This window comes from Mustela nivalis (assembly GCF_964662115.1).
Source record: "Mustela nivalis genome assembly, chromosome: 17".
NCBI classification, from domain to species: domain Eukaryota; kingdom Metazoa; phylum Chordata; class Mammalia; order Carnivora; family Mustelidae; genus Mustela; species Mustela nivalis.
In genome coordinates, this window is record NC_139036.1 from 40055491 (window position 1) to 40197060 (window position 141570).

At 45.9% G+C, this 141570-nt stretch overlaps 4 protein-coding genes and 1 long non-coding RNA gene across 11 annotated transcripts; 2 read left to right on the plus strand and 3 right to left on the minus strand.

The window, feature by feature from the left end:
- Positions 1-9354: 9354 nt before the first annotated feature.
- SPMAP1 (sperm microtubule associated protein 1) lies at positions 9355-13284 on the minus strand. 2 transcript variants are annotated; one of them, XM_082705004.1, is made up of 3 exons: positions 13018-13284; positions 10440-10539; positions 9355-9592 (listed from the first exon to the last, which is right to left on the minus strand). In XM_082705004.1, the coding sequence occupies exons 1-3, from the start codon at positions 13222-13224 to the stop codon at positions 9435-9437; spliced, it is 465 nt and encodes a 154-aa protein (XP_082561130.1). In that variant the 5' UTR covers positions 13225-13284; the 3' UTR covers positions 9355-9434. The 2 variants fall into 2 exon arrangements, with proteins under 2 accessions (XP_082561130.1, XP_082561129.1); XM_082705003.1 differs by lacking the exon at positions 9355-9592 and having other exon boundaries at positions 9671-10539; positions 13018-13270.
- A 3628-nt stretch (positions 13285-16912) lies between these two features.
- Positions 16913-34109, minus strand: RPL23 (ribosomal protein L23). The gene is made up of 6 exons (XM_082705005.1): positions 33760-34109; positions 22169-22441; positions 21513-21596; positions 21090-21218; positions 17151-17264; positions 16913-17048 (listed from the first exon to the last, which is right to left on the minus strand). The coding sequence occupies exons 2-6, from the start codon at positions 22179-22181 to the stop codon at positions 16966-16968; spliced, it is 423 nt and encodes a 140-aa protein (XP_082561131.1). The 5' UTR covers positions 22182-22441; positions 33760-34109; the 3' UTR covers positions 16913-16965.
- Positions 34110-34233: 124 nt separating this feature from the next.
- LASP1 (LIM and SH3 protein 1) lies at positions 34234-72951 on the plus strand. 5 transcript variants are annotated; one of them, XM_082704981.1, is made up of 9 exons: positions 34234-34397; positions 34505-34832; positions 35316-35538; positions 42568-42662; positions 51822-51906; positions 58733-58840; positions 67557-67683; positions 68080-68183; positions 70071-72951. In XM_082704981.1, the coding sequence occupies exons 3-9, from the start codon at positions 35470-35472 to the stop codon at positions 70242-70244; spliced, it is 762 nt and encodes a 253-aa protein (XP_082561107.1). In that variant the 5' UTR covers positions 34234-34397; positions 34505-34832; positions 35316-35469; the 3' UTR covers positions 70245-72951. The 5 variants fall into 5 exon arrangements, with proteins under 5 accessions (XP_082561107.1, XP_082561110.1, XP_082561108.1 ...); XM_082704984.1 differs by having other exon boundaries at positions 34239-34323; positions 34459-34628; XM_082704982.1 differs by having other exon boundaries at positions 34248-34397; positions 34505-34716.
- A 2289-nt stretch (positions 72952-75240) lies between these two features.
- LOC309852175 lies at positions 75241-76991 on the plus strand. Its single transcript, XR_014305123.1, has 2 exons — positions 75241-75713; positions 76284-76991. It is a non-coding gene; the product is annotated as an uncharacterized lncRNA (long non-coding RNA).
- Positions 76992-80128: 3137 nt separating this feature from the next.
- On the minus strand, positions 80129-107572 carry FBXO47 (F-box protein 47). Of its 2 annotated transcripts, none has more exons than XM_082704944.1 (12): positions 107395-107572; positions 104770-104979; positions 104185-104355; positions 101137-101213; positions 99060-99137; positions 96605-96713; positions 91012-91188; positions 89753-89899; positions 88944-89086; positions 84353-84512; positions 81394-83707; positions 80129-81346 (listed from the first exon to the last, which is right to left on the minus strand). In XM_082704944.1, the coding sequence occupies exons 2-11, from the start codon at positions 104951-104953 to the stop codon at positions 83595-83597; spliced, it is 1359 nt and encodes a 452-aa protein (XP_082561070.1). In that variant the 5' UTR covers positions 104954-104979; positions 107395-107572; the 3' UTR covers positions 80129-81346; positions 81394-83594. The 2 variants fall into 2 exon arrangements, with proteins under 2 accessions (XP_082561070.1, XP_082561069.1); XM_082704943.1 differs by having other exon boundaries at positions 107360-107540.
- Positions 107573-141570: the final 33998 nt, after the last annotated feature.

The window sequence follows — 141570 nt, forward strand, 5'->3', positions numbered from 1 at the left end:
TTGGACAGAGATCTCAAGTAGGCGGGGGGAGGGAGCGGGGAAGCAGGCTCCTTGCTGAGCAGAGAGCCCTATGCAGGGGCTCCATCCCAGGACCCTGGGATCATGACCTGAGCCGAAGGCAGAGGCTTAACCCACTGAGCCACCCAGGCATCCTGCCTTTACCCCATTTTTTAACTGGGTTGTTTACAGCCTTTTTACTTTTGAGTTGCAAGACTTCTTTATATATTCTGGACACCAGTTCTCTGCCAGATCTGTGTTTTCCAAATCATTTCTCTCAGTCTGTGGCTTGCCTGTTCTCAAAAAGGTCTTTTGACAAGCCGACTTAGTGAAGTCTCATTCATTAATATATTCTTTTATGCTTTTTGCATCCTCTTACTAAAGAAAAAAACTACACATAACACTAGTTAAACAACAGGGTAAGGAAGACTTTATTTAGGTTGGGGGGAGACTATTGCATAAGTACCAGTGGGGCCTTACCGGGAGGGGAGAGAGGGACCTCAACTCTGAGAACAGCATGGCCATTTATAGCCAAGCAGCAGGGCAGAGGGGTTGGGTGGAGTGGGTGGAAAATTACTCAGAGGAAACATCAGGGGCAAGGGGAGGGGATTTCTGGCTAAAGTGACTTTACAGGATAGTGACTGATGGCAGGCCAAGACAATCAGACTTCGCCTACAGGACGGTGGGGTGTAAGGAACCGGATCAGATACTGAGCATGATCAGATCTGATCCTGGCTGAACTGACTTAGCAAGATTCCTGCAAACATTGGACAACGCAGCCCTTGGCCTCATCACCATCTTCTTGGAAACCTCTGTGCCATGACAGCCAACTGGAGGAAGAAGCAAATGAGCTTAAGCATAGGAGAAGATGAGGCAGAGGTCCAGGAGATTGCTCGCTTGCGCACCCTTCGAGCCATAGGAGCAGAAATAAGGAAAGCAAGAGGCCAGAAACAGTCCATCAATTGATGGACTATACGCCTACTTTCTAGAGCTTGACCTAATGGGTAGAGACTGCCCTTCCCCATCTGATCTCAACGACCACCTTTGAGAGACCCACCTTGCTCGTTCCAAAACATTCTGTGCTGACCTCCACAGCAACATATACTAAAATTGGAACCAGAACAAGTCCCTTTTGGTCCTTTGTCCTGGACCTGTGACTTTCGGGACTTAATGCTTTCATTTGTGGCTGAATGTAACGTGGGTACAATAACTCATCTCTTCTGCTGGTCTTCGCTGATGGAAAAAAAAAAAAAAACTGGACAAGGCAGACAGGAACTCAGAAGTCCTAAAGTCAGGGCCTAGTTGAAAAAGAGCTCAGGAGAGCCCGTCCAAAGTTTGATCATGGAGAGAATCTCTTGGTCACTCACTAAGATGCCTTTGCCAACCCTCAAGACAGAAAGCTATTTTCTTATGTTTTCCCTTAACAGCTTGTCTGTGATCCTTCTTGAATTGTGTTGAGACAATCATTTAAGTATTGGGCAGGGCAAGACCATTTGAAAAGGGGAAACCTGTAGGTACAAATGTGTGTAGGTGGTTGTCACAGGCATCAGTACTCATGGCAACTCTACTCCAGGCCACACACAACCAGGAAGAGGCTGCCACGCCAATCAAAATATTTAGGAAACAAAGAGGGAGCTGCAGAGCATGCTAGCCTCCCATTCACTGACCTGCACTTTCTGTGTCTGGGTCATTAGCCCAGAGCATCTGGCTGGTTCCCTGATTACTAAGAAGTGAGCCTTCCTGTATTTTAAAGAGCCTTTCATAGTATAGGCTTCAGGATGTCCCTGCAGTCATAGTCCGCTGCAGGCTTAACCAGAGTTACCTGCCGAGCAACGAAAGCTTCTACTCCTGCTCTAAAAAGGTCACCTTGTGTTCACTGTTGCAATACTAACTTTAAAACATGGCCTTTTAATTACAAGGGTGAGAAGGCGGCGGTGGCCAGGTGTGTTAAAAGCAACGTCAAGGGACGCCTGAGTGGCTCAGTGGGTTAAAGCCTCTGCCTTCTGCTCGGGCTCTGGTCCCAGGGCTCTCTGCTCAGCGGGGAGCCTGCTTCCCTTCCTCTCTCTCTGCCTTCCTCTCTGCCTCCTTGTGATCTCTGTCAAGTGGATAAATAAAATTTAAAAAAAAAAAAAAAAGGCAACGTCAAATATCGTCCGGGCGTGTGTTTGTCAAAACAGGGACACCATAAAGAGGGCAAGAAACTGAAGACAGCTTTCATTTGACCAAATGTGTGTATTGGTAGAATTATGTCTCTTGTGTCACTGACAACCGCCATCCTTTTTTTAGAAAATTTATGTATGTATTATTTGAGAGTGAGAAAGTGCTAGGGAGAGACAGAGGGAGAGAATCTCCAGCAGAAACCCCACTGAGCATGGAGCCTGATGCCAGACTTGATGTCACAACCCTGAGATCATGACCTGAGCCGAAATCAAGAGTTGGATGCTTAAAAAAAAAAAAAAAAGAGTTGGATGCTTAACCGACGGAGGCCCCCAGGCACCCCGGACAACCGCCACCCTAGATAGAGCTCCCGGTGTGTGTCAAGCACGTGGTAGGCATCCTGTATATCAGCTACTATGGACAAATGAGTGAAGGAATACAAGAATGCAAGAAAATTCTTTCCTGGCTACTGTAAAGAGAGAGCATATATGCCAAAGTGCTCTCTCCTAAGAAATTTCAGCCCAAGAGATAAGCTACATGCATACACATTAGAAAATTCATATACAAATAATTCTCACAGAGCAATGAGTCTCTATGGATCATTAGGTATTTATATCCACTCCCTCCCAAAACTCTTAAAGTGCATAACTCTTAAAGATAAAGAGAAGACTGAAGAGGGAACAGAAGGAGAATGCCCAACAGTTTTCAAAGATGGAAAGGCGGGGTGGCAGGTGACTTCAGCAGAGCAGAGGAAGCTGAAACCCAAGTGTTAGCTGAGGCAGGGGTTCCCAATCCAAGGTGCACATTAATGTCACCTGGGAGAGAAACAAATCAGAAGGTCTAGGTCCCACTAGGCATTAATAGTTTAAAAAATGCCTCCCAGCAGGGCGCCTAAGTGGCTCAGTTGTTAAGTGTCTGCCTTCGGCTCAGGTCATGGTCCCAGAGTCCTGGATAGAGGCCCACATCAGGCTCCCTGCTCAGGGAGACTGCTTCTCCCTCTCCCTCTGCCTACTGCTCCCCCTACTTGTGCTCATTCTCTCTGTGTCAAATAAACAAATAAAATCTTAAAAAAAAAAAAAAAAATCTCTCCAGATATTTTGGCTCAGGTCATGATCTCCATGGATCAAGCCCCGTGTCAGGCTTCCTGCTCAGTATCTGCTTGAGGATTTCTCTCCCTCTCCCTCGACCCCTCCCCCCCCAAATAAATAAATAAAATCTATATTTATTTTTGAGAGAGAGAGAGCGAGGTGGCAGGGGTGCAGAGGGAGAAGCAGACTCCCCGCTGAGCAGGGAGCGTGATGCAGGACTTGATCCCATGACTCCAGGATCATGACCTGAACTGTAGGCAGACGCCCACCCAACTGAGCCACCTAGGTGTCCCAATAAATAAATTTTAGAAACTTCTCAGGTATATGGTAGTCCTCAAAAAAATTAAACATAAGATGGGGCGCCTAGGTGGCTCAGTGGGTTGAGCCGCTGCCTTCGGCTCGGGTCATGATCTCACGGTCCTGGGATCGAGTCCCGCATCGGGCTCTCTGCTCGGCGGGGAGCCTGCTTCCTCCTCTCTCTCTCTCTCTGCCTGCCTCTCTGCCTACTTGTGATCTCTCTGTCAAATAAATAAATAAAATCTTTAAAAAAAATTAAAGATAAGAATTATATATGATCCAACAGTTCCACTTCTGGGTATACACCCCAAAGAATTTAAAGTAGAGACACAAAAGTTATTTGTATACCTGTGTTCCTAGAAACATTATTCACAATAGCCAAGGAGGAAGCAACCTAAGGGTCCATCAATGGATGGATAAACAAAATGGGATATATCCATACAACGGAACATTATTCAGCCATAACAAGGAAGGAGATTCTGATGTGCTTCCCTACTAGGAACTTGGAAAACCTTATAAGTAAAATAAGCCAGACACAAAAACCAAACATTGTAGGATTCTACTTACATGAGGTATCTAGAGTAGTCAAATTCATAGAAAGTGGTTGGTTTTCAACAGTGAGAGCTATGGAAAGGAACACAGAAGAGAACTGATTTATGCGTGAGGAATCCTGGGGAAGTGGACTTCCTGAGAAGAAAATTTGGCATCACCAGGAAGGGCAGAAGAGTGAGGAGCAAAAGAAAATTTTTTAAAAAGATTTATTTATTTGACAGAGAGAGATCACAAGTAGGCAGAGAGGCAGGCAGAGAGAGAGGAGAAAGCAGGCTCCCCTCTGAACAGAGAGCCGGATTCGGGGCTCGATCCCAGGACCCCGGGATCATGACCTGAGACGAAGGCAGAGGCCTTAAGCCACCCAGGCATCCTGCAAATAAGGAATTTTGGTAAAAGTCTGTATACAGAACAGTTAAGATCCTCAATCTTTATCTCCAGTCCTATGGGTGAAAGATCCGTTAAAGAGACTGGATCTGTGAAGCCCCTCTACTTCTAACTGGATAGCCAGGGGCTTTCAGAATAGCAGTGGGGATGCAATGTAAGTCTGCATATTGAAAAGTGAAGTCACCAATTCCCTTCTTTTTCCTTGTTTTGCTCCCAAAATGCCAGCATCAAGGAGATATCTCAGGCAGTAGACCTCAGGGTTTGGGGTTTTTTTAAGATTTTATTTGACAGAGAGAGACACACAGCAAGAGAGGGAACACAAGCAGGAGGAGTGGAAGAGGAAGAAGCAGGCTCCCCGCTGAGCAAGGAGCCTGATGCGGGATTTGGCAGGACTCAAGGGACTCAATCCCAAGACTCTGGGATCATGACCTGAGCTGAAGGCAGACTGTTAACGACTGAGCCACCCGGCGCCCCAGATCTCAGCATTTTCCTATGGAGAAACTAAATGGCCCAAGGAGTCAGGAAGGATGGTGACCCACAGATATAGACATTGGGAAGTTCCTAAATGAAAAGGCTAGATCACTGTTGGAGAACCTACAAGGGAGTTCACCAGTCAACAAGCCCTAAGAACAGAGCTTCCAATGGCCTTAACCTATTGGAGGTCCAGTTTTTTGGTGAATGCCCTCAACACCAGTCCAAAACCAAAGGAAACAGTGGCAAAAAGAAGGGGGGAAAGGCAATATTTGGATTAGAACACTTCAGAAACAACCACAATTTTAAAGAAACAAGAGGAAAAAATGGTATCCATAAAAATAGAACAGGATGTAATTTAAAAAAAAAAGCAATTGGGGCACACAAGAAAATGAAAATCCAAAAGCCAATAAAAAAGTGGAAAGACTCGGTTGGGCATCTGCCTTTGGCTCGGGTTGTGGTCCCCAGAGTCCTGAGATCCAGTGCTGGCATCAGGCTCCTTGCTCAGCAGGGAGCCTGCTTCTCCCTCTGCCTCTGTTTCTCTCTGTCTCTCATGAATAAATAAATAAAATATTTTTTTTTTTAAGTGGAAAGATAGTGTGAGGAAATCTTGAAAGTACAACAAAAAGACAAATGAACAGGAGGAGGGAAAAGATAAGTCCTTACATGAGCAAATGACGGAGAAGAAATTATTAGACATAATAAAACTTAAGGTAGGAAATGAATCTCTAGATTGGAAGAGATCACCGAGTAAGTCATGGGGGGAAAAAAAAACAAAAAACAAAACAAAACAAAACAAAACAAAAAAAAACCCAGAACACCAGGAACAAAGAACCTAAGATTTTACAGAGAGAAACAGATCACATACAGAAATAAGAGTGACATCAGACTTACCAAGAGAAGTTAGAAGACCATGATTTTCAAACTTCTGAAAACAAAATTCTCAGCAAAAATTATGTTCTCAAACTATCTCTCAAGTGTTCAGACAAAATGTATTTTCAGATCTGCCAGAACTCAAGCATCTTACCTGGCATATATTTTTTCTCAGGAAGCATCTCAGGGTTATTCTCCACCGTATAAAGGAGGAAACCAAGAGAAAGGGAGACGTTACCCAGGAAACCTGGAATCCCACACCAAGGAGAGGGAAAGCGAATTCCCAAGGCAACAGGTGGGCGACAGGTCTCAACAGCCTGCCTGAAGCGGAAGCAGGGAGGGTGTCGGGAAGACTGCCTTGAAAAACTTCATTTGAAAAAAAAAAAAAAAGAAAAAGAAAAACTTCATTTGAGGGCGCCTGGGTGGCTCAGTGGGTTAAAGCCTCTGCCTTCGGCTTGGGTAATGATTCCGGGGTCCTGGGATCAAGCCCCACATCGGGCTCTCTGCTCAGTGGGGAGCCTGCTTCCTTTTCTCTCTCTCCCTGTCTCTCTGCCTACTTGTGATCTGTCAAATAAATAAATAAAATCTTTGGGGCGCCTGGGTGGCTCAGTGGGTTAAGCCGCTGCCTTCGGTTTGGGTCATGATCTCAGGATCCTGGGATCGAGTCCCGCATCGGGCTCTCTGCTCAGCAGGGAGCCTGCTTCCCTCTCTCTCTCTGCCTGCCTCTCTGCCTGCCTCTCTGCCTACTTGTGATCTCTCTCTGTCAAATAAACAAGTAAAATCTTCAAAATAAAATGAAATCTTAAAAAAATAAAAATAATAAAAATTCAATTGAAAAGTTTGGACCAGGGGAACAATTGTGCTGTGAGGCCGTTAAAGGATTGAACAGAATGAAAAATACACATGTGAAAAAATGAGGTAATTATCTTCCAGGGAAAAAAAGTTTTCAAGAAACCAATGCTATTGTAGTATATATAAACTCAATTCTAAATAATATTTCCCGGATCATGAACATAATAATGTGACATAATGTGGACATAACTGATTTAATACATTTTGATCTAATTTTAGCAAATGGGAAGTCAAGGGGTGTGACAAGGCAAATCCTCGACAGAACTGGAAATTTTTGCACCCAAACACCCCTCCAGTTCTGGGGGAGTATCTTGGGTCTTCAAACGCGGTGAGGCAAAGCGACCCCCTCCCCATCCTGGTGCAACACTGCACATGCGTCAGACCACGGTTCAGCCAATCAGATGCCTCCTCCACTTGGCATTGGGAAAGCGGAGGAACTGTCCTTGAGATGCAGGTGCAGCTGGAACAATAGTTACGCCTGGTGATGAGTGCCCTGAGCTGGGGGCACCAGTGGTGGACGCTCCCGAGATGAGACCTGAGCTGGATTTCCCTCCTCAGCCGCCCTTCATAGTTAACTGCTTTGTGAATTAGGTTCTCCAACCTTCTATCGGCTCTACAAGTGTCCACCATACCTGCATTCCTGCTTTGCCTGGCCAGAGAGGATATCGGTTCCATTCCAAGAACCCTGACTTGCACCATAAACTACTAAGAGGAGTGAGACGCCTGGGTGGCTCAGTCCATTAGGTGTCTGCCTTCAGCTCGGGTCATGATCTCTGGGTCCTCTGATCAAGTCCTGCATCAGGCACCTTGTTCAGCCGGGAATCTGCTTCTCTCATTCTCTCTCTCTCTAAAATAAAATCTTTAAAAATAAAAAATTTAAAAAAAAATACTAAGAGGAAAAAAAAGTGCCCCTAACCTTCGAGAGAGAGAGAATTGCTCAGTGTCATAAATAGTATTCTTCAGATCAGGCAGAATGTCCCTTCAAATTGTAGGAAAGCTTCAGTTAGAAATTAGTCTAGAAAAGGTGAGTAGGTATTTTTAAAAGACATTTCTTCCTCCACTTACAAACATGTCTCCCCCTGACTGCTGTGTGTGAACATGCCAATTTCCAGCAGACACAGAATTCCCTAAGGACAGGGGCCTGGTTTCAGGTTTTCATTCACAGCTGCCTTGTATTATACTAAATTCTCAAAAATACATGTTGTATGAACCTCTTTATCTATACTCTCATACATCAGATTGCTAAATTTGGGTTCATAGCTCTGACACCTAATTTTTTATTTTATTTCATTATTAAAGAGTTTTGAGAGAGCACAAGCAGGGATGAGGGACAGAGGGAGAGGGAGAAGCAGACTTCCCACTGAGCAGACTCAATCCCAGGACTCTGGGATCATGACCTGAGCCAAAGGCAGAAGCTTAACCAACTGAGCCACCCAGATTCTCTTTCACACCTAATTTTTTTAAAAAAGATTTTATTTATTTATTTATTTGACAGAGACACAGGAAGAGAGGGAACACAACTAGTGGGAGTGGGAGAGGGAGAAGCAGGCTTCCTGCAGTGGGAAGCCCGATGTTGGACTTGATCCCAGGACCCTGGGATCATGACCTGAGCTGAAGGCAGACACTTAATGACTGAGCCACCCAGGCACCCCACATCTAATTTTAGATTTATAGTTTCTTTAGGGACTTTGGCTTCATTGAAGCCCAGCTGGGTCCTCCAGGAATTTCAGCTAAGAGTCATTTGAAATATAGGAGAAACTAGTAGTGTTTCAGTACAAGAATGAGTTGAGAGTTCCTTGTCCTCTCTAGTAACTCTGGCTGGGAGTTAAGAGGTACAGTGTATTCCCTTGATTCTATTCAATGGAAGCAAAAAAAAAAAAAAAATGTAGGAGTAAGGGGGCACCCGGATTTGAACCGGGGACCTCTTGATCTGCAGTCAAATGCTCTACCCCTGAGCTATACCCCCAACACCCTACTGTCCTTCTCTTCCTTGTCCACTTGAGGTGACTCAGTAGCATCAGGTTCCACCCATGCTAGAGCTCTGGCGAGCTTTGTGTTCTAAAGCTCCACCTTCTTTTATATCCATCATCTGCTTTGGCTTTTCTCTTGGCCACCAATAAACTGGGTGGGGACACTTGAAAAATGACATCCCGGAAACTAGCTGAAAAGGAAATTGACAGAGCGCCAACAGGGAAAGTGTTCACAAGTACCGTGTCAGAAGTACTATGGCAGAATCCAGAGGCTAAACAGCAACCCCAGATATCCCCTTGTTCACTCCCTCTTGATGGACTGTAGGATGGGAAGGAGAAGGAAGATGTCAGTTATTTGGAATGGGATGACTTAGGAAAATCAGGAAATCCTTCTCAGGGCAACCAAGCACAATCTCTTGGGACAACGCACCCGCTCCATTCTTGATGGGCAAACATAGCCAGCTTCTAGCCTGGGTGCTGCCCGGGGCGGAGCTTTGTGGAGGCCAAGGTGTGCAGTGTCGTCCTTCTTCTGGCAGGGGCATGGGGGAACGGAGGTCTCCTTTCAAGCATGGCACTGGTGGGCATGGAGTGTAAGGGAGCCTGAGGACGCCCTCTCTCCTCCCACCTCCTCTCCAAAGGCTAGAGAAGCTGAGGTAGACAAACTAGCTAGTCCCCTCCCAACCTCAGGGAAGAAACACACTCGGAGGCACAAATAACATCACTGCTTATATAAAAATAGCCTTAAACATCTGTCCTCTATTCAGGTCAAGGGGTGGGAAGGGAGGAGACGCTGTTAGAAGAGAGGGAATGGGGTGACCTCTCCAAAGACAGACGGGTGCTGACGGAGGGCTGGCGTGTTCCGGCGATAGCCAAACCGACCGTTGAACCCCTTGATCGTTTTCAGTTCAGCATTGTAGTGGTCATGGCCGGTCACCTGCTGGAGAGAATGCCCTTGGGGGGTAGAGAGAGAGGCCTGAGCCCCCATTCAGCCCCCTCTTGCTTTTCCCCTGCTCCCACGGGGCTGGTATATAATGTACTCCCCATGTCCCAGCTGAACCCATCTTCAAACGTCTCAAGCCTCTTGATTAAAAGCCAAGGGTTGATAAAGTCCAGGAGACAGCTTTCTGGAAACCAAACTGTATACCGGGAGGAGCGTGAATGCTATGTGCTAAGACAGGACGGGCCAAAAACTTCTGGGCTTGGCTGAACTTGCCTCACTCCCAGGAAGACTGAAAACATTTCACCCTTGCTTCTGACCCATGTGGAAGAAATGGATGAGCTCAATTTGGCCAAATGGTACAAAGGGTCACATGACTAGAGAGTGGCCAAAGGGTGATGGAATTGGGGTGGGAGGAGGGTTCACACTGTCAGAAAAACCTCTCTCCACCCTTCCTTTCCTGTTGCTCAACAGGGCCTGGAAAAGGAGGACACAGCCTGTTCAGGGAGCAGGGAGGGGAACATGGGCTTTAGAGTTGGAAAGAACGCAATTCCAATCCCCACCAAGCCCTCCTTGGCCAGTCACTTCACCTTCCTACACTCATTTGCCCAGCTGGAGGGCAGCGGGAGCATGGGCATAAAAACCGTCTGACCTACAGCCGGTTAGCTCAGTCACTACATAGAAGCATGGTGATGCCATTGGCGTACGTCTGAGAAGCAAAGCTGGGGACGCAGTCCCAAGGCCTCTCCCCTGCCCCCCAAGCCAAGGGTCTCTGTGGCCTGATTTCTCTCCCTGAACCAGGGACCGCACACCACTCTTCCATGGGGTCCATGCCGAGGCTGGAAAGCCAGGGGCACTTGCCTGCTCCAACCCAGTTCCTCCTGTTCAGGTATCTCTGTCCTTCTCCAAAGATGTGGAAATAATCCACTATCCAGCCATCTCTTCCTGTGCCACCGTGATCCTGAGAGTGAGAGAGAAAACAGAAGATGGTCAGCCACCGTGCTAAGAGGGGCACACTCAAAACTCCCTTTGGGTTTATTGCAGGGGGGGTTACCAGGCCAGATTAAATATGAAACACGGGGGCGCCTGGGTGGCTCAGTGGGTTAAAGCCTCCGCCTTCGGCTTGGTTCATGATCCCAGGGTCCTGGGATTGAGCCCCGCATCGGGCTCTCTGCTCAGCAAGGAGCCTGCTTCCCCCACCCACATCTCTCTGCCTGCCTCTCTGCCTACTTGTGATCTCTGATAAATTTTTAAAAAAATCTTTAAAAAAAATCAATATGAAACACGGATTGACCCATTGTCTCTCAGAGAGGGGCAGCGTAGGCGGGCAGTTCAAGGCTCAGTGTCTGCTGCCAGACTGGTTACAATTCCAGCTCTGCCACTAACGAGCTGTGTGAGCCTGGGCCAATGGCACAGCTTTTCTGGATCTCTATTTCCTCATCAGTGAAAGGAGTGTTGCTATAAGATTTGAGACAAATAAAGGGCCTGGCATAGTAAAGAGTCTTTAATTTTTTTTTTAAGGTTTTATTTATTTAAGAGAATGAGCAGGGGGAGGGGGAGCACAGGGAGAAGCAGACTCCCCGCTGAGCAGGGAGCCCGATGTAGGGCTCAATCCCAGGACCCAAAGATCATGACCTGAGCTGAAGGCAGGTGCTCAACCAACTGAGCCACTCAGGTGCCTAATTTATTTTAAAAATAAGCAATATCAGGGCACCTGGGTGGCTCAGTGGGTTAAAACCTCTGCCTTCGGCTCAGGTCATGATCTCAGGGTCCTGGGATCGAACCCCGCATCGGGCTCTCTGCTCAGCAGGGAGCCTGTTTCTCCTCTGTCTCTGCCTGCTGCTCTGCCTACTTGTGATCTCTTTCTCTGTGTCAAATAAATAAATAAAATCTTTAAAAAGAAAAAGCATATCATGGAGCAGCTGGCTGGCTCAGTCCTCAGAGCATCACTCTTGATCTTGGGGTCTTGAGCTCAAGCACCACGTTGAGGCAGAGTTTCTTTAAAAACAAAAACAAGGGGTGCCTGGGAGGCTCAGTGGGTTAAAGCCTCTGCCTTCGGCTCAGGTCATGATCCCAGGGTCCTGGGATCAAGCCCCGCATTGGCAGGGAGGCTGCTTCCTCCTCTCTCTCTCTGCCTGCCTCTCTGCCTACTTGTAATCTCTGCCTGTCAAATAAATAAATAAAATCTTAAAAAACAAAAACAAAAACAAAAAACAATCATTATCTTTATGTAAATGAAAATACCCACCACCAACAGCTGTGATGGTTAAACTCTTATAAAAGGGAACATAGTTTCAAAAGTGTGCATACCATATTATTTTCCAGCTTTTTAATACTCAAGTTTTTCTTTCTTCCTCCCACACTCTGGATCCTTCAGTCATAAAATTATGCGAGTAGAGTGCCCGCACACACTCCAGCATGGGCATGTGACATACAGACGTGTCCATGCACATGTGATGCACATCCAGGCACACACACAAACACCAAGGCCACACACACACACACACACACACAAAGACAAAAACCCAAGATTTGTTCTCAGAACAACCCCCATTAACCCCACCTGTCCCCTCCCCATACCACTGTGACAAATGTACACAAATACTGGAGGCAAAAGTGTTGAAAAAAGTTGCAGTCATCAGCAAACATTGACACATCTCCCACTGCCGGTAGGACTCTGCGGAGGAGAGGCAACACCCACAAGGGGAAAGGCCGGGAGAGAAGAGAGGTCTGCAGAGGTCTGGAAAGTTTTCCTTCCCATCGGCTCACAGGAAGTCCCATGGAGCGAGCCTCTCTGTCATTGTGACATCACCAAAAGAGGACACCCCGCCTGGGGGATCTAGGTTTTGCTTTGTTTCGTTTGCTTAAGTCACAAGGATTTTCGAGCTTTTAGAGAATCTGTGGCATGTGATCACCCCAAAGGGTGGGTCCGTGACGTCAAAAAGGACAATGGAACTGGTTTGGCAGAGGCGGGCTTCCAGCCCCATTCCCTAAGGCTTGCAGAGACCCAAAATGAGATCATTCTCAAACGCAGGGCTGGAAAGTGATTCTGTGAGCTCAGGGAGCTCAGTCCCTGTCACCTGCCTGCACCAGTTCACCTGCCTGCACCAGTTAAGCGGCTGCCTTGGGCTCAGGTCATGATCGAGTCCCGCATCGGGTTCCTTGCTCAGCGGGGAGCCTGCTTCTCCCTCTCCCTCTGCCTCTGCCTGCCACTGTGCCTGTGCTCACTCTCTCTGACAAATAAATAAATAAATAAATAAATAAATAAATAAATAAATAAATAAATAAAATCAATCTTTAAAAAAGAAAGCAAGCCGAGGGTGGGTGGGAGCGGGGAGCCCTCCCTAGAGGTAAGATGCCCGGATTTGGGAAGTCAGGCCCCACCATCAGGGTCAAGCTTTGCGGGGCAGCCCGTGGGATAGGGGCCCTAGCCAATAACCTGTTCGGTTTTCCGCAGAATGGGCGGAACCACGCGGCTCTGGAAGTAGCGGTGGGCGTGGTAGTCCTGCTGGGCGTTGTAGGGCGGAATCGCGGACCAGAGCTTGGGCCTCAGGCGCTCATGGGCACGGGCCACAGAGCTCACGGCCACGCCATCCAAGATGAAGCTCTTCTCCAGCCGCAGAGGACACTCGCAGTAGTACGACATCCCCACCACTGCAGCCCCCAAGGACCTTTCTGCTGGGACTGGGACGAGGTAGGGGCTCCCCTGCGCATTAGTCGCATTGTTACGTGGTGGTACGTTGTCAAAGACTCCAGTGACACAAACCGTATTGGGTCTGAACAGGGTAAGCTCTTAGGGCTGCCTGGTTAAGTTGCTCTCAAGGCCCTGGGGCGAAGGATGACTTAAGACACCAAGCCAGAGGAACTGGAGACTGTAGAAGGTATTACGGAACTCAGATGGTGTGCGTGCAGGGCTAGCCTCCTCCTCCTCCCACCGTACTACACTTCCCAAACTCAGCTCCGTTGAAAAGCTTGTACCCAGAATGGATCAGAAAGAGTTCAGAGACCATCTACTTCCAACTCTCATTTTTAGTAATTTTAAGTTGAAGCTCAGAAACAGAGATACTAGTCCTCCTCCTGTTAAAAAAAAATAATAAAAATTTAAAAATAAAATCTTTAAACAGAACAGGGTCGCCTGGGTGGCTCAGTCATTAAGCATCTCCCTCAGGCTCAGGTCATGATTCCAGGGTCCTGGGACAGAGTCCCCACTGGGGCTGTCTGCTCAGGGGGTCTGCTTCTCCCTCTGCCCTTCTCACAGCTTGTGCTCTAATAGTCTTTAAAAACAAAAACAAAAACCAGCAGGTTAACACATTACCACATTTCTTAACTCTTTTTTTTTTTTTTTAAGATTTTATTTATTTGACACACAGAGATCTCAAGTAGGCAGGCAGGCAGGCAGAGGGAGAGAGGAGGAAGCAGGCTCCCCATCAAGCAGAGAGCCGGATTCGGGGCTGGACCCCAGGACCCTGGGATCATGACCTGAGCCACAGGCAGAGGCTTTAACCCACTGAGCCACCCAGGTGCCCATCCTCTAGCTCTTTTTATGTACAATTGTCAGGACACAGCAAACCATGAACAATAATTTCTAGTCACCAGTTACAGGTGATTTTTACTTTTTATTTCCAAATTTTCCCCCTTGAATAACCTTACATAGATGCTTTACACATCAAGGTGCCTTACTCAGTGCTCCTCACACCAACTCTATGAGGTGCTATTATCATCCTAACATGAGACAAAAGGATAAAGGAAATCTTTTATAGTTACTATTATATGAAGGCACATTTAAAAAAAAAATTTTTTTAAAGATTTTATTTATTTATTCGACAGAGAGAAAGATCACAAGTAGGCAGAGAGAGAAGGGGAAGCAGGCTCTCTGCTCAGCAGAGCTCCATCCCAGGACCCTTAGATCATGACCCAAGCCGAAAGCAGAGGCCTAACCCACTGAGCCACCCAGGCGCCCCAAATGTTTTTTAAAGATTTGAGAGACTGTGAGAAAGAGCACAGGAGCAGGGACAGAGGGAGATGGAGCAGACTCTCCATAAACATGGAGCCCAATGTGGGGCTTGATCCCAGGACCCTGAAATCATGACCCCAGCAAAGCCAGGCAATTAACCGATGGAGCCACCCAGATGCCCCAAAGGCACATGTATTAATTAGAAAAACGTTGCCTGTATGTATACACAAACCCCACTAATTCTGGCAAGTTAATGCTGAGCATGTTTCTATACCATTAATAGGTAAATTCCTAGGAATCTGAAGTTACAGAAAATTAAGTCTATAGTTTGAGCCCATTCTATTAAAATTTGTAAAGAACCTCGAGCTTGGTAGACAGAAGACGCGGGGCAGGGGCGGGGGAGGCTCAGCCCTCATACCTCTTGGAGAAATTTCAGAGTTAACACAAGGGGATAAAAATGACTAACTTTTTAAAAGATTTTGAGAGTGAAAAAAGCAAGCACAGCTGGGGGTGGGGGCTTGGGGAAGAGCAGGGAGCGAGGTCAGGCTCAAGCCAGGACGCTGGAATCATGACCTGAGCTGAAGGCAGATACCTAACCCACTGAACCATCCAGGCACCCCAAAAAGGATTTTTTTTTTTTTCAAAAGACTTTATTTATTTGACAGACAGAGATCACAAGTAGGTAGAGAGGCAGGCAGAGAGAGGAGGAATCAGGCTTCCTGCTGAGCAGAGCCCGATGTGGGGCTCGATGCCAAGACCCTGAGATCAAGACCTGAGCCAAAGGCAGAGGTTTAACCCACTGAGCCAACCAGGCACCCCCCAAAAAGGATTAATTTTAAATGGAGGACCCGAGGGCTTCATGTCACATTAAAAACTTCAAATTCACCAGGATGGAAAATAGGGTAGGAGGACAGGTCTGCTTTAGATTCCTGGTCCTAAAACCAAAATAGCCTCTCTAAACAGCCCTGGTTCTCCATCCTGGCTACACCTTGAAATTTCCAGGGGGGTGGTGGGTGTCTTTAGAAAGTACTGATGCGTGGATCCTACCTCCACAATCTGACTTAACTGGTTCTGGGATATTGCCTGGACACACTCTGGCTGAGAACCACTGATTAGATTAGTACATTCCATTCTGAATCTTGGACAAAAGGGTAGTCATCTTACCATGTGCTAGGGTCCACACATAGTCTAATCCTCAGCCTTACAAAGAACACATAAGGTAGAGTATATTCTGATACTAGATGTGTGAACACAAATCTAGGCTGAAAAGCCTGTTCCAACATCTTTAGGTCAGACTATTGACCCAAACCTGCTGAGCGCTCATTTTTTCCATCAGACTCCAAATTTCACATACATCACTTCTCATGGATTAGAAAAGCACAATGTCCAATGCTTTCAGGCAGAATTTGCCAAGGTTTACACCCACTGTGCTGGTTCATTACACTACCTTTCATTCCCAACTAAGGTTTTGCAGGTACATAGAGCTATCCTATCAAAATGTTTTGATAGCAAGCCATGCAGATACTTTTAGTAACTCAATTGCCTTCCACAAGAGCAAATTAACATGGTAATCATGTGTTAGGTTTTATAAATACAGACATTTATGCGGCACCTGGGTGGCACAGTTGGTTAAAGCCTCTGCCTTCAGCTCAGGTCATGATCCCAGGGTCTGGGATCCAGCCCTGTATCTGGCTCTTTGCTTGGCAGGGAGCCTGCTTCCTCCTCTGCCTGATTATGATCTCTGTCAAATAAATAAAATAATATAAAAATCTTAAACAAACAAACAACAAATACAGTCCTTTATGTGATGGTTTACGGGAAGGACACTTGTAACTCCAAGTGTGCACACACACACACCTGGGCCTTCCCCACATCACTCAGTGAACTCCGTGTGTGTCCACCATGTGACCATTCACCATCCCTTATCTTAAACTAAGCACAGTGCAGTTACCTTGGGTAACCTCTCAAATAGTAACTACTACCTGCAATTTACTTTAAGAACTCTGAACACAGGGCACCTGGGTGGCTCAGTGGTTAAGCCGCTGCCTTCGGCTCAGGTCATGATCTCAGGGTCCTGGGATCGAGTCCCGCATCGGGCTCTCTGCTCAGCGGGGAGCCTGCTTCCTCCTCTCTCTCTCTCTGCCTGCCTCTCTGCCTACTTGTGATTTCTCTCTGTCAAATAAATAAATAAAATCTTAAAAAAAAAAAAAAAAAAAAAAAGAACTCTGAACACAAATAACTAAGTTTTCACAGCAGAAATGGGAAAGTCTGTAAGTTTCTGTAGAGTCACAAAACCAAGTACTGCACTAAGCAATTTCATTTTACAAAAGGTTTGGGGTTGTCAAGAAGAGTGACAGGTAGAAAAGAACAGGAAGACAAATTTTGGGAGCAAATAATTTTTAATTTTTTTTTTTAAACAATTACACCAAAGAATCATGCAATGCTGCCAGCATTGGATGCAATCCTGGGCCACAAGTCTGCACACTCCTTTGCGACTGGTCCTGTGATAGCAGACCCTACATAAAAAAAAGAGTGAGATGACAGATAAGATCAGATAGACCCAGAGGTTAAATCATCCCATCTGGAAGACTCAGGCAACACTGTGGTTTCTTTCTTACCTTTCATTTCACCTTTATTGTTTACTATGACCCCCGCATTATCTTCAAAATAGAGAAACACACCATCTTTTCTCCGGTATGACTTTCGTTGTCGAATTACCACTGCTGGATGTACTAAGAGGGAAAACAGGACAGTAGTCACTAACCTGTCAAGTCCCAGTGCCACCACAAGAAAGCAGTTTACATCTCACCTAGTTCCCCAACATTTCCCACTTCAACAGAATGCAGACTCACCATTTGCTTTTCATTTCCTAAAAGCAAGTGTGAGAGACAGTGCAAATACCACTCAGCCGTTAAGGAAAAACCTTACTTCAAGGGAAAACTGCCTGCACTTCCTACAAATGTCAATCTGTATGTACTCTTCTTAAAACAATCAGCAACACTAGCACGAAACTTGCTAAGCACATTCTATACTTGTTCCCACTTCACCCAACAGGTGGATGCTGTTAAGATCCTAGTATCACAAAATGGGACCCCCTCTTGGACGGAGTAAGTAGAGGCCCCACTATTAATGAACTCAATAGATATATTCCATCCCAGTATATACCAAAACCTCCAAGAAAGCACATACCTTGATCTAAAAATTACTGCTTTTCAGAGTTTACTGGCATTAAATATGCACCGTGTTAGATTTTACAATAGAATTTCATTTACACACCAATTTAACCAAAGAAAACCTACAATAAGGTGTGCATATATGTCTACACACTCCTTGAACCCCAGAAGTACATCCAAGATATTGACCACACACTCTACACCTTATCTCAAATGCCTAACTGTGGGCACATGTGTTGTTGTATTAGAGCAAAAAGCTGGAATTTACCTATGTATTTCATGGCAAATACACAAAACAGAACCACTTAAAAATGATTATGTCTGGGCGCCTGGGTGGCTCGGTGGGTAAAGCCACGCTGCCTTCAGCTCAGGTCATGATCTCAGGGTCCTGGGATCGAGTCCCGCATCGGGCTCTCTGCTCAGCAGGGAGCCTGCTTCCTCCTCTCTCTCTCTGCCTGCCTCTCTGCCTACTTGTGATCTCTCTGTCAAATAAATGAATCTTAAAAAAAAATTATGTCTATCTAATTTTTCACATGTAGGACAATATCTGTGAAGCAACAAGTTATGGGAAGGCTGTGGTCCCATTCAAACAGTACTTTACAAGCTAATTTTTTGCATGTAACTCAAAAAGAAAGGACGGGGCACCTGGTGGCTCAGTCAGTTAAGCATCTGCCTTTGACTCAGGTCATGATCTTGGGGTCCTGGGATGGAGCCCTGCATCGGGCTCTCTGTTCAGTGGGGAGTATGCTTCTCCCTCTGCCCCTTCCCTGGGCCTGTATGCTTATTTGTTCTCAAATAAATAAAGTAAAAGCTTAAAAAAAAAAAAAAAAAAAAAAAAAAAAAAAAAAAAAGACAGACACCCAACAAAATATTAACAGTGGTCATCTCTTGGAAGTCTGAAGGTTGGATAATAGAAATTTAATTTCTATTTCCTATGTAATTATGTCTAGGGATGCCTCGGTGGCTCAGTGGGTTAAGCCTCTGCCTTCAGCTCAAGTCATGATCTCAGGGCCCTGGGATCGAGCAAGGAACCTGCTTCCCCCCTCTCTCTGCCTACTTGTGACCTTTCTCGGTCAAATACTAAAATAAAATAAAATAAAATAAAATAAAATAAAATAAAATTTTTGTTTAACTTTTGAGGAACAGTTTTCCTCAAAACTTAAGTTAAACTTTGAAAAAAAACCTACCAGCACTAAAATGAACCCTTTCCAGACCTTCAACTACAGCACTTAAAAGAACTGAAGTCAGATATCACCTGCATGCAAACCATGACCATCATTAGCTTAGACTCTGAACAAGTTACTTAAACTGACATTCAAGTGTTCCTTTTGTAAATAGGGATAACAGTTACATTTCCACATTCAACATCAGACACTGCAAATACAAGATTTTTTTTTTTTAAACAAGGACAGGGATCCTGGCTATCCTTGAGGCCATTATTATTTCTATATGTAAGATGGCCTCTGATCAGGGCTTTTTTTTTTCCCCCTTAGAAGAAATCTCCACAACCAACATGGGGTTCAAACTCGATCCACCTGAGATCAAGCTGCATGCTCCACTGACTGAGCTAGCCAGGCTTTTAAGAATGAAATACACATTGAGGGGTAACTGGTATTTACTGAGAGCCTTCTCTGTTGGACCCTCATCTACTAATAACCATTTATTTAACTAGAAAAAACATTTTTTAATGTAAACTCTATGCCCAGTGTGGGACCTGAACTCATGACTTGGGGATCAAGAGTCACATGCTCTTATGACTGAGCCAGCCAGGAGCCCTTACTCATAACCATTTAAATTCTCACAAATGACCAATCTAGCAGATGAATATGGCCACACACAAATCCAAGACTCTGGACTTCCAGAATTGCTCCTTTCCACATTTCTGTCTGTTATATGGAAGTCTAAGGTGAGGGAACGTACTCATTCAGCAGACACAAGGACAAGTAAGATTAATTAAGAGCTGGCAATTCACTATTTTTAAAACTATAAAGTGTTGTCTGGTCTGTCCCACCACAACCTGATTGAGACCAACAACACACCCTGCTGCCATCTCACCAACAGTGACAGTGGATTGCTCTGCCCTTCTCTGACAGCTTCCCAGGCCACAGACCAGACCCAGCAAGTGTTCTAAGAGGAGAGCCTGTCCGGTTGCATGTAGATCCCAATCTACACATCAATTAATCAATGCTTAACCACAATGCTTGGTACTCTACGCCCTCAAGTCGGTATTAAATGTAAACAAAGATTTCTGACCACCCCCACTAAATCATCAGCGGGTGGCAGGGGTGCTTGTACAGGCCTACAAGGAGAGACTGCAGTATGTAGCCAAGACCTGTATTTGCACTGTCCATCAAGAGATGGCTAGGACTTCTCAGAAGAGCAAGATACCCTAGATCAGAAACAGACTACTTAGGTACAGGAGGGAAGTTCAGGAGCTGAAGTTTAGTGCATGGAGTATCAGGAGCTCTAAAGCCAGACAGACAAGTCAAAGTGCCCGAAACCCTCCCCATCAACTCATACACCTAGGGGGATTAAGCAATAAGCAGCTCCTATTTTAGTTTCTACCAGAAGACATTTGGAAGCAACCATGCTTAACTTTTGACAAGTCACAATTCTGAGTTAATCATAATTCTGAGTTAATCTCTTCTATAAAAACCAAACAAAAACCATTCTTAGGGATGCCTGAGTGGGTTAAGCTGCTCCCTTCAGTTTGGGTCCCAGTGTCAGGGTCTCTGGATAGAGGCCCACATCGGGGTCCTTTCTTGGCAGGGAGCCTGCTTCTCTGTCTGCCTCTGCCTGCCACTCCCCGAATTGTGCTCTGTCAAATAAACAAATAAAGCCTTAATTATTTTTTTTTCCTTAAATCAGGAAGCATATGTTTTTCTGTACTTACAAAGTGTTAGGTCAGAGGCCAAATGCTCTACATGCTCAGTTTATTACCCGAATCTAACAACCACTTGAGAAAGTATTCAAGGATCATTCTTCCCCTTCAAATCAGTAGTTCCAGAAAAGGAAACTTGCCCGACACCTGGTCAAGCTCTAAATCCTACCAAAACAAACAAACAAACAAAAACAAACCATTTACTGGGGTGCCTGGTGGACCAGTCAGTAGAGCATGCAACTCTTGATCTCAGGGTAAGGAGTTCAAGACCCTCCTTGGACTTAGAGATTACTCAAAAATGAAAACAAATACAGCAAGACCGGGTAGTGGAGAGCACTTAAGACAGCAAAAGCAGCAGAACTCCGATTGCAGATATTTATCTCACACTGCCCCTCCAAGGAAACTGAGCCTTCAGAATGGTAAAATTATGATTCCATTTTCCAATAAAGGGAAAAATCCCTCAACTGCTCACCAGTTAAGGAAGATTCAGCGTTTCTACTCACCCTTCTTTCTGAGCTCTGGTTTGCCTTTCTTCACTGTGGCCATCACCATGTCACCCACACCCGCAGCAGGAAGTCTGTTCAATCGTCCCTTGATCCCCTTCACAGAGATGATATACAGATTTTTGGCTCCTATTGAGAATGTAAATAAGTGATTTTTTTTTTGGGGGGGGGGGCTGTGTAACGTTTCCCCGGCACTTCCAGAGCCTCTCCCTCAGCTCACACTCCCAGTTAGTACACCCCCCAACCAAGGCGGAACAGCTTGTCACACCACCGATTGAAGCAAAACAACACAGCACGCTGCTGCTTCACCCAAAAGCAGTGTTTTTACTCTGCCCTTTCTTGACGGCTCAGTGGGTCATTAGTCAAGGCCCAACGAGTGCTTTTAAAAGGGGGAGCCTGGCGGAGTGCAGCTGAAGGTCTCACCTGTGTTGTCAGCACAGTTGATCACGGCGCCCACCGGAAGACCCAGGGAAATCCGGAATTTCGCACCGGAGGACCCACCACGTCCTGTGGGTAGGAAGGAAAACAGGATAGGGGTCACTGACTAGCCATGGTTCCGAGTTTCCCCTCACACTCGCACATGCTTTGGGCAACGGTATCCTCCAGTCCCTTTCTCTGGGACTCCGCCTGCCCCTCCCCACGAGTCACCCGGTTCCCCAGAGCGAACAGCCAATTCCTCACTGTTACCGCCCTTACGTTACGGTTAAGGGGCCTGAGCTACTCAACCCTCACTCCACCTTTTTGCACCACGTAGTTCTCCCTGCAAGGCGGGAGATCGCACAAGTCGTCCACTCTGGGGCCTCAGCCAGTCTCACTTCAACACCATTACTGGAGTGCTAGGCGCAGAGGGATCCCGTCGGTTTGGTCTAAACTCCTGTCCAGATGCTGCCAACTCAACTCTCCAAGCACCCCCCGCCGCCACTTTCGGCGGCCCTTCCAGTGCTCTCACAGCGCCCTCCTCTCTCTCTCCGCCCCAGAGAAGAGCAAAGCGCCCCAGCTGCCCATGGCCACCGCTCCGGGAGAGGCCAGCAGTCACCCCGCGACAGATGGCAAAGGATACTCAAAAGTCAAACCCTCACCTCGCTTCGACATCTTGGACGCCGGAAAGAGACAAAAAGGAAGTAGGTACACAGGATTCTGGGATATGAACTTTGATGCCCCGCCCAGTCTCGTCACGTGACCCAGAGTTTGCGCAATCCTCCTCTTTCCCCCCCGCCCCGCCCTCCGCAAGCAAACTGTCTTATCACGTAGTAAGTCGTGGACGTCGGATTGAGTTCTCGTTGGGAAGTGAGAGGTGTGGGTGTTGAGAGCTGCTGGAGAAAATGACGCCCGGAGTCTCTTCTTTACGAGCTCTAAAGTTGTAGGGGATACAGAAACATTGGTTAATTTACCCAATAACGTCTACTGAGCACGTAGTATGTGTCAGGAACTTCGCTGGACACTCGAAATTAAGAAATGATTAAAAGGGCCTGTGTAGGAGCCTCAAAGAACACAAGAGAGTGGGGTATCGAGCGAGAAAGAGCTCTGAATGGTATCTTTAGGATGTGGTATTGGAAAAAAATTGTGTTAAAAAAAGATTAAGAATAAAAATCAACAACCCCCACCCCCCACCCCAAAAAAGGATGTGGTTTTGAGTAAGTGCCATTTTAGCACTACAGATAATTCCATTTATGTATGTTTGGTCCCAGACTCATTTGTATTTCAGATATCTTTGTTTATCAGTTACCATTTCGCGGCTTCAACCTCCTCTTCCGGCTTTTTTGCTTTTGCCGATGCATTCATTCAAACATACATTTATTGCATTGGTGGTTCAATGGTATAATTCTCGCCTCCCATACATTTATTTATTTATTTATTTATTTATTTATTGAGTGCCTACTTTATGCCAGGTACCATCATGGGTATACATTAGACTGCATCAGGGAAAAACGCCAGATCAACATTTTTGCCCTTAAGATTTCTGCAAGGGTGGCAATGATAGTGGATATTCCGCACTAAATAGATACAATAACTGCAATGTATCAGGTAAGACGATGATGTGTACTATGGAAAAGTAAAAGTATCAGGTATCAGGAAGTCGGAATAGGGGCGAATTGCGATTTGAAACAATATGGTCAGGGTGGGCTTCATGGACGAAGTCGATATTAAAGCAAAGACTTTAGGTGAGGGAGTTAGCAATATGAATGTCTGGGAAGAACAGGGGAGAGAGTCATCAGCCAATTATCTGGCCCAAGATGGAAGTGTGCCTAAGCAATATGAAGACCAGCAAGGAAGTGGATGTGACTGGACAGAGTAAGTGAAGGGAAGAGTCGCAGGTGAGAAGGTCAGAAGTAATGGAATGAGATTGTGTATGGCTTTGTACACCACTATGGACTTCAGCATTTTGGGACTGGAATGAAGAACCGTTGCCCCAGGGTAAGCAGAGGGACATGATCTAATATTTCAGAAGGGTCACTCTAATTGAGACTAGAGTGTGGGAGAGGATGCAAAGTTGCAAATAAGGAGATGTGTTAGGAAGCTCTTGAAATACCCAGGAAAGGAATGATGGTGCTTCAGAATGATGGTGGAGGAAATGTGATATGGTCAGATTCTGGATATGTTTTGGAAGTAGAGCCAACAAAAGGCAAGGTGTGGAAAAAAATGAAGGAGTCAGACAGATGTCTCCAAGGTTTTAGGTCTGAGCTGAAGATGTCATTGCTATCAACTGGGATAGGGAAAACTATGGAAGGAACAGATTTGTGGTTAAGAATAGGACATAAGTTGGGGTGCCTGGGTGGCTCAGTGGGTTAAAGCCTCTGCCTTCGGCTCAGGTCATGATCCCAGTCTCCTGGGATCGAGCCCCGCATCGGGCTCTCTGCTCAGCAGGGAGCCTGCTTCCTCCTCTCTGCCTGCCTCTCTGCCTACTTGTGATCTCTGTCAAATAAATAAATAAAATCTTAAAAAAAAAAAAAGAAGTAAGGGTAGGGGTGCTTGGCTGGCACCCCTATGTGGAGGGTGGAACTCTTAATTGCAGGGTTGTGGGTTTGAGTCCAATGTTGGGTGTAGAAATTAAAAATAAAAAATCTAGTGGCACCTGGGTGGCTCAGTGGGTTAGGCCTCTGCCTTCAACTCAAGTCATGATATCAGGATCCTGGGATTGAGCCCCACATTGGGCTCTCTGCTAGGCAGGGAGCCTGTTACCCCTCTCTCTCTGCCTACATGTGATCCTTCTCTCTCTCTCTCTGTAAAATAAGTAAATTTTTAAAAAAAAACCCTTTTTTAAAAAAATTCTAGGGATGCCTGGGTGGCTCAGCCGATTAAGTGGGTGCCTTTGGCTCCAGTCATGATCCCAGGACTCTGGGGTTGAGTCCCACATCAGACTCCCGGCTCAGCAAGGAGCCTACTTCTCCCTCTGCCTGCCACTCTCCCCGCTTGTGCTCACTCACTCTTTCTCTCTTTCTGACAAATAAGTAAACTTTTTAAAAAATGCAAGACAAAAAGACACTGAAAAATATTTTTAAAAAATAAAAGAAAGAAAAATTTAAAAAAGAAAAAAAAGTAAGGGCAAATAAAGACCACGAGCTAAGCTCTGGGACACCTCAACATTAAGACGTCTATAAATCTGTACATTTATCAACCTCCCTTACCACTCTTAACATGCCTTCACTTGATCCTGCCAGCTTCTCTAGCTACCAGTTTTTCACGCTCCTTCACTTCTCAACCAAATTCCATGTGTTTCTCAATATGTGATTTCTTTACCAAATTAGTCTCTCTTGGTAAATGGAACTGCCATCCATCCGGGTGTCCCATCAGAGCCTCTTGTCCAAGTTCGTATCAGTTCGTCTCCTAAACATTACAAGGGTGTCTGGCTGGCTCACTGGGTAGAGATGTGACTCTTTTTTTTTTTTTTTTTAAAGATTTTATTTATTTATTTGACACACAGAGAGAGAGATCACAAGTAGGCAGAGAGGTGGGCAGAGAGAGGAGGAAGCAGGGTCCCCACCAAGCAGAGAGCCTGATGTGGGGCTCTAACCCAGGACCCTGACATCATGACCTGAGCCGAAGGCAGAGGTTTAACCCACTGAGCCACCCAGACACCCCGAGATGTGACTCTTGATCTCAGGGTTGAGTCCCATGTTGGGCATGGAGATTACTTAAAAAATAAAAAGCCTGTCATATCTATCCTCTTTTATCTTCTCTAATACTGCTCTGGTCCATATCTTACCTAAGTTACTTCAGAAGCCTCCCAGCATACCTCCTGACCTCTGTTTCTCCCTCTACCTACTGACTATTCATACAATGGCCAGGAATAATTTTTCTGAAATACAAACATTACAACGTTGCCCTCCTGAAAATCCTCCAGTGGTTCTAGGGCTCATAGAATCAACGGTTAAAATCCCTATCATGGCCTGCTAGGCCCTGATCTGGTATTGCCCTATCTTGTCAGCCTTGCCTTACACCACATTTGCTCTTGTTCTCATGAGCTAACTTTTTTTTTTTTTTTAAAGATTTTATTTATTTATTTGACAGACAGAGATCACAAGCAGGCAGAGAAAGCATGGTGGGGTGGGGGGAGAAGACTCCCTGCTGAGCAGAGAGCCTGATGCAGGGCTCAATCCCAGGACCCTGAGATCATGACCAGACCAAAAGGCAGAGGCTTAACTTGCTGAGCCACCCAGGCATCCCGTGAGTTAACTTTTTTGTCGACTTTTCTTAGCCTGATGCCCATGCTCCTGACTACCCACAGGCCTCATGCATGCTTGGAGTACTCTACCCTGTCTACCCTTGTCATGTACAACATGTCTACTGATTTTTTAGATTTCAGCTTAACTGTCTCCAAGGGAAATCTGCCCTGACTCTCTTTCTACGTCATAAGTCTTAACACACGGCATTTTTCTCTCATATCTTTCATACTACTTATTACAGTTCATAAATATATATTTGAAGATTGTTTGTTGAATCATCCCCCCCCAAATAGTCTATAACTAGTCTATAAGCTTCATAAAGGTTGGGTCCACATCCTTTTGTTCAACAGTATATCCCTAGCTCTTAGCACGGAGTCTTGCTCAATAAATACGTGTTGAATTGTTGCTGAACAAATGAAGAAATCAATTTTTTTTTAAGAAATCAATCTTGATCATCTCCATATGTCAGCATCCTTTCATGAAGAAGCTCTCCTTCGCTTATGGCAAAATTAGAAATATTTGGAAAATACAGCATTTCTTATAAAGCTACATTTGCTCAATTTAAAGGACTGCTTATTATTCTGGAATTATCTTCTTTCATCTTTTTTGGTGTTAAAAATGTTCCCTACAGGGGCGCCTGGGTGGCTCAGTGGGTTAAAGCCTCTGCTTTCAGCTCAGGTCATGATCTCAGGGTCCTGAGATCGAGCTCCGAGTTGGGCTCTCTGCTCAGCGGGGAGCCTGTTTCCCTTCCTCTCTCTCTGCCTGCCTCTCTGTATACTTTTGATCTCTGACTGTAAAATGAATAAATAAAATCTTTAAAAGAAAAAAATGTTCCCTACAGCGCTCTTATTGGCTGCCCATCCTTCCAATGCTATTGTTTTTTTGGTCATTTCAATGGGAAATCATTGGTCTCTACTTCCTTATTTCCTACATGTACACATTCCTTCTCTGTAGCTTATGACTGAAATTATACTAGAAATGATATATATTGAAAAATTTTACTAAAAAGGTCACCATGACCTACTCATTTTCAAAATCCAAATGTCTTGGGGCACCTGGGTGGCTCAGTGGGTTAAAGCCTCTGCCTTCTGCTCAGGTCATGATCTCAGGGTCCTGGGATCAAGCCCCAGGTCAGGAGGGAGCCTGCTTCCTCCTCTCTCTGCCTGCTTCTCTGCCTACTTGTGATCTCTGTCAAATAAGTAAACAAAAACATTTAAAAAAAAAATAATAGAAGTTACTATTTATGGAAGGTTGCTGAGTCCTAGTCATTGAGTTAAACATTTACCAGAATGTGACTTCTTGGGTGCCTGGGTGGCTCAGTGGGTTAAGCTGCTGCCTTTGGCTCAGGTCATGATTTCAGGGTCCTGGGATCAAGTCCCGCATCGGGTTCTCTGCTTGGCAGGGAGCCTGCTTCCCTCTCTCTCTGCCTGCCTCTCCATCTACTTGTGATTTCTCTCTGTTAAATAAATAAATAAAATCTTAAAAAAAAAAAGAATGTGACTTATTGGATTCCCCCCAACAAACCTGTGATATAGGTATTATTATCATTCTCATTTTACCAATAAGAAAATGGAGAAATGAAAAGGTGAAGTCATGTGTCCAAGATCACCCAGGTTGTGCAAGGCAGAGCTGGAATGCCACTCCAAACCTGGCTGATTCCCAAGCACAGTCTCTAAACCACTATGCTCTTTTCTCCTGTATTTCCCTGGGTGATCACATCCAACCAGATGGCTTCAGTTGTCTTTTTGCTAACCACTCCCCTGTCTCTATCTCCAGCCCAGCCATTTCTGCGTAGCTCTCACCAATGTATGGAAATGGTGATTGGGAAACCTCCACCCCACAGGCACTTCAAACCTGGCATGTCCAAAATAGAAATCCTCATTTTACCAGGAAATCTGCTCTTCTGACTGTATTTATTTACTTTTTCTTCTTTTTTACTTTTTAAAGTAAACAATGGGCCCCACACGGGGCTCAAACTCACAACCCCAAGATCAATGATTGTATTCTCTACCAACTGAGCCACCCAGGTTCCCCTATATTAGTCTTCTCAGTTGGTGCTACCACCAGTGTCTGACCATAACATTCCATTGCTTAAAACCCTGTGTTGGCCTTCTAGTGCTTATAGAATAAAATCTAAGCTCCTTAGCACAGTATGGGCATCTCTTCCTGAAATGGCTTACTTTCTCTCTGGTCTCATCTTCAATCACCTTTCCTCTTATACTTCATTCTTTAGAAACACCAAGCTGCTTAGGATTTCAGGACTCGCTTTATCCTTCTGTTCTTCAACATTGTACTCAAATGTCATGTCTTCCCTGTGCCATTTTGCAACCCCAGGATGCTCTCTCCTGAGCCATCTCTTTACTTAAGAGTAGAGGTTCTCAAATTTTCATCTGAAGACCCCTTAACATTCTTAAATTATTGGGAACCCCAAAGAGTTTTTGTTTATGTAGGTTGTATCTACTCACATTGACCAGACTAGCCATGAAAACTGAAATGTTGGGGTGCCTGGGTGGCTCAGTGGGTTAAAGCCTCTGCCTTCAGCTCAGGTCATGATCTCAGGGTCCTAGGATGGATCTGGTCCGTGTCGGGCTCTCTGCTCAGCAGGGATCCTGCTTCCCCTTCTCTGCCTACCTCTCTGCCTACTTCTGATCTCTGTCTGTCAAATAAATAAATAAAATCCTTTAAAAAACAAACTGTGAAATATTTAAGCATTTGTTAATTCACTGAGGATAATAAGTCCACTGCCTATTAAAAAATACATAACATCTTAACATGAAAAATACATGTTTCCAAACAAAAATAATTTAATGAGAAGAATGACTTTGCTTTATGTTTTTGGAGATCCCTTTAATGTCTGGCTTAATGGAAGACACCTGGATTTTCATGTTCCCACTCTTAATCTGTCGTGATAGCACACACTGTGGCAGCCTTAGGAAAGTTCTACTGTGTACTCATGAAAAAACAAGAAACAGATCGTGTAGTCTTATGAAATGAGCTCTTCTCTTGCTACAAAGGGTCTCGGAGAGGCCTAGAAGAAATCCCCCCCAGACCATATTTGGGAACTGACCTGAACCCTGGAATGGTTGCAGACATTCTCACCTTACAGGGTAACTGCGCTGTTTTCACGTTGACTCAGGTGTCAGAACCTGGAATCCTTGGTGCTGCAGCTTAACACTCTGCAGAACGGACAGGAGGATGCTTGCTTGGTTAGCATCAGCATCTCTTTTCTCTCCTGGTCTGGAGGGTGGTAAGGCTTAAAAGTGAATACATTAGGGGGCACCCGGATTTGAACCGGGGACCTCTTGATCTGCAGTCAAATGCTCTACCCCTGAGCTATACCCCCTCTGCTGGAAGAAAAGGGATTATACTTTAATTGTAGTGTTTGCTGACCGGTCCTTCAGTGATTAATAATAATTTAGTACCTGTGATTGACTGTTTCAGGCTTCCGGGGGTGATGCATAGATCCAAAATGAGATTTCAGAGGGATTCTGGACGCAAGTGGCAGGGGAGGAATGTGAGGCCTGCTCTAACCCAGGCTTGAAGGTTCTGTGTAGGTGCGTGTGGACGGGATTCCCTCTTTCCATCAACTATAGGCTTTTCTTACCTCTGGTGTCTGGGAATTCTTCTGTGCATTGCCTGCATCCCAAGCTGTCCTAAATCCCCAGCCCAGTGCTTTGTGCAAGAGAGAAAACGCTTCCCCTGTTCTTCTTCAGACCCTCTCTGCTCCTGTACCAGAAGAACCTCTCTTGTCCCCATTCTCTGCATCTTCTTCAGTCACTTCCTCTCCCTTGGTTTCTTGAAACATCAACAGGTTTCCCCTACATCGGAAAGCCCTTCTGTTGCTTTGTATAGCTGTGGTCGCCTGCACATTTCTTTCTTGCTACCCATTTTTAAGAAAGCCAGTGACTTCATTTCTTTCAACATCGTCGACCTATCTCTGCATTCTGCTACTCGACATTTCCCTTCCTGACTGTCAGCAACCCCCCCTATCCCCCACCCCCACCCCCCGCCCCGGACTACATATCTTGGTTCCCCAACTGGATTGTAAGTTCCTTGAGGGCAGGGATCACTTTGCATTCCTCTTTGTTTTCCCAGAGTAGCTGGCACTGTTGCCTGGTTCATTACACGCCCTAGTTGGTACTTGGCAAACCAAATCAGTCCTGATTAAACTCAACCATCACATTACACCCAGCTAGCACCCAAGCCACTGAATTTTGCTGGACAAGAGCTCACAAGGCCCGCATCAACTCATCAATCTCAACCAGGCTAGGCTTCCCCGTCTAGTATTCCTACACCACTGGCTGACTAGGTTCACGTTCTCAGTCTCCAAAATGTCTATTTCACATATTTTCTCCTGTCTCCAACCTCCCACATCTTATCTCTCTTCACTCGCTTTGCCGAAGAGCTGGCCTCTTTCTTCCATTTTGGAGAAAATCGGAGTCAGTCGGAAGCAGTGGTGTGCTGGTAAATGGCTAACAACTAACTGGCTTCAAAGGACATGGTTTATAGCATTTGCTAATTCCCATGATGCAAATATCCTCACCTGCCAATTTCAAGCTACCACAGGGAAGTCAACTGGCTTTTAAAATTCCTGAAAATCCAGTCATCAGTTCTCAGAAGCAGCATGAGCCAAGTCTAGCACACTTCTGGGATTGACTTCCTTCTTCCTCAACACCCCACTATATACTGACAACACACGGAATTACATTTCCAGCCCAGACCTCTCCCTGGCCCCCAGAATTCACTGGGTCTTCAACTGCATGCTTACCATTCCGTCTTCGATATCTATGGGGCATCTCACCCTTAACATGTGGAGCCATACGAGCATGTGAGGTCCATGAGGGCAGGGCGTGATACTGTCTTACTTTGTGTGTAAGAGTTTTAAAAAGAAACTTAATTTTTTTTTTCTCCTCTAAGCTTCCTCCTTTCCCAGTGTTCTTTATCTCAGGAAACCACACCACCATCCACCCAGATGGGGGACAAAAAAGAAGAGTCGCTCTTGATTCTTCTCTTTCACTCTTCTTCCTCAAGCCATCCAAAGTAGAGGAAGCATGTAACACCCCCCACCCCGTGGCCCATTTGGAGGCCCACACTCCTCTCCAGCTCTGCTGTTCCCTTGGCAGTAGGCTAAATAATGGCCCTCCAGATATGTCCATGTCCCCAACCCCTTGTGCATCTGTTAGCTTATAAAAGACAGATGTGGTTGCAGTTAAGAATCTTGAGTTGGGGAGATTATTCTGGGCAATGTGGATAAGCTCAATGGAATCACAAGGGTCCTTCTAAGAGAGAAGCGGAAGGATCAGAGTCAGAGACAGAGAGAAGATGTAAGGATGGATGTGGTGGGGATCAGAGGGCGAGAAGATACTACCCTGGACATGGAAGAAGGGGCCATGAACCCAGAAATGCAGGTGACTTCTGGAAGTTGCGAAAGCCAAGGGAACTGAGGCTCTCCTAAAGCCTCCATAAGAATACAGACACGTCAACACCTTGAGTTTAGCCCCGTATATTTGATCTTGGAATTCTGACCTGCAGAAGTGTAAGATAATATTTTTGTGCCGTCTCTCACCTCCACTATGCAAGAGAATTCTAACCTGTCTCTCCGTGTCCATCTTTTTCTTCTCCTTTGTGGTAAGAACACTTAACATGAGATTTACCCTCTTCACAGATTTTTAAAAGATTTTATTTATTTGTTTGTTTGTTTATTTACGAGAGAGAGAGAGAGAGAGAGAGACTGTATGTGTGTGTGCGCACGCGCGTGGGTGTCAGCAGGGGGAGGCGGAGAGGGAGAGCCAGAGAATCTCAAGCACACTCTGTTCTGAGCTTGGACTCTGAGGTGGGGCTCAATCTCACGACCCTGAGATCATGACCTGAGCAGAAACGGAACCAAGAGCTGAACGCTCAATGACTGAGCCACCCAGATGTCCCTTTGTAGATTTTTAAGCGTACAATACAATATTGTTAACTATAGGCACAATATTGTAGAGCAGAGTTCTAGAACTTACTCCTCTTGTATACCTGAAACTTCATACCCATTGCTTAGCAACTCCCCATATTTCTTTCCTCATCCCTGGCTACCACCATTCTATACTCTCTGCTTCTATGAATTTGACTGTTTTAGATACCTCATCTAGGTGAATTATTCTGTGATTGGCTCATTTCACTTAGCATAATGTCCCATGTCGTCAAATACTGTAAAATTTCCTGCCTTTTCAAGGCATAGTAGTATTCCATTTTATGTATCCTTTATGTCCCTTCTTGGATCCCTATACATCCAGAAGTGTGGGTGATTATTTCAACCCCCCCCAAAACCATCCGATGGTTGCCTTTTAATCTATTTGGAATAAAATCCAAACTCCTTACCTTGGGTTACAAGGCCCTCACTGGCCCTGGCTACCTGTCCAGCTCTTTTGAATTGTCCTTCCCCTGTCCACCTCTCCTCCCACTCTGGCTCTAGGGACATGGCATTAGTCTTGCTACTTAGAAAGCATGTCTTCCCAGGTAGCCAAGTGTCCCTTTCATGTCTTTCAGATCCTAACTCTCCAGTTTCTGGTTTGTCTTCACTAGATTTTTAATTCGGTGTGAGTGAGAATGGAAAATATATTCTGCATCTAAAGGGGAATAGTTGCTCCATAAAAAGAGAGAGCGACCACTAGAAAGTACAGCCAGGGGACGTCTCCCAGTGATGTCCTGCTAGCTGTTGTTTGTATTTTTCTTAGAGAGACCAGAGAAAAGGATTCCCTATCTAGTTTTGCAAAAGATTATTTTCTGACTTCTTTGGGTAAAGAGATGGAGTCTGTTTTGGAAAAGGCAGATTGGTACCTGACTTCACATGTTTTCAAAATGTCACATCTTCAATTGGTATTTTAGCTTTGTTCCTCTTACTAGAAAATTCAGTATTACCTAGCAGGAAGAAACAAACTTCCAACAAAGAATTTTCAAGATGAAAAATTTAGGATTGCAGTAAAGAGAATTTAACAAGTTCTTGCCAGCAGAGGGGGTATAGCTCAGTGGTAGAGCATTTGACTGCAGATCAAGAGGTCCCCGGTTCAAATCCGGGTGCCCCCTTGGTTACCTTTACTGTTTTTCACAGTTGTTCAGGTGTGACCCCAATATCTGTAGGTTCTGAATACCTGTGTGACTCCAATATCAGCAGGTTCTGAATACAAAACTATTTGGAATCCCCAGTGTCTCTTCCACTTGGCTGATTTCTCCTGGCAGCTACCTCTTCCTTGTACCTGAGAAGCAAGCAGTTAACATCCCAGAGGTTGAACAGTGATTATTACTCTGTCCAGTCTTATGATATAACTCAGCGCAGTGCCAAGAAGCCTAATTGTGGGTGAAAGATGGGATCAAACTATTTTTATCTATGAGACTGAGATCTATTGGTTTAATGTTAATTACAGGTTGTTTTGGGGGGTGGGGGCGGGGCAAACAGCCGAGTTCCCGGTGGGGAAGGTAATATTATTTAGCCTTATTCATATTCTGACGGAGGAGACTAGGAGAACAGAATCTACATTCAGAAGGTTTATTTACGTGCTTGAGAAGTTTAAGTCCCAGCGCAGACAGAAGACAGGTCAAAAGTATATGGTTTTCTCCTTCTTTATATTATTTAGAGGGAGGGCTTTGGTCTGACAAAAGTGCAGGTGGTAAGCCTGAGGCCTGGTGTCCAGAAAAGGGGTGAAAAGCTGGCTATTCCTTGGGATTGGCCTCTGCTCAGTCTCCATGTCCTGGCTTTTAACGCCTCCCACAGTTATGAGAGCCATGGGGAAAAATGCAACGGAGGATTCCCCAGGGGCTCCCAAGGATGACACAATCAGATTCCGGGTTTAAAATATCACAGCTGCCCCCTGACCCAGGCAGCATGTCTCTCCCTTTCTCCTTTATTTTTCCTTTTTTTGGGCAAAACCTAGTCGAGGGGGCCACCCTTGCTGCTTTCACACATCGTTCCCCGTGACCCAACAATGGTTAACTCTCAGTCAGGAAGCCAACGGAGATACATGGCCTACCTTCAGGTTGTGAAACTCCATTGCCTCCTAGTGCTAGTTCAGTGGTTCTCAAAGTGTGGCCCCTGACCACCAGCGGCGGGAGCCCCCAGGAACTGGTTACAAATGCAAATTCTTTGAAGTTCCCCTCCAGGCTCAGAAACGGGACTCAACAAGGTCTTCTGGTAATTCTGGCTCACGCTGGAGTTTGAGAGTCACCGCATCCGTATATATCCGTTTGCATCCGGACGTAACTATTTTTGTAAATTAAAATGAGCCGGTGGGTGTGCCTTCGCCGTTTTAACATTCTTGAAGCGCGTTCCCTCTGCCTGTGTCAAGAACAATAGGGAGGGGTGAATACAGCAGGTCCATGACACCTGATTTAAGAAACTTGAAGTTGGGGAAAGGTTGTGTTTGCGGGTTTCCCTCTTTTGACCATCCACCTCCCCCATCGGAAACGGAAAGCCAAGTTGGGGGAGTAATCCTGTCCTCCGACCCGGGTGCCTCGAACTGCCTGACACACTTGAGGCTACTGGCGGCTGCCGCAGAGATCGTGACAAGTCCGGCGCGGATAATAGGGAGCTGCAGGTTTTGAACATGATTTGTGCGCGCACGCACTCCTTCAGCTGGATACAAAGCAAAATCGAAAGCTTTCTGCTAAGGTTAGGAAAATGAGGAAGGCATCTGTAAATTAAGTCAACTTTGGGGTTTTTTTCAACCTAGGATCTAATTCAACAGTAAATCCAATTCGCGAAATGTTCATCTCAAGGTGAAGGAAAAGCCAGGAAGGGGGCACCCGGATTTGAACCAGGGACCTCTTGATCTGCAGTCAAATGCTCTACCACTGAGCTATACCCCCACGCCACTGCTGCGCCCGGACACGGCTCTTTTGGGTACTAAAACACTGCTACACGGGAGAGAGTAGGGAGTAAGACCAAGGAGAAAGGAATGAAGGAAGGAGGGCCAGGCGGAAAACAGAAGGCATCGGGACCCGGAGAACCCCAGGAGAGCGCAAGGCAGAGCGCAGGGAAGGAAGAACCGGCCAGGGCTGCCCCGCGCCGCGTCCGGGCTGTAGGGACCGGTTCCGCCCTACAAATGTGCGAAAGGATGTGGGGGAAGGGAGGCTAAAGGAGGGGCGGGGTAGGGGCTTCCCGTTCCGACCGCAGGTTCACGCCAGGTATCGACCAGCACAAAGGAAAGTCCCCGAATCTGGTGAATCCAATCCCGCGTTCGGAAGGGTTCCAGCCCCCACCCTCGACGGGTGCGAGGGATTGGCCCGCCTCTCGCAGCCCGGGCGCCCCAGATGTGCAGCCACACCGGCTGCGCGCCGCCTCCAGCGCCAACGGGTCCCTGGCCTCTGGGCGCGCTTCTTGCGGGCATCTTCTGCTAGAGAGCGCCCGCGGACTGGGGACCCTCAAGACGCACCTAGGCGCGCGCCCCGGGCCCCGCCGCCCTCCCCGGAATCCGCCCCCGCGCAGCCCCACGTCGCCCGGGAAGCGCGCTGCCCGTGCGCGCCCCTGCCCGCGCCCGCGGCGCGTCCCCGCCCCGGTGCAGCCCCTCCTCCCCGCTGTGTTTATTAGGGGAAGGAGGGCGGAGGCGGAGGCCAGTTCCTAGCTCCAGCCGCCGTCGCCGCTCTCTGAGTAGTTGCACCCGCGGCCGCCTCCCGCCAGCTCGCTCCGGGGAAAGAGAACGCGCGCGAGCTCGGGCGTCCCCGCCCCAACCCTTCCCGGAGCCATGAATCCCAACTGCGCCCGGTGCGGCAAGATCGTGTACCCCACGGAGAAGGTGAACTGTCTGGATAAGGTGAGCCCCGGGATCGGGAGGCACGTCGTTGCAGTCCCCGAGCAGTGCTTCGGATTAGGGGAGGAGAGAAGGGCCGGGTCTGTGCCGCCTCATCCCCACGATCCCGGGAGGAGGGACGGAGGGCGGTGTCATGGGGTGTGGGGACAGACCCCAGCCTGGAAACCGGGAGATCTGCGGCGCGGCAAGGAGTCCACGCGTGGCGGCAGCCACTAGTGGCGAATAGTAGAGCTCTGTGCCCTGAAGCTGGGAGGACGTTAGAGGAGTAGGGTGGCCAGGCCCCGGGGTGGGGGCTGGGGGGTGGGGGAAGGTTAGGGGTGCAGTCCCGCCCCCAGGCCGGGAGAGTGAGAGGAGACGGCCGCTCCCTCTCCCCGCCGCGCTGAGCGCCAAGTAGGCGGAAGCGCGGGGCGCTGGGGGAGGGGGCGACGGGGGGGCGGGGCAGAAGCTGGGGGGCTCAGCGAAACCGTCAGCTCTGGCCGCAAATGGCCGGACTTCAGGGCCTGGAGACCGGGGGCGGGGGCTATCCGCGGCGAGTGTTGCATCTGGTGAACTGGGCTTTGAATAAGGACCCAAGCCCCACTGCGAGACCCCCCTTTTTTGGACGACTTGCACCCCCCTCGGTGGTTCCGCGCTTAATGGATTAGCGGACCTCCTCCATAGCTTCCCAGCCCCCACCTCAAATTAGAAGCCAACTCCCGGGGTTGGGCCGCCCAGCCAGAGCGGGGCGGGGTCGGGTGCTGGAGTAGGGTGGGTGGAGGGTGCTTTGCAGAGATCTCCTGAAATTGTGCTCAGAGCCTGAGACCAGCGTGTAGAACAAAGAGCTAACTTTTCAAAGCAGGTTTCCCCAATGGAGGGTGGGGTTGGCTGAGTTCAGGGGAAGCCAAGAAAAGGGGGAGGTTTTAGGGAGAGGGAAAGGTGGCCTTCTAGAAATTCACAGTCCCCTAGGGGCTCTTACGCGTTGCCCCCCCGCCCCCCATCCATGTTGGACTTGTTCATCTGGTTGCTATTATACTTCTGGAGGGGGGTGAAGAGTAGAACTGGGTGTTTCCAGCAGTTTGGGGTAGGATCTGGTCTTGTGAGCTCCCTAAGATCCTAAGGCGATGCCTCCCCTTTGCATATTCTTTCCACTCTGCAGGAGAAGTCTCTCTGATTTTGTCTCCTTCCTTGGCAGTCCTTTCACTCACCTCCCAAAGCTGACCCCAGATCCAGATACCCCTCTGATTTGTCTGAACTGGTAGGGGTTGAGGGGCATGGGATGGAAGAGGGGTGCAGAACCCTGGGGCCAACTTCATTGAGCACCTGGAGCCAGGTTTTGTTTGGGAAAGGATAGTTCATTGGCTTTTTCTGTCTCTTCTCTCCCCCTTGGGAGCTTCCCCCATGATCTTTAGCCTCTGAGTCAGGGCAGTGGGAGTAGGCCTGAAATAATTTTGAACTTGCTCTTGGAAGAAGGAGATACATGGGCATATGGGATACATGGGCAAATGTATGTGTTTCTGCTGTTTCATTGTCTTTCCTGGATTTGGCTGGGCAGAAGAGGAGGGCCATATTGTGGGCATAAACAGTGGGGGTGTTGAGCTTCCCAAAGACCCTGCCAGCTTCTGGGGGGCAGGACTTAAGCTTGGAGGCACAGGCTGAAGAGCTAACTGTCCTTGCACACTGGGGTTTCGCCTACTTTGGCCTCTGCATCTTGCATTTTGGCCTCTGCATTCCATGTGCCGCAAATCCCCCTTCCCCCCTATTCTCTCCATAGTCATGAACTGGGAAGAGGCTGTAGGCTCTTTTACCTTTATAAGGCAGAAGCTATATATAGTGGAGGGATTGCTAGGCCGGAAGTTGGGAAACTTGGTCTTAGTTCTGGGTCTGCTCCCACCAGCTTTATGAATGGCTTTAGGCCTCAGTATTCACCATCTGTCTTACGGGTATGAATGATGTCATTTCGTTGGAGGTGGAGCAGTGTACTAAAGTGCCTGCAGGGGATGTGGTGCATGCACTCTGTGTCCTGCCTGTCTTTCTGGGATACTCGGTCCAGCCCGACATCCAGCTCCCTTATAAAGTCTTTTGGTGCTGGGTGCCAGAGGTGAGGGGGTAGGGATTCTATAAGGTGCTTCTCCAGGGGTTCTCTTGCCCTACCTAGAAGAAGACATTCAGGTTGGGTTGCCCTGGGAAGTGGAATTTGGTTCTTCCTCCTTTTTAGAGCCCTCCTTACAGGTGATGGCCTTGGGGAGACCCCCGCCCCCACCTCCACTGAGCAGCAGGCCTAGAATATTCAGGTTTAAGACTTAATCCTCCCAACTCTCTCTATGCAGTAAGGACAGGTGCTTGGACTAGGAACCTGGTGCCCAGATGACTGAGACTTGGCAGGGGGAAGCATTCCATCTCATAGGTGTGGTTGCTAACCAATTTCCCAAGGCCTCCCATTTACTATAGGAGAGAGTCAAATTAGATGCATTTCACTATGATTTCCCTATGGTACATAGCTCACCTTGTGACCCAGAGCACAAGCGACGTCCTTGCTGTTATCTTTTTCTTCTCCCTGAGCTTTATCTCTCAAAGGCTTAGGTGGGTAAAGGCTGTGTCACCTCTAATGGCCACCCTGCCCCCAACCTGTCCCCAACCTGCAGCTTCCAGCATGCTTTGCATGCTGAATAAATATGCATTGCTGATGATGGCATTTGAGGAGGGAGGTCAGAATGTGCTTTCCCAGAGGACTTCTAGGCTTAGGGTTGGGGGAGAAATGGGGTGACCTCATTCACTCATTCATTCAGCAAATATTTATTGAGCACCTGCTTTGTGCCGGGCTCTCTGAATGGTTGCTGTGGGGCCTTTGGGGAGGAGAGGAGTCTGTGACTCAGAACGTCCTCGACGTTTGGAGAAGGTTGGAGTTTTGTCTTGGATCCTGCTGGGGAAGCATTTATATCTGGGGATCTGTACTGTCGAGGATGCTGTCCCCTGGCTTACTTTGCCAGGACCCTGAAAACTGGTGGAGACATTCAGGAGGGGTAGAGGATTGGTGGACTGTTGGGTCCACTTGGAACACCTTGGCCAGAGGGAGCTCTGCTCTGGTGGTCTGAGCCACCCCACCACAGGGGGCAGCAAGGTAGAAGGTGGCTGGGCTAGATGTGAGAGAGGACAAGTCGAATAGCCATGGTGACCCACTTTCCTAGCTGAAGCTCAGCGCACCCCACGATCTTCATGACCATCCATTCATAGTAGCTACTACTGACTGACGCGCCAGGTTCCGTCTTCACAAAACAGATGTGATTGCTCCTATAAATTATGAACCCCATCCATGGAGGCTCCAACATCATGTGGCTGTTCCCCCTCAGCCAGAGCTGGAATTCAAATCTAAAGTTCTTTATGCTCAGCTTTTCTGTCTGTTCTGTGTTCGCAAAAGGTACTTTGATTTACACTGCCTCCTAATGTCCTTAGTGGTCCACTTCCTGACCCCGGCCTGAGGAATGTTCTGGGCCTGGGCTCCTGGGTGGAGCTGGAGCACTGGGAATGGTAATCTCCTCCTCGAGAATTGGGGAGGTACAGCGAGGGTCTGTGCCTTTAAGCCAGTAGCCCAGGTGGCCAGCAGAGCTAGGGTGGTGATCCCAGCCTGGCCAGGGTATAGCTGGTGTTGCTCCCGGAGGAGGGAGGCTCTGTAACCCTTGGCAACAGGAAGGGAGGGGACGGCTTCACCCTCTAACCCTGACTCATGGCCACCCCGGGTAGCCTGGGCTGGGCGCAGAGGGCAAGGTGCCAGGCTGCAGGCACAGTGATCTGAGGTTCGCCACGTCCCGCTCCCCCAGAGCTGTGAGAAACCCTTCCGCCCCTGCATGGTGCTTCCAGAGAGAGAGGCTGGCCCAAGCCTCCACCAGTGTGGGAGATTTGGCTTCTGCCCGCATCAGCCTCCATTTGCCTTCCTGTGGAATGGGTCTGCAGTGGAACGGATGGCAGCTTTGGAGGTGCAGGTGGAGGAGCGTCGTGGGCACCTCCGGAGCCTGGAGAGGGGCTGAGAGGCTTCTAACTGGCCCCCCCTAGCTCTGGTTTTTGTGACAAGGGAAACAGTACACTTCCTGCAGGCAGCAGGAAGGATTAGAGCAGTACCCAGAGGTGTACTTTGCTCCCCTGAGGCTAGAGTCTCAGGCATGCCTCTCTGAAATCTTACCTGGGGCCTCCAGGAAAGGGTGGGGTATCTCTGGCTCTGGGCCAGGGCAGTCGGAGCAGGGGAGGGAGGCAGATAGGTCATCGTGGGGCTGTACTGACTGATTTCCCTGCGTCCTTCACCAGACCTGATGGAAACAGGGATGGGGTCCCCTTCATCTTGGGATCCCCTTGGGGTCCGCAGCCCCAACTTGGCCCCCAAGGGCCATCGTCTGTTCCCCCTTCCACTTCTCCCCTCCCCTGTCCAAAGAGGACACAGTAGTCGGAGCTACTGGATTTTCTTTAACCTTGGAGTCCTCCCCTAGAGGGAGGAGGGAAATGACTGGAAGCGGCTCTCCCTGCTGGGCTTGGAGCCTGCATCTGGGTCACCCTGTCCCTCACATGCCCCCGTCGCGCACCTCTGTGAGACCACTCTGTGGACGGGGAGCCTGAGATCAGTAGCGCTGCTGGAGGCCGTCAGTCCACTCTCCTTTCCATGGTCCCGCTCCTGAGCCCCCCACTGCTTCTCGAGTGACGGAGAATGGGGTCTCTGAGGGTGAGGGGGGGATGAACCGTCTATGGAAATGGGCGCCTTCCCCTCCTGGGGGCTCCCCTTCCTCCAGAAGATAGCTGGGAGGTTTCTTGTGGCAGTCCTGTACCCCCACCCTCTCCAGTATGCCCTGCCCCCTTCCTGAGGGGTTCCCCGCCCCCCCTCCCCCCCCGGTGCGGGGACCTGGCCATCTCCTTCTTGCCCTATGTCTCCCCCAAGTCAGTCAGGAGGTAGCTTTGGAGGTCCCCAGTCCTAGGACAGTGCATATTCCTGCGTATGTGTGTGTGTGAAAGTGGGTCATGGTCCGGATTCCAGAGAATGTTTTTCCTGGCAGGCCCCTGAGGGGGTGGCGGGGAGGTGGAGGCCCAGGCAAGGGGCCTGTGCCGCTAGGCAGGCAGAGGCCAGCAGACTAGGTGGTGACAGGGCTGGGGCACTCTGCCAGCACCTCCCAGGCACTGGGGGAGAGAGGGGGGCTGTCACTTGGGGGCACTGATGGGGGGCCGGGACTACCCCGGTCTCGTTTTCCAGCCAGGTTGTGTGTGTATGGGTTTCGTACTGGGAGGAGTCAGGGCTGGGCTCTGGGATAGGCCCAGGTGGGGGTAAAGGCCAATCTGACAGCAGCCATGCCTTTGCTTCCAGACTTCCTGTTGGCCTTCTTCCCTAAAGAGTGGATCTCCTACCACTTCATTTACTCCTCCACCTTGGGCCAGTCTCCTTGATAGGGAAAGTGGCTCTTACCCCCAGATTATCCCCGGTCTCCGGTTGAGGGGGGCCAGGGTTGAGGAGGTGGTATCCTAGCCTCTCAGCTTCCATTTTTCTGCCCCCTCCTCCAGAGTGACCCAGGAGCACCCCTTGGCAGGGCAGCACATTTTGAAGAGCACTGACTAGGGGGATTTCCTTGACACAGGGCTGAGAGCCAGCTCTGTGCTGAGCACCTCCAGAAGTCTCCCCCTAGGCCTTTCCCTGGCTTCCGGCCTCCTTCTCTGAGGGGTCAGGAGTGCCTTCCTCTGACCACTAGGAAATGGGGCAGAGAGGGGCCAGCCAGGTCAGCAGATAGCCTAGATTCTGGGATCCTGAAAGCTGGACTCCAGGTTGGTATCGATCTCTTTCTGGGCTACCTGGGGCAGGATCTCTATTTCCCTGGCAGGGGATTGCCTGCCAGTGAGGATCAACATTTCTCAGGATGAGGGCACTTCTGTTGCACCGGTTGTTCCCCTCGATTGTCCCACCCCATGGTTTGCTCCCTTCATTCGCACATGCACATGCGCTGTAGCTGTGGTTGGGCCAGTAGAGGCACCCCACCCCCTGCCTGCTCCCCAGCACACACAGACCTCCACTGGGAGCTGATGAGCCCCTGGGGGTGGGTTTATACCTGTCACAGTGCCCAGCACCTAACGTTCCAGAGGGGCCAAGCTGAGTGCTTGTGCTGAGTGCTCTATAGGTGATCTCTTTTTTTTTTTTAACATTTTATTTATTTATTTGACAGAGAGTGATCACAAGTAGGCAGAGAGGCAGACAGAGAGAGGGGGGATGCAGACTCCCTGCCAAGCAGGGAGCCCGATGTGGGGCTCGATCCCAGGACCCTGAGATCATGACCTGAGCTGAAGGCAGAGGCTTAACCCACTGAGCCACCCAGATGCCCCTGTATAGGTGATTTCTCATTGACTCCTCATTGTTACTGTTCTCACTCTACAGACATGGAAATGGATTAGAGGCCTGGGCCCTGACTTGATGTCCCCACTGTGGCATAAGCCTCCAAGCAGAACTCTGTAGTGCCTCCAGGGAGAGCGAGCCCCTGTGGGGGGCTCTCCTACCAGTTCCCTGGCTGGGGCTGGGAGAAGGGTGAGGGAAGGTAGAAAGGGCATGGGTATGGTGACCAGAGCTTGGGGCATTCACCCCACTGTGGTCACAGGGAGCCCCAAGGAGGTGGGAGGTGACAGCAGGAACAGCCTTGCGGTGGGGGTGGGGCTGGAGTGGGAGTAAGGCTTCCTGCCCAGGACATGGCCACCGGGCCTGCCCCCGTTGGCTTCTCTAGACCTTGTCAAGGCCACGGAGCTGCCCCTTCAAGTTCAGCAGTGATGGCTTCTTAGCAACTCTGGTGCAACTTTGCATCAGCAATGAGGCTTCTCCAGCTTGCGGGGGGGGGGGGGAGTGGGGGCAGCAGAAGTGGTCTGGGGGAGGTGGAACCAACCTTCTGGGGGCCTTTCCCCCCCACTCACCCAGCATGTCTGCCGGAGCCTGTGACCCGAGGCTGTGATCCAGTCCCTGGGACGGAGTGCTCCTTCTAGGGCCCGAGTCCCCCTTCTCTGAGTCCCAGTGTCTCACAGCTGTGCTCCCTCTGCCTCTGTCCCCAGTTCTGGCACAAAGCATGCTTCCACTGCGAGACCTGCAAGATGACACTCAACATGAAGAACTACAAGGGCTACGAGAAGACCCCCTACTGCAACGCGTGAGTTCCCCCCCCCACCCCCTACTGCAATGTGTGAGTCTCCCCCCTCCCCCATCCTCCCTCCTGTTCGGGAATATTGCCCAGCACTACCGCAGGAATAAGCACTCATCACCTTTAGTCCTCACCTGGGCAGGATGAAGTAAGGGCAGCTCATAGGCCCGTTTTACTGGGAGGGAAACTGAGGCTGGGGAAGGGAATGGACTTGCCCACAATGACATGGCCAGTGAGAGGCTGGTTCAGACCCAGTAACCATGCTGCTCTCTGCCAGGCAAGTGTGTTCCCTCCACTGCACCCTACTGCGAGAGAGGGGCCCTTGAGGACATGGTGCTCTGCCCTGTTGTGTTTGCCTTCCCTCATTTCTTTCTCTCCCCTGCCCCCTGTCAGAAGGTCAGCACCCTAGGCTTTGGGGGCTTCTGGCTGTAGCCCTTTCTGATGTTCGCCCCCTGAGAACTGGGGGCAGCCTGCAGGGGCCGTGGCCCCAGGGGCAGATCTCTTCCCTCCTGGCTATAGAATCCTTGTCCTTCCCAGCAGAGTTGGCTGGGGCTCTGTTCCTGCTGCACTGGGACCTACTGGGTCCTGCCACCCGTGCTGCTGCAGGGAGGTAGGGAGAGGTAGGGTGTGACTCTATCCGGGACACCCTCTTCCCATCCTGGGCAGTTCCAGAAAATTTACCGCCTTTAAGTTGACCTCCTGTGTAGCAAGTGTAAACTCCGTGTGGGGGCTGCCACATGTGTGTGACCTCACGGCACCCTTGGCAGATGAGGGCTTTAGAAGGTCAAGTCACTAAGTAGTGGCAAAGTGAAAATTCAGAAAAAGCCAGGATCTGACTTGAGTCCTGGCTTTTTCTCAGTCAGGAGGCTCTTCGCAACTGAAGTTCACTAAGGAGGGGAACCATGGGACTTGGCTAAAAGGTCTGGGGGGCTGAAACCCCTTTGAAAGGCTGTCTCTTGCTTATAGCACCCCAGTCGCCTCTTAACCCCACCGTGTCTTGTCCCTGGGCAGCTTGGACACTGTCCCTTCTGGGTGAGACTGGGGCACTCGGAAGGTTGCCCCTGGGTAGAAGGAGGGTCACAGCGTGGTCCTGGCTCTTCTGCAGCTGCCTCTGCTTTTCTATTAGCTTCCACGGATCCTCTTCCCCCCCAACCCCCCACCCCCCCCAAGGGAAATGGGACATTCTTAGAATTCTTAAGGGCTCACACAAGCCCTGATTCTCTGCCACTTCCTCCCTCTGTTGGGGAGTGGGGTGGGGTTCAGTGAAGCCAGAGGCCAGGGGCAGTTTAACCCATTCGTGGCTGGACCACATGAAGCTGGATTCTGGGCCCCAAGGCTCCTTTGGGGGCATCTGCTGAGCCTCTGCCCCTCCATGGCTGAAGTGTGGCAGAGCCCCAAGCCTGGCGTGGGTGGCAGGGATCGATGCTTTCTCATGTCTCTGGCTCAGACTCTAGTAGCCTAGAATTCAGTGAGCGATGGGAGTTGGCGAGAGAAATCAGAGGCTTGTCCTTGTTCTCTCTGTATCTTCTCAGCCTAGTGCCAGAGTCCCAGCTTAGCTGTTCTATGAGGGCTCCTGCAGGTGTTGGGGTCTCCAGGGAGGGGCAGAAGTTGAATCTCTTCCTGGGTGCTATTTCCCCGAGGTTCTTGCCACCCCCCTCCCCACCCTGCCTGAGAAGCAGGTTGGCCCCTCATTCCCCCAGTCCTTTCTCACTTCAGCTGGGAGGGCATATGCTGAGCAGTGGGTCTGGCCCACACACCTGATCTGGTGAGTCCAGGAGAAGCCAAATGTAGTAGGCCTGGCCTGCAGGAAGTACCCTCTGCACCTGTCTGACCTTCAGTTTCTCCCTTGTTATGGATGCCAGGTGTCTTAGGGATGCCGGCCCCTAGACCAAAGAGGGCGAGCCCCTGCCACGGGCCAGGCCCTGTGCTGACATCCCCTCTCATTCCCTCCTGTTTCCTTTCTGCCTCTGGCCCCATCCTTCAGTGGCATTCAGGTTTCTAAATCTTGGGGTTTCCCAGGGGGTAGCTGTGCTCTCACCCCGCTCCCAGCTTTGCCTTGTAGACCTCGGGCCTGGCTTCCTTCCTTCTCAGCTCCTCTGGGTCTTCCCCAGAGGGGCTGCTGATCTCTCCTGGCACTTGGCCAGGGAGTGGGACCGTGCCCCCTCAGTGGGTGAGGGTGTGACTTTGGCGCGCAGGGAGGCTTCTATGGTGTGCCTATTTTTGGCCAGTCCCTGAGCCAGAATCTTGCAGGGGGAGGTGGTCAAGAGAGAAGAAGGCTGGCTGTCATTCCCTGGTGGCTTCTCAAGACTGAGATTTTAAAATGTTCCATAAAGTGACTGTGAGCAGCAAAAAGGCCTCTTCTGTTTCTCTCCCTGCACCAGACTTGTTTCAGGGTTAGACAGGAAAGAGAACTCAGGCGAGAGCTTACAGCCAGCCTGCTGGGCGGTCAGGGGCCCCTACAGATGGGGCCTTAATAAACACGTGCCTCATGCGTATCCAGACGCACACGCTTGGGTGTGGGGCCGCGGAGAAATGCCAAGGAGTCAGATGGAATGGGCGGCGTGTGTGTTCACAGCTCCCAGGCACAGCCACTGCTGTGGCAAGGGAGAGGTGTGCCTTTCTGCTTTTGCACAGTGGCTGGAGGTACAAGAACCACCCTCAAATGCTTTCGGGAAACTTTTAGGTAGGTGGGGTGAGCCTGCTGGTTCCCTTGTTAAAGGAATATTTATGCCCTCGATTATTTGTTTTGTAAACTATGTTTTGTGTAAGGGGGGCTGATGTGTCCACACCCACAAACCTGCCCCTTTGTCTCCATGCACATAGTCCCGGAATGTGGAGGTCATGGGTGGGTGGGGTGCTCCTCCTTGGGAGCCAGGAGTTTACGGAGGCCGCACACGCCAGGCAGAGAGGGGAACCAGCTTTGGGGGGTGTTGAGTGTGGGAGTGGACATGGGCCGGGGAAGGAAGGGAGGACACTCAGAAGCACCTTCCCCACCTCTTCACTGACTGCAGATTTCCAGATCTTTCTGTCGATTTCCTTGAGCTGTAAGGTGAGGGGCTGAAGAGGGCGGATGGAGATGGCTGACTCTGGGGAACAAGGGACTGTCGCCCTGCTCCTTCCCTCCGGTGTCCGAGTGTGGGCCTGTGTTCCTGGGGCTGCCGGCTCAGAATGTCTCTGGTTCTAACAAACTGTCCCGAATCCCAGCTACACTTAGGGAGGGGGCATTAGTGGGTAAATCGGGGACTAGGGCCTGGAGTTTTCTACTTTCCTTTTTCCTGCCTCTGATTGGGAACAGTGGGATCAGACGTCCCAGGGAGCAGGTGCAGCGCTGACTGGGAGCGGGAGTGAGAGGGGTGTGTGTGATGTGTGTTTGGAATGGAGAAGGCAGACTCAAAGGGCCAGTACCACTCAGAGAGGTCGGGGCCTCCAGGGACCTCAGGGTTTGTTTCCTAACCGCCCATTTTAGAGATGAGGAAACTGAGGCCCAGTGTTTGCATGCCTTCCCCACCTTGGCAGAATCATTTCTCTTAATGTACTCTGCCATCAGGGATGGGTACCAGCTTTGAGTTTTCATCCAGTCTCTCATGCCTGAGGACTGGTAAGTTCTTCTTCATGTCTGGCCTTGATCTTTCTGGCTGCTCTTTTTTTTTTTTTTTTTCCTCTGGTCAAACAATGCTTCCTTGTTGCTTCCTGTCCCCACCATTTCAGCCCCTCAGGCCTGGGGGACGGGTGAGAAACTGGGTTAGAAAGGAGCTCCCCCCACAACATGGGCAGTTTTCCCAGCAGGGGAATCAGCAGCTCCTTCCACAGGCAGGATGTAGGGGCTGGTTTTTTTTTTTTTTTTTCTTTTGGTAAAACCAAAGGCTCCTTGTTGCTTTTGTTGATGTATTTTTGTTCCTCCCTGAACAAAAAGCTGTGGTTTTTGAAGGGGTGTAAGGCTGGAAGGGGCCAGGTTGCTTGTAGAAAGGGGGAGCGGGCTTTCAGGATCTCTGGTCTATTCTGGTTCTGGCTCTGCCTCTGGAATGCGGCTGAGGGCAGGAGCGGAGCAGGGCTGTGTCCTGTAAGCTATCCCTGTCACCAGTGTGTCTATAGCGGGAGCCTTACCACTTCTCAGCATCTTCCCTGCCCTCCTTGCCCTTCTGAACAGGAAGCTGACTCAGAGGTCCTTAGGGCAAACCCAGGAGAGGCAGAGGACCCTTCTCCCACAACCATGCAGGTCACTCTCCCCTCTTGAGACACCTGCTTTAGAAAAGTTTTTTTTTTTTTTTTTTTAAAGATTTTTATTTATTTATTTGACAGATCACAAGTAGGCAGAGGCAGGCAGAGGAGGTGGGGGAAGCAGGCTCCCTCTGATGCGGGGCTTGATCCAAGGACCCTGAGATCATGACCTGAGCGGAAGGCAGAGGCTTAACCCACTGAGCCACCCAGGCGCTCCTGCTTTAGAAAAGTATTGAGTAAGTGGCTTCTGACTGTCCACCAGCCTTCTGACTCCCAGAGGGTCTCATAATGACCAAGCTTAGGAACTGGTTGGGCTTGAAAGATAAAGTACTTTGCTCAAGACCCACCCTGCCAAGTGCATCTTTCCCCAGAGCTCTGGGAGCTAGCGGTCTAGGGTCCATCTGAGAGAGATGTCAGCCTCCCCCTAGATGGCCAGGGCCCTTGTGGGGAGGGGGAGTGCCCTAGGCAAGGTCTTTGTCCTTGACACTGAGCATCAGTTTCTTTATCTGTTAAATGGGCACGATGATAATGTCTGCCTTTTCTAGCCCAAAGCCTTGTGGCGGATTTCAAGAGAGACGGGGCACAGGACATAGTCTTATCAAGAAGTCACTTGGTGTGCCTGTCAATTCTCTTAGAGGTCCTCGCTGCTGCCAGCCGCTGCCTGATTGGCCTGCTGTTCCCTGTCCTTGCCCTCATAGCTGCTAGATCCCTTTCCGTGGTCTCCCGCTCTACCCCCAAAGCTTCCCCTCCTAGTGGACTTGGGCTGTCTCCATGCCCTTCTCCTCCCCAGAGCAGCTGATGGCAGTTGTCAGAAGTGGGGAGGGACATAACTGAGGGCCCACTGCTGGGAGAAAGAAACAAGGGGCTGGGTGCAGCCTGGCCCACAGAAGGGACAAAGAACAGCTGCGCTCTGCGCTGAGCTCCAGGTAGGGTTGGAACACCCAGTTCTTCCCACCCTGGCCCTGGGCTGTTGGTGGGGCTGGGGTCCCAGCAGGGTCACTAGCTGAGGTGGTAACCCCTCATGACCTCAGTGGCCTCAGCGCCCTGCACTGACTTCCACGCACATCTGTTCATCCCGACTGGGATCTGCGGGTGATGGGTGGGGAGAGCTCCAACCTGAGGAGATGGGAATCCCTGAGAGAGGGATGGATAAGGTAGAATTTCCAGCAATTATCTCTGGAAGCAGGTCAGATCAGTTGCAGGCTTCTTGGAAGGCAGTTGTGTGGGTGGGGGAAGGGCACAGCATCCACATTTGTGCATCCTCACCCCCACCCCAAAACACACTCGTGGCACCTGTCTTCCTCACTGACACTGTCTGCGAGGATCCTGAGTTTGCAGCCTCCTGGTGTTGCCCTCCTGGGTGTCCTCAGCCACCCTCGCGTCTGCGCCTCTACCCCCCACCCCCACAGCCTCTCTCTGTCTGCTTCTGCTCCGCTCTCCTGCCTGGAGCTGAGGATGGGGTTGCCATGGGAACCTGAAGCGCAGTGAGCAGGGGAAGGGAAAGGCAGGGTTGTCTCGCCAGGGGCCCAGGGCTGTGGGGAGGGGACAGGTTTGACCCAGCAGGAGGAAGAAATATCTGCCTGCCCTCCTCTGGTCCAGGGTTGGGGTCCAGGAGGCGGTGGGCTAAGAGATTAGAGGTTCTGGAGCTCCTCTTTAATCTATTTAATCTGATGCAGGATTAAAATCTTCCCCATCTTTCCCCCCCACCTTCCCTCCAGATTAAGCTGCATGAGCATCTAGGCTGGTCTCCCCTTCCCTTCTGAGGGTTGGCTGTGGGGGGCTGAGATCTGGGGGTCATGGTGGTTCCAAAGTGAAGGTTAAACACCTGACTGTCCATCCAGAGGCCCTTGCTGCATGTTGCAGGGGTGGGAGACTGTCCTGATACTGCTCTGGTGCAGCGTCAGAGACAAGGGACCCACTGGCCCCTGTATCTCAGAGACATGCGCCACTGCGGAGGGCCCGTCTCTGTATTCTGTGGGTGTGAGGAACAAAGGAACCTCATAACTGCAGATTGGGGGGGGGGCATGTCATCCGCCTGTGTCGGGCTGTCCTTGGGCCACCAGAACTGGCACTCCATGTTAACCTTGGACATTCAGGCAGATGGGAAAGCCCAGGTGTGTAGACTGGCTAGGGAGCACGTGTGTTTGCTGCCCGCCACCCTTCCCCACCCAGAGCTGAGTGACATCATCTGGAAACTGACCAGAGCTGCCCGGGAGGTCTTCCCCTTGGTCCCCCTGCTTTAGGAGCCCACCTCTCTTCTCTGCCAGTGATGCTCTCCTCTCCACACTCCCTACCCCGTGACACCTGCAGTACCTGCGGACACCTTCACACCTTCTAAAGGGCCCTGATGTGGTGGGAGGGTCCTGTCTCGAGGCTTCCCTCCTAGGCCCTCAGGGCCAGCCAGTTCTGCTAGAGATCCGAACTTGGATCCCTCCTGCCGGTCTCTTCCTAATCTCCAGAAACAGACTCCCAGTGGGCCCTCCCTTTTTCTGGAACTGCGGAGGAATTTTGAAGGGAGCACTTGGGCTGTGGGTGGCCCAGCTTTCCTGCAGTAGCCTTAGCCCCGCCAGCTGTAGGCACCTGTGTTTACTTTTCTGTCCTCTCCCTCCCTTGCTGCTGGAGGAGCAGAGGGCTCAGCCTAACTGGGAGGCAGGACCCAGGTGGAGCAGTGGAGGCTGGGGGAGGGGCACAGCTGGGAGCACCTGGGTCCTAGACAGTGAAACTAGCCCAGGAAGAAAAAGGAATGCTGAACTCACCCAGCGAGTCCGCGGCAGGGCCAGAGCCCAGCTCTGTGTCCATTCTAGTCACACCCCCCCACCACCGACCTTGGTTTAGTTCTGCAAACCCCAGTCCTGCCCTTCACAAGTGGTGGCTCGGGGAAGTCATGAGTTCACAGGTAGCTCTTGCTCAGGGCGCCTCCCCCCTCCCCCCAGGAATCTTCCAGCTTTGGTGAGCACACAGTAGGAGGCCAGCTCTAGGGCCTGTCGGCCAGACCAGCCAGGGTTGAACATACCTGGAAGGAGGCGCTCCATTGCTTACCTGAGGACAGTCTGTGACGCGGCGATCTCACCACGGTTGTGGTGAGGTGTCTGTCACCCAGGGCTGCAAATGGCCAGACCTCAGCTCCTGCTCAGAGAAGCTGCTAGCCAACCCTTGAGGTATCTGGAGCCCATGTGGACCCGCAGCCGTTTCCCATTCCAGCACATTCCCACAGAGCAGTGACTCAGGGCTGCCGTTCCTCTAGCTGGTTTGCTGGGGACCTTTGGCATGACCAAGGGGGACATGAGAGACTTGAGTTCTAGTCTTGACCCAGCTTTAGTGCCTGGTGGGACATCATTTATCCAATACACGTTTGTTAACACCAGGTTCTGTTTGAAGGAGTTTGGGATAAATCTGTGTACAAAAGAGACCAGAACCCCTCACATCATGGAGAAGTAGAGAGAAGACAAGAAACCAGTGATAAATAAATGAATTATGAAATCAGCTAAGTGCTAAGTGCCTTGCATCACAACACTGTTTCCTCTTCTGGGAATTGAGGGGACACGACCTGCCTGATCCTGGAGGTCACTGTGGGTTTCCCTCTAAGGGCTGCCCTAGCTCCTGTTACCTCCAAGCCAGTCCTCTTTCTGGGGCACAGGCTCCTGCTCTGCCCTGTGTCTGGGATCGGGAGGGTTTGGTTCAGGATGCTGGGCCCTGGGGACATGGGGTACAAATTTAGACGCCATGACTTACTGGCCCCGTGCTTTGGCCACATTGTTTAACTTGTCTGAACCTCAGTTCTCCCTTCTGTCAAAGCAGGAAAAAAGGGCATTTGTGGGGATTTGATGAACTGAGACACTGGGCACACATCAACCATTGTTAGAGCGTTACCTGTCCCTTGAGGGCCTCAGGCTAATTTTCTGACGTCAAACCAATGTCTCACCTACCTTCCAGTTAAGTAAGACCACGTTAGCCCTTCATAATACCACTCTGGACTGTGTGCTTTTTCTCTCTTACCACCTCCTCCAGGAAGCTCCCCCACATCCCCCCCGCCCCCCGGATATGCATGTCCCATTCCCTTTTACTACTATTTTTTTTTAAGTTTTTATTTTATTTTATTTATTTTTTTAAAGGTGTTATTTATTTATTTGAGAGAGATCACAAGTAGGCAGAGAGGCAGGCAGAGAGAGGGGAAAGCAGGCTCCCCACTGAGCAGAGAGCACGATGTGGGTAGGGTTTGATCCCAGGACCCTGAGATCATGACCTGAGCTGAAGGCAAAGGCTTAACCGACTGAGCCATCCAGGCGCCGCTAAGTTTTTATTTTAATCATCCGGTGCTCATCACAAGGGCACTCTTTAGTCCCCATCATGTTTTTCACCCATCTCCCAACCACCTGCCCCCTGGTTAGCTAGCCATAAGTTTGTTCTCTGGAGTTAAGAGTCTGTTTCTTGGCTTGTCTCTCTCTTTTTCCCCTTTGCTCGGTCTGTTTCATTTCCTTTCTCCTTTACTTCTGTCTCCACATCCCTCCTGCCCTTCCTCTGCTTGGTTGGTCTCCATTTCTGCCTTTAGCTGGACGCTTTGTTCTGGCCGCCGGCTGGTGGGGCTGTCCTGGGCAGCCCAGGCCTCTCAACCCCGCTGGATGCTAGATTCTAAGACATGGATTCTCTCCAAACAAGGGCCATCTGAAACCCTCAGACACTGTCCCCAGGGCCTTCCATTGGCTCAGGACAGCTCTTCATGGCCAGCCAGCCCCTCAGGTCTGATATGTTTTCTTGGTTCGGCCCCGGCCAAGTCTGAGACATGCTTGACCCCCTCAGCCAAGGCTGGTACACATCGTGGTCCTGTTGCTGAACAGGGCAGGGGCTGCCCATGGATAAGAGGAAGTTTCCAGGAGACTCAGGCCTGTGAGAAGCCCAGAGGTTCCTACCCCTTCCCCAGAGTGACCTTCACTCTTTCTTTCTGTTCCTCAGACACTACCCCAAGCAGTCCTTCACCATGGTGGCTGACACCCCGGAAAACCTCCGCCTCAAGCAACAGAGTGAGCTCCAGAGTCAGGTGAGGGGGCGGGGCAGGCCCTGTGGCCTGGCGGGGAGCGTGGGGTGTTGTAACCCCTGGGTTTGGCAAGGGCTGCTTCCTCCTCCCTGCTGTGGTTACTCAGCAGGGCCGAGGTGCTGAAATCCTGGCATTTGCCATGTCTCCCTGCCCCCACCCCTGCTCCTGGTTACTTCATATTTCCTGACCTTATCAAAGGAGTGGAGGAAGTGGGTTCGGGAGGTATGGGTGTCTGACTCTCTCTGCTCCAGAAATTTCTTGTGGGGCCTCTGAAGCCCGTCTCCTTCAAGAAGCTGTTCCCTTCTCCCTCCTTTCCACCCATCCCCCCCCTCAAAGGAGAGGACTCACCTCTCCAGGCTCATGCCATCGGAGGTCCGCCCTCCCTTTATGGCCATGTCTCCAAAGCCCCTCAGAGGGCAGGCTGCAAAGAGGGTCTCCCCTGGGGGCTTGTCCTACCTTTGTCTCCTTGGGCCTGATTTTTGGAGCCTGTGCTTTGTGGGGAGTGGGGTACATGCCGGTGTGTTGGGGGGGGAGATGGGTTCTTGTCCAGGTAAGACTCTGAATTTAGGGGACAGTGAGGAATAAGCAAAGAATCCAGAGCCCTGAGCCCTGAACAGGACATTCTATCTGGAGGTCTGGGAGGGCTTCTGGGACCAACCTGGCCTGGACTTTCGAGGGAATAGGGCTTCTACAAAGACCCCTTGAGGGACTTAGCCAAGTGGGCAGGGTGCCCAGGGCCAGGAAAATGTTGCTGGCAGAGGATCCCTCTGGGGCCACAGGGGAGAATCTCTCCTGATCCCCCTGGAGTGGGCTTCCTGCTCTCTGGCGTTTACAGGACCTCTCTAGGTCCCTGTGTCCCAGGAGGTCCTGTGAAAGAGAACCAGCCCTGTGCTCTCTAGGGCTTTACCTGTGTCCTCTGGCAGCTGGGAGGAAGGTGCTGTTTCTGTGGTACAGATGAGGAAACAGCCCAGAGACATGAGCGGACTTGCTAAGATCATACGGGGTAGCAGCACGGGTGGGAAGACTGTTGACTGCTCCGGTCTTGAGTGCCAAATGCCTTGGGCATCTGAGTGCCCTTAGTTCTCACGAGCCTGAGACCTTGGCAGGATCACCCCCACTCCAAGGAAGAAGGAAGGGATCCTACGGACTTTGAAGGCCGGTTTGTCGAATCCTGAGACTTGCGTTCTTTCCAGTTTTCCACCCAACTCCCTCAGGAGAACTTATCTCTACCTTGATAATAAACACGTTAGTTCCTGGTACTGCTGAGAATTATAGCTTAGCACAGTGCTTATAGTTACTTTTTGCCTCATTCATCCTTGACCCCACTCTGGGAACCATGAGATGGGGGAATGCAGGCTTTGCCTGTTGACACGCACACTGAGTGAAGTTTCAGGATCCGGACTCTGGTTTTTCCACTCCCAAGTACAGTGATATTGACCATGTACAGTCCCGGTGAGGTGTGAGGCGTAAGCCTCGTGCGTGTCCCACAATAGCTGGGAGCAAGTAGGGGAAGCTGGTTTTTCCCTAGGCGGCAGCTTGCAGCTGCCAGCCCGGATGCTGACCCTGCCGGGCGTGAAACCCACAGTTGGCGGGGAGCTGGTATGGACACCAGACCTTGCCTGCAGAGAAGGGCACGGGTGGTCCGGCTGGCAGGAAGAGGGGCTGAGGCAGCCCTGGGGCCTGGACCGGGTCTGCACAGGGAAGATTTTGGCCAGACTCTAGCTGGCTGCTGACGACCACCCGGGACTCCCTCATCCTGGAGAGGCGCCCCCCCATCCTGGAGAGGGACCCCCTGGGGCCAGAGGTGGAGGGGGCTTTGGGGAGTGTGCAGGCCACAGCATCTAGGGTAACCTGGACTCACTCCACAGCTTGAGAGGGGCAGTCAGACCCCCAAGTGGTGGGGGCCCCAACAGGGGAACCTGGAAGAAGAGATGTGGGAGGGGCTGTCAGGTGTTTGGAAAGGTACAGCTTCCAGAGGTGTGTGAGAGTGTGTGCACACACTCAGGCAGAGGCGCGCGCGCGCGCGCACACACACACACACACACACACACACCTACTCTCAAGAGGAGAAATTCAAACCCTGTTAATTCCCTTAGCTTTTGTCAGTCCCACAAAGGCACGGCTGTAGCCCTTTCTGGCCCTGGAACCAGATCCCTGAGGGGCGGGGTATGTAGGAGGAAGCAGCAGGAGCTCAGGCCCCCTCTGCCCCACCTCTGCTCGCTGCTCCCCGGGGTCTGGACTTCTGCTTGCTTCCTGGGCCTCCAGGCCCCTGTCTCTGGTTGGCAATTTTGGGCAGTGCCCAGGAATCTGCATTTTGACTGCCCTGGTGATTCTCATGAGCCTTTTGGACTTACTTTGTGAGACTTAGAGCCAGATTTGAGAGGGGCAGGCAGGAAGCTGGGTGGAATTTCCTGGGGCTCACCTTGCTTCTGCTCTGAGCAGAGGGGTGGGGGCCTTAGGGAGTCAGGGCTCTGCACTGAGGACACGGCTCTAACCTGCTTTGGCCTCTAACCTGCATTGGGCTCCTGGGCCTGGAAGCTGGGATAGGCAGCGAGGATAGAGGCGGGGGCCCTGTCTTCTTTGCAAGCGTGGGTCTGTGGTCTGAGCCTGGCTGCTTTCCTCTCCTAGCTTTTTTCAGAACTCCCTGGTAAAATGGAGACAGCGAACCCCAGTTGCCTAGTGGTTGGGGGCTGTGCTGATGGCACTGAGGTTTGGAAGAGCTGAGTGGGCCTGTCCGGGGGTGGTGACAGGTTCTGGTTCCTGTGGCTCCTTTGGGGGCAGGGCTGGCTAGAGCAGCTTGTGGCTGGCGGGAAGGGAAGTGGGAGCCTCCTCTGCCTACCGTGCCCCACCCCACCAGGGTGTCACTTGGGCTCTTTCCAGGGCCCCTTCCTGACCTGTATGCGTGTGTGTCCCAGCCCTCCTCAGTCTCTGGAAGCTGCCAGTGCTAGTTCAACTTTATTTGTTTTCCTGTGTCTAGATTGGTTCCCAAAGTGATACTTTGGGTGTCTGGGACACCTGGAGCCTCCCCTGCGGGGGAGGTAACCACAGAACTGACCAGAAATGACCCTGTGGGTGGTCCTGCCCAGGCCTGGCTGAGGCAGGGAAGCGGAGGCTGGGGCCCCAGCTGCATCCCCTCCCCAAGGCAGCTCTCCCTCCCCCAGCTCCCAGCTGAGTAGAGGCAATATCCATGTGGCCCCCAGAACCCAGGCAGAAATTCAGGGAGAATAAATCTCTCTTTCTTGTTTTCTTGCCCCCATCGTCCCCCCTGTGGCGCTGTACAGTCCCAGGCATTGGACAGTGTGGTCTGTCCAGCATACTTGGTGTTACTCTGACCTGAGCCTGCTAAAGGTCAGATCCTGGGTCCGCCACCCTAGCTGTGTGACCTTGGGGGGGGGAACCTGTTTCACCTTCCTGAGCCTCAGTGCCTTCATCTGTAAAGTGGGGGTTACCTTTCTCCAAAAGTTGTTGTGAGGATATAGCAGATGTTATGAAGGACCTATAACATCATTAGGATATAGAGGATTTTAGTGTGGAGTAAGCATTTAGAGCAGTTCCTGGCTAGAGTCAGTACTCAATCAGTGTTCACTAGTTAACTATTATCTTAGAAAGGGGAGGAAGTAGAGCCTGGGCTCAGTGAAGCTGGGGAGTAGACACTGACCTTTTGATGATTGCTTCCAACTGATCTTCTTCATTCGCTCTCCTCCCCATCTGTGTCTTAATTTTCAAGCTGGTTTCTTTTCTGTTAGAAGGAGGTAAGTTACACAGTATGTGGGCCTGGCATATAGTAGACACACAGTAAGCACTGTATTTTCTTTTTTTCCCAAAAAAGAAATGGCACTGTATCCCCCCCCCCACCCAAATTTTCTGGTTTTGTTTTGTTTTATACTGGTTTATTTAGGAGAAAAAATTTTTTGTTCAAGTCATGATCTTTGCTCTTATGTTGGGTCAGCAAAACAGTGACTTTCTAAATTGTGCTGTCTGTTTGATATTTTGTGTCTATTCAAGTCCCCCATCATGCACGCCACAAACACTTACTTGTACCTACTTTGCTGGGATAAATAATGAACAAGATAGACCCAGGGAGTTATTAATAAACACGTGTAGAGAAAGTGGAGCCTCCAGGGCCCTGTTTGGTGGGTGGGAGGAGCCTCGGCCTCAGACTGGCCCTGCGTGGGGAATTTCCAGAATGGGCGGCCCAGGCAGCTCCCAGACATAGAGTCATCTGTCCCCGGAGCAGAGTTGCCCCCTGTCCCTACCCACAACTGGGTTGGATGACCTTAGGCAGGTTTCCTCCCTGAGAGACCAGCCCCCCACCACATCCTGCTGAGCCATCCCAGGTGAAGGCAAACACTCCTGCTTGGGAGACCAGAGAACCCTGAGAGAGGGGCTCTGGGCAGGGGCCTCCCCTACACTCCCTGGCTGTCTACCTTTCACTTTTGCCACCCACTCCAGCCCCAAAAGGCCTCACAGAGAATCTTCCTCACCTTGATCTTCATAGTTGAGATCTGCAGGTACTTAAAAATGATCACAAACTCCAGAGCTGGGTAGGTTTTTAGAGATCAGCCGGACAGGTCCCCCCCCCGCCCCCCCCCCCCCCCCCCCGCCAGCTCTGTCCAGAGAGGGGGACGGATTTGCCTAGTGACACACAGCCCTGAGGGGCTGACCTCCCTTCAGCCCTTCTGCATCCCGGTTCCACCCCAGCTCCGCCCTATCTGGTGGCCTGTGCCAGGAGTGAAACACATTCTCCTTCCCCAGCAGGGAGGGAGAGGCAGTTCCTGAGCCTGGGAACTAGCTGACATCATTGTAGTGTCGCCATGGCAATTATTCCCCTGGATTAGGGACCTGACCCTTACAGGGCCAGGAAGTGGAGGAAGGAGTGGGGGTCTGGCACGTGGTCAGCACTTGAATGTTGACAAAGCACTTCCACACTTGCCCTCAGCAACAGATGTGGAGCCCGGCCTTGCTTCAGGATGCTCCAGGACTCATTGACTGTGTTCAAGCCACTGTCTGTAGTTGGCGCCACTGACTGGAATGGGTGGTGCTATCCCCATTTTACAGATTGCAAATGGAGGCTCGAAAGGTGAAGTCATTTGCCCAAGACCGCCTGGCAAGTGTGAGACTGAGCACCGGTTAGGACCAACTCCCTCTAGCTGTTTGCCCATGCTTGGCGTGGGAAGCCTCCTCCCCATATTTTAACTGATTCCTCTTACAGCTCTTTTATGGATGGGGAAACTGAGGCCAGAGGCCTTGGATTTGGGGCTTGTGCATCAGGAGCTGTATTTTTTCTGACTCCAGTGCCACCTTCTCCCTGATGCTCCTTTCCCAAAGAGTCTCCCTGCCCTCAGCACTAAAGGTCACCACGCTGTTCCAGGGCTTTCTGGAAGAGTTGATGCTGGGGGCAGTTCTGGGCCCTTGGGGGTGGGTCAGTCCATGTATTACTGTGTTAACTTGCAGTCTGGATTAGAATGAAGGGGCTTGTTTAAAATAAATAAATAAACAGGGGCGCTTCTGACACCTTGTAGGATCGAGAACACCTTGGGTGGATAAGCTGGGCTCCAGAGGATGAACAAGGACCTCTGACCCCTGGGCCATGTGCCGAGGAACTCGTGGGTGTGGCCGGATGAACCCGAGAGTGTTGTCCTGGGTTGGGTCAGGGTGCAGCTCAGCGGTGTGGCCAGGTGACTCCTGACTCTACGCCTGCGAGCTGCCTGGGCATCCTATCCTGGAAACTCCCGATGCCCTAGGCCTCATGTCCTGAGCTGACCTGCTTCTAGGACAGTGCGCGCGCGCACACACACACACACACACATCCGGAGGCAATCCAGGCAGCTGGTGGGGCTGGAACAGCTGGTGGCTCAGGAGTGGACAGTGAAGTCTCTGGAAACCAAGGAACTGTTCTGTGTCCCATGGGCGTTTCTAGCCTCCATTCCATTCTTTAAAACCCCCTGGGGAGAATGAGATATTTTTCATATTTCAATTCCATTAGCGTTCGGGAAGTCCTTTCTTAGGTCTGACTCGAGTCCCTCTGGTACTTGAGTTTCCATGAATTTCTCAGGAGAGGAAGGCAGTGTTGGAGGGTAGGGTTCTTTCCCGGAGCTTGGAACCCTGTTCCGAAGTCCTGTCTCTGCCCCCACCGATGTCATCTACTCATGTGGCATTGACCTTAGAAGCAGGCCGGGCAGGCTCCAGGAAGCCGCCGGGCCCGTCAAAGGCTCATTGATGGAGTCCTTCCGAGTGGCTGTCTCTCCGCCCTCCCTTCCGGGTGCCGGCTTTGTCACTTGGCACAGCCTTTGCTCAGCTGGGCACTTCCAAGACTTCTCCGGGTTCTCGGTGGGTCGGGCCATATTCTGGCTAGGGTGAGGGCTGGGGCAGCCTTTGGAGCTCTGGAAAGTACCTTCTTCCTATAGCTTTCACATAGGATAGGTCAGCGGGGAGAGGTCAGGAGTCAGGCAGCCAAGAGTTTGCACCCTGGTGATTCTGGACTTGATTTCCAAGCTGTATGACCTTGGCAGGGGGTTTTGCCTCTCTCTGGCTTAGTTTCTTTATCTGCAAAACGGAGCTTGCAGACTTACTTGCGATAATTCATGTAAAGCACTTGGCACTCAGAAGGCACTGAATACATTTCCGTGGGTTATTGTTAGTAGTCAAACACTTTTTGGCTAAGCCTCCTGCTTTGACTTCGGGGTGCAGGGGCGGTGAACATCACTGCAGGGAATTTCTGGTCAGGGTCTTCATCCTGGCTGGTTGTTCCGTCAGAGGTGGCCGTGGGCTGGAGTCCTCTGCCGCCCCTGTCTTGACGCTAATTCTTCTTCCCAACTTGGTCCTCCAGGTGCGCTACAAGGAGGAGTTCGAGAAGAACAAGGGCAAAGGGTTCAGCGTGGTGGCGGACACGCCCGAGCTCCAGAGAATCAAGAAAACCCAGGACCAGATCAGTAACGTACGCTCCCTTGCCTGCTGTGGGACCCCCGCTGCCTCGCGTCCCCCGGCCCACCTGGGTGACAGCTGTGACGAAGGAAGGAAGGGTCTAGGCTTCCCACTTGCTATTTTTCTGTGCACCCCCATATTCCCCCATCCCACCCTGGGCCCACATGGCACTTCTACTGGAAAAGCACTCAGCTTTTGTACAGGGAGGGCCTGTGTGCTGAAGCTCTCCCCACCCTCTCTAAAGTGCCCCCCCCACCGCGGCTGTGGTGGGCGTCAGGGTCCAGACGGACTGTTTGTCAGAACACAAAGGTCATAACTGGGTGGCTAGGTGGGGAGGGGCCGGCCCCCCTTTCGTCTGTCTCTGGGTGCTGATATGGCAGTATTTCCGCCCTCCCTCGGCCTCCACCCCCACCTCGGCTTGCTCTTCCTTCCTGTGTAAAAACCCCAGCTGGCTTTGTTGGCTGGCCGGTCCCCCGGGCTAGGGATGGTCGGCGTGTCTGGAGGTGGCGGCACTGGGTATAGAGTGTGGGTGGTTGATCTCTCGGGGCCGTGGCACCTGTGGCCGGGGAATAGGCATTGGTATCCTGCCTTGCAGAGCCACAGACCTGCAGTCTGTGTATCTGAGTTTGCAGGGAAGCTGCCTGGGGTGGGGGTGGGGGGATTGGGGCAAATGCTATGAACCTGGGCTGCGGGGCCCCAGGGCCCCATGGCCCAGGGTCCCAGGGCACAGAATAGCAGTGTGTGCCCAGCCAGTCTCGTTGGGGCGGGCCGGGATGGGTGGCGGCAGTCCTACAAATGAAGGCCTGGGCAAACGGTTGTCTTTATGACTAGAGCAGAAAGGAGTCGGCAGGTTGCCCGAGGTCACTTGGGGTGGAGGGTCTGGATTCAGGCAGGCCCCCCTGGGGCACCCATCTCCCCGCCCCCACCTCCCAGCCTCCAGAGCCCTCCCCCAGCCTCCTTGGTGGCACTGTGCTTAGAGTGACTCTGCAGTGGCTCGCATGGGTTCCAGGGCAGGGGCTTAGGGCCAGGAGAACCAGTCAGGTCCAAGTCAGTGGCTTTTAGACTTTGCAACCTACGATACAACATACATTTCACATGATGACCCACCAAACAGGCTTGCTTATTTATTTAGAGAGAAAACCGACTCAGAGCTTTCCTTGAAGAGTCCTTGGAGAGGATTCAGATATTTTCTGTTCTATTTTATCTTGTAAAGATGCTTGCTGCAGACTTAACTAAATGAGTAACTAAGTGGGTTTTGCAACAAGGCCGTTGACCTACGGTTTGAAATTTGTGGCTTGAGGAAATGGAGAGCTTCCCTTGGGCTAGAAGAGCTCAAATTCACCCCCCCCCCCACCCAGACACACACACACTCTCTCTCTCTCTCTCTAGTAAAACCTGTTTCAGTTGCTTTATAAGCCAGGGTCTGGCCTCGTACCCTAGAGTTTCCCCAAGGATGCTGCCCAGACTCTCTGAAGGGTAAAGAGGGTTAAAGGTCTGTGTCTTCCAGCTCTCCACATGACAGGTGGGAGGGAGGGGGAAAGCCTTGGGCAGTGGGGAAAACGTGGAATGGCTCGCAAAGCTGGAGTCTTGACTCTCCAGGCCTCTGTGGTGTTTCCATTGCAAGGACACGTGCTCTCATCTACAACCCCAGTTCCCAGGCACATTTACTCATTTCTTCCAGCCTGTGGCTTTTAGAGGCAGAAGACAAGCGAGCCCAGTCATCCCTGCCTCCCTTACTGGAGGGCTTCCAGAATATTCCATACCCACTTATTGGAGGTGTTAACATCTGAGGAGCTCTGGTAACTGAACTCATTGTGGCCAAGACATCTACACCTAAGGTGATAACCATCTTATCATTAACCACAGGGCTGCCATTAGCTGATTGGCCTCTGCTCGGAGGTGGGGGAGGTGGCTTGAACCTGACGGGGTTCTGCTTTTTGCAGCTTTAGCTGGGATGTCTGAGGTGTGACCACAAAGCTGGAGGGCTCTCAGTTTTAGTGAACCCAGTTAGTCTGTCAGATGTGGCCTCAGTAAATGACTGTACTAAAATCACATGGGAGAGGTTTTTTTGGTCTTGTTTTGTTTTAAAGATTTTATTTATTTATTAGAGAGAGAGAGAGTGCACACATAGGGGAAGAGGAGCAGAGAGAGAGAATCTGTGGCAGAGTCCTGGACTGAGCACAGAGCCCGATGTGGGGCTCAATCTCACGACCTTGAGATCATGACCTGAGCCCAGACCAAGAGTCAGGCACTTAACCAGCTAAACCACCCAGATGTCCCGATGTGGAAAGGTTTATTGACAATGCAGGCCCATAAGCCGGCTCCTCATAGGCTGCCTAACTCAGCATCTCTGGGAGCCCGACCCAGGAACCAGCATTTTATTTTGTTTCATTATTATTTTTTTAAGATTTATTTATTTGAGAGAGAGTGCAGGGGGAGGGGCAGAGGGAGAAGGAGAGAATCCCAAGCAGACTCCTGGCTGAGTGGGGAGCCCAACGCGGCTCCATCCCATGACTCTGAGATCATGACCTGAGCCGCAGTTAAGGAACCAGCATTTTAAGCAACGTTCTGGGGAGAAGCTGCATTCTGGGGATGCTCAGTGAAGTTTGAGAGCTGTTCCTTAAAAAGCTTGAAAAAGCTTTCTCAGGGTGCCTGGGTAGCTTGGTCATTGAGCGACTGCCTTTGGCTCAGGTCATGATCCCAGAGTCCTGGGATTGAGCCCCACATCAGGTTCCCTGCTCCACGGGAAGCCTGCTTCTCCCTCTCTTACTTCCCCTGCTTATGTTCCCTCTCTCGCCTGTGTCTCTCCCTGGCAAATAAATAAATAAAATCTTTAAAAAAAAAAAAAAAGTGCTTTCTCAAGCCTTAAGTCAGGGATTGCCAGGCCTGGCCACATCCCCGAACTCTCAGGGAGCTCGAAACCATGCTGAGAGCCATTGTGAGGTTGTCCCAACCTCCAGAAGAGTTGGGCGTAAAGATAGTGTTTAGAAGAGAGCCACACCTTTTGCTTAGTATCCAAAACAGTGTCCTCTGTGTAGCTGGTCACTCACTTCCCAGGTTAGCACCCGGTGACCTCCAGCTGCTCCCGGAGAGGTCAGACCATCTTGTGAAGGGATGAGATTGCATCCCCAGAGGAATAATGGTTAAAGGCCTTGGATGTGTGCGGTCTGTCATCTGTCAGATCAGTGTGGTCAGTACAGTTACCATCTCTGTAAAGGCAGACCTGTCCACTTTCCTCACTGTGGCTCAGGAAGAGGTAGGGGATAAAGCTTGGTTGAAAAGTTGGGCCATTGTCTGGTACTGAGAATGTGTGAAAGCTTTTGAGGCGGGGTCCAGTAAGTTGTACTTTTGGGGGAACTGTGTCTTGGTTAAAGGCATGGGAAGGGTTGGGAGGTCAGGGCTGTGTGCTCTGGGATGCAGCGTATCCTTCTGGAAAGACCTTTGGTCCCAAACGCCAGTGGCTCTAATGCACTGGGAAATTTTCATGGCTGAGCCCCTGCTAAACAGTGGGGGAGTTCTGGTTTTGTTTATCTCCGTATCTTCTTATATATTGATTTTCTGTATACAACCCTGGGTCTTTTTCTGTGAAACGTAACACCCAGTAACACTGAGGGAACACCTGTGCTCACTGTGCAAGTCAAGAAACATTCCTGAACTCCCCCCGCCTGCCACAACCTGAACTCCTCTTAGAATAGAGTTTTGTGGTTTTTTTTTTTTTTCTTTTAAGATTTTATTTATTTGACACAGAGAGAGAGAGAGAGAGAGAGAGAGAGATCACAAGTAGGTAGAGAGAAAGGGGGAAACAGGCTCCCTACCCACAGGTCCCAGGACCCTGAGGTCATGACTTGAGCCAGAGGCAGAGGTTTAACCCACAGAGCCACCCAGGTGCCCCAGAATAGAGTTTTTAAAGTGCTAAAAACCTAGCTCTCATACAGTGAGCACCTCTCCTATATTTCACTTAACTAATTATGCTGGAGGTTAGGTCAGGCAGATGTGCTACCTAGTCAGTGAAAGAAAGTGCTGGATACAATGAGACCGGAACTGGTTAGTACTCTGCTGTTATCTGCAGAACTCGGTAATGTTCTACAGGACCATAAAACCATAAACTTCAGGAATATATTTGCCACAGGAAGAAATGCTTTGCATTTATATCAGTGAAAAATAATGAGCAGGGCGCCTGGGTGGCTCAGTGGGTTAAAGCCTCTGACTTCAGCTCTAGTCATGATCCCAGGGTCCTGGGATCAAGCACCACATTAGGCTCTCTGCTCAGCAGGGAGCCTGTTTCCCTTCCTCTCTCTCTGCCTGCCTCTCTGCCTACTTGTGATCTCTGTCAAATAAATAAAATCCTTAAAAAAAAAAAGAAAAATAATGAGCAGCGCATATTCTGGTTAAGTTGGCTTCACTCTTTAAGGGCTGGGCCTAGTCAGTAGTTAAGTAGTAACATCAAACAGAAATTCCATGCCCAGGGTCAGATGACCTGGACACAGGCTCGTGGAACAACGGGAGTATAATTTTTGAGAGTGTTGCTGTGATTTATTTTTTCTAGTTAAATTTTATTTTATTCTTAAGATTTTACTTATTTGACAGAGCACAAGCAGGGGGAGCGGCAGGCAGAAAGGAGAGGGAGAAGCAGGCTCCTTGCAGAGCAGGGAGCCCGATGTAGGGCTCGATCCCCAGGACCCTGGGATCATGACCTGAGCTGAAGGCAGACACTCAGCTTAACAGACTGAACCACCCAGGCGCCCCTCTTTTTTCTAATTTTAATATGTTACTGTGTATTACTAAATGCTATAGTTTTGTTTTTCCTGTTTCTGAACATATACTAGGTATTCCTTTTGTGTCTTCCTTCCTTTGGTCAACATTATGCTTAAAAATTCATGGACAGGGCGCCTGGGTGGCTCAGTGGGTTAAGCCGCTGCCTTTGGCTCAGGTCATGATCTCAGGGTCCTGGGATCGAGTCCCGCATCGGGCTCTCTGCTCCGCAGGGAGCCTGCTTCCTTCTCTCTCTCTCTCTCTGCCTGCCTCTCCATCTACTTGTGATTTCTCTCTGTCGAATGAATAAATACAAAAAAAAAAAATCTTAAAAAAAAAAAAATTCATGGACATACTTGCATGTAGCTACGTGCCATTCTTTTTCGTTGCTGTATAATATTCCATTTAAAGCTTAATACATTTTATTGATACTGGTGTTGGATTTGAGATTGCTTCCACACGCTCTGGACGTCCGCATACATATATTTCTTGGGGTTCCTGTGGAGTGGAATTGCTGGGTCTTAGAGTTTATGATCCTTCACTTTATCAGATAATGCCAATCTGTTTTTCAAGTGGGTACTGATTTTCCCTCCAGCCAGCAGGGATGAGTTCCCATTGCTTTGCCTCCTCACTTAGACTTGCTCACTTTAGCCATTTTGATTGTGTGTAGTGGTATCTTACTGTGGTTTTAACCTGCAATGATTTCTCTGATGACTAATGAAGGTGAACACAGATTCACATTTGTTTTAAAAACAAAATACTGTTAGTCTGTAGTAGGGAGCAGTATTGCATGGTAGTTGAGAAGTAAGGATGCGATGTGAGAGCTGGATTCTGCTAACTCCACCTGTTACGTGGTTTCCCCATCTAGAAAACTGGGGTGGGGGGGTGTGATAGTGATGCACAGTCGTAGGGCTGGCTGAGGAAAGGAAATGAAGTAATCCATGTAAGGACACACAATCAGAGAGTGGGAGACATTAAAAAAAAAAATTATTAAAAATAATAGACTCTGGCTGGTGAGTTGATGATTCCATCCAGAGTCTGTGTTCCCTTGTGGCCTGTGATGTAGAGTCATGTGAGAGTGCGGTGTGGTGTCAGACCTCCGTTTTCGACCACAATCAGGAGCAGGGGTTCAGAAAACAGAATGTGGGCTAGCAGAGAAAATGGGGTTCTGTATTTAGCCATGGAATGGACCCTCCACTGGTCACCCCCGAGTCCTAGCCTCTCAACCCACGTGCACTTGGATCTTCTGGGCATAGAACAGAGTGCTTGGGGGCCCATGATAGTTCCTTATTTTTTAAAAGATTTACTTATTTGAGAGAGACAGATCGAGAGAGAGTTGGGGGGAAGGGCAGAGGGAGAGAAGCTTTTAAGCAGATTCCATGCTGAGCGCAGAGCCTGACATGGGGCTTGATCCAGTGACCCATGAGGTCATGACCTGACCCAAAACCAAGAGTGGGATGCTTAACTGACTGAGCCACCCCGTTGCCTGTGACAGTTCTTAAGCTGAGGCCCTAGGTGACATCTCTGGGTTTATGGTGACCCCCATTCAGGGCTCTTGGAAGATTAAACTCTGCTGACTGTGGAACAGGGACGAGCCAGATGCTTGGAGTCTGGAAAATGTTTCTTTCCCTTTCGGATAGGCTAACTCCCTTCAGCGTGCCTGTTGGCTTCTCATGCCATTCGGTAGGCCTGCAAAGACAGAACACAGTTTTCTCATTTGCTAGGGAAGGGAGGGAGAGGTTGTGGAGAGTGGTGGCGTCTTCTCCCAGTGGGCCCAGGCAGAGGAGCTGCACCCCACTTTCCCTGCCACGCTGCCTCGTCTCCCCTCAAAGTTAGGGTGACCTTGGGGTCATCACCCCCACTCAAGTGAGAGGTGCACCACTCACATTTATGCCCAAACCGAAGCCGTGAAGTGGGGTGAGGGGTGGCCTTGGGCACGTGGCCCCCCAGCTCCGCACCTGCCCCTGGGTGCGGGCCTGTCCCCTGTGACTCTGTCCCTGTGTCACCAGCCTCGGCCCTTCCTGAGTAGTGAAAGCTCTGTCTTGGGAAGTCATTGAAATTCTGAGCTCATGTCCATCTTCTGTAAAGTGGGAACAAAAGTGTACCTGCCCAGTGTGAAGCGGGGATTATCACCAGGGCCGGGGGAGATGATGGCGGAAAGAGCCTTCAAGCACTCTGCGTGAGTCGCCGAGCAAATCGGAAGGTTCTTGGTATTCACACTAACGGGTGGTGTGTACATCGGTGGTGGTGGGCAGGCTTCTGCTATTTTCAGGCTGCCACGACTCCATCCACCTGGGGCAGCTGGCCCTCATTTAGAAATATTTATCCTGGGTAGTGGTTTTCTAAGCACCAAGAGTGATTTTAGCAGCCGCTCATGGAACTGCACGCATGTCCCTACTTGCTTTCAGCTCTGGAGTCTGGTTTGGTTGCTGGACCTGGTCTGGAGCCTCAGCACCTCCTGGGAACAGCTGGTACAGTTTACAGATAGGAAAGTGAGGCCCAGAGCGGTGGGGAGTCTCCCAGGGTCACATGAGTAAGCAAAAAGCTGATGACCTTCCAGGGATGGGGCGTGGGAGGGGCACCACTCTCGTGCTGAGGGACCGAGTCTATAGGACACTGACTGGGAATAGCTCTAGGTGTTGGCTTCTGAGTATGGCAGAGGAATTGGGATGGACGTACCCTCTCCCCCAGGGCTCTCTGTCACCCCTTCACACCCAGAGAAGGCGGCTGCCATGCAGGGAAGCTGGGCCCCCAGCATTAGGGACAGGTGTCCCCCCAGTGCAGGCCTTTGTCTGCTTCTACGCATGTGCTCTCCCTCCCCTGGTTACTGGCTCCCGCGGTCAGGTCTCTTTTCTTCCACAGAAAGTAAACACAGGAAGCTCACCCTTCTAACCCCTAGGACAAAAGTCGGAAGGGCAGTTGCCTTGTGAGCCTCAAGACCTCAGGAGGGGTGGCCTCGCTCCTTGTCGCCGCGCCCCCTCTCCAGCCAGTGGACAGGAGTCACCGAGGGAGTGGGGCTCGGGGACACTCGGCTTTGGCTCTTGTCTTCAGAATGTTAGAGCAAGGCACTGGCCTTAGGTCTGAAAACTTCCCTCCTGGGTGCCCTTCTGAGCAGGAGTTGAGGGAGCCTGTCGGTTTTTAGTCTGGCCAGGGTTGGCTGCTTCCCCCTAAGTAATATGGTCAGCCCATCTCACCATTTGGGGGTGAGTCCCTGCTCTGGCTCGAAGGGAAGGGGCAGAGAAAGGAGGGGCTCATCAGGACCCAGACTCCTAGGTGAGATGTTACTCCCGCCCTGCCCGTCTTCCCAGCTGGGCCTCCCAGCCGGGCCTGCAGTGAGCCACAGATGCTGTGCCCTGTTCTCCTCGGCCACACCTCTAGACCTTTAGCCCGGGTCTAGTAAATGTAAGCCCTGCCTGGCCAAGTGTCAATTCTTGCCCTCCTGGCAAAGCGAATGCCACTGAGTAGGAGAGAAGGGAGCAGAGCAAGTGGGAGAGGATGGCCAAAAGGGACTGCCCTGGGCCGGGACAGCTCCCATCAGGCCTTGGGGCCCAGAGTCACTGGTTCCTTCTGCTCCAGAGAACAGGGCAGGGTTTGCTCTCCTCCCTCATTTAGCTTGTCAGTGCCTTCATTTCCTTCTTGTCAGTTAGACAGGGACTGTCGTATATCCCTCTCCCAGGTGCCGACAGGCTAAAATGGGCCAGGGAGGTAGAACCCAGCACAGTGCCTGGCACCCAGCAGGTATCAGTGAGCGGACATTCTTGTCGTCCTGCGGCAACACCAGAGGTGGGCTCCAATGTCCTATTTTACAGAGGTGGAAACTGAGGCCCAGCAAGGTTAAGTAGCCACAGGAATCTGGTCCCGTCTGCCTATAGCTCTTGGGGAGTCTCTCCTGTCCTGGGAGATCTTAAGTGGCCACAGGAAAGGAGCTTTGGTTGGTTTTCTGTGAGTCCTTTACCCAGCGCTCTCTGCCACTGCAGATAAAATACCATGAGGAGTTTGAGAAGAGCCGCATGGCCCCCAGCGGAGGCGAGGGCATGGAGTCTGAGCGCCGAGACACCCAGGAGCAGCAGCAGCCGCCCCACCACATCCCAGCCAGCGCCCCAGGTAAGCAAGCCAGTGCCCCTCTTTAGGCAGAGGGCCTGAGACCAGGCCAGCTTTGGGATGGGGAGGAGGTTGGCAAGAATTCCTCTCTATACACACACACACACGCACACATAGACATACACACACACACACACACACCCTCAGGACCCCTCCCAGTGGGGCAATGAGCACCTGGGTCAGGGTCCATGCCCGGTGCCAGCATGTTGGCAGAGGTATAGCCCCTGTTGTAGAGTGTGCAACACCAGCAGATGTACATGTGCAGACAGATGAACCTTTGAGAAGTGGGGTCTGAGTAAGGTTGTGAGTGGTGGAAATGCATGATAGGGGCTTCTTGGGGGAAGTGAGGGGGCCGAGGGAGGGATCGGGTTTCTGAGCCTCGTCTCTCCCATCTTGCAGTTTACCAGCAGCCCCAGCAGCAGCCAGTGGCACAGTCCTATGGTGGCTACAAGGAGCCTGCTGCCCCGGTCTCCATACCATGCAGGGCCCCAGGCGGGGGCGGGGTAAGTAGCTGTGGCCAAGTGGGAGAGGTCCTGGAGCCGGGAGGTGGAATGGGGGTCAGAAGTCTGGGGAAGCCAGAGGTGGATGGGCCCAGAGAAGGCCTTCGTGGTCACAGCTCCTAGATTCTCCTTAGAAACCCAACCTGGAGGCCTGGTTTCCCCAGATCTTTGACCCCAGCTCCTTTTGCCCTCTGTAGGTGATAGAGACCTGTGTGGTCAATGCACCAAGCCCTGGGCTGGGGTTGGGGCCCAGCGCTCCAGCTCTGGGTGTACATTGCACAAGTCACCTCCCCTGCTCAGTTTCCTGCCTCCTGCTCCCCACTCCCCATGAGGATGACCCCCAAGCCCGACCACATTCTTTAGATCTCAGTCCTGTCTCCAAGGGGTCCTCCTAAACCCCCCAATGTCACATGGGTCTCCCCTGACACATCTGTCACTCCCCACCACTGGTTCTCTTCAGAGCACTTTTGGCAACTCAGAATGTTCTGTTTGTTAACTTGTGTCTGTATCCCCTGCTGGGTTTGCAGCGCTGTGCGGGCAAGGCCACGTCCTCTTGGTTCAGCGGCTCTGAACCAGGCGCAGGGCCAGCGCTCAACGATGCTGCCAAGTCAGTGATGAGCAAAATAGGAACTGGGGCAGGACCAGGCTTACTGTGCTTAGAGTTGAAGTCCCTGGTCTGTAAGTTCTGCTGCCTGTCCCACTGAGGGGGCTGCTGGAACCCCCAGCCTGAGCTCCTAGCTGCGTTCAGCTCCTCTGTGCTGGGTTCCTGGGAATTGGAAGTAGTTCATGGAGGAAGAAGTAGGAGACACTCTACTTAGAGAAGTAAAATAGCCCTTAGATACCTGTCCTCCTGGAGCCTCATGCCCTGGACATAAGGGGATAAACAAGGGAGTGTCCATGCTACGGGGCTTCTGGGCAGGACTGAGAAGTCACCTGCAGGGTAAGATTCCAGATAGACCAGCCAGTCCTTTTAATACTAGCTAAACCTAGTATTGGACACTAGGGATTTGGCACTGAATAAAAGACCACCTTCCTGCTGTCTTGGAGCTTATATTTCAGTCAGGGAGACAAATAAGGAGGCAATAAATAAGTAGGTAAATAATATAAGGTCGGATAGTGGCACATGCTGGGAAGAAAAAGCAGGATGTTGGGAGGGAGAGCCCCAAAGTCCTCAGTAAGATGAGAGAGTGAGTGGTTTAGGGAGAGCAGCAACTGCAAAGGCCCTGGGGCCAGCAGGAAGGCCAAGGCAATTAGAGGGGAAAAAGGTAGGAGATAAGGTCAGATCAGGCAGGGACTTGTAGGCCACAGGAAGGCCTTTGTGATTGGTGAGCTATGCAGAGGGACGTTTTTGATTTCTGTTTTTAAAGGCTCACGGGTGGCTCTTGAGAAGTGGCAGCAGAATGGTGAGGGCGGAAGCAGGGAGACTAGGGAGGAGGCTGTCGCGGGATGCAGGCGTAGCTGGCAGCAATTCAGCCCAAGAGATAGAGGCGGAGTTGGTGATAAGAGACCAAGGTCACTTTGTGGGGCAGGGTGTAACCTCTTACCCCACACACAGACTTCGGTGCTGATGGAGCTATTTTCTGTGGCTTGAAAGAAAGTTTGCAATTTGGTGCTGGCTGGCTGGGTCCATAGAGCATAGGACTCCAGATCTCGGGGTCTACGTTAGGTGTAGAGATTGCTTAAAAATAAAATCTTTAAAAAAAGAAAAATCTGGTGCTGAAGGAGGTGGAACACCGCTGAAGGACTTAAAGCCGGGGAGTCACATGATCAGGTCTGCAGTTTGGAAATTTCCCCCTGAGATCACAGTGGATGAACAGATCAGAGGCCTGGGCCGTATAGGGTTAGAAAGAAGGGCCGGGCCCCAGGCTGACCGCATCCCCACTCTTGCAGAAGCGGTACCGCGCTGTGTATGACTACAGCGCCGCGGACGAGGACGAGGTCTCCTTCCAGGATGGGGACACCATCGTGAATGTGCAGCAGATCGACGATGGCTGGATGTATGGGACCGTGGAGCGCACTGGCGACACGGGGATGCTGCCGGCCAACTACGTGGAGGCCATCTGAACCCCCCCCCCCAACCCGCCCATCTTCAGTGCATTCCACTGCATCACATCTGTCCTGGGCGGACCTGTCCACCCTTCAGTGTCTGTTTTTTTAAATCTGCGACAGCTTGTTTATTCCCACCCTCCTCCAGCTTCTTTTGCCAACTGAAGCCTTGTTCTGCCACTTTCGCGGGCTCTCCTCTGGCAGGTTTTTCCCTTGACCAACTTCTTGGTTTTCTCTCTGGACGGAACAGGTGTGGACCTCTCTGGGGGAGGCTGAGGCCTGGGGAGCTGGTCTGGAATGGCAGACCCATTGGCTCCCAGGCCTCTGCCTTCTCTCTTTTCTGCCCGCCCCTCCACCCAGACCTTCCTGCCCTCCTCACACACCCCAACTTTCCAGGACTCCCAGGGGAGGGGCTCCATACATTCCGAGATGGGACCCCACCACCCCTGTCCCTGGGATGGGCTTTGCCTCTGCTTCTCAAAGACAGGGCTGGCAGCCCTCTGAGGGGGCCCCTCACCACCCTCTCCCACTCTCAAGGACCACAGAGGAGGGGAGCGTTCCCGCTTCGGGGTTCATTCATCCCTCCCTGCATGTGTTCCTTCTCACACTGTGATTTCGCTCTCCTGCCCACGCACAGGGGCGTGGGCGAGGAGCTCCCTAGGAAGCATGGCTTGGGTCAAGTGCTCGCCTTTCTTACTTTCAGGGACAGCTGCGGGAAGGAGGGGGACAGGGTGTTCTCTCCCAGAGCCCTTTGCCTTCCTCCTCCCCTCAGTCCCCAGGCGCCCTGGCTGGCTCCTGCACCGAGAGCCAGCCCCCCTGAGCTCTGGGTTAGGTGGGTCCTACCCCCTCCTCCCCATGGGAAGATGTCTCAGGCCTCCCTGCAGCCGCCTGTCCTCAGCCCAAAGCCAAGTGGACTGGAACTGTGCAAAGCCACAGAGCCTTTGCGCCTCTCCAAGACTCCGCCTGTGGGGGAAGGAGCATTTCTGTATCTGTGGCAGTCAGGGTCCAGGCCTGTGGGAGTCTCTGGGAGGACCCCAGTGGGGGAGAAGTCCCTGGTGTCTTCTTTGGCATGAAAATCCCTCCTTTCCTTCAATTGCCAAACGGTGGAAGCCCACCTGCCCCCTTTCCAGGGTACTGGGCAGAGGTCAGGGAGGGGGGTAGTTGTGGAGCTGGCCGGGCTGATGCGGGGGCCGGCAGCTTGCTGGCGTGAGGGTGGGGGCAGGCTCCATGGCTCTAGGCCTCTTCTTCCCCTCCCATCTCTGTCACCCCTACCGGGGGTGCCTCGCTACCCCCGTGCCCTCCCCCTTACTAACCTCAGGCCCCCTTGAAGCAAAAGGAGAAGGTCCCAGGGCTTCAAAACTGGAAGCACAGACCCCGGGATGAGGAAGGGAAAGATGGTGCTATTTCCAAGTCCCTTCTCTCGCTCGTTGGCGGCTGTGATGACCCTTGCTTGGCTTCATTCATCTCTTCTGGGCTCTTCTCTACACATCCTGGGTCTCCCCCTCCTGTCTTCCCCTCAGGCTCCACAGTTGACATCTTCGCCTTCTTGTTCCTTCAGGAGAGGGGGGACCCTACAGGCAAATTTCAGCAGTCAGGTCCTCAGTGTGTGGGGGTTGACGTTGGAATATCTTCCCCAAATCGGAACAATGAAGAAATGACCATTGGGGGTGGGGAGAGCCCTGCCTGACCTGTCTCTCTCTGTGGCCCCAGCCGAGGTGAAGGCAGGTGGAGGGTCTAGGTTGGGCGATCTGGGGGATGAGGGAGCCGCCCATTACCTTTCCTCTTGATCTCAAAGCACAGCTTGGATTTGGGGACCAAGGTCGGAGACGCGTCCTGTCGTTGGAGGACCTGTGCAGGGAGAGAGGGGAGGAAAGCCTAGAGGAGCAAGAAGCAGCCTGTTCTCCCTTTGCTTCGTTTTCCTTCCACAACAAGGCAGGCCAGCCCCTGGAATCTCACTGCCAGCCCCCCTGCTCCCCCCGCCCTAAAAATAGGGGGACCTTTTCTTACACACCCCAGAGAGAAGGACTGTCATACTGGTGCTGAGGGACCAGGGGCTGCTAAGGCATCCTTGCTCCTTTCCAGAACCATCCACCCCTACTATAGCACAGAGCCGGTGGCTGGGTCAAGTCCCTGGCCTTCTCGTACAGTTTCCAAAGGTCTTTGGCCAACCTAATCCCAGGAAAGAAGATGCATCAAAGCTAGAATGTGAATATAACTGTAGTGGACCAATAGGAAAATGCAGGAAGTCCATTGGTGAGAAAAGTGAATTCTGTCATACTGCTTCCTATTTTCTTCCTCATGTCCCTCCAGGGAAAACGACTTTATTGCTTCATTTCTGCCTTTATCCTCTCACATATGCACTTTTGGGCCTTTTTTTTTTTTTTTTTTTTTTTTTTTTAAATAGCTGGAAAAAAAAAATACCACCCCACAAGCCTGTATTTAAAAAGAAACAAATGACCATGTAAAATTTGCCTCTGTCCAAACATTTCATCCGTGTGTGTGTGTGTTTGTATGTATGTGTGTGTATGTGTGTGAAGCCGTCCGTTCATCTTTTTATATGGGGTGGTTGTCTTTTCTTGGTCTGTTCTGGTCCCCTCCCTCGTGGGCTTGTGCTTGGGATCAACTCTTTCTGGCCTGTTAACGATTCTCAACATTTGACTTGGACCACAACAAGTGAATCTTTCTCCTGGTGACTCAAATAATAAAAGTATAATTTTTACCTGTGGACTTGGTTTTCTCTCTGGCTCTGAAGTGTTGCTGTGTGTGCACGTGCAGGTGTGTGTGTGCATGTGCACGCGTGCCAAGTGTTCAGGGCCTTAGCCTGGCACCCTCCTGAGAATCCTGATGCCCTTCAGGGAGGGGATGACTGGTTTGAAAGCTGTCAGCCTGGCGCGGCAGTCGGTTCTGGGATGGGGACTTGGCACCTGCTTCTCGTGCAGAATTTTCCAGCCAGTTGGCTCCTGGCTGTATCTCTCTGCCCAGCTTGGTGACACTCCCAAAACATCCCTGAGCTGTTATTTCCCTCTTCCTGTCTGACCTCCTGAGTTACGCACCTGTCTCTGCACGAGCCAGTGCCTTCCTGGGGCAGGGGATGGATCTAATTCCTCTAAAGCCCCAGGGTCTGTCCTGGGCCAGACCCATTGCTGCTCAACAAATCTTTGTTGCCCTAATGCAGCAGCTCAGCCCTGGGGCACTGTGCCCTCTGCCACTGCCCAGCATCTGGAAAGAGCTTGGTGCTGTGTGAGGATGGAAATGATGGAGGGACCATCTGGGTGGGATAAGACGAGATGAAGCCATCTTACCAGCCCAAAGCAGTATTCATCAGCTGGGTACCGACGGATGGGGTTCTGAAGCCCAGGGGGGCTGTGATTTGGCACAAGTTGTATAGCATGTTGCTGGGCCCAAGGTCTCAGGACCCGCAGCCTCACTCCATTCTGCCTTGCCACGGTGGGCCTTGTGCCCCTGCTCTCCGCACCTCACATCTTTGTCCCCACCCACTCCCCCGCCACTCTATCCTTTGCTCCATGTGCCCTGGGTCTGATCCCCCATCAGAAGGCCCGGTGGCCTCCCTTCTGTGGCGTTGGGAAGGGGACCGTGGTAGAGAAGGAAGCCATCCAGCTGCCTTGTGGAAAGGGGCATTTCCCACTGTGGGCACGGCAGGAGGGCGCTCTGGCTTTGGGAGAGCCATGGCGGAGTTGGAAGGGCCCTTCCTGAGCCTTGGTCACAGGGAAAAAGGACAAAAGTGGGTCTGCAGGGCTGGAGAGGTGTAGGGAGTGTTGGAGGTGTAGGAGTGTTGGAGGCGGGGGTCGGCTCGTTAAAGACAGGATGGACACCCACTCCCTCTCCAAAGGGGCAGGCCGACTAATATTCTCCCAGCAGAGGGGTTATGAGTTGGCAAATCTGGCCTCCTGTTGGCCTGCCCTCTCTCGTGTGCGGAGCTGCAGTCCTCCCTCTCAGGAGGCTTCATTCACCAGAGCCTTCGGAGGGGGCAGTCTGCCTGGAAGGGGTGACCCCACTCCCTGCTCACAGAAAGCTCTGGGCTCTACCTTCTGGGCACAGGCTGGTGAGAGCAATTTCCAGACCCCCTTCCAGAGGGGCCTCAGTTCCCTCGGCAGAGCCTGTGCAAAGGGTCCCTAATGCCCTCATTCCCCTGACCCCACCCTGGGGGCCTTCAAAACAACTCTTTAGGGTGGAACTGAGGACACCAGGCCTCAGAGATGACACGGGGAGTGTTTTCAGTTTACTAGGGAATAATTATGATATAAAAAGACATAAAAACAACACAAGACAGAACTGAGTACCCACCACTTAAAAAAGATAAAACATTTGTTCCCCTCTCTCCTCAGAAGGCATCACTTGATTTGCCTACCTAGACTCTCTCCCCGCCCAGGGACAGGCCTAGGAGCCCACACCGCGCTCTTTAGGTAGAACACTGCGCGGAGCTCTCGGAGCAGTTCACAGACGAGAACGAGGACGAGGGTCAGGACCACTAAGAGAGACGGAGTTAGCTGGAGGAGAGACTCCGGGGCTCCCACTGTGCACGGAGGGATTTGAGCAGCGTCGGGAGGGCCGAGGGGCATGTCGGACACCAAAGGTGGGCCAGTGCGGGAAGGGGCGGAGGCGAGAGAGGAATATGGACTCCAGAGTGTGTAAGCCTCCTTTTCCATCTTGGACCACTAACACCCCCCCCCCCCCCCCCCCCGCCTAGTGAAACATCCAACCCCAGAGAGGCCAACTGGGACTCCCACGAGACCCCTGTCTATGTCCCTTCACACTGCGACCTTTACAACCCGCCCATGCCCCGCCCCCCCGCCCGACGTCCAGCCATTATTTTTCCGAGATAATTGGCCACCAACGTGTTAGAGGACAAAGGCAGAAGGAGAGCAGCCAGGAGGATTCATTCCTGGGGGATCCGGATAGAGATCAGATCTCCCCCTCCGTCCCTATCATGCCGGCTCCATTTAGATACGAAGGGCTGGGATTGGGTTCCTGCGGAGAAATTGAGCCTCTTCGCTTCGGCCGGCTCTAAATCGAGCAGTGCCTTGGTTACCCGCAGCCGGGCTTCGTGATTGGTTGGCTGGGGGGCGGCGGGGGGTTGGAGGGGGGGGAGGCTGCTGATGGAGCGGCAGCATCCCTTCGTCTCCCGCCCTGGGAGGGGGAAGGGAAAAGACGGAGCCGTGGAGGGAAGAGGGAGCCATTTCTCTCCCCGGGCTGCAACCTCCGGGCTGCAACCTCCGTGGTCACAGCTCACGTTTGCCCGGAATCCAGAGGCTTCCCCAGCCAAGGACTCCATAATGCTGGATATTTTCATCCTGATGTTCTTTGCCATCATAGGCCTGGTCATTCTGTCCTACATTATCTATCTGCTCTAGGGGCCTGCAGCTGCGGCGGGGAGCCCTCTGAACCCAGCGCAGGATGAAGCTGACCGCCCGAGCATCCTGCTTTGCTGACGCACCGGTGGATATTTGCTTCTGGTCGTTATTCCGGGTATTGATTCAAAAACAAAATTGAAAGAGATCTTATTATCCTATTTTGCTCCCCTCCGATGCATTCCTATAGCCTTTCTCAGACCACTCTGCAAAGAATAAGAAATGCCAACTTCTTTCTTTGAGACCTAATTTAAAATAACAAGCTTTTACAATGAAACATAAAACCCACAATGCAAAGCATTTTTAGAGAGAATGGATTGGGAGGGGGGTGCGGGGGGGGGACTATTATCTCCTAGTAGGTGCTCGGACTCCAAGTTGTCTGTTGTTCCCACCCCATCCCCCTTGGTAATTAAAGGTAAAACACATCTTTATATGTCGGCAGAGTGGTTTGCAATTAAGCTCTCATAGTTGCATTAATTAATTAGTGTCTCATTTTCACCGGAAGATGAAGTAGCTAATGAAATATACTTGGGTGTGGGGTCTGGGGGAAGACGTCAGTTCTTTCCAGCTGTGGGGTTTGGTGGCGAGGAGAGAGGAACGCATTCATTTGTTCATCCGTAGCCAATACGGGGTTGCTGAGAGCGTCCTGGGTATTCCCATCTGAGCCCTGTTTCTGGGTTTCCTGCAGCTCCTGGTCTCCAGTCCAACCAGAGGCCTCTTAGCAGCAGCACCGGTCCTGCTACCCGGCAGACCTCTTCCAGAGCTTTCCGGATATGGTTAACCACTGTCGAGCAAGGGGCTTTTTGAGCTCCGACGCAGAGGCCCTCCGTGGGGACCTCAGGAATTCGTGGGCACGCCTGGCAGATGCTGTGTGTTCGAGCTGTGGATAGAGAGTGTTGAGGACACCTAGCTGAAATGTAGACTCATTAAAGTTACCATGGAGAACTGCTCAGATACTCATCGGGACAGCCTTTCTTTAGGTGTAAATGCAACAGATGATGCTAAAATATGTTCTTTCCTTTCCCTCTCGCAGGCAGGGGGCCCCTTGTAAGTTCAAGAGCACATCGTCTATCTTCATCTCTGAAATAGTCACTTTGACATTGTCTTTACAGACCGCAGTGTGAGCTTGTGTGGTGGCCCTTGTCTTGCTCCCCAGCAAGAAGGAAATTGTCGTTTGAATTTTTAAGATTTATCATTTTTTTTCCCCACTCCATACCATTTGTGGCCCAGCTTCTCATTTCAAGAGAGAAATAGTTATATATATAGTCCTCATTCTTTGTGACTGGCTGAATTATAAATTGTTCAAATAGGGTAGCTATACCTCATCTTACTTGTTATTGGGGGGGGGGGGGGATCTGTCTCTCACTCCCAAATAAATGTCTTTTATATTGTCAAATGTTCCTCGTCTGGGGGGAAAAAAAAACTTTCAATATATAAATATATATATTTTGAAGGGGTCCGATTAGGGTTGAAGGAACCATATACTGTGGAATCCAGAGTAGATGTGGGCCCCAAATCTGTGGTTCTTGTTCCCGTGAAAAGTCCATCGTAATTGTTCTACGTTTGACTTTCCTTGCTAGCTTACAAATAAACAAGGAGAAAGATTAACTTAAGAGTTTTGATTTATGATATTGTATTCAATTTCCATGTCTTAAAAAAAAGTAAAATGGAGGCACTACAACATATGATCCAATTAAAATGGAAACTTGCATTTTAAAATTCTGGCCAAGGAAAAACACTGCTCTAGAAGCATTGTCTTGGTAACGAATGACCTTCAATAAGTCACTTAACCTTCAGGGCTTCTGTTTATTCTGACAAATGAAAGAGTTTGACTAGAAAATTGTTACTTATTTATTATGCTATTGTTTATTAAATTTTAACTTAGTTTTAATTTTAAAATTTCCCTTTCCATTGAAAATTCTACAATTCTAGGATGCATTATCATTGGAAACCACACCTTTGAGAGCAAAATTCTTATGGAACAAACTTTTAAGTTTACCAGTAGTTCGCTTTTCTGCTCTCTCCGCATGACATTTTATAATAAAAACTCAACTGCAAAACTTTTTTTTTTTTTGGCACCACCAACCACACTGCCAGGAGAAAATGACAGTATTTACTTATTCCAAACATTTGGCAGTGACAATTTGCCCAAGTTGTTTAGGGGATATTAACAAAAGCAATGCTATGTGGTGGTATGTAACAGCAAGAGGCGATTTGACAAACACTACACTGATGTAGGAGGCATGGGTCTGAACATTAATATATTCAGGGATGCGGGCACCTCAGTGGCTCAGTGGGTTGACCCTCTTCCTTCTGCTCATGATCTCGGGGTCCTGGGATCCAGCCCCACATCGGGCTCTCTGCTCAGTGGGGAGTCTGCTTCCCCTTCTCTCTGCCTGCCTCTCTGCCTACTTGTGATCTCTGTCTGTCAAATAAATAAATAAAATCTTTAAAAAAAAAAATATATATATATATAATCAGGGATGATCTCCAGTTATCTGGGGAGTCCTTGACATGACACTAAAACATTCCTCTGACTCTTTGGCGTTACTTCGTGTTTCAAACTAAAATTTTCTCTACTTCAAGGCGAATGTCAGTGTCTTGGAGGGGTCCGAGTTACACAGTTAATTATAGTAGTATGGATCTTCACGGTTTAGTCTCTAACCAAGTTCACTCTGAAGACTTTTATGAGGTCAAGGCTCTTCAGCCTATACACATGCATAGCTGAAACCACTAAACATTCAGTGAAAACAAGCAGGCAGTTTCAGTTATACCCCATTGATACATATCACTGGTATTGCATGTAATGAAAAGACATAGAAAGAGTGCCCATATTACCTGTGAAATATTATGGTTTAAAAAAGTAAGTGATTATGTTTTGGAAGAAATTTTAGGACTTTGTGCCCATCTCCATGCTATAATATGCCAGTTTATAACAGAGTTTTATGGTGTTCATCATTTTGATACTTTTTTTAAATTTCACATTTAAACTATTTGTATACTGGCGTATATTAGCATTCTCATACATAATAAAACACGGAAGAAAGTTACTTCTATAATATGAAGTTGTATAAATTTTACGAATCTGTCATATGGCAATCCTGTACTATAGAGTAGATATTGTACTTGGCCCATATCGATGCATTAAAAACATCTCTGAATAATTGTAGGTTACTTAGAAAAAATTAATGTGACATTACATTAATTCCTGCTTTCCTGACAAGAAATAGAAATTTTTATGGGGAAGTGATGTATTTTATTCCAGGAGAAAGAGGATATATTTTGGGAAATGTTTAAATAATGGAAAGATAAATGTTACTAAGTTTTGAGCCACCTAAGACTCATTGTTCTGGGTATACAGAATCAAATCCAAACTTTCTGAGTTTGCAACTTGGCATGACATGATTTATTAAATTTCAGAAAATGTGTTTGCTTTTAAAGGGCTTAAAATTAGCATTATTCAGACTTCAAATCCCCTAAAAGTATCATTTTAATTTTAAATTACTCAAAAAAAGGAATTTCCTTTAAGAAAAGACTTAGCATAGTTGAAGTGGAGAATTGTAAATTACATGATTTGGCTTTATGACACTCCAAATTTTGCTAAACCTAGAATGACCTATTCTAAGTTAGTTTTGTCCCATCTATTTTAAACAAAAAACCAAAATCATTTATAAAAGAGGAAACAGAAAAAACGATTGACACAACTTCCATTATGAACTCAAAGATGCAAAGGCAGATACATTTAGACATATTTAAGAACTTCTTTTTTCTTAGAAAAAGAGAGCTTGTGGTCATGGGAAATTGCAGGTAATCCACAATACTTACTTACACACTTTGTTTTTTGAAACTGATGTTAAACGATGGTAATTATAGTATTTGGAACATTAATTGCTTGGGAATTTGGTCTCTGAATTAAATAGGAGAATAGTACACAACACTGTTCTACTTATAGATTATCGTTCAATTTATGAGTTGTTGCTAGTAAATGAAATTATTTAACTAATTAACTTATGTACTGTAATACTAAGCATAAATAAACATAGATCATATGGCTACCTGCAACATTATATTAGGATGTTTTGTGTTTTCATCATGGTAGAGCTACAACTAACAGCTTAAATAAAAATAAGTTCCTGGGGCTCCTAGGTGGTTCAGTGGGTTAAAGCCTCTATCTTCAGTCAGGTCATGATCCCAGGGTCGTGGGATTCAGCCCTGGGCTCTCTGCTCAGCGGGAAGCCTGCTCCCTTCCCTCTCTCTGCCTGCCTCTCTACGTACTTGTGATCTCTGTCTATGAAATAAATAAGTTTAAAAAAATCTTAAAAAAAAATTTCCTCCATAAGAAATAAAGGAATTATACTCCATGACTGGCATAATAACAAACACTATACAAGTCAGAATGTTTCTAATTTAAATTTTATTAATATGAATAAATAACAAATTAAATAAAAGTTAGCAAATATTAAGGTATCAAAGACATTTTGCCATAAATACAATACTTTAAAAATAACAATGCATATTTTTCAATTTTATACGTATCTGTAAGAAAGCCTTTCGAGGGCTAAACTTTTTTTTTTTTTTTTTTTTGGTCTCTGTTTACTTGAAGAATATTCTGGAATTATATTTGCTCTCTTGATGAAAAAAAACTGTGTTCTTGGTACTTCAGCACTTTTTATTTTAACTTAGAGAAGACTATCAAATATAGATGTCTTTTGGGTCATCTTTCCTATCTTAGTGATGTTTCAATAAACCAAGGAGCGTATGTCCATGACCTGATTTCCTACAGTTTTCACTGCTACCTGCTAGTAGAACTGAAAAGAAATCTGTAATCATATACTCGAGTACTGTCCTATTCACTTAAAGAGATTGAGTCTCAAGTAATAATCACACGAAGAGATAAAGGTTTGTTTTTATTAACATAAGATGGTTCTTCCAGTTGCATCTTTCCCTGCACACCTCATGCTTGCTCTAATCTCCACTTAAGTTGGATGACTGTCCTGGCAATAAAAATCTTTGTTCTTGTTGGAAGAACAGGAAGCATGAACTAAGTCATCAAAGGACGGGGAAAGTGTGAAGTCAGGTGTCTATTGTTCATGCTGTGGAGAGCAGCCTGATAAGCAACCACTTGAACTTCTGGAATGATTAAGCTGCTTCCCCAATACAGTAATTTACGGCCTGCATTGTGAATATGATAAAGAAGTTGAGGGATCAGAAGGGCATGAGGAGAAATTATTAAAAAAAAAAAAGTATTAAGGATAGATCGTCCATGGTTTCTTAAGGCATAGAGTATTTATCACAAGATATAAACTTTAAATTAGTTTCTAAGAAAAGAAGTGTCCTCAGTTTATTAGTACGGTGTGTATGTGTCTAGAAACAACAGTATGATAAATATAATGATGTAGCCATGGGCTTGCTTTCTAAGAGAGGTAAAAATCAGCTTCAAATGAAAGGAGATTGAGGGAATCACTTTTAAAAGGAATAAAAGAGCTAGACGATCAGGTCCATCTTCTAATTTAGGAAAAGATATAGGATAAATTATCTGACCTGTTAGCAGCTCACATTGTTATGACTGTTCTAAAGTTAGTCATAAGTGGACAAGCTCTTAGTAATTTCAGGCTATGCGTTTTGCTAATACTCCTTGTTTGGTGGTACTATGAGTGTCTATTCTGTCAATTAAACATTGACACCAGTGACAACAACATGCACTTTTGCCAATTAATCTCCCAATTAAACATTTGATATCACACTTTATTCCTGACTCCATTTGGCAGGCGAGAATTCTACCACTGAACCACCAATGCCCTGACTCCATTTGGAAAACAAAAACAAAACAAAACAAAAAAGCCAGGCTGCTAAATTGAGGAAATTGCAAGTTTGGTTTCAGTGTTTTTATCTATTGATAACTGAATGAAGTCAGTTTACTCTTTATTGGTAGTGAGACAATATCATTTATCTACTGCACCCAAAGAATGAATTCAATTTTTTTATATTCCAAAATTTGGAGGAGGGTGACATAATTCACAATTATCCAGGATAATATAATAATATGTGTAAAAAAATTTTATAGTAGCAGTCACGTCAGTTCAAGTGTACAGGAGATTTAAAACCTGGGTCAAAAACGTGTAAAGTTAAACCATGCTTCTTTTGTAAACCACTGTGGGGACTTGGATAATTCAAGGAATCTTCACAAAGCCAAATTTCTTTCTCTAAGAGAATGAAAATATCTATTGAGTAAAATACTAAAAATATTCAGTATATATTAAAATTTTTACTTTTTCCTCTACTCTTCTTTCCCTGCCCCAACTAATCTAATGGGTATACTGTCGATTTGGAATCACCAGTGTTTTGATAAATATATGGATTAGGCTTTCCAGAGCATGTACAGGAAAAAGAGTGTGTGGGGGGAGAAAATGCTAAAAATCAAGGTATTATTTTGTATTCTGGTCTTCGCCAATTTTTAATCCTTATAATTTAGTTGTGGGTGAATTCTTAAAATGAGAGGAAGAAAAATGAAACCAGGAGAAAAGCAAGAACTTTGTTTCTGCATGAATATGCAAATACTAAACTCTGGAGAAAAAAAATTTCTGCCATTGATGAAATTATAGTTGGACGATTCATCATGGAAAGGTAGTTAACTTCCAATATTTCAAAAATGAAGGTAAGTGCCTTTGTTACTGAAATATAGTAAAATCTTTTATCACAATTTATATTTTTCCCCAAATTTTCACTCTTCCTCTATCTTATTAAACTCTTGCCAAACACTTGAGAATTTCCCACAAATTACACAATTTACACCCCACTTCTGTGGGTAATTTCCATATTTTCTAGTGTCCCTTTCCTTCCTCAGCTGCAGAGGTGAGTTAAGTCAAAGGCTTAGAAAAAGAAAGCCATCCTCTAAGTAGTCCAGTAGGAATGAGTATATCTTCAGCAGAAATAAAATGGTCAAACCCAAGGAGAAGAAAATGGGAGGGCCCCAGCCCCTGATTTCAACTCCATGAGACACTGTTCATTTCTATTTTAATAGTAAAAGTGGTGGGTAAATGCTAGTCAGACTGAAATAGTCTGGAGCATCTTTGGAATGCATTTACTGGAGTGAAACCCCACTCTCTCAGGGCCGCCCTCCCTATGCACGCTGCTTCCAGGTTCCCTCAAACCCCACTCTTGAAGAGAGAGAAGAAAGCTTTAGGAAGAAGTGCAAATTATTTGTGAAGACTGTTCTGGCAGCAGAATGGGTACTTTCTTTCATTTTATATTCTCCCTTATTTGCAACATTTTACTCTAATCTCCAGGAAGGAATAAAAGATGACTTAATTGTATTAAGACAACATATACTTTCCTCTTTTTATAGACTTTTGTCTTAAAGAAGGAAATGTATGTGTGTCTGTGTGTGTGTTCGTATGTATAGAAATATACAGACATACTTATATACATATGAATATATATATACACACACTTCCTTTAGTTTTTGATCTGTTAGTTCACGTAAAATATCAACAAAATATAATGTTCTATGCCATAAGGTGGTAAAAAATGTGATTTCTATGTGCACATTCCAAAGCATCATATTACACTTCTTTATAAAGCATACTAGGTTATGTCTACACGACCTAGGCAAAGTGAACATATAGAAGCCACTTAATGAATTTGAGTCACCTCTACTTACAAAACAGAATTTTCCCTTGCTTCCAACATCTAACACATACAGGTTGGCTCCCAATTGGGCACTAATGCTCTATGTAGTTGGGGGTTAGGTTTACCAAAATCTGGAAAGGCACAGCTTGTTTTCTGGAGAAATCTCAATACACTCTTTGGTTTCCCTGTAATTTTTATATTAATAATGGTACAAGCAATTGCTTCTAAAATTCTGTGTAGCTTTGGAGTTTTTAGGTTACTTAGGTCATAAGAAGTCCCATGGATGCTATTCTTTGACTGTGGAAAAGTAGCACCTCTTCCGATTATTTCTTTGGTGAGGTATTCTTGAAATGCAAGACTTCCTGAGTATTTAGGTAGAAAGAGTATTCATGCTCAAATACAAGACCTCCTTATGGAAGTTTGCCTGAGCATGCACAAGATGGAACAAATTCAGAAAGCTTCTGTCATCTTCGTCACGGTCTCCTGTACGCCACACACAGGAGTGGACAGTAGGGAAAAGAAAATGACAGTTAATTTTTTAAATAAATGATTTATTTGGAATAAGATGTTCCAATTTCCCCTAGTAATAGGTAACAGAGGACTAGTCAGTGATCTTTACTAAGTCAAGGAACTGTATAAGGGCACTGAATAAGGAGTCAGAAGGAAAGGATGCTGCTCCATGCTTTACTGCCTCTAACTCTATGACCTTGGGCAAGTCAAGTACTTTCTCTAAGCCTTGGTTTCTCATCTGTAAAATAGGGTTGATTATCATGTTGGCTACTTAATAGAACTATATAATCATATGTATTGAAACTAAACAATATAGGGCATTATTATGATGATTAGGGTGGTTGGGAAGTGAGCAAGTGAACGTTTTGCTATGCAAAACTGGAACTAGCTCCTTTCAGAAGAGACTCCTCAACTTTAGGTTTTCCATTAAAATCCATGCAAGATTTTAAAAAAGTAGCAAAACCAAAAGCTAAATATATCGTGTGGAAAAATAAACAAAAAATGCTTCTTCTATTCTTGGTTTACAAATGAAAGTCTACATGGAATTCGCTGTTTCAAGTGGAGACTAGAATGCATTGTAGTCACACCTGTGCACCGTCTACAAGCACAATCACTCACCGGACATGATTGACTGGAGCATTTCCATTATAACACACGCGAATGCATTCGCCACACTCTGCAGGAAGTTATTTCTTTCCACGGGAGTGCTAAAGACTTTACAGACCTTTTGCATCATTTTAACTGCCCAATCCATGCAGTATAATTCTTTCTCACAAACCTGATTTCGATATAAAAAGAGTAATGGTAAAGCTTCATGTGAAGAAAACACTGGAATTTAAAAATGGTATTGACAATGATGGTTTATGACTTTACAGAATTTATTACACATGACATCATATTGAGTTTGTAAGTGGGAAATGGTCCTACATCTAACTTTCCTTTCCTTTCAAATGGTACAATTTTAGTGGAAAAAAGTGTGATGTAAATAAAAGCTTTGTCCAAGATTATCACAGCATATTATTCATTATGGTAAGAACTAGTATTACAAATAATTGTTAAACATATAAAAAATAAGACTTCTGCTCACTCATTCATGCAGTTATTATTTATTGAGCAGATGCTGAGAGCTGGAGATACAATGGTTAAGCCATAAAGACAGGGCCTCTATTTTCCAGGAATCTAGTAAGGGTGACAAACAGGCAATTTTAATAGGCAAGAGAACTATGATCTTATCAATTCTCCACCTTGAGAGTTGTACAGAATATTTATCCATTACTTAAAAGATAAAATATTTAGGGGGCACTTAGGTGGCTCAGATGGTTGGGCAACTCTTTGGCTTGGGTCACAATCCCAGGTTCCTTGGTTAGAGCCCTATGTCTGGGCTCTCTGTTCAGCAGGGAATCTGCTTCTCCCTCTCCCTCTGCCTCTCCCCCTGCTCATGCTCTCTCTCTTCTCTCTCTTGCTCACTCTGTCTCACAAATAAATAAATGAGATATTTTAAAAATAAAGGATAGAAATATTTATTTATTTATTTATTTATTTTTAATATTTTATTTGACAGACAGAAATCACAAGCAGGCAGAAAGGCAGGCAGAGAGAGAGAGAGAGGAGGAAGCAGGCCCTCCGCTGAGCAGGGAGCCCGATGTGGGACTTGATCCCAAGACCCCGAGATCATGACCCAAGCTGAAGGCAGAGGCTTTAACCCACTGAGCCACCCAGGCACCCCAAGGATAAAAATATTTAAAGATTACATGTTAATAGTTAAAGCTGGCCAAAAGGAAAAAGGTGTATTTACTAACATTCTAAATGGTCAATTTAATTCATATAGCCAAATAATATACAGTATGAAAACAAACCATATATATAAATAAATAAACCACATATAGTAGTGCAACATTTAGTTATAATGTAAACTTAACAGGAAGGTTTGTTGACTATGTATTATGTGTAAGGCACTGTTCCAGGCTCTATGAAACAAATAAGTCACCTAGTCCTGAATGTCAAAGAGCTCTCGGTCTCTTCTGGGAAACCATTTACCCCACACATAAAATGGTTTAAGAACACTAGTAGTCGGGGCGCCTGGGTGGCTCAGTGGGTTAAAGCCTCTGCCTTCAGCGCAGGTCATGATCCCAGGGTCCTGGGATCCAGTCTTGCATCCAGCTCTCTGCTCAGCAGGGAGCCTGCTTCCTCCTTTCTCTCTCTGCCTGCCTCTCTGCCTGCTTGTGATCTGTCAAATAAATAAATAAAATCTTAAAAAAATCACTAGTAGTAATTGAGTAGTAATTGAAGATGAAGATAAGACAAAACTGAGGCCACTTAGAGAAAATGAATGATCAGCACTGAGATGTTTATCAGAGGTTTTCTAGGAGTGTCAATAAAGGTGACTTGCTATAGTGCTGCCAAAGTAACCTTCCAAACACTTAAAACTTACCATGGCTCTCACCTTCCTAAAACTTTTCAGCAGCTCCCTATTAGAGGATATGTTTAAGACCCGCAGAATGATTGGCAAAGCCTTCCTTACCTAGCCTCTCCCTTCTTACTGCCCTTCCTCACCTCCTCCTCCTCTGCACATTTTACTCCTGAAATAATACTGAGCGGCTACGGTCCTGCAAATACATGCAGTTCCATCTCTCTCCCTCTCTCTCTCTCTCTCTCAGAGGCAATCTGCTTAATTACTAAAATAATATTTACACTGTGAATGTAGTTAATTTGATAGCTTTCTTCAGTTTCACATTTTAAGAAAAGCCACAGAAGTTTTATTCATGTTTTAAGCTGTTGCTTTGGTAAAGATTCTTGTATCTACTTCATAAGAAATGCATTACATCACTCATTCCTCACAACAGTCACCTGGAAGACTATTCTAGTGCTTCTGAAGCACTGGCTGGGGTGGCATCTGTGACGGTAGGCAAATCAGTGAGATTTCTATGTAATGTATGCAGGTACATGTTAGAATAATTTGCACACACCCACCCACCCCTCATCTCCCAGCAAACTAAACTCCTCCCATTCATTTTCCAAAATCTATTTCTGGGGCGCCTGGGTGGCTCAGTGGGTTAAGAGCCTCTGCCTTTGGCTCGGGTCATGATCTTAGAGTCCTGGGATTGAGCCCTGCATCGGGTTCTCTGCTCAGCAGGGAGCCTGCTTCCCTTCCTCTCTCTCAGCCTGCCTCTCTGCCTACTTGTGATCTCTCTCTATCAAATAAATAAATAAAAATCTTAAAAAAAAAATCTATTTCTGCTGGGGCTGGGTAAGCCTTGTCTGTGCTATATTCACCCAGTATTGGCTCCCCTCTGCTACGTCTGTTTGTATCTTTTTTTTTTTTTTTAAGATTTTATTTATTTATTTGACAGACAGAAATCACAAGTAGGCAGAGAGGCAGGCAGAGAGAGAGGAGAAAGCAGGGTCCCTGCTGAGCAGAGAGCCCGATGCGGGACTCGATCTCAGGACCCTGAGATCATGACCTGAGCCGAAGGCAGCGGCTTAACCCACTGAGCCACACAGGCACCCTGTTTGTATCTTTTTAATACACATATATTTGTACTTATCACACTGAATTTATTTATATATACCTTGAGAGATCTCAAAAGACCTTAAGGAGGGTGCCTGGGTGGCTCAGGGGGTTAAAGCCTCTGCCTTCGGTTCAGGTCATGATCACAGGTCGGGCTCTCTGCTCAGCAGGGAGCCTACTTCCTCCCCTCTCTCTCTCTCTCTGCCTGCTTCTCTCTGCCTACTTGTGATCTCTGTCTGTCAAATAAATAAATAAAATCTTAAAAAAAAAAAAGACCTTAAGCAGCTTTTGGTTGGAGATTTGTTCCATTAATTTCCATACTCTTAGAATCTCACACAGTGTTAGGCCCACAGTAAAATATTCAATGTGTTTAAATGAATGAATATTAAATATATCTAATGTTTGTTTGTTTGTTTGTTTTTGAGAGAGAGAGAGCAGCATGGAGGACAAGGCAGAGGGAGAAGGAAAGAGAAAATCTTAAGCAGGCTCCACATCCAGTGTGAACCCTAATGCTGGGCTGGATCTCATGATCCTGAGATCCTGACATGAGCCAAAATCAAGTGTTGGATACTCAACCAGCTGAGCCACCCAGGGGGCCCCCTTTAATGTTTTTTTTTTTCTTTTTAAAAAGATTTTATTTATTTGACACAGAGAGAGTGAGAGCACAAGTAGGGAGACAGAGGGAGAGAGAGAAGCAGACTCCCTACTGAGGAGGGAGCCCAATGCAGGGCTTGATCCCAGGACCCCAGGATCATGACCTGAGCTGAAGGCAGCTGCTTAACCGACTGAGCCACTTAAGCACCCCTACTGCTTTATTTTGAAAAACATTGTAACTATACAAAAGTAGAGATAGTAGCATAGTGAACCCCCAATATCCATTCCCTAGCTTCAGCAATTACCAATCTTGTCTCCTCTCTACTACCATTTATTTTTTTTTTTTTTTTTTTTTTTTTTTTAAAGATTTTATTTATTTATTTGAGAGAGAGAGACAGTGAGAGAGAGCATGGGCGAGGAGAAGGTCAGAGGGAGAAGCAGACTCCCCATGGAGCTGGGAGCCTGATGTGGGATTTGATCCTGCGATTCCGGGATCATGACCTGAGCCGAAGGCAGTCGTCCAACCAACTGAGCCACCCAGGCATCCCTCTCTACTACCATTTAATTTCACATCCTCTCCTGCTCCCCAATGATTATTTTGAAGCAAATCATAAAAGCTGTTTTTAAATGGAATCTTTAAAAAAGAATATAACTCAACAGAGCTGTATAATGAAAATATGGACATTAAGTGGGGTGAGATTAATATAAGGAATGATTCCAAATATGATATTACATTATATATATTTTTAAAAATTTAAATATACATAAAATAGATGTTTAAGGGTTCCCGGGTGGCTCAGTTGGTTGAGCGGCTGCCTTTAGCTCAGGTCATGATCTCGGAGTCCCGGGATCAAGTCCCAAGCTCCCATAGGGCTCCCAGCTCTATGGGGAGTCCGCTTCTCCCTCTGACGTTCTCCCCTCTCATGCTTTCTCTCTCATTCTCTCTCTCACATAAATAAATAAAATCTTTAAAAAAAAAAAAGATGCTTAAGTACTTATTCTTTCAAAATGTTCTGAACATATTTCAGTTCCTTCAGGGAAGCTCCCTGGTAAGTCAACTATATAATGTTAAACAACTTGCTAGAGAAAAGCTTGTTTTTTACTTACCAAAGCCAAAAAGACTATCAGCTTTGCCAGTTCAATGGCCCGTCCATTCACAGCTTTACTCGCCATGAAAGTGAAACAGATGTTGTTTCCACTTAGGATTAGGAGACGTGCATTATTCTCTAGGAGCCACTCACGGGGAACCACTTTTATTAGAGGAAGAACAGTTATTTAGTAAGAAATTACATAATAGCTCTAGTAAACATCATTAAATACATGCAATATTATATTACCTTTTTGGAAATACAACTAGAGCCAAGGGAAAAGCACAGAAAAAAAATGCTATAGTTTTGCATTTACTGCATTCAACCAGAAACAGAGATTATTGCCAAGTTATAGTGGCTTTTACAAATGTCCTAGCAATATAGTCAAAGCATTTCTCCCACACACAGATCAAAAGGCAAGGTGATCTAATTCTATGTAAGCAAAGAAAACTTATAACCTTTAGAATCTAAAGGATTCTGCAGGAATAGAAAAAACTGTTTTCCTTTTGAGCCAATAGGAGAGGGCTCTCTTCTTACACAACCTAGGAGATTTTGAGAATTTGGAACTTGCAAAATGGGAATAACTGAGCTGATTAAATTATGAAAATTTCAAATAATAATAAATATATATTTATTGGCAATTGGAGAAAAGGAAATTGATTATATGTATTCCCTTCAAACATATACCAAACTCTTCAAATATTTTAGAACATTTATTGATTTCAAATAGGCAATTCATTTGTTACCTGTAGGATTATCCTTACAATTTTATAATTGTATTCTAAGAATACATTTCTACTACTCTGTGTGGTAAATATGTACGTTTACCTGATAGTTCATCTACAAGACTGATAACATCATCTGCTGTCCACTCTTTGGTGCCTGTGTCATACAGTAATTTAATAGCATCAGCCAAACCTTTCAGGCTGGATTCATCTGTAGGTCCTTCTATCATTTTCTGCCAAACCACCTGTCCTGGATAATTGAAACAAAAACTAGGCTATGACAGAATAGTTGGCTTTGTGATAAAGATTCATGGATTGTTTAAAAAGGAAATTGGATGGCATTACAGAATCCCATTGCTTATATATGCTACTTTCACAATGAAAAGTCAATTCTGACAACAGTGTAAGTGTGAACGTCTCTGACTGATGTGACGAAGTTTAGCAATAATTGCTACATGAAGTAAAGAAAAGGTAATTTCACCAAGAAAATAGTGCTTCTAGTTCAAAGATAATGCTACTCCTATAACAAAAATGATAATGGGACGCCTGGGTGGCTCAGTAGGTTAAGTGTCTGCCTTCGGCTCAGGTCATGAACAGGCTCCTTGCTCAGTGGGGAGTCTGCTTCTCCCTCTCCCATTTCCCCTGCTTGTGCCTTCTCTCTCTCTGTCAAATAAATAAATAAAATCTTCAAAAAAATTATAATAAACAATTAATGTAATCTTATTAAAATCAAATGAAATCTGATATCCTTCAAAAAGAGAGCATGCTGTATTTGAGTGTCTTCCAAACATTAAATATATCAAAACACAGTAATCCAGTCAATTTTTGAATCTTTACCTATGAGCAATTCTCCTTGTGAATTACACATAAAATTTAATCCCAGATTGGCTTCCTGCTGCTACTTTAAACTGGTTAACTCCTGATATAGGTAATGTGAACCAAAGAACTGCATGCTAATTTTAACATTAATCTAAGCCAAGCTTAATTAAAAAGGCAAAAAAAATGTGCATAATCATATTATGTACCCCAAATTAGACAGAATGTCAATTTAACTTCTACTGTGTTTTACAGATAGTATTATTCCCTTCCAGCAGCAACATAATCTTGAGGTAAGGTAATGTTTAGAAATGAAAAGTAGTGATTTTTAGGTACACCAGAGATGACAGGAATATATTTGGTAATGGCATGTAGTCTTGAAGCTTAAGCTATGCATAAGCTAATGTAGTATATATCTATGAAATCATGAAACACATTTTAATCATCAGGAATGAGGAAACTAAGGAGGTATAAAAAGATATGCTTCCTAAAGTAGAAGTAATTAACATTTTTGAAACATACATCCCTAAAAAAATGGATGCTCACCATCTTGAGGAGATACTGGTCCGAAGATGATATATAATAATCTTGCCTGATTCACCATTGGCCATGGTTTTAATATACGTGTCAACCAAAAAGCAGAATCACTCCGATGTATCCAATGATCAAGCAGGACGTTCCTACAGAACAGTCTTATCCTTAACTCCAGTTTTCGGGCACTTCCTATGAAGACAAAAAAATTGTAAACCATTCTTCCTAGAAAGGCTGATGTGCATATTGGATATGCACACAGTGGATATGGTCAGTGGTAGACATCTGTAATATACTTTGTACTGAAGTGTTACTTCATTTTCCTTTGTAAAATTTTAGATTATTAAGGGACTATTTTTTAAACAATTTTATTGAGATAAACTTTATATATCATACAATTCAGTGGTTTTAGTATATTCACAGATATATACAGCCAGCACCAAGTCAATTTTATAACATTTTTATCACGTCAAAAAGGTTTTTTTTTTTTAAGGTTTTATTTATTTATTTGACACAGAGAGAGACAGCCGAAATAGGGAATACAAGTAGGGGAAGTGGAAGAGGGTTAAGGAGGCTCCCTGCTGAGCTAGGAGCCCAACACGGGACTCATTCCCAGGACCCTGGGATCAGAACCTGAGCCAAAGGCAGACACTTAACGACTGAACCACCCAGGCACCCTAGAAGTCCCATTCTTTTAGCTCGCACCCCCATCCCTCCATTCTTTACTACCCCTGGACTTAAGTAATATTGGTCGCTTAATCTATCCTCTGTCTCTAAAGATTTCCTTTTCCTGGACTTCATAGGAGTGAAATCATGTAGTATGTGGTCTTTTGTGACTGGCTTCTTTCCTTTAGTATGTTTTCAAGCATCCATGTTATGGAATCTATCAGTACCTCCTTCATTTTTATGGCCAAATAATATTTAATTGCATAGATTTATCTCACTTTGTTTATCCATTCACATGCTGAAGGACATTTGGGTTGTATCCAAAGGTCTATTACAAAAAATGGCTATTACAAACAATGCTGCTATTAACACTGGTGTACCAGTTTCTGTGTGGAAATATGTTTTTCATTTCTCTTGTGGATATACCTAAGAGTGGAATTTCTGGGTCATATAGTAACTCTAAGTTTAGTCATTTGAGGAACTGCCAGACTGCTTTCCAAAACTGCTGCACCATCTTATATCTGGACAAGCAGGGGCACCTGGGTGGCTCAGTGGGTTAAGCCTCTGCCTTCGGCTCAGGTCATGATCCCAGGGTCCTGGGATCAAGCCCCACATCGGGCTCTCTGCTCAGTGGGGAGCCTGCTTCCCCCTCTGTCTCTGCCTGCCTCTCTGCCTACCTATGATCTCTCTCTCTGTCAAATAAATAAATAAAATCTTTAAAAAAATATATCTGGACAAGCATATTCTTGTCTTACCAACACTTATTATATGACTTTTTGATTCTAGCTGTTCTAGTGGGTATGAAGTAATATCTTGGGTTTGTCTTTTTAAACAGACTTATCAAAATATATGTGATTTAAATGTCAAGAAATTCACTCATTTAAAGTGTATAATTCAGGGGCAACTGTGTGGCTCAGTAATTAAGCATCTACCTTCTGCTTAGGTCATGATCCCAGGGTCCTGGGATTGAGCCCTGCGTCAGGCTCCCTGCTCCATGGGAAGCCTGCTTCTCCCTCTCCCACTTCCCCTAATTCTGTTCCCTCTCTCCCTGTCAATTAAATAAATAAATAAAATCTTAAAAAAAAATAAAGTGTATAATTCAATAGTTTACAATCTATAATAATATTGGGATGCCTGGCTCAGTCGGAAGAGCATGAGACTCTTGAAGTTGAAGTTGTGGGCTCATGCCCCATGTTAGATGTAGAGATTACTTAAATAACTAAACTTAAAAAAATCTATTATATTGGGGTGCCTGGGTGGCTCAGTGGGTTAAAGCTTCTGCCTTTGGATCAAATCCTGCCTTTGGATTCCAGGGTCCTGCTATTGAGCCCCGCATCGCATCGGGCTCTCTGCTCAGCAGGGAGCCTGCTTCCCCATCTCTCTCTCTGCCTGCTCTCTGCCTACTTGTGATCTCTGTCTGTCAAACAAACAAACAAAATCTTTTTAAAAAACCTATTATATTATTAATTTTTAAAAATTGTGGTAAAATATAAATTTATTTATACATATATAAATATATATAACATAGTTTGCCATCCTAACCATTTTTAAAATGTACAATACAGTAGCATCACTTACATTCAATTTGCAGTTCAACCACAACTGTTTATTTCCAAAACTCTTTATTACCTCAAATAGAGGTTATTAAGTTAGTAAGCAATAACTCTCCATTTCCCTTTGCCCCCAGTTCCTGATAACCTCAAATCTGCTTTCTGTTTTTATGAATTTGCCTGTTTGAGGTACCTCAGTTACGTGGAAACACAATATTTGTCCTTTCGTGTCTGACTTATTTCCCTTAGCATGTTTTCCAAGTTCATCTATCTTAGCATGCTTTAAAACTTCATTACTTTTATGGCAGAAAAATATTCCATTGTATGAAGAGCCAACGTTTGTTTATCCCTCCCTCTGTTTATGAACACCTGGGTTGTTCCCACTTCTTGGCTATTGTGAATAACACCGTGGTGAACACTGGCATATGAGTATCCTTCCAAGTCCCAGCTCTCAATTCCCTTAGGAACACCTAGGAGTGGAATTGCTTGGCCATTTGATAATTCTGTTTAGCTTTTTGAGAAATGGTCAAGTTTTTTTCCATAGTTGTGGCACCATTTTACACTTTTATACCATTTATGTTCTACTTACTTGTAGATAAGACAAGAGTAAATGGAAAATCTATTGATCAAAGGCCATACGAAATAAGTACCCCTTGATGTATTAAGCCAGGTAACACAGCAACAGGAAAGGCTTTACAGAGGAAGTCTGGCAAACTGGGTCTTAAAAGATGAGGAGAGATGGTATTTTAGGGAAAAAAAAAGAGAGAGAGAGAATGAACAAAAGATATGAGGTAGAAATGTGTAAGAGATATGTGAGACAGTGAGGGAAGAGGTAAAGACTATTCTATGTCAAGCAGATACAGAGAATTGTGGGGAATAAATTTGAAAAAATAGACTGGGATGAGAATGTAAAAGCCAGTATAAACAGTTTGGACTTTATTTTGATGACATTGGGGAGCCAATAAAGTTTTTCATCCAGGGAGAGATATGATAAAGTAATTTTGTTATTGTTTCATTAGACTTCAAATCCACCTTTTTGATCCATAATTTGTTTCATAATAAAATATCTCAAGCCAGGGCGCCTGGGTGGCTCAGTGGGCTAAAGCCTCTGCCTTCAGCTTGGGTCATGATCCCAGGGTCCTGGAATCAAGCCCTGCATCCGGCTCTCTGTTCAGCAGGGAGCCTGCTTCCCGTCTCTCTGTCTGCCTCCCTGCCTACTTGTGATCGCTCTCTCTGTCAAATAAATAAATAAAATCTTTAAAAAAAAAAAAAAGGAAATATTTCAAGCCATCAGAAAAGCAGAGATTCCATAACAAATACTGGATACCGGTCACTTAGCTTTGTCAAGGCTTAACTTTTTCCTATATTTGCTTCAGATTTTTAAAAAATAAGTAAAACATAGGTATGGTTACAGCTTCTTGTATATCACTCCTGATCCTCTTCCCCTTCATCCTTAGAAGTAATCACCACCTTGAATTTGGATATTGACCCTCTTGTACAAGTCAGGGTTCTCCAGAAAAAATAGAATAAACAGGATGTATATATATATACATATACACATACACACACACACACATATATATATATGTATATATATACATGGAGAAGAATTGATTTTGAGGAATTAGCTCACAAGATTATGGAGGTCTGGAAATCCAAAATCTGCAGGGTACGCTGGCAGACTAGAGACCAGAGAAGAGTTTCAGTTCAAATCCAAAGGCAGTCTGCTTGGTAGAATTTTTTCTTGCTTGGGAGGTCAGTCTTTTTCTACTAAGGCCTTCAAGTGATTGATGAGACCTACCCTTATTATGGAGGGTAATCTGCTTTACTTAAAGTCTACTGATTTAAATGTTAATCTCATCTAAGAAATAACTTCAGAGAAACATCTAGAATAATGTTTGACCAAATATCTGAGTGCTGGGTATTGACCCAGCCAAGCTGACATACAAACTTAACATCACATCTCCTAACTATGTTCTTATATTTAATACAGGTATATTACCATAAAGAATATATAGAATTATTTTACATGTTTTTAATTTGTATATAAATAGTAACATGTTCAAAATATCCTTTGGTTATCTTTCTCTCAACTTACATTTTGAGATTAATCCATATTAATACATGTGGCTTTAGTTCATACATATTAACTACAATGGTTTTAACTGTATGGATATATATTTTTTAAGGTTTTATTTTTTATTTGGCAGAGACAGAGATCACAAGGAGGCAGAGTGGCAGGCAAAGAGAGAGAGAGAGAGAGAGAGAGGAGGAAGCAGGCTCCCCGCTGAGCAGAGGGCCTGATGTGGAGCTCGATCCCAGGACCCTGGGATCATGACCCGAGCCAAAGGCAGAGGCTTTAACCCACTGAGCCACCCAGGCACCCCAACTGTATGGATACTTAATTCATTTTTCCATTCTCCTGATGAGGGGCATTTGGATTGTTTGCAGTTTTTCATGCTTACATGCTGTAATGCTCATTCTTACACAGGTCTCCTTATGCACACTGTAGGAGTATCTCAGCGTGAAACTGCTAGATTGTAGGAGTCCATAATTTTAAAACTATGAAATATCCCATATACATAAAGGTTTAAAGAATACTATAATGAGGGCACCTGGGTGGCTCAGTGGGTTAAGCCGCTGCCTTTGGCTCAGGTCATGATCTCAGAGTCCTGGGATCAAGTCCCGCATCGGGCTCTCTGCTCAGCGGAGAGCCTGCTTCCCTCTCTCTCTGCCTGCCTCTCCATCTACTTGTGATTTCTCTCTGTCAAATAAATAAATAAAATCTTAAAAAAAAAAAAAAGAATACTATAATGAACAACTTTGTATCGTCCATCCAGTCTTAATTAATAAAATATTATTCATACAGTGAGCCCTCTGAATACTTCTTTCTCTAATCATGTGCCTCACAATCTAATTCAGTGTTTATCTTCTCCTTACATTTCTTTGTCCTTTTACTACATATGGATGTCATGATTTTTTTTTTAAAGATTTTATTTATTTACTTGATAGACAGAGATCACAATTAGGCAGAGAGGCAGGCAGAGAGAGAGAGAGGGAACCCAGGCGCCCTGTCATGATTTTCTTTTAAACATACTTTTGGGGACGCCTGGGTGGCTCAGTTGGTTAAGCAGCTGCCTTCGGCTCAGGTCATGATCCCAGCGTCCTGGGATCAAGTCCCACATCGGGCTCCTTGCTCAGCAGGGAGCCTGCTTCTCCCTCTGCCTCTGCCTGCCATTCTGTCTGCCTGTGCTTGCTCTCTCGCCCTCTCTCTGATAAATAAATAAAATCTTTAAAAAAAAAAAAAACATACTTTCGAACTCTTGCTATTTTTTTTCTATTTTAGTATCTGTATAATATTAGCTGTGAATTGTAGTTTTTTTTTTTTTTACCTGGTTTGCTGCAGACAACGGTCTGCATCTTGCGGGAGAGATTAGTCAGCTCACATAAGAAGTTATACACACGATGGCACTCGAGTCCATCCCAACCTGCCGTTAAGGTCTGAGAATAATAAAATGAAGGAAATATTACAGATGTCCTGACCACCAAATCAAAATATAATTCACCGCTAGCTTATGAGCATGATCAAGGTGATGTGCAATTTTTATCCATTATGAAAAATTCAAATTAATAAGAAAATATACATAAACAAATCCTAGAAATGCCCCCAAACCCAGTTTCTTTTTGGTTGTCAAGGGAGTATCCTTTCAGACCACTTTCAAGTGGTGCTGAATCCTGAACCCTGACAGTATGGGCAAAGTAACAAAGACCAAAATCCTAGAGCACAACGTTAGATACGTGGCACAGCCATACCGTGGTTTAGTTTTCAACAGAATCCCTTTGACTTCCTCTAGTTATCATTTATGATACTGCTTACAAATGAGAATGATCTCATCTTAATGTGACAATTATGAGCAATTACTAATAACATTCTGATGTGAGTGAGCAAAAATTTTTTATTACGACAAAGTTTAATATTTATCTTTGACCCAACCAGAATGTACAGTTAAGCATATATGAAAAGGAAATTCAAATGGCATGCTAATCTATAGTTAGATTTTGAAAAGGTTGATTAATCATATCAATTTTTCTTAAAATAGTTGATCTGGATTTTAATAGTTTACGAATTAATCACATTCCCTGTGCAAGCACGTAGAAGAAACTGCTAACAACAACAGTTACTTTTGTTGAAGGCAACTCAGTGGACCATGGACAGGCCCTGATGGTAGACTTCCTTTTCATTTTATACAGGTTTGCACCTTTTGAATTTTTAATAAATATATGTGTTTATATTACCTGTCCTTCCTCCCCCCAAAGCAAAAACATATCTTGGAAGAGAGATGGTAGGAGGGCCTACGCTACTGGAATCTGGGCACGCAGATGGTGGCTGGCAGGCTGGCGTATAGAGCAAAATTGTAAACTTTGCAAGGTATTTTTTTTTTAAGATTTTATTTATTTATTTGACAGAGAGAGAGAGATCACAAGTAGGCAGTGAGGCAGGCAGAGAGAGAGGAGGAAGAGGCTCTCCATGGAGCAGAGAGCCTAATGTGCGGCTCAATCCCAGGAGCCCAAGATCAGGACCTGAACTGAAGGCAGAGGCTTAACCCACTGAGCCACCCAGGCACCCCTGTAAGGTTAAGTTGTAAATAAGTTATTGCAGTTGATCCTTGAGAAAGGCAGGGGTGAGTGCCTGAGTGGCTCATTCATTAAGCATCTGCCTTTAGCTCAGGTTATGATCCCAGGGTCCTGGGATCACATCCCACATCAGGCTCTCTGCTCTTTGGGAAGCCTACTTCTCCCTGTCTCACCCCCACTGCTTGTGTTCCCTCTCTCCACCTCTCTCTGTCAAATAAATAAAATCTTAAAAAAAAAGAAAAGAAAAAGACAGGGACTGGGGCACTTACACCGCCCCCCAGTCAATTTTGCTTACCCAAAACTTAATTATTAATAATAGCCTGTTGCTGACTGCAAGCCTTTCCAATAACATAGTCAATTGACATATATTTTGTATGTTATATGTATTGTCTACTGTATTCTTACAATAAAGTAAGAGAAAAGAAAATGTTATTAAGAAAATCATAAAGAAAGAAAATCATAAGGAAGAGGTAATACACTTATAGCACTGTACTGTATTTATTGAAAAAAATCTGTGTATAAGTGAACCTGGACAGTTCAAACCCATGTTCTTCAAAGGTAAACTATACATTTAAACTGCTTAAAACAATATAAGATTAATAATATACCATTAATATTGAATAACATAAATAATAGTACTAATCTTCTTTGTTTATAATAAAAGATTAGTCAAAAACTTTAAAAAAACCAGGTAGTTGATTTCTTTTTTTATTAGCTTGAGATCTAATTGACATATAACATTGTGTAAGTTAAATTATATAATGTCGTGATTTTACAATTGTATATACTGCAAAATAATTACCACAGTAAGGTTAGTTAACACATCTACCATCTTCCAAAGCTTTAATTTTTTTTCACTTCTAAAAATCACATCTTAAATAACTAGCAAAAAACTAAAAATTCATTACATACACACAAATGTGTGTGCGCCTGCGCGTACCACCCCACAAGATTTCTAGTCTTTATAACTGGCTGGAAACTTCAAGTATATTGGTATTGAGCAAATAAATGTTTTGAGAAATTCAAGAAAAAAAATCTGAGGTGGCAAACACACTGTTAGATTAATACTTCCTCAAATCTTTATAATTTTATTTTGTTCTCTTTTAGATTATTATTATTTTTATTAACCTATTGAAATGTAGACTACATGCTTTACCTGTTAACACTTCAAAAAAACATGCCTTTTCCTCTTTCATTTAAAAAAAAATGTACCTGTAAAAATATGCCATAACATGGTAATCCTAAACATTGGATAGGAACTGCACAGCCATTGAACTTAAAACAGGAAACCTATAAAGAGAACAACTATTAATTCCTCTTTTACAATGGAACTGTACAATGACTGGACATTCAAATATAAAGGAAATATGCAGGAATATTTTTCACTATTAATTGAAAATAATGAAAAGGCTAAATAACTAGCATTGTGTTACATAAGTAAGGTCAAAGTAGAAATATAAAACCGAGTGTCTTAAAGGAGTTCATAATTTATTTAGAAGAATAAAATAGACACGTGAAATTATTTTGATAATTCAGGTTAGAATATACATAGATGTGAAAATGACTAAATACACACTATATTAGACACTGTGAAAGTAAAAACGATAAATTTGGGAATGATCAAAACAGCTTCTGAAGCATGTGAAAAAAAGCATTGTCTTAAAGTAGGATTCAAATATAAGGAATGAAAAAGATAGGAAAGATAGGTGAGGGAAAAAATAAGGATAACATTGTGCAGTGGTAGGAATGAAAAACTTTATGCGGAAAGAAAGATATGACATACTTAACTGGGCTCAGTGTAGTAGGGAGTAAGACTGCATTGTCAGGAAGAGCCCTAAATACCAGCTACAGACTTTGGACCTTATCTTGCTGAAATTAAGTAGCCACTGAAAGGTTTTTAAGTAAGAAAATTAACTCAATGAAAGGGATTCTTTAGGAAGAATAACCTTGATTCAGCACACAGAATGTCTTGCAAAGTAAAGAAAGATAAGGCAGAAAGATTATCTGAGAAGCTGCTCTAATAATATAGACCTGAACTCAGTGCAAATACTGACATGAAAAAAAGCGAATGCATCAGAAACAGTTTGCATACTATTGAGTGTAGAACTGAACCATCAGTGTTGGATGTATGTTTGAGTTTGTATATTGAAAATCAACACTTATACAGAGATTATGCCCAAACACATGGATGCACATTCAAGTCATAAATTACCATAAAAGTTTTATTTTTTAAATGTTTTAAAGATTTATTTATTTTAGAGAGAGTTAAAGAGACAGTGTGCGCTTGTGTGCATGGGGAGGGGGTGGTAGGGGCAAAAGGAGAGGGAGAGGGAGAGAGAACCTCAAGAAAATTCCCCATTGAGGCCTGAGCCTACTATGGGGCTCAATCCCACAACCCTGAGATCATGACCTGAGCTGAAACCAAGTGTCGGACGCTTAACCAACTAAGCCACCCAAGCACCCTCAGAAGTTCTGTTATTTTAATATTAAAAAAACTTTCCTGGGGCACCTGGGTGGCTCAGTGGCTTAAAACCTCTGCCTTTGGCTCGGGTCATGATCCCAGGGTCCTAGGATCAAGCCCCACATCGGGCTCTCTGCTCAGCTGGGAGCCTGCTTCCTCCTCTCTCTGCCTGCCTCTCTGCCTACTTGTGATCTCTATCTGTCAAATAAATAAAAATCTTGGGGCGCCTGGGTGGCTCAGTGGGTTAAAGCCTCTGCCTTCAGCTCAGGTCATGATCCCAGGGTCCTGTGATCCAGCCCCACATCGGGCTCTATGCTCAGTGGAGAGCCTGCTTCCCCCTCTGTCTGTCTGCGTCTCTGCCTACTTGTGATTTCCCTCTCTGTCAAATAAATAAATAAAATCTTTAAAAAAAAATCTAAAAAAAAATACTTTCCTTGTTTTCATACATTCATAAACAGTAAGAGTAAACATTCAGAAATTATTTCATTTTAATAAAAATCTAAATCACCACTTTAAAGGATTTAAGGATTCTCATGTAGGTTAAAAAATACTTTTATACTCTGATAACTCTAATAAACTTGAATGATATTCTTAATTATACATAAAAATTATTTTATGATAAGTAAAAGACTACTACATTTTGGTGTTTTATAATCTCTGGATACTTGGTATAGTATTAGACTATCATCAATCAGTTAGTATTAATTCACAAAATTCTACTAATTGAAGATGGATCTAAAATGGTCCATTCATAGCTTGTTAAAAAGCTATAACAAATAGCTTTATTAGAAATCAAGATTGTGAACCAGTTGAGAAGTGTGATCTTACTTCTGCCAGTATTTTGTGAATGTACTTTAGTCTTTCCCTTGTGGGCAGCAGCAACGTACATCTTTTAAACAGCAGACCTGAAAACATAAAGAGACACATGAAAAAAATGACAAATACAATTAATGTAAAAGTACCTGTAAAGCACAGCATACATTTCCTTGAAAGTCAAGTACAATAAATCACAGTGGACTGTGAGCTGATATGATTCTGAAGAGGAAGTTTGGGAGCAAGGGTACCAAACACTTAGAATATATGGTGTTTACCAAGTAACTGTGATGTCCACTAAGTGGTATAAAAATCTTATAAAAATGATGAAATTGATATTATAAGATAGATATAGAAAATATTTAGATTAAAAAAGATACAACAACAGACACAAAGATGCACTAGTGGAACTGTATCTTTATTCTACAGAAAACAGATTCCAATATTTCTTGAAATTAAAATGTTCACAAAGGAAAATGCTTTAAGAGTTGTTAATGTAAAACATGGAAAGAATGAGAAAAGCGATTTTGTATTCCTTTTTCCATATAAAAAAATTTTGAATCATAAGTACTTAAAATTTCAGAGGTTAGAAGTTATTTTCACTCACAGAAAGTATTCAGTTTGGATGAAATATCTATTTCTTCCTTCAAAGATATCCTTTTATGGGGCTTACATGTTAAGAATGTATAGAATTTTGTGTTCAGATATTTTAAAAAAGAAAAAAAACCCTTCAGTTTCCCAGTGAGACATGTAACTTGAACTACAGTGACAGAAGTGTATGATCGGTTTCCTCTAACTTTATGTGTCTGTTTTCCTAAAATGGCAATCCATTGTTAACATTCCTATAAGGGCAATGCTACTAAAAATAAGATATATGATAGAAAAATAAATACCTGAATATCATGAATTTCTCTATTTTTATCTTCCTTGCATTTACTTTTTTTTTTAATGTTTATGATAGCTACTTCAGATAATTCCATAGAATCTATGGGAATCCAATTTATTTTTAGAAGTTGCTATGTTTGGACAACACATGACCAGAATTGAGTTTGAAATATAAACCCTCTGTATTTTTGTACCTAAAAAGACATTTTCAATGTTTGGTTTTTAAGCTGAGTTCTTTCCATTTCATGTTTTGGCATCCAGTCCCATGGCAGATCATAGCTGGGGAAGTGTAAGCTATAATTGTATGCTGGTTGCTTTTTCTAATGTAAAACTCCTATTTTTGAGGATTGCAATTTACCATAAAAACCAATACTGGCTGACTTATTTATTTTTTTAACACAGGTGCTCTGCTATACCCTTTAGAGACTAACTTAAAATTTCTTCCCACTAAAATAGAGTCAGATGTAATGTTCTTTTCACACTGGCCATCTGCTCTGTCTTATATGAAGAAGCAAATTAAAATTTATAATCTTCAGAGCACAGAATTCTGAAAATGTTATTTTAATGTCTGAAAACAAGAACGGATCAGATAGGAAAGGCAACAAGAGAAAACGTAAGTACATCAAACATTTACCTAAATAATCAGTCATAAGCCAGGTGTCTGCACCAAAACTAAGTGGAAGTTTGAAATCATTATGTGAATAAAACTGTTTAAAAACTGGCTATTGGGGTGCCTGGGTGGCTCAGTGGGTTAAAGCCTCTGCCTTTGGCTCAGGTCATGATCCCATGATCCCAAGATCCCAGCCCCACATCGGGCTCTCTGCTCAGCAGGGAGCCTGCTTCTTCCTCTCTCTCTCTGTGCCTGCCTCTCTACCTACTTGTGATCGCTGTCTGTCAAATAAATAAATAAATAAATCTTAAAAAAAAAAAAAAAAAGAAAGAAAAAGAAAAAAGAAAGAAACAGAGCTGGAATGCAGACTTAAGAAAAATAAATAAATAAATAAAAGCTGGCTATTAAGATCAATACATATTTGTATTTTTCACTGAATTATCCATATAATTATCTTTTTTTTTTAATCCATATAATTATCTTAATGGTTGTTTGTTTCTTTAAGTGATTGAATCTTGGTTAGGGAGAAAGAAATTCTTTCAGATCAAAACCATAAGATAAGCTCTTTTACTGTACCACTTATTCTATAACTAAGGATGTTTGAAAAAAGATATTTACGATGACAAGTAGCAAAAAGTCACTGCTATGTTCTGTTACAGGCTTTACTAAGTCCAACTACAAATACTGAAACACCTAACACTGTAATCAGATTACATACCTTTCATTTAGTCTTATGAAACTAAATCTAATAGTAATCTTATTAATTTATCAAATATACTTTTATGTATTTATATACACGTATATAGTCTTATTTTATTATCTTAAAGCTAGGCTTCCTTGTGCTACTAAAGGGTAATAATCATTTAACTTAACTAGTATGCCTTTATTTAAAAATTGAAAACATCACCTTAATTTTGGGCTTTATTGCTATGTTTTGGTTAATTATAAGGTAGTTTCATAATTAAACTGGTGCCACTAGTCAAGTCAAAATTAGAATTTTATTTGAGTACATCAATGAATGGGGTAAAAGACATAGATGATTTTAAATCAAGGGAATGGATTATATGGGATTTCCTTTGATAAGACTAATTTATTATAGTGTAATGATTTATTAATAAATGTGTGGAGTACTTTTAAAAAATTGTTTCTGATAAGAGAATAAGTGATCTTCCACAATAATGTGTTTACATTTCTTTTCTATTTTAAGGACTGGATTATGGTTGAAAGAGAAAAGAAGTTTAGAAAAAAATTCATTAGATACCCAGGAAGTATAGGAAGTACATCAATTTCACTGGAAAGTCACCTAAACAATAAGAAAAGGTGACACTGTATGCACATGAAACCACAAGGACTGATACTTTACACTAAAGCGCATTCTCTCATCTTTAAAGATTAGTATAAGGGACTATTATGGAAAAGTCTTCACACTGAAGAATTAAAGCATCATAGAAATAGGCACATTTTAAGAAATATCCCCCATTTCCCACAGGCCCTACGGAATTCTTTAATAAAATCCCCTTAATTAAGTGTAGTTCTTTACTTGTTACAATTCTCATTACATAAATTACCTAGAGATCTGTAATGTTCCAGTATGGCAGAGTCTTGTCTCTTGCTAGGCAGCTCAAGGTTATGAAAATCCTGTAGTAAAAGTCTTTTGCTTCCTGACGAGGTTGAAATATAATTAATAATGTGCTGGCTGACTGTTTTGGACACCATGCTTAGCATGCTGATATCCTTCACTACCAAAAGAAATACATATACATATATATATAAATAGCTTAATTACAAGAACATCATTATTAGTACAATCTATGAATTTATAAGTTAGCTCATCAATAATATACTAAATAATAAAATATATAAAAAAGTAGAGGAAAAGGGGAAAATTTTTAATTGTTTTAAATCTCCTGTTCAATGAGTTGGAAATACTTAGGGATGTAACAGTTAAGTTATAATTAGAGGCATACTTTAAAGAGTTTGAATGCCACACTTTCTTCATTATATCCCTTACCTAATAATGATGAAACCAGAAAACAAACATAATGTAAATACCATTAACATTCTAGCAGAGCCCAAGATGATACAGTAGTTCTTGAGGGGAAAAAAAAAAATTCAAGCATCTATATAGCCTACTCATAGTTCCCAGACCTCACCTGATAAATATCTTAAGATTATTTGGAATATTTCCAATGGCAAGGCTTTAAAATTTCCAAGCGTTGATAAGGGCTGAGAATCTGAGCCAAGGGTGTTGGAAAAATAGCTGCTGGGTCGACGATTACTACGTCTATATTTCTGGTTGGGAATCAAAGTGAAACTGGTATTTATTTTAGATGCCATCCTTTTCCTTACGTAATGAATTTATCCTGGTTAGAAAAATAAAATACAAGAGACAAAGGAGAAAGGAAATTATAGCAACAAAGAGCTGTTTTTTAAAATGGAGAAACTGATAAATAGCTATCTATCTATTTACAAAACTTTTTTTTTTAAAGTGATTTCTACCCACATCGTGGGGCTCAAACTTAGGACCCCAAAATCAAGAGTCACATGCTCTACTGACTCAGTCAACCAGGAACCCCTCTATTAACAAAACTTTTAATATAATGTCTAATTAACAGAGCTCCCACCAATTAAGAGTGTATCTATTCATCTCAAATGATATGAAATGTTTAAAATTCTTTTCCCTCTTAGCCAAATATTCTAGAAAAAGAATTTTAGTAGAGTAAGAGACATGTATTTGGATGAGATATAGTCTAAGAAAATATGCAAAGTCTTTAAAAGATTTGACAGAAAAAAACCAATATAACAAATTCAAAACATTCAAGATCTGTCAATTTGTATGTTGCTTTTATAATCTTTACATTTAAAAAAATCAAAATATCATTGTAGCTTTAAAATTTTGTAGTGAAGCTTTTCTATTTCTTTCAAACTGAGTATTGATATTTTCTTTGTTGGAAGCAGTAAAAATAGAGACAAGAAATAGAAATTCTAACTTTAGAACATTTAAAATTTACAAGTTCTAACAGATTAAGAAGATTGTATTACTACTACCAATTATGTGCTGTGCTGTATAACACAAATAAACAGTGAAATTAAAGTCCTATAAAATTAAAAAGATTAGAATAAATGAACAATAATTTTCCTCCTAATTCCACTTTTGGTTACTTAGAATTCTTAAGAAGGGCCTACACAACTTGATTTTGAAATGAACATTTCTTAGAACTTATTAAAATCACTGATAATTTACTTACACCAAAAAATAATTCTTAAAAAATATTCCTAATAGGTGACTTTGTGTCACTATTGCGCCAATTCAGAAGACATTGTTTTTTGTACATATACCCCATACATGTACATAAAACTACAACTCTAAGCCTTTCTGTTTCTTTTTTTTTTAAGCCTTTCTGTTTCTGAAGTAACAACTAAGACATTTCATCAAAGAGTTACAAATATATCTGACCCAAATGCATATTCTCCTTTTGTCACAAACTTGCTAAAATCACATTGTTACTTACTCATCTAAAAGGTTACATATCAACTTAAAATCAGTTATACTTTGAAAACATGCCGAAGAAATTTAGTTCTCAGTGAAAAACATATTGTGAACCTCCTTTAAAACCATAAAACCATACCATAGCACTTTGCTTAAGCATTCCATGAGCACTTCAATTAAAAGCTATTTTAAAATAATCATTAAAATTACACAAGTAACATATTGCATTGTCAAAAAAGTTTACAAAGTACAGCAAGACAAAAAGAAGGCACTTAAATTCACTTAGAAACTGGTTTATATCACTCCAGAATTATATATATCACAGCTATATATATATATATATATATATATATATATATTCTGACAAAAAAGATCACTGTTCATACTATTTTGTAATCCGCTTTTTTCAATGATAAGGAAGCTATCTTATTCCATGCCAATGGATACTTCTGCAAGTATATATATTTTAAAGGCTGCATGTAAATAAATGGAAAAATGTTGATCCATGAGGTTGTTTTTAACTTTCACAGTAGGCACTTTAAAGTATTTTCATTGTAATAAAATTATCAATCCGGCCTAGATTTGTCCGGCCTGTGAAGAACATGTAAAGTGGAACTTAGACGGGGCCTTTGGGTTCTTCAGAGACTCACTGACCCCTCGGAGCCCCAGGGACTTCAGTGTCAACCACTAAGCGTATATATTTAAACCTCTGAGGATTAAAACTCAATGGGCCCCTTCTTTTAACACCGAAGTCTCCTCTTACAATTCCTTATTTTCCTCACTGGAGGAGAGCTGGACGGCGTGGGGCGGGAGCATTACAGGCTTTTCTGAAAATCCCGAAAAGTGTAATCCCAAACTATTTCCGGTTTTCTCCCTCCTCCCCCAAGAGAATGAGAATCATTGACCAAAATAATAAAGTTTCCATGCCTCCGTTCCACCCCATTCGTTGTTGACTGGTAAAGGGTTTGAGGGCCTTCTTGGTTGAACTTCCCCCCCTTTCAGAGAAAACCGTCCAACAGCAATTCACCACAATTTCTATTTTGTTTCAACCTAAGAAAACCCTAGAAGAGACCCACTCCTGCTAGGGTATGGGCCCCAAACACCTCCAAAGAGCTAAACCGGGGACACCATAAAGCAGAAACTGGCCGATATAAGAATCAAACCACATGGGGATGCATTTTTTTACCCCCTTCAGTCAAGGAAAAGATGAAACTATCTCAAGAAAGTACTGTGGAAAAAAAGTCTCTTTTTACCACAGATTTTGACAGTTTTCCGCCTAAGAACTCACAGGCAAATGGGACTTAGCTGTTCTGCCCCACCATCCTCAAATTTCTTAATGTTTAAAAAAGAAAATTTCTCCTCAAGGTTTTCCCGCCGGGTTGAGGGCGGGTCCAGCTCCGGTCGGCTCCGGAGCTGCGTTCCCGCCTCCCAGGCGCCCCCGTGGCCTCAAGAATATATTAGAATCCTCCCAGGAGCCCCAGCGGGAAGGAAGCCCCGCCCCCTCATAAATAGTAAGCCGCCCACCCCGGCTCCCATAGTGCCCTCCTCTCTCATGAATATTTTAGAACCCTCTCAGGAGCACCACACCCACGGGAAAGAGACCCGCCCCCTCATGAATATTAAAAAGATGAGCACCCATAGTGCCCTCCTACACTATGAATAATGAACGAGGATGAGGTTTTCGGAGCCCAAACCGAGACGAACGCGACCCTTTGCTCCAAGTTGAAGACAGGAAGGGGTGGAGCCGTTAGAGTCTAGGGGAGGGGAGGGTGCAAAGGAAGAGCTCGTACCTGGCGCGCCGGGCGTCTGCTCCAAACCACTTCCTCTCCCTTCAACCTAGTTTTGAGCCCATTTTTAGTTCCCCCTGCCCCCACCCCAGAATGGTAAATTAGAGAGCTTTCATCAAAACTTCTGTTGGAGGAAACCTCCAAACATTCTTTTTAAAACCTATCTGGGTTCCTAGAATCAGACAATGATTTGTACCTCCAGCCTCCCAAGATGGAGTCCAAGACAGAACTTGCTAGCTTGGCCCTCTTCCCTTGAAAATGAGGTCTTACTCATTTATTCATTCATTCAGTAGCTATTTATTAAAGCCTGCTCTGGGCCAGCTACTGGAGTGGGCCCTAAGGACACAAGAGAGAACAAGGCACATGTATTTCCCTGCCTTAATGGAGCTTATTAGTCTAATGGGAAAGATAGCATAAACACACAGTGTTATGGAGGATATAAGGCAGCAGAGAAAAAGATAGTATGGAAGTGGGGGGTGCCTACTTTAAATGAACTGGTCGGGAAGGTTTCTTTAAGGAGATTACACTTAGGGTGAGCGCCTGGGTGGCTCAGTTGGTTGGACGACTGCCTTCGGCTCAGGTCACGATCCTGGAGTCCCGGGACCGAGTCCCACATCGGGCTCCCAGCTCCATGGGAGTCTGCTTCTCCCTCTGACCTTCTCCTCGCTCATGTTCTCTCTCACTGTCTCTCTCTCAAATAAATAAATAAAATCTTTAAAAAAAAAAAAAAAGGAGATTACACTTAATTGGAGAACTAGTGGAGGAAAAGGAACCAGTCAGGAAAGAGCTTGGGACAAAGGGAACGGTAGGAAAGATTCTGGTACATTGTAGGATTTGTAAGGCTGCCTGGCTGAGTTTAGTGAGTAAGTAGGAGAGTAGCATCATGGAGACCATGGAGAGGTAGGCACAGATGGGGTATGCAGGACCTTATATAAAGGCCTTAAAAGAGGCTCATTTTAGAACCCCTGTAGGCTCTATATATTCGAGCTTTGGGGGACCCACTCTACTTTATATCCACATCGTTTATTAAAATAAAATACATAAATGACTACATAATGATTAACTTTACATTTAGGATTAGTTGACATATTGTTATATTATGTAGTCACAAACATTGATTTTTGATTTTTTAGTTTTTTTGGAGCTGGTTCTTTTTTTTCCCCCATCTCAAACATTTTTTATAGGTTCATGAAGATCTTAGCCCCAGGAGCCAGGAGCACCTAATGAGTATAAAGATTCTGAGTGGTAAGCAGTTTACATTTTATTCAAAGTGTCATGGAAAGTCATGGAGGAGTTTTAAGCAGAGTGATATAATCTGATTTATATCATTGAAAGATTTCTCTGGCTTTTATGTGGAGAATAATTGAAGCTAATAGAAGTAGAAGAGGGGAGATCTGTTAGGATGTTGTTGCCTGACTAGAGAGTAGTGGCCCTGGAAAGATAGGTTTGAGATATATTATGGGGCATAGAAATAGCTGAATTTGCTGATGGATTAGACATTGTGTGAGAGAAAGGAAGAAGATATGAATGATTCCCAGGCTTTGGATTTTAATGAATGGGTAGATGTTAATCCCATTTATTGAGATATGCAAGTGGAGAGGAGTGTTTCTAGCAGAAAATTCAGAGCTTAATTTTGCAGATAGTAAATTTGATGTGTCTAGGAAACATCCAAGTAGACCTATCAAGAAAGTTGTTGAATTTACGAATCTGGAGTATGGAAGAAAAACTCTGGGCTGGAGATACACATTTATGGACACTGAAAGATTGGGAAAAGTAGGACAAGTTCTTAGAGGAAGTTAAAAAGGAGCCTCTGGTAGAGTAAACAGCAGAAAGCCAGGAGAGAATAGAATCATGGAAGCTGGAAAATAAATGTTTCAAGAGTGAGGCAGGGTCGGTGGTGTTGAGTGCTGCTGAGTTCCACAGGTTGTCTGTTAGATGAGTCCTACCCGTGTCCACTGGTGGCAATCCAGTTGATGGAGAAGTACGTTGGGTACATGTTGTCGTTTCCCATCTCAAAAATGTATAGTGACTTTGCCTTGCCAGCCACATCACATTTAACTCTCTGCCATTTCTTCAGTGTTCTCTATTATTTCTTTCCCTCTACTTGTTCATCCATTACATTTGACCCAAGCCTACTTTCTGCCAAATCCAGTGGTAATTGCAGGGTAAATAGAGTTTCTGCCTTCTAGTGGCTAAAGGTCACAAGCACCTGACCTGGTCTAACATGTATTCTCCTCCTTCCCAAGGAGACAGACCTGCTTCTTCTGTGCGGATGAGGGGTTGGGGAGAATGGATGGGAGAAGTTTGTCCTTAGCAGATTTACCCCCACCTTCTTGAGTTGAAACTTCCATCAAATATGATTTATCAGGGGTCACCTAGGTGGCTCGGTGGGTTAAAGCTTCTGCCTTTGGCTCAGGTTATGATCCCGGGGTTCTGGGATTGAGCCCTGGGCTTTCTGCTCAGCAGGGAGTCTGCTTCTGCCTACCTTTCTGCTTACCTGTGATATCTGTCAAATAAATAAAATCTTAAAAAAAAAAAGATTTACCACGGTAAATCATTGGCCGTCTGGCTCAGACAGTAGAGCATGTGACTCTCGATCCCAAGATTGTGAGTTCCAGGTCCATGTTGGGTATATAGATTACTAAAAGAAAAAATTAAATAAACTTTTAAAAAATGATTTCCCTCCTTTCTAAATCTTCCCCTGGTCCTACTTTAAGATTTGCACCTTGCATGAAGCTTGTTTCTTCAGTAAGTATGCTTTCCCTCCTAAACACAACTGTGAATTCCTTAAGATGCCTTATGTCTCTTTTGTATCCTTCATATATGGAAGAACAATGGATACAGGGATGAATCTACCATGAGCCTCCTGCTTGCACAGACCCCTTCCAAGATCCTGCACTTGATTTTGTAGTCATAAAGAGCAAGAAACATTGAATACATGTTTGCTGATGGACTCCAAATTAACTAACTTCAAATATTTATTGATTTAATAAGCTTGTTTTATTCATTGGGATTTCTATGAAGATTTTAGTTACTGATTGTATCATTCCCTTTCCCAAAAGCCTTCAGTGGTTCCTTGTTGCCTCTAATTAAGTAGAAACTTCTGAACCTGATCTTCAAGGCCTGTCTCAATGAGGCTGAATTTTATGTCTCGAGGTAACTCCTCAAACTCTCCTTACTTCCGCAACACTGACCCCCTGTTGTCCCCATAGTGGTATGGTTCATGTTGATTTCTCTGCTATTTCATCCCCATCTTCAAGCTCTGATATTTCTCTGATATTTCTCAAGCCCCATATTTCTCTGATTTCATCTCCATCTTCAAGCTCTACCTTTTGACAGCATAAGAATAGACTTTATTATTTTGTTTTTTAAAGATTTTATTTATTTATTTGACAGAGAGAGATCACAGGCAGGCAGAGAGACAGGAGGAAGCAGGCTCCTTGCTGATTAGAGAGCCCGATTCGGGGCTCGATCCTAGGACCCTGGGATCATGACCCGAGCCGAAGGCAGAGGCTTTAACCCACTGAGCCACCGAGGAGCCACCATAAGAATAGACTTTAGACAGTTGCTTCTGGAAGGAGTCCCAGGACCAAGAGCATGACCTGAGAGCTTCTTAGAAATGCAGACCCTCAGCCCCTGCTCCAGACCTCCCAAATCAGAACCTACATTTTAACAAAATCCACAGTCTAGTTTGAAATGTATGGGCTCTGGCCATTTCTCAGGCTATTTCCTCTAAGTGTCTTAAACCTTTAAAAATCCCTATAATGAGAAATGTTTTTCCTCCTTTGAACCTTCTTCATTCTGGTACTGCTCTCTGGGCGATTCATTCTGCCTTGAGTCATGGTTAATTCCGTGAGCTCTTTGAAAGCACTAACAATGGAGTCTCCACTTAGAGATGAGTTAGTTCCCTTGGTATTTCTCTCTATGCTTCTGCTACATCCTGTATACACGTGTATACCCACCCAAACCTACATGCTGCTCTAGTTGTTTTACTTGATACTCAGAATTTTGCAAGGATCCAGCTATAATTTGACTCCCAGATATGCCACGTGTGGGCAGGGAAATCATTTGCAATTATTTTTATTAAGGAAATGAGCATCTCACCAGTATGTCAAGACAGTATTTTTTTTTTTTTTTTTGGACAGAGAGAGAGATCAAAAGTAGGCAGAGAGGCAAGTAGAGGGAGAAACTGGCTCCCCACTGAGCAGAGAGCTCGATGTGGGGCTCAATCCCAGGACCCTGAGACCATGACCTGAGTCGAAGGCAGAGTCTCAAGCCCCTGAGCCACCCAGGCGCCCAACAAAAGTCTTGAATATCATTCCCTTTACCTTTGATTGATACCATGTGATAAAATTATATCTTCATCCCTGAATTTCAGAGTAGGTGGAAAGCTGGCCAAAATTATTCCAAAATAGCTGGTTACCTGTAACATTCCATAAAAATTTGGGGGAAGGAAATTCTCCCAAATTTTTATTGGCTAAAACAATATGCTGTTTTTCTTCTTAAACTATTAATTGAAGGGGCGCCTGGGTGGCTCAGTGGGTGAAAGCCTCTGCCTTCGGCTCAGGTCATGATCCCAGGGTCCTGGAATCAAGCCCCGCATCAGGCTCTCTGCTCAGTGGGGAGTCTGCTTCCTCCTTTCTCTCTCTGCCTGCCTCCCTGCCTCCTTATGATCTCTTGTCTGTCAAATAAATAAATAAAATCTTAAGAAAATATTTCACAGGTCCCCGTGCCCTATGAAAAATAGGAGATTCCATTACTATATAAGAAGGGGAGAGCAGGGAGCATCTGGGTGGCTCAGTCGGTTTGCATGTTGGATCCTTGGTTTCCGCTCAGGTCAAGATCTCCGGATCCTGCGCATGGCATCTGCTGGAAATTTTCTCTCTCCTCTCCCTCTGCTTCTGCCCCCTCAAAGTCTCTAGAAGGAAAAAAAAGGAAAGAGCAGATATCAGTGTACAACAGCAGTCCCTGTACAAAATGTTAGCACATTTTCCATTTTTGGTACATTTTCACTGCCTTTTCCATCTCTTTATCAACAGTTTTTAATGTGTAAGTTAATCTAACAACAGCCTAAGCCAATTTCCTGTTGGTTCTTTTTTTTTTTTTTTTTAAAGATTTTATTTATTTATTTGACAGAGAGAAATCACAAGTAGAGGGAGAGGCAGGCAGAGAGAGAGAGGGAAGAAGGCTCTCCACTGAGCAGAGAGCCCGATGCGGGACTCGATCCCAGGACCCCGAGACCATGACCTGAGCTGAAGGCAGCAGCTAAACCCACTGAGCCACGCAGGCGCCCCTTCCTGTTGGTTCTTAATAGAGAAGACACATAATTGGCTTATGTCTTCTATATAATTGAATGTAATTAAAGCCACCTCTACCTTCCCTTCCTTAGAGTAAGTAATTTTCCTTTCTAGTTGGATTTCCTTCGAGTTTCCAAATCCTATTCCATCCTTCTGAAATATGTTTTGTGTTCTGTTGATGTTGGTTTATTTTGGTCCCTAAGTTTCTACCCTTTTTTCTTACTAAATCACAATTGTCTGAATTGAATTGAAATATAGTGATTTTCATCCTCTACTTTTATACATTTATTTCTTCACACACCAAGAGTAAAGCCCAATGATGGATTCTTTTCAGCTTTTGTCAGTCATCCTTTTTTATTAAAAAGATGGATATTTTATTTTTACTTTTTATTTTTAAAGACTAGTCAGCTGAATCACAAAAATTGCTAGCAAAAATAATAAGGCAGATCCCAATGATTTGCATAGGGCCGTTGAAAATACTGACTAACAAAAAATAAAACTCCATTTAAACTGAGGGTATGTGGAACTAGGGGCTGTTATATGGAGTCCTCGAGATGTGTCACAGTGATAAAACATCACCCCAAAATAGGCTTTGGCAGGAGAATGGCAAGAAATTCTTCACTTTCCAGACAAGGACACCAAGGTCCAAGGAATTAAATGTCTTACCCAAGATTTTCAATGCCAGCATCTTGGCCTGAAGCCAGTTAGAGGAATCACATGGGATCTTGTCCATTAATATGTTGGCCATAGTCATTTTTGCATGGCAATATAAAGGGAGCTGGAATTAAGTTATTTTTTCTTTTCTGTACTTCTGAGTTTTCCAAGCTCTGTATATGGAGCCTGTGTTACTTGTTTTATCAGAAAAAATATTAATAATATGCACTCTTGTCTATTACGGTACCATAAATGGAAGGATTGGAAAATAGTTTGGGGTTTAATGAGCTTTAACGTTTTAATGAGAATCATCATAAACTGAAAGATAGTCATAAATAAATGTATTCAACTATCCAAGCCTGTTGATAGTTCTGTCTGGGAAGTCACGAGGCAGGAGTAAATGGCATAGCCATTAATGGACATCACCTCTTTTTCCCCCAGATCTTTTCCTGATCTCCTTTCAAAATAAGCCCTACCTCAAGGTTAATTTTTAGAAAGGAGTGAGATTCTGCTTTTTTTTGCCCTTCAGATTACATCAAGCTTCTGGCAGGTATACAACAAAACCCTGAGATAATGTGGATTCAGATATGAAGGGACTGGCTTTTGGCTCCCACCCTGTGAAGCTGACTCAAGCCCAGCTGGCAATATATTTAGTCCTATATTTTATATTTTATGACTGAGTTATTCAGACTGCCCTTTTAGCATTATGATGGGAATTCTGGAAAGCGGTTTTGTTTTAAAAATGAAGGCCAATGAGACATGGGCTGAGAGCAAATACCTTCAAAAGACATACCTTATAAAAGACTGTTATCTGAAATATACAAAGAACTTCTAAAACTCAACTCTAAGAAATACTAACAACCCGATTGAACAATGAACAACAAGACCTAAAGAGAGAGCTCATGGAGGAAGATACACAAATAGCAAGTAAGCAGATGAAAATATGCTCCACATCATCGTGTTGTCATCAAGGAATTGCAAATTTCAACAACCTTCTCAGGACACACCTATTAGAATGGCCCAAGTCCCAAACTCTGACAACACCAGATGCTGGTCGGTATGTGGAGCAGTAGGACCCGTGATTTATTGCTTGTGGGAAGGCAAAATGGTACAGCCATCCTGGAAAGCAGTTTGGTGATTTCTTACAAACCCGAACATATTCTTACCAGATGATCCAGGAATCATGCTCCCTGGTATTTACCCAAAGGAGCTGAAAGCCTATGTCACGCAAAAACCTGCACACGATGTTTATAGCAGCTTTATTCGTAACTGCCAAAGCTTGCAAGCAACCAAGATGTCTTTCAGGAGGTGAACAGATAAACTGTGGTACATCCAGTCAATGGAATAGTTTTCAGTGCTACAAAGAAATGAGCTATCAAACCATGAAAAGACACAGAGAAAACTTAAATCCATACTCCTGAGTGAAAGAAGTGAGTCTGAAAAGGCAGCCTATTGTATGACTCCAATTATGTAACATGGGGGAAAGGCAAAAACGATGAAGACAGTGAAAGGACCAAGGATTGCCAAAGGTTGGGGAGGAGGGAGGATGGAAGAGGCAGAAAGAGGATTTTTCAGGTACTGAAGATATTTCGTATGATATTATCATGGTGGATACATAGAGGGCATTTGTCAAAACCCATACAACACCGAGAGTATGTACAACACCTCATGTGAACTGTGGGCTTTGGGGGCAAAGATGTAGCTGTATAAGCCCATCCATTTTAACAAGTGTACCACTCTGGTGGGGGAAGGCTGTGTGGGGGTGGGGCAAGGGCACATGGAAACTTCTATGACTTCCACTCAATTTTGCTGGGAACCTAAAACTGCTCCAAAAAATAGTCTATATGTAAAAAAAAAAAAAAAGTTAAGGCCAGCACTGAGTTCTTATTTAAAAATTTTTTTTAAAAAATTTAATTCCAGTATAATGAATATACAACTCAGCCTTTAATTTGGGAATTTTTTTTTTCCAGTTAAAAAAACTAGACTCCAGGGGTGCCTGGGTGGCTTGGTTCGTTAGGCATCTGCCTTTGGCTCATGATCCCAGAGTCCTAGGATTGAGCCCCACATCAGGGTCCCTGCTCAGAGGGGAGCCTGCTGCTCCGTCTCCCTCTGCTTGCCACTCCCCGCTGCTTGTGTTCTCAATCTCTGTCAAATAAAATCTTAAGAAAAAAAGAAACAACTAGATTTCAGATGTTAAGCAGTCAGATTTTTAAAAAATGTATTCTGAATTGTGTGTGCTTGTAGGAATGTAGGTGAGAACTGTATCTGTCTTCCTGAGCAGAAAAATTAAATGTTTCAGAAATCTTTAAAAGATACTTAAAAAAAAAAAAAGATACTTGAAGAAAAATGCCTTTTTTCTGTTCTATTAAATACCTTTTATCAGACCTCACGAATGCAACACTAACGGCAATGTTTTGTTTTGTTTTTACTAACGGCTAGTATTAAAGCGAATTCCATGTGAGCAGATTTGGCAGGACAATCATTGCAAAACACTGGACAAGTAGAAAAAATATGTCCCTGTGGGAAAACCTAAGAAATTAATTTCCAGATGGTCAAAGTTCAGGCTTGACTCATTTGGACTGTTTCACAAATTGAAAACACTGAAGCTGGGAAAACTCAGAAAACTATAATTCTCATTAATTGACTGAAATTACTAAGTAAACAAGCCTGGGATCAAGGGTACTGGCTGGTTACTGAACAGAGCACATTTCAAGGAGAAATGGGCGCTGTAATTTTTCCAGCAGGTGGCAGCAGAGAGCTGCATAAGATTTTACTATGTCTCTCCTCCCACCGCTAACATCCCCCCGCCCACCGCCGCCCCCCGGAAATCCCAAAGGTACGTCAGTTGTCACAAAACACCTTCTTTTCACAGATGAGGAAACCGAGCTCCAGAGAGATTATCTGACCTTCCTAAGGCAAAACTCTGCATTAAAATTCCTTGAAACCTGTCAGGCGATACAGATTTCATCTGTAATTACATTTCATGCCATGCAAACACATTTAATTAGATATAATAAATATTTAACATGAAATATTAACTTTTGATAAAAAAAAAGGCTTTGGAATATTTCCGGAACTCTCTCTCTCTTTTTTTTAAGTTTTTATTTTCATTCCAGTTAGTTAACATACAGTGTTACATTAGTTTCAGGTGTGCAATGTGGTGATTCAACACTTCGGCACAACACCCTGTGCGCCTGCCAAGGGCACTCCTTAATCCCCATCACCCATCTAACCCCTCCCTCCCACCCATCTCCCCTCTGATAACCATCAGATTGTTGTCTATGATTAGAAGGCTGTTTCTTGCTTTGACTCTCTCTTACTTTTTTCCTTTGCTTGTTTGTTTTGTTTCTTAAATTCTACCTATGAGTGAAATCATATGGTATTTGTCTTTCTCTGTCTGACTTACTTGGCTTAACATTATACACTCTAGCTCCATCCGTGTCGTTGCAAATGGCAAGAGAACTCTATCTCTTTTTGATTAAAATCTTTTTAAAAAGCCATGTGAAAGCTTTCTGGTAGAAAGTGCACTGAGAGGGAGAAAGCACAGATTGGGGAAGCAGATTTGAATTTGATTCTTCATCCATCCCATGTCTGCCATCTAACCTTGAGTAAATTACTCGAGCTTTGTGTTTACTTATAAAATGAAGTAATAAGACAGGACCGTGCCATAGGACTGTGGCAAGGTTTAAATGAGATCTCACTTGTAATGTATTTGGCTGATCTGTAGCAGACATTTGGTGAATGTTATTTGCTTTTTCTGCCCATGCCAGGGTACACAGAGATGGAAAGACTGACTACGTCATTACTATGCCTGCCAGATAAAATACAGTGGGTTAAAGCCTCTGCCTTCAGCTCAGGTCATGATCCCAGGGTCCTGGGATCTGCCTACTTGTGATCTGTCTGTCAAATAAATAAATAAAATCTTAAAAAAAAATTACAGGACACCCAGTTATATTTTAATCTCAGATAAACAATAAACACTTTTTTTCCTTAGTGTAAATACATCCCTGATTCTGTATGCTACATACTCATCCTAAAAAATTACTCGTTACTTATCTGAAATTAAAATTTAACTGTATTTTTCCTTGATAAATCTGGCAGCCCTGAGTTTTAAAATCTCCTGATTTCTTACAAAATGAAGAAATGCCAAATTGGTGTTAAATTCGCACTCAATTTTTATTTTATTTTATTTTAAGATTTTATTTATTTATTTGACAGACAGAGATTCACAAGTAGGCAGAAGCAGGCAGAGAGAGAGGAGGAAGTAGGCTCCCTGCTAAGCAGAGAGCCCGATTGGGGCTCGATCACAGGACCCTGAGATGGTGACCTGAGCCGAAGGCAGCGACTTTAATCCACTGAGCCTCCCAGGCACCCCTGCACTCAATTTTTAAACACTTACATTTAATAAATTAGAATTCCAAGCAGAAACCACTTTGCCATATGACTGCTGGTCCCAAGATAACGACAGGACTCATAACAACTGTTCATTCTCAGAACACCTACAGGAAGTACAGCCTGATATGGAGACACACTTAAGACAGCATAACAAATGTTTCCATCTTTCTTGTATGTCTTTGTAGCTGTATTGTAATCTCATTTGGAGACGAGGTCAAAGAGCTAAGTTTGAGGTCTTTTATGACTGTGAGGGCTCAGCCAAACAGCCTCTGGCCCCCTCATGATAAGCCCTACTCACTTTCTGATAGACTAGAGATACTTGGTACTTTATCCTAGAAAAATGTTTCCTTTGTCAAATATGACAGGATCTTTTATGTGGTTGTATTTTCCATGTTTTTTCTTTGTTGGTGTTGGGAAAAAGGCAGAGGAAGTTAATGGGCTGGGCACAGCCAAGGGACATAGTGGCCCAGTTTCCACCCTGTAAGGAACTGGAGCTGCAGCAGAACTTTAATACAGCCCAAAGGAGGGCGCGTTCTCCTTTTAACCGCCTGCATAAAGGAGAGTGATCATTTATTAAGCTCTGAAGCTGTCCGTTCATCACATCACAAGACCACGGTGGTTATCCCATGGCACACAGAGGTGTTAGGGAAGATGTAGCCTAGACAAGTAGCCCAATGAAATAGCTGGCCTCAGGGTTAGACACATGCCAGATTTACAAATAAAGATGAACTTTATTTTCTCTCTCTCTCTCTTTTTTTAAAAGATTTTATTCATTTATTTGACACAGAAGGAGAGAGTGAGAGAGCAAAAGCAGGGGGAGCAGCAAAGGAAGAAGAAGCAGACTCTTGGCTGAACAGGGAGCCTGATGCAGGAGTGGACCCCAGGACCCTGGGATCATGACCTGAGCAGAAGGCAGACACTTAACTGTCTGAGCCACTCAGGCGCCCCGGAAAGCCAAACTTTAAAAATCTACACCTATACTTAGGTATATTTGCAAAATACATGTAGGGAGTCAAGAATCGTGATTTAAGGGATTCCTGTGTCTGTCCCACCACTCAGTTTTAGAAAATAAAAACCAGCATGACCTCTGAAGTTCCCTAGGATCCCCTTCTAGGTCCCCTCCCTTCCCTCCCAGCTCAGAGGTAACCGTTATCCTGAATTTGTGCTTACGTATCTACTTGCTTTTCATTATTGTTTTAGCACGCGTTTATTTATTTATTTTTTTTTTTAAGATTTTATTTATTTATTTGACAGGTAGAAATCACAAGTAGGCAGAGAGGCAGGCAGAGAGGGGTGGGGGGGGGGAAGCAGGCTCCCCGCTGAGCAAAGAACCTGACGCGGGGCTCAATCCCAGGACCGGAGCCGAAGGCAGAGGTTTTAACCCACTGAGCCACCCAGGTGCCCCTAGCACGCGTTTATATGTGCTTAAACTTTTAAGAGAAATACGGCATGCATACAAAATCATGCATGGAAATCTATGTTTCTTTAAAAAAGCAACAATAAAATGAACACTTGGGGATCTATTTCCAAGCCAAGAAAGAACATTATCACGTCCCAGAAGACTCATGTGTGTACCTCTCCAACTGCATCTCCTGTTTTTATCCCAGAGACTAGTATTACCTGGAATTTTGTGTTAACCATTTATTATTATGGTGGAATATACATAACATTTACCATTTTAACCATCTGTAAGCGTCCATTGCATTAAGTACATTCCCACTGTTGCGCAACTGTCACCATTACCCATCTCCAGAGCTTTTTCGTCTTCTCAGCTGAAACTCTGTCCCCATTAAATATTAATTCTCCATTCCCCTCTCCCCTCAGCTCCTGGCAACCACCATTCTATTTTCTTTCTCTATGAATGTGACCACCATAGGTTCCTCATGTCATACTTCAGCATGCAGCTCCTAAGTGTATGGACATTTTCCTTCAAAAATACAATATATTATCACACCTGAAAAAAAATAAATAATTAGTTGATTTCTTAATATTAAATCCATTACACCTTCCTGGGATAAATCCAACTTGGTAATAATCTATTATCTTTTTAAACACTGCTGACTTCGGTTTGTTAGTAGTTCACTTACCATATTTGCATCTATATTTGTGAGTGAACTTGGTATATCATATTCTTTCCCCATCCTGTCCTTGTACGGTTTTGGAATGTTGCTTTGGCATTTTTCTACGGATGTCCATTAAATTAAGCTTGGTGATTGCACTATTCAAATTTCATAAATACTTATGGATTTTTTTTTTTTTTTTTTTTTTTTTTTTGCTTACTTGGTGTATTGGTCATTGAAGGGTGGTATTACTTACAATCTCCCATGATCATGGTAGATTTTCAACCTCGACTTTTGGTCTGTCAGTTTCTGCAATGTATTGTTTTATCATTATATGTATAGTGTTCTAATAATATTTTTACCTAATAATATATATTTTTTGCTTTCAAGTACATTTTGTCTGATACTTACAGAGTTATATCAGCTTTCTTTGACTTAGCATTTGCCTAGTGCATCTTTCCCATTCTTTTTATTTCAGTCTTTTTGTGGGTTTTTTAATGAAATGGATAGAGCTGGGTTTTTCTCCACTCTGACAATCTTTTAATTTGTAGCATCTATTGCATGGCACATTGCTAATAAATTATTTTTTTCTTTATTTTATTATTTTTTAAAGTTTATTTATGTAATTACTACACCGGAAGTGGGGCTCGAACTCATGACTCTGAGATCAAGAGTCACATGCTTTCCTGACCGAGCCTGCCAGGTACCCCTAGCTTTCTCTTTTAAATTGTTGTCTACAGGGACGCCTGGGTGGCTCAGCTGGTTAAGCGGCTGCCTTCGGCTCAGGTCATGATCCCAGCGTCCTGGGATCGAGTCCCGCATCGGGCTCTTTGATCAGCCGGGAGCCTGCTTCTCCCTCTGCCTCTGCCTACCACTCTGTCTGCTTGTGCTCACTCTCACTCCTCTCTCTCTCTCTGACAAATAAATTAAAAAAAAAAAAATCTTAAATTGTTGTCTAACAATCTTAAATTGTTGTCTACAGTTGACCCTCCAACAACATGGTTTTGAGCTATGTGATTCCACTTACACACATTTTTTTTTCTTACAGTACAGTCCTGTAAATATTATTTTCTCTTCCTTATTATTTTCTTTCTTTCTCTCTCTCTTTCCTTTTTTAAGATTTTATTTATTCATTTGACAGAGAGAGACACAGTAAGAGAGGGACCACAAGCAGGGGGAGGGGGAGAAGGAGAAGTGAGCTTCCCAGCTAGCAGAGAGCCTGATGCAGGGCTCCATCCCAGTACCCTAGGAGCATGACCTGGGCCAAAGGCAGACACCTAATGACTGAGCCAGGCACCCCTCCTTATTATTTACTTAATAGTATTTTCTTTTCTCTAGTTTACTTTATTGTAAGAATACAATATATAATACATATAAAAATAAGTTTGTCTTTTTTTTTAAGCAACAAAGGTTTATTTCTTGGTCACATTATATGTCCAATGCCAGTTGCTCATGTAGTGACTCAGGGACCCTGGCAGGTAGAGGCTCCTTCTCAACACATCCGTCCATGACCATCACAGCAGAAGCGAGCACTGGATGATCTCACGCTGGAAATTATATATTCTAGCATAGAAGTGACACAAGTCAAAAAATAAGTGTTGGGGCGCCTGGGTGGCTCAGTGGGTTAAGCCGCTGCCTTCGGCTCAGGTCATGATGTCAGGGTCATAGGATTGAGTCCCGCATCGGGCTTTCTGCTCAGCAGGGAGCCTGTTTCCCTCTCTCTCTCTCTCTGCCTGCCTCTCTGTCTACTGTGATTCTGTCTGTCAAATAAACAAATAAAATCTATAAAAAAAAATTACACGTGGATTTTTGACTGCATGGGGAGGGGGTCAGCACCCCTAAGTCCTGTGTCGTTCAGGGTCAACTGTATTTGGTTCACTTCATGTTTCTTCCTCTATTCGGATGGAAGCTACATATTCTATTCTTAGACTTCGAGTAGTTGATCTAAAAATGTATCTTGCCTCATTAACTCATCCAAAGTGTATCTTCATTCTTTCGCCTTCTTCCAAACACTGTAAGGACGTTAAAACACCATAACTCCCATCACCCATCTTCTGACTTCTGTGTTACTGGGCCGTGTGTTTGAGTTCCTTCTTGCCATTTCGTTTTTTCTGTAAAGTTTTTATCACTTGCAGCAGGGAGTGGGCTTGGTCCTGTAGGCAGCTGTTTTCTTCCTGGTAGCCGGGACACCGCTCAGGTCTCTTGCTTCCTCTTGGCGCAGATAGTTGCTTCTACTGCTTTCTTGAACTTGAAGGCCTGCCTGTCCCTGGAGACCTTGGGCAGCTCCATGGCATGCAGTTCATGTACTATTTCCAGCAACACTGCACTTGGATGACATCCCAGAGGAACGTGGTGTGCCCTATGAGGCGCCCGAGGCCACCACTATGTGTTGGCTTGCTCATGCTCTTGGTTGTCTCATGCCCCTGCTGGAGATCCAGGGCCGTGGAATAGCTCAGAACCACGGTGGGACCTATACTGCAGCCCCGGGGGCCAGAGGCGGCAGATAGCCTTCTGTTAAGTTTTCAATGTTATGGGGCTTTATTATAGTTTTATACAGTCAATGGTCGATCGGTAAAATAGAATTATTTGATTCATTGTTTTACCACTTCTGTCTCTTTTCACTCCTTCATCTCATTCCTTCCATCTGAGATTACTTTTCTGCTGCTTGAAATACATATTTTGAGGGCTGCCCAGGAGGCTCATTTTGTTAGACATCTCTGACTCTTGATTTTTGGCTCAGGTCATAATCTCAGGGTGTGAGACTGAGCCCCGCCTTGGGATCCATGCTGAGTGTGGAGTCTCCTTAAGATTCTCTCCTTCTCCCTCTGCCCTTTGCCCCCCACCAGATTGCATACACCTGTTCACACATTTTTCTCTCTCTCCAACCACCCCCCCAAAAAAACCCAAAGAACATACTCTGAAATTTCCTTAGGTGATGCTCTTTGGTAGAAAATGTTTTTAGTTTTTATTTGTTTGAAATTCCTTCTTTTCGCCTATGTTTATTTTTTTTTTTAAGATTTTATTTACTTATTTGACAGACAGAGATCACAAGTAGGCAGAGAGGCAGGCAGAGAGAGAAGAGGAAGCAGGCTCCCTGCCGAGCAGAGAACCCCATGCGGGGCTTGATCCCAGGACCTCTGATCATGACCCGAGCCGAAGGCAGCGGCTTAACCCACTGAGCCACCCAGGTGCCCCCATTTTTTTAAAACTATGGTCACACCCAATGTGGGGCCTAAAATCAGGACCCCAGAGATTAAGAGTCCTGTGCTTTACTGACTGAGCTAGCCCAGCACCCTTCACCTTTGTTCTTTATAGGTTTTCAGTGGGTATAGAATTCTAGGTTGATTTCAATGTTTTCTTAGCTCAGTGAATTCCATTATCTCTTTACTTTTATTGTTGCTTTTAAGATAACAGCTATCAGTCTAATTGCTGCAGCTTTGAAGTTATCTGACTTTTCTTTTTGCATTTATGGTCTAGAGTCTGTCTGTGGTGTTCCGCAATTTTATTATGATGTGTCGGAATGCAAATATCCTTTTATTTCTAGTAGAGATTCACTGTGATTCTTGAATCTGAGTATCCTTCCATTTCCCAGTTCCTTGTCACACTGTACTCAGCCTGAATCATTTCTTCAGATGTCTTCTAGCTCTCGAATTCCCTCTTCACTGTGTCTGTCTGCTATTAAATCTGTCTCCTGAGCTTTACATTTTAATTATTACATTTCTCATTTCCAGAATTTTAAGAAAGATTTTACTTATTTATTTGAGAGAGAGAGACTGAGCCACCCAAGTGCCCCTCATTTCCAGAATGTTACTTGCTTTCTGCAAACTGCTTTATCATTTTTGCAGTCTCATTATTTACTCCTCTGAATGCCTTTTTTGGTTCTTAAAAGCTCGAAAATAGTTATTTTATATCAGGTTTCTGATAATTCTTTTTTTTTTTACAGTTTTTTTTTTAGATTTCATTTATTAATTTGACAGAGAGAGATGGCAAGTAGGCAGAGAGGCAGGCAAAGAGAAAGGAGGAAGCAGGCTCCCTGCTGAGCAGAGAGCCCGATTTGGGGGGCAGGGGCTCATCCCAGGACCCTGAGATCATGACCTGAGCTGAAGGCAGAGGCTTTAACCCACTGAGCCACCCAGGTCCCCCTAGGTTTTCTTTCTTTCTTTCTTTCTTTAAAATATTTTATTTATTTATTTGACAGAGATCACAAGTAGGCAGAGAGGCAGGCAGAGAGAGGAGAGGAAGCAGGCTCCCTGGGGCTCGATCCCAGGACCCTGAGATCATGACCTGAGCCAAAGGCAGAGGCTTAACCTGCTGAGCCACCCAGGTGCCCCATCCCCCTAGGTTTCTGATAATTCTTACATCTAAATATGTAAATCAGATTCTGCTGTCTGTGTTTCAGCTTTTTTTTCTCATGCTTCCTAGTTTCCTTGGGTTTTATGATTTTCACTGGGAGCTTACATTTCTTAAAACTTTACCTGAGGGACTTTGGGGGACCCTGAGATAAAGACGAGTTCATCTAGAGAGGATCTGCATTTGCTTCTCCCCGCACTTCAGGCACTTGGGACCCCTTTCCATTAAATTTCATCTGAAGGCTTTTCTGACCAAACAACTAACACGCACATGGGCTGCGAACTTGTGTGGGGGCTAGCTTGGGGTATATATCCTCAAGAGTTAGTTTTGCTTTCCTGGGGTACCAGGAAACCAATATAGCCCATTTTGGTTGCCAACCCTCCCAGTGGAAGCATGAAATTTCCAGATCTTCCTTGATTTACAATGGGGTAAACTCCGCGATAAACCCTTGGTAAGTTGAAAATATTAAGTCGAAGATGCATTTAATACATCCAACCCACAGATCCTCATAGCTCAGCCTAGCCTACCTTAAATGTACTCAGAATACTTACATTAGCCTGCAACCGGGCAAAACACAAAGCCTATTATTTTATAACAAAGTGTTGAATATCTCATGATTTACTGAATACTGAACTCAAGGTGTAAGACGATGGTATGGCACGGGAGGGTTGTCAGTGTATCTATTGTTTACATGCCTGCTTGCCCTGCCCGGCCTCATGAGAAAGCATCCTACTGCATACTGCTGGCCCGGGAAAACACCCCAAAATGCAAAATTTGAAGTATGGTCTCTGTGGAATGTGCATCAATAATATTCTTAAAGTTCCTCTAGAAAAAGTTCCTCAGACCTTTATGTGTCAAACCTTCTGTCATCTCTATATCATTTTCCCCTCTCAATACCCTGTCCTTTGAGTATGACGCCTACTCACTCACTGAGTTTTAGCATGTGAACCTGATAGCTTGGGCTGATGAAGAATTAGGTAGCATTAGAAGGAGAAAAAGATTTTAAGGGCAGCTGAAGTCTGAAATGGTCACTCAGTTTTGGATTTTGCTTTGTTTTTGTTTTTGTTTTTTTTCCTTTTGTTTTCCTTTATGGTTTCAACTTCAATTTTGAAATACTCCTAAATAGACCTGCTGTTTATTTTCCTTATTAACATTTCTGGTAAAAAGAACAGTTTAATGTTTATCAAAGGGATACTTTGAAGGACAGCATGATCACATGGGATGGTCTCCATTTTTAGCATGTCTGGTTTCAAAGCATGTCACTGAAACATTTTGAACATCGGATTCTCCACCTTTCATCAAATAACGTGCTTTATTTTCTACAAATGCACTGATTATTGCAGCCGGAGTCAAGAAAACATGTTAAAGAGGAGACGAGATGGCATAACCCTCTCTCTTTCCATTTTCTTTTTCTCACTTTCCTTCTGTTTCCTAAAAGCTTCTCTGACCAGCCCAGGAGGATCTCTTCTCCCCCCTGAAAGGGAATGATGATGGTATTCTAGTCCTCCATAGCATTTTCCCAGAATAGCCGCTGGGAAGATCTGCATCTTCTGGAATATCCTTTTCTCCTTTTGTTCTCTGCTACCTCTCTGGCCTCTCCTTCTGACCCGCTTCTCAGGGAACCCTTCTCATCCTTAAGTGCTCCTTAAGTGCCGATGCTCCCGTTGGCCGTGTAAGAGACCATTTTTTCTCCCCCAGCCAAATACCCCAATCTGTGGTTTGAACCACTCCCTTATGTTGTGACGCACAAAGCTAGATCTTCAGGTCAGCCTCCCCAGGAGCCCTGGATCCCCTATCCAACCACCTACTGAGCATCTCCACCTGAATATCCATGGGCTTCTCAACCTAGTATGTCCTGAACTCAACACCCCACTTCCAACCAAAATCTGCTTCTCTTCCTGCTTGTGTTCAAGCTGGAAGCTGGGAGTCATCCTAGACCCTCCCATTTCCTTATTTCATCCTTCCTTGCCTAGCCCACTACATGTACATTTTAACTGTGTCCCTGCTTCCCATAGTATCTTGCTCTAATCCATCCTCCACACTGCTTCCAGGGGTCTTCCAGAGTGATTGTGTTAGAACGCAAATCTAATCTCCTTCCCTTGCTTAAAACCCTTTGGAGGTACTCTCACCTTAAGGATATGACTAGACGTCCTCAGGTAGCATGCCCCGCTCCCCCACCTTGCCATACCACCCCCGCGTTCCTGCAGAGTGATTTGCTCTCAGCTTCCGAAGGCTCCAGGCTCTTGCAAGACTGATCTTCTCTGCTGGGAATGCCTTTCCCCTTGCCTGCCTGCTTGTGCGCCAGCTCATTCCTGTTTAAACTTCCATGCCCAGCTCAACATCACCAATTCGGGAAGGCCCCCCTTGGATCCTACCCCCGCCCTTGGTCCTCTCCTTTTCTCGGTCTGAGCACAGTTATGGCTTGGAGCATATTGGTTAGTAACGTGGAGGTCAGTTTCCTGGGTTGTGAGCTCCCTGAGGGGCAGGAGCCCTTTGCACTCTCTTTGGGATCTTTAGCACCAAACAGTGTTGGCCCAGCCCGTATTTGATCAATAAGTGTCTCATGGTGGCCTTTCTGATTCTGAGTTCTTCTGTTGATTAGATGTGTGATCTTACGTGAGTCATTTAACCTCCTCGGGTTTTAGTAGAGAAAATCATAGGCCCCTCACAAGGATTAAATGAGATAAAACACATTAAAATGCTCTGTAGATGGCATTTCATTGCTTTTCAATGTAAGGACTTACCTTTATCACTTATGTGCTGCTTTGATTGGTAGACTTTTTAAAAATACCAGCTCTCTTGAATTTCCCCCTCCTCTCAGGTTTTGCTCTGCTCCCCCAAATGCCCTCTGTCACCTTCCTGTACACCCCACTTCTTCTTTCTCTCCCGCCTACAAGTCTGTTCTCATCTCACCCATTCCCAAAGCCCGTCTTCCTCCAGCCCTCCTCCCTCCCCGCCTTGGTCCTTCCTTTCTTCTCCCCTTGGCTGCCAGGGCCCTTCCAAGAGCGCTATCGCTGGCCGCCTCCGGGCTCTCACCGCCCACTCCCTTCTTAGGAGGCGCCATCTGGATCCCTCGGCGGCAGCGTCATTGTCGCCGCACCCTCGCCCCTAGGAGGGCTCTTGTGACCTCCTGTTGCCAAATCTCGCAGGCTCGTTTTCAGACCTCATCCCACCGGACCCCTGAAGCATCTGGTCCTGCTGATCACCTCCCCCTTGAAACGCCCCCTCGGCAGCGCAGGCTGCACTTCCCTTTTGTGTCTCCAGCACTTGCTTGTTCCCTTCCCGTGGTGCTGGCATTCCTGGAGCCTCTGCCCCCGGGCCTCTGGTCTTCTCCCTTCCCAGCCCCGCGATCTCACCCACTCCCATGGTTACCACTGGATCCTCTCTGCGGATGCCTTGGCAGCCTGTATTTTGCATACCTAGCTCCTTCTGGAGCTTTCTTTCCATGCAGATGGGACAGCTTTGGGAGGCGCCTGAAACTCCAAGTGTCCAAAGTGAAAAAAAAAAAATCGTCCCTTTACTGCCTTTTCCCGCCATCCTGCTTCTTCTCCTGGTTGTCTTATTTCTGTTAATGGCCCCTTCATTCTCCTGGTCATCCTAGGTTCCTCCTTTTTGCTTTCTTCCCACTCACCAGGCCCCAGATGCTCTAACTGGCATATCTGTGGCTCCCCCAAACCCCCACCTTCCCACTTCTAACTCCTCCACTGCTACAGAAAGTCCTCCATGGCCTCTCCCCAAGCTATCTTCATAGCATAGCACGGGCTTGGACTTTTTCTTCCCTCCTTCCTTCCTCCTCTCCATTCCTTCTTCCCTCTCCATTTCTTTTCTTTCAACAGATATTTATTGAGCACCTACTATGTGCCAGACACTAATATTTAATGAGCACCTACTATGTGCCAGGCCCTGGGAAAACAAAGAATGCAGTGCAGTCCCACTTCCCAAGATACGGAGACCCAGTCAAAGGCTTATTTCAAGAGGCCTATGTTCCAGCCCGGCCATGATAAGCAAGCAGAAGAGTGTATACCCTGGGCCTTCTAGCCGGTCTCCTGGCCTCTGTTTGTTCCCTTCATCCCAGTCCATGATACTTGCTGTGCCAGAGGAACATTCCTAAGATATGGTGACAACTCTGCCAGGTCCCTTCATTAGCTCTCCATTATCTGTATTTGTCCTCAGCTTGTACTTATGGATTTTCATCAGGTGCCCAGCCTGTGCCTCCAGATGCATCGCCATGGTCTGTCTTCCCCTATAGCCCTCCCTCTGGGTGGGGTTCTTGGAATGCGCTCTGTTTCTGCCTCTGTGCCTCTCTGCTTATAGCTCTATTCCCCCATCACCTCCACCTGTAAAAATCCTAACTATAGGTCTGTTTTCAGCCCTGAATCCAGGAGGCATAGCTCTCCTCCCTTGGTGCTTCAGACCCCTTGTCATCCTCACGGTGTGCAGAAAACCAATGGTCTGGTGAGCAAAGCCTGTACTGGAGACACAGAGAGCTACAGCATCACCCTGCCTTCTGGGGTCAGCAAGCAACCCCTCGAGAGCCATCACCAGCAGCAACCAGGCTCCCACAGTAAGGGAGGGACAGCCCGGAGTGGTTAGGGGGCAGCTCCCACTCAAGGAAAGAAGAATGCAGATGGAACCAGAGCCAGGGACCCTGTTGTGGTAAAGAGAAGTTGAGAGTAGACCCAGTGTGTGGCTTCTCTAGTCTGTGGTACATGGCGTGTAGAGCACAGCTCACAGAGTCCTGGGAAACATTCTAGTGTTTTTAATTAATTAATTCATTTGAGAGAGAGAGACTACAGTAGGGGGAGCAGCAGGGAGAGAGGGGGGAAGCAGGGTCCCTGCTGAACAGGGAGCCTGATGCAGGGGCTCCATCCCAAGACCCAGGGCTTGATCCCAAGACCCCAGGATCACGACAGGAGCTGAAGGCAGATACTTAACTGACTGAGCCACCTAGGCGCCCCCTGGGGAACGTTCTACATGTCACATGCCACCAGCACTTTCCTGAGTTCTCCAGGTCACACATTACTGCCATCAGAAGACCTTTCAGCTCCCAAGACGTGTTCTTTTTACATCTGCTGTGGCAGTTGGTGTGTTCCGCCTTGGAGATCTGCTTGCTTGTGTGCTTTGTCTTTCCTACCCTACTAGACCTCTCAGGATGGGGACTGCAAGCCCTGTGGCGCAAGAAAAGGAGGTTAATAAAGTATCTGCAGACTTCAATACAGAGACATTTCTTCCGCTGCAGTATAAAGCAGGAACTATTCTCGGTATTTCCGGGGTGACTCACAGGGTGATTTACACACGCACGTGCGCGCACACACGTTCTCAAGAAATACTGCTGATGGTTGAATCCAACCCTTGAAGGGATTATATATAGTCCCTTCCAGAATATTTCAATTCAAGATGAGATTCCAAACCACATGGAAATTTGAACCACAAAAATCAAATCAAAATTTAAAAAAGGAATCAAGCATTAGGTTCCTGACACATCAGAACTCCTAGGTCAGGGTCTGATACACAGTAGATGTCTTGAATAGATGTTAACAGCATTTCATGTGCCTAGGACAGCCTGCACAATCAAGGGTTCCGAAAGAGACTGGTCAGGTGCCGTTTTCTTTAGCTAGATGCTACCAGAAGTAACAGGCAGGAAAGGTCTGGCCATGTGGCCGGGTGGGTGGGTCCGCCCACCCGGGTGGGTGTTGGGCTGCCAGATGGGCGTTCTTGGACTTAGCCGGTAATTCACTTCCCCCTGGGGGCGATGGAAATCTTGCAGTTTTTCTGGAGATTTCTGTGATCATCTCACCCAGGGTCAGTATTTTAATGGAGTCAAAAGCACAGATTTGGAGGATTTTTCTCTTTTAGAAATACAAACGGAGAATAATGGATAAAATGACATGAGGGCCAATGTTTACTTCAGAATAACACAATAGGGGCACCTGAGTGGCTCAGTCGTTAAGGATCTCTCTTTGGCTCAGGTCATGATCCCAGGATTCTAGGATCGAGCCCCGCATTGGGCTCCCTGCTCAGCGGGAAGCCTGCTACTCCCTCTCCCACTCCCCTTGCTTGTGGTCCCTCTCTCACTGTGTCTCTTAAAAAAAGAAAAATACCCTAATAAATGAGGATGGGTGATCACAGAGCAGCAACAGGGGCCCCATGTTGATGATCATTAGGACCTGGTGTTGGGTAGGGGGCTGTTCATGGCACTAGTTTGTGTTGCTTTTTTTGTATGTTGGAGACGTTCCATAATAAAAATTTGGTTTTGTTGTTTAAAGCACAGATTTTATAGCATGGCAGACCTGGGTTCAAATCCCCTCTCTGCTATTTTTTGGCTGGGTAATCTGCTCATTTAATTCTTCCCAGCCCACTTCCCACGTTTCTAAAAGGCTAATGAGAATAAATCCTGGTTCGCTAATGTGAAGCAAGTGTACAAAGTCCTTAGGGCGAAGCCTGGGACGTGGCTGACAATCAGTAATGCCACTCAGGGTTTGCTTGAGCCTAACTGTGCGGTGACACCAGCTCTCAGAGCGGGTCGTGGCTGCTGGCAGACGGCAGGCCTGTCGTCTTGACCGCACGGAGCCTGCCACAGCTTCACTACTCGCTCTGGGGATCTGGGGATCAAATGATAGGCTTCAGGCCCTTTACTCAAACTCCTAAAGGACATTTCTTTTATTGTTTTTTGATTTTGAAAGCGGCAAGGAGAGGAGAGAAGAGGCCATGCTAAGGTCCCATCGGCTACAAATGTTCTAAGTTCACAGCTCTGTTGTCACTGTGAGGAAGGCAGACTGGGAAAGCAGACCCCTGAAGTGCAATGTTAAGGGAGTGGGGGGATCCCTTTTGCAGATCCCTCCTCTTGTTTTCTGTCCTCAGCTTTCAGCCATCAGCAGGTAGCCAGCATTTCACAGGCTGTCCTAGGACTTGGGATCCTCTCTACCTGGGCACATTTCAGGCCCAGGCTGGCAAAGTGGCCCCTTGGATTTCTGCCAGGGACATGTTCTGGTAAAAGGAGAGTGAGATCACAAGGAATTCATTTGCATCCCAGATTCTTTCTCTTCTCTCTTGGCTTCTCCACTACCTGAACCCCTTGTCCCTAACCCCCAGCAATGTCTCCCCCCCCCCAGCGTTGCTGAGCAAATCTGTCAAAGCCGGGCTAAAAGCTTGCCTTTTCTAAAGAGACAGCATTCAGCCTTTACCAGATGGGAACCTGTCAGCACAGCGGGCAGATAATTACCCTTTCAGCGGTGGGAGGCCTTCCCATGAATGGAAATTCAGACATTTGAGGCAGCTGTGGCCCCAAAGCCAATCAGGGAGGCTGTTGGTGCACATCAAGCAAGGGAGGTTTACCCAGGTCAGTCTGCGGGATGGACTGGGCAGTGGAGGTGGTGGGAGCAGGATGGAGGGCAGATTAGGGCTCCTGTCCCCACATAGCAGTGTCGAATCTGCTGGACCCACATCTGAGCTCTCTCCGTAGAGGCCTGTGCAAGCCAGCCCGTCCTTTTGGCCAAATCTCAACTTGGCTGCCTCCTCTCTGAGTATCCAGAATTCAAGGACAGGACTTAGGATGGACTGATTTCTCCTCATTTAGTGGAGGAAAATCCTAATAAGCAGGTGGCCAACAATGGGGCATGCTGCCAGGAAAGGTAATGAACTCCCCATTGCAAGAGGTATTCAAGCAGATGGTAGCTGTCTGCCTTCCAGGAATACTACAGAGAGAGATGGCCTGACATGGGTGGGAGTTCAGCTCCTATACCCTCTGTCAAAGGTTCAAAATAGCCAGAATAAAACCAATGAAGCGCTGACGCAGTAAATAGGAAAAATTTATTGTGCACACACCAAAAAGGCAGTTTGCAAACTGGGAGCACTTGAACCAGAACATGGAATGAGGCTCAGGAGTATATTGCTATAAAGCAGCTTATTACAGTGACAAAGCGGTGACTGTTTATTCTTCACACTGATTGGTTACAGTACAATTTTCAGTGTCTCTCTCATATCAATCTGGGAAACAGTTCAAGTTTTGCTTATCATTTCCAGAGGTACAAGCAAGAAATAATCCAGGTCAAGTTAGCCTTGCATAATAAGCTAAATTAAGCTTTGTCTGCATGACTAAACTGGTTCTGTCTGCTCAGGGAAACTTCCAGACTTTCTACACTTGATTTTAACACCTCCCAAAGGCTTCTTACCTCCATAGGTTCTCATGGGGACAAGAGCATGAATGTGGAGTTGTCATAGGTCCAGGGTTCAAGTTCTGACTGTACAGTTAGTTGAATGAATATGAGCAAGTCACTTAATGCCTTTATTCAAAATAAATTATATAGGCATATTTTATTTTTATTTTTTTTTAAATTTTATTTATTTATTTGACAGAGAGAGAGATCACAAGTAGGCAGAGAGGCAGGCAGAGAGAGAGGAGGAAGCAGGCTCCCTGCAGAGCAGAAAGCCCGATGCGGGTCTCAATCCCAGGACCCTGAGATCATGACCCGAGCCAAAGGCAGAGACTTAACCCACTGAGCCACCCAGGGGCCCCTTGTTTTGCTTTGTTTAAAGATCTTATTTATTTATTTGACAGAGGGAGACACAGCAAGAGAGGGAACACAAGCAAGGGGAGCAGCAGAGGGAGAGGGAGAAGCAGGCTCCCTGCTGAGCAGAGAGCCAGATATGGGGCTCTATCCTAGGACCCTGAGATCATGACCTGAACGGAAGGTAGATGCTTAATGACTGAGCCACCCAGGCGCCTCATGCATGGTTTAAAAAAAAAAATGTTATTTATTTATTTGAGAGAGAGTGAGCTTGAGTGGGGGGAGGGGCAGAGGGAGAGGCAGACCCTCGTCTGAGCAGGGGAGCCTGGAGGCTGGATCGCAGGATTGTGAGATCAGGACCAGAGCCAAAGCCAGACACTGAACCAACAGGCACCCCCACAATATATGTAGTTTTAACTCACCTTTTTTTTTTAAGATTTTATTTATTTATTAGAGAGAGAGATCACAAGTAGGCAGAGAGTCAGGCAGAGAGAGAGGAGAAAGCAGGCTCCCTGCTGAGCAGAGAGCCCAATGTGGGGGATCACAGGACCCTGAGATCATGATGGAGCCAGGCAGGCACCCCATTAACTCACCCTTTTTAATAGCTATATGATTAACTTCTTTAAACCATAGCTTCCTAATCTGTAAAATGGAGTAATAATGAGATCATGGAAATGTTTCAAAGATTGAATGAGGGAACATACATAAAGTGCTTAGCACTATGGGCATCAAAAGCACATGGATGACAGACCATTATTTGAAACCAGTGCTGTCCAACAGAAATAGAATGTCACCCTCATAGGTTTATGTAGAATTTTCTAGTAGCCACATTAGGGGAGTGAAATTAATTTAAAAAAAATTTTTTTTTTTAAGATTTTATTTATTTATTTGACAGAGAGAAATCACAAGTAGATGGAGAGGCAGGCAGAGAGAGAGAGAGAGAGGGAAGCAGGCTCCCTGCTGAGCAGAGAGCCCGATGCGGGACTCGATCCCAGGACCCTGAGATCATGACCTGAGCCGAAGGCAGCGGCTTAACCCACTGAGCCACCCAGGCGCCCAATAATTTTAATAATTTATCTAACCCAACACATCCAAAATACTATAATTTTGACATGTCATCAATACCAAAATTATTGAGTTATATTTACAGTCATTTTTCCAGTATTAGATTTTTAAAAAGATTTTATTTCTTTATTTGACCCACAGAGAGAGATCACAAGTAGGCAGAGAGGCAGGCGGTGGGAGAGGAGAAGCAGGTTCCCCGCTGAGCAGAGAGCCTGATACGGGACTCGATCCCAGGACCCTGAGATCACAACCCTAGCCGAAGGCAGAGGCTCAACCCACCAAGACACCCACGCGCCCTCCAGTATTAAATTTTTAAAAATCCAGCGTTCCTGGGTGGTTCAGTAGGTTAAAGCCTCTGCCTTTGGCTCAGGCCATGATCCCAGAGTCCTGGGATCAAGTCCCGCATCCGGCTTCCTGCTCAGCGGGGAGCCTGCTTCCCCCACCCCTGCCTACTTGTGATCTCTGTCAAATAAATAAATAAAATCTAAAAAATTTTTTTTAAAAATCCAGAGTTAAGTTACACTTACAAGCACCTCCCAGTGTGAAACAGCTCTGTTTTAAGCGCTCAGACTGAAGAGGACAGCCCAAAATGTTCTACTTCGGCTCTCCTTCGAGCTAGGGTAACTGTCTGAGAGTTTAGTCTGGTAACTAATTTAGGCCTTAAATGCTGACTAGACTCTCGTCCCCTGTTTCATGCCATCTCATCTTTCTCACAGACATTGCCCTAATATCATAAATACAACCAGCTCTGATTTTCTGTGTTTCCACAGCTCTTGCTTGGTAGGGCTCCGGGTATGTTGCCCAAGAAGCGAGTTTTGATTGACAGCCTTGAGAATCCAACCATGAGTAAAAGCGATGGCCTTCCTTCTTATCTTGTGGTTGAAATGCCTGTGAGATGCTTAGTCCCATGGGACCATAAAAGATTTTGCTCCATCAGCTCAGCTGTCCTTGCCATGTGGGACATGTGGGAGGGCTACTGCCCGTGTTCTGGTCAGACAGAGAGGCATTGGGGCCAGGGAATACCATCGGGGCTTGGAGTTTTATCCATTATTCTTACAACGAGATGCTAATTTCCGAGGAGGGAGAAGAAGGCAAGCTGAGGACAAACGTAGGTTGGCACTGGACAGCCTCCCCTAACCCCCACTCCGGGTGGGATCTGCGTGATTAACTTCCAACTCTCTCTCTCTTTTTTTTTTTTTTAAGATTTTATTTATTTATTTGACAGACAGAGATCACAAGCAGGCAGAGAGGCAGGCAGAGAGAGAGGAGGAAGCAGGCTCCCCGCTAAGCAGAGAGCCCAACGCGGGGCTCGACCCCAGGACCCTGGGATCCTGACCTGAACCGGAGGCAGAGGCTTTAACCCACTGAGCCATCCAGGCACCCTAACTTCCAACTCTCTTAATGTTAATGCGTGGCTAGAGGGAAAAACAAACTTAGTCTGATGATAGCCATACCTCCAATATCCTGAGGGTCTTCTTGGACAGATGAAAATCCTTGCGAAGTGTGGCTCAATCAGTTAAGGGGTTAAGCATCTTCTTTTAGCAGCTCAGGTCATGATCCCAGGAGTCCCCCCAACCCATGCTCAGTGGGGAATCTTCTTCTCCCTCTGCGACTCACCCACTCTTGTGGGCTCTCTCTCTCTCTCAAATAAATATATAAAATCTTAAAAAAAAAAAAAAAAGCTGGGAATGCAAGCTGGTGTAGCCACTGTGGAAAACAGTATGGAGGTTCCTCAAAAAAGTTGAAAATAGAGCTGCCCTATGACCCGGCAATTCCATTACTGGGCATTTACCCCAAAGATACAAATGTGAGGGACGGAAGGGGCAATTGCACCCCAGTGTCATTGACAGAGGAATGGATAAAAAACACGAGGGCTATACATTTAATGGAATATTACACAGCCACCAAAAAGATGAATCTTGCCCTTTGTAGCAATGTGGATGGAGTTAGAGGGTATTACGCTGAGCAAAATAAGTCAATCAGAGAAAGATATCATATGATTTCATTGATACGTGGGATTTGGGAAACAAGGCAGAGGATCATAGGGGAAAGGAGGGAAAAATGAAACAAGACAAAATCAGAGGGGTGCCTGGGTGGCTGAGTGGGTTAAAACCTCTGCCTTCAGCTCAGGTCATTATCTCAGGGTCCTGGGATCAAGCTCCGCATCAGGCTCTCTGCTCAGCAGAGAGCCTGCTTCCTCCTCTCTCTCTCTCTCTCTCTCTCTGCCTGCCTCTCTGCCTACTTGTGATCTCTGTCAAATAAATAAATAAAATCTTTAAAAAAATAAATAAAATACCATTTCTTAAAAAAAAAAAAAAAAAGACGAAACCAGAGAGGGAGACAAACCATTAGAGACTCTTAATCTCAGGAAACAAACTGAGGTTTCTGGAGCAGAAGAGGGTGGGAGAGATGGGGTGGCTGGGTGATGGACACTGGGGAGGAGGTGTGAATTGTGGTGAGTGTTGTGTATTGTGTAAGACTGATGAATCACAGACTTGTACCCCTGAAACAAATAATATATTATATGCTAATAATAAAAAAAAGAAAAAAACAAAAACCAAACAACAGCAAATCTAGCACATTGAAAATAAAAAAAAAAAAAAAAAAAGAAAGAAAGAAAGAAAGAAAAGAAAAGATAAAAAGTAAGTCCTTTTAGACATCTTCCTTTTTCCTTACCTCTCCCAACCCCAGAATATATAACCAGCCATTCCGCAGCTCTGGTGCAGCTTCTTTTCCTGCCCAAGGGGTCCTGTCCCCATGCTTTCATAAGATTACCTTTTTGCACCAAAGATATCTCAAGGATTCTTTCTTGGCAGGGGGTTGGTGGGGGAGTGCTCCAGACCTTGTCTGCCTTCGGAACCTCCATCAGTTTCAAGCCTGGCAACCAGGAAGCACTCTGAAACTCAATCATCCCTGAGATACTGAGACAAGGGTTTTGCAAGCTAAGATCGGTCAGTAAGAAGCATGGTTACACTTGCACAGAATGCAGCATCCTGCTGGGGCTGGGGCTAGGGGAAGGACAGTCCTGTGTCCTGAAGGTCCCCAACGGTGTGAGCCTTGCCTTTGAGACTTGAATGCGTGCAAATGTTCTGGAAGCTGTAAAGCCCTCCCCAAGGGATCCTTTTATTCTGAGGGGCAGTGAAGGCGGGAGAGAAGCCTCGTGCGGGCCCAACGGAGGAGGCGCTTTGTTTCATGGGGGTGTAGGAAGTACGAGTGGCCGTGGCAGGGAACCCCGCGCCCATTCAGGTTCCTGCAATCTATGGGGTAGATCAGATCTATGTCAGATCTATGGAGTAGCCTGAAAAGAAGGAACTCAGACGGAATAACAGAAACCACCTCTGTGGTGGATACTTCTTGAACGATCAGACCCAAGTAGCAGAAGGGGGAGAAAGCCTGGAGAAGGGCCCATGGGCCTCAATGATCCTCTGAGGTCTCAAGGGTAGTTCCTTCCCCAAAGGGCCTTTTTGGGAAATCATCTCTAACGAAGGGAGAAATTCTTTTGTAGCCTTTCGGTGCCTGATTCTAATCCACCCTGGGCTGTGATCCCACCCCCACCCACGCCCCCACAGTGTTTATATCTCAGAAAGTGATTTTCCCCAGAAACTGAGAATCTGAATGACGAAGACCAGGCCGGGAAGGAATTCGTTCCAGAAATGCTCCCAGTGCCTCTGGCACTTTGCTCTGCATTTCTTCATTTTGTGTCCTTTTTTTGTGCCGGGGGCTGACTGTGAGTCATCTATTTGGGTGCCTGAGCCCTGCAAGCTAATTTGTGCTTTTGTGCCAAATCACCAGAAACCGGCAGACCCAGCCCTGGGGCGGGCAATGAGTGAGAATTGCTTCCCTGTCTAAAGATCCATTGTCCTGCTTCTGGAAGCTGCCGGAACATCAACCTTCTCCCCTGAAGGAGAGGAAGCCGGCCAAGGGAGAAATGAGGATTCTAAATTTGGGTCTTCTGGATATTCTGTGAGCCTACAGATAGGCAGTCCCCTCCTTAGCTGGGCTTGAAGGTTATCCCACCCTCCCCCTGGGGTCTGCTAACCTGCAGCCCACCTGAACCCAAGGCTTGCAAGAGAGTCACCGCTGGACTTTTCTTGGCTTTATGTGCCTTTGAAAGAAAATGAAGGTTTTTCACCTTATTCCTTTCCATCAAAATACCTGTGAGAGTGATTTCTCGGGTAAGGAAGAGAAGGGTTTCTGTTTGGGTTAAGAAGCATGTCCTACATTCGCCCTTTCTACAAATAGGCAAATGCCTATGGAGTGCCAGACCTCAATGTTGGGACTTTATTAGTTTAATCTGTTTTTTTTTTTATTCCAATGTCATTAAAATACAGTGTTATATTATTTTCAGGTGTACGATATAGTGATTCAACAATTCTATATATTATGATAAGTACACTCATAAATCCCATCACTTGTTTCACCCATCCCCCAAACCCCCTCCCCTCCGATAACTATCAGTTTGTTCTCCACTGTTAAGAGTCTGTTTCTTAGGTGCCCGGGTGGCTCAGTGGGTTAAGCCTCTGCCTTTGGCTCAGGTCATGATCTCAGGGTCCTAGTGATCCGGCTCGCTGCTCAGCAGGGAGCCTGCTTCCCCCTCTCCCTCTGCCAGCCTCTCTGCCTACTTGTGATCTCTTTGTCAAGCATAAATAAATAAAATTTAAAAAAAGAGTCTGTTTTTTGGTTTCTTTTTTTTCCTTTGTTCATTTATTTCCATCCTTAAATTCCACACGTGAGTGAAATCATGTGCTATTTGTCATTCTTTGCCTCATTTTGCTTAGCATTATACCCTCTAGATCCATCCATATTGTTGCAAATGGCAAGATTTCATTCTTTTTTATGGCTGAGTAATATTCCATTGTGTATACACACTACATCTTCTTTATCCACTCATATATTGGGGAATATTTGCATTGCTTCCATGGTTTGGCTATTGTAAATAAAGCTGCCATAAACATAGGGAGTGCATATCTTTTCGAATTAGTATTTTTCTATTTTTTGGGTAAATACGCAGTGGTGGAATTACTGAATCCTATGGTAGTTCTATTTTTAATTTTTTGAGGAACTGCCATCCTGTTTTCCATACTGACTGCACCATTTGCATTCTCGCCAACAGTGTGCGAAGGTTCCTTTTTGTCTATATCCTTGCCAACACTTATTATTTCTTGTGTTTTTTATTTTAGCCATAGTGTGAGGTGATACTTCATTGGGATATTTTTAAAAGATTTTATTTATTTATTTGACAGCAATCACAAGTAGGCAGAGAGGCAGGCAGAGAGAGAGAAGAAAGCAGGCTCTCCGCTGAGCAGAGAGCAGATGCGGGTCTTGATCCCATGACCCCGGAATCACGACCTGAGCTGAAAGCAGAGGCTTTAACCCACTGAGCCACCCAGGCACCCCTTCATTGTGATTTTGATATACGTTTCCCTGATGATGAGTGATGTTGAACACCTTTACATGTGCCCGTTGGCAATCTCTGTGTCTTCAGAGAAATGTCTCTTCATGTCTTCTGTCCATTTTTTAATTGGATTATTTTTGGGTTTTTTGGTGTTTAGTTGTACAAGTTCTTTATATATTTTGGATACTAACATTTTGTCAGATATGTCTTTTACAAATATCTTCTCCCATTCAGTGTCTTTTTGTTTTATTGATTGTTTCTTCTGCTGTGCAGAAGCTTTTTATTTTGATGTAGTCCCAATAGTTTATTTTTGCTGTTACTTTCCTTTCTTTAGGAGGCATATCTAGAAGTCGCTGCTATGGTCAATGTCAGAGACATCATCGCTTATGTCCTATTTAAGGATTTTTATGGTTTCAAGCCTCACATTTAGGTCTTTAATCCACTTAGAGTTTAATTTTTGTGTGTGCATATGGTATAAGATAGGGGTCTAGTTTCATTCTTCTGCCTGTAACTGTCTGGTTTTCCCAACACCATTTGTTGAAGAGACTGTCTTTTTTCCATTGTATATTCTTGCCTCCTTTGTTGAAGATTAATTGACCATATAATCATGGGTTTATTTCTGGGCTCTCTGTTCTGTTCCATTGATCTCTGTGTCTGTTTCTGTGCCAGGACCACGCTGTTTTGATTACTGCAACTTTGTAGTAGATCTTGATATCTGGGATTGTGATACCTCCAGTTTTATTTAGAGTAATCTGTTTTTAATTTAGGTTTAATAGGAACTAGAAGGATAAACTCAGTGCCTCAGCTGATCTCTTACAAAACAGTAAGACTTGAGTATTGAACCCTTCAAAATTAATCACCGAGGGAAGTTGTCAGGGGTTGATTTCTGCAGGCTGAATCCTACAATATCCCTTTCTCATATTCTTTCTCCCCCCCCCCAAAGAACATGAAAATAAGTCTTTTGAAGATAAATATAGAAAGCTAAGAATGGAGAGGGAAGAGAAGTTAGTTTCAGTGCCTGTTTTGGTCAGAGTCACAAGAGCCACCCAGTTGCAAGGATGTCTGTCAACATCTATCCCCATCCTGGGGGAAGTGGGAGGCTTTTGGAGAGGAAGATGCTGTCTGCTGAACAGATCGCCAGCGGAGCGCCTCCTTCTGGTGGAAACCATACCCAAACATAAAGGCAGCAGAAAGTGCCAGAAAATCCCATCCCCAGGCGCCACTCTCCCCACCCCACCGCCACCGGCCATAATGAGTCCCGCTGTGGTTAGTAATTAGCAAGTAAAATCTAGCAAGAAAAAAAGAAGCCAAGGTCTTCTGCCACGCGAGGTTTGTCTCCAAATACTGGAATGTTTAATCCTCACAAAAGCCTGATAAGGCAGGTGCTTCTATTTTCTTTCTTCCTTCCTTTCTTTCTTTCTTTTTTTTTTTTTTTAAGATTTATTTATTTGAGGGAGAGAGTGCAGTGTGCAAGTGGAGGAAGAGGCAGAGGGAGAGAGACTTTCAAGCAGACTCCCCACTGAGCAGAGAACCCAACATAGGGCTCCATCCAACGACCCTGAGATCACGACCTGAGCCGAAATCAAGAGTCATATGCCTAACCACCAGAGCCCCCCAGGTGCTGCCAGGTGCTACTCTTTCTACCACTTTCTTTTAACTAATGCTGCAGGCAAGCAAGGACATCAAATCATTGTGTAAGGTCACAGAGGTGATATATGGCATCACCAGTGTTCAACTCGGACTTGATAACATTAGAGCCCTTGGGCTTACCCACCATAGGTGCTAGTCCTGAGAACCAGCAGCCTGGGGGCTCTCAGGCTTGCTCAGGCTTTCTGTGTGGTTGTGGGCAAGTCGTTCCTGACCTGCCCGGCTTTCACAGGTCTCGGTTTGTCCCTCTGTAAAACGAAGGGATTGGGGAAGTGGAAAACGCCATTCTTGTAGCCTGGGCTCGGCT

Bases quoted from the DNA above. Each gene is read 5' to 3' on its own strand.
- FBXO47 (XM_082704944.1), bottom strand. From the start codon at position 104,953: ATGGCATCTAAAATAAATACCAGTTTCACTTTGATTCCCAACCAGAAA. The intron at 99,138-101,136 runs GTAAGATCACAC...TTCTCTTTATAG, and splicing joins TTCACAAAATACTGGCAGAA to GTTTCCTGTTTTAAGTTCAA. The intron at 96,714-99,059 runs GTACATTTTTTT...TATTATTCTCAG, and splicing joins GTTATGGCATATTTTTACAG to ACCTTAACGGCAGGTTGGGA.
- SPMAP1 (XM_082705003.1), bottom strand. From the start codon at position 13,224: ATGTCGTACTACTGCGAGTGTCCTCTGCGGCTGGAGAAGAGCTTCATC. The intron at 10,540-13,017 runs GTTATTGGCTAG...TCTCACTCTCAG, and splicing joins TTCTGCGGAAAACCGAACAG to GATCACGGTGGCACAGGAAG.
- LASP1 (XM_082704981.1), top strand. From the start codon at position 35,470: ATGAATCCCAACTGCGCCCGGTGCGGCAAGATCGTGTACCCCACGGAG. The intron at 51,907-58,732 runs GTGAGGGGGCGG...TTGGTCCTCCAG, and splicing joins AGAGTGAGCTCCAGAGTCAG to GTGCGCTACAAGGAGGAGTT. The intron at 58,841-67,556 runs GTACGCTCCCTT...CTGCCACTGCAG, and splicing joins CCCAGGACCAGATCAGTAAC to ATAAAATACCATGAGGAGTT.
- RPL23 (XM_082705005.1), bottom strand. The intron at 21,219-21,512 runs GTGAGACCTTCA...CATTCTCAATAG, and splicing joins CAACTGTGCTGACAACACAG to GAGCCAAAAATCTGTATATC. The intron at 17,265-21,089 runs GTGAGTAGAAAC...TTTCCCTCTTAG, and splicing joins ACCAGAGCTCAGAAAGAAGG to TACATCCAGCAGTGGTAATT.